Below are 144179 nucleotides of genomic sequence, written 5' to 3'. Positions count from 1 at the left end.
GCACTGTATACATGCACTCATGCACTAACACGCACTGTATCTCTTCTGTACCTCCAGTAATGTCTGATTAAATTAAATATAGTATGGAGAAGCGATAGTAAACAGTCACCTCACCATAGGCTGTGTCCCAAATGACACTCTATTTCTCAAAATAGTGCACTGCTTTTGACCAGGGCCCATAGGGTTCTGGTCAAAAGTAGTGCACTATTTTTTATTTATTTTTTTATTTTATTTTTATTTCACCTTTATTTAACCAGGTAAGCCAGTTGAGAACAGGTTCTCATTTACAACTGCGACCTGGCCAAGATAAAGCAAAGTAGTGCAATAAAAACAACACAGAGTTACATATGGGGTAAAAAAAAAACATAAAGTCAGAAATACAACAGAAAATATATATACAGTGTGTGCAAATGTAGCAAGTTATGGAGGTAAGGCAATAATAGGCTATAGTGCAGAATAATTACAATAGTATTAACACTGGAATGCTAGATGTGCAAGAGATTATGTGCAAATAGAGATACTGGGGTGCAAAAGAGCAAAATAAATAACAATATAGGGATGAGGTAGTTGGGTGGGCTAATTTCAGATGGGCTGTGTACAGGTGCAGTGATCGGTAAGGTGCTCTGACAACTGATGCTTAAAGTTATTGAGGGAGATAAGAGTCTCCAGCTTCAGAGATTTTTGCAATTCGTTCCAGTCATTGGCAGCAGAGAACTGGAAGGAATGGCGGCCAAAGGAGGTGTTGGCTTTGGGAATGACCAGAGAGATATACCTGCTGGAGCGCAGACTACGGGTGGGTGCTGCTATGGTGACCAATGAGCTAAGATAAGGCGTGGATTTGCCTAGCAGTGATTTATAGATGGCCTGGAGCCAGTGGGTTTGACGACGAACATGTAGTGAGGACCAGCCAACAAGAGCGTACAGGTCACAGTGGTGGGTAGTGTATGGGGCTTTGGAGACAAAACGGATGGCACTGTGATAGACTACATCCAATTTGCTGAGTAGAGTGTTGGAGAATATTTTGTAAATGACATCGCCGAAGTCAAGGATCGGTAGGATAGTCAGTTTTACGAGGGCATGTTTGGCAGCATGAGTGAAGGATGCTTTGTTGCGAAATAGGAAGCCGATTCTAGATTTAACTTTGGATTGGAGATTCTTTATGTGAGTCTGGAAGTTGAGTTTACAGTCTAACCAGACACCTAGATATTTGTAGTTGTCCACATACTCTAGGTCAGACCCGTCGAGAGTGGTGATTCTAGTCGGGTGGGCGGGTGCTAGCAGCGTTCGATTGAAAAGCATGCATTTAGTTTTACTAGTGTTTAAGAGCAGTTGAAGGCTACTGAAGGATTGTTGTATGGCATTGAAGCTCGTTTGGAGGTTTGTTAACACAGTGTCCAATGAAGGGCCAGATGTATACAAAATGGTGTCGTCTGCGTAGAGGTGGATCTGAGAGTCACCAGCAGCAAGAGCGACATCATTGATATACACGGAGAAAAGTGTCGGCCCAAGAATTGAACCCTGTGGCACCCCCATAGAGACTGCCATAGGTCCAGACAACAGGCCCTCCGATTTGACACACTGAACTCTATCTGAGAAGTAGTTGGTGAACCAGGCGAGGCAGTCATTTGAGAAACCAAGGCTATTTAGTCTGCCAATAAGAATGCGGTGGTTGACAGAGTCGAAAGCCTTGGCCAGGTCGATGAAGACGGCTGCACAGTACTGTCTATTATCAATCGCGGTTATAATATCGTTTAGGACCTTGAGCGTGGCTGAAGTGCACCCGTGACCAGCTCGGAAACCGGATTGCATAGCGGAGAAGGTACGGTGGTATTCGAAATGGTCGATGATCTGTTTGTTAACTTGGCTTTCGAATACTTTCGAAAGGCAGGGCAGGATGGATATAGGTCTGTAGCAGTTTGGATCTAGAGTGTCACCCCCTTTGAAGAGGGGGATGACCGCGGCAGCTTTCCAATCTCTGGGGATCTCAGACGTTATGAAAGAGAGGTTGAACAGACTAGTAATAGGGGTTGCGACAATTTCGGCGGCTAGTTTTAGAAAGAAAGGGTCCAGATTGTCTAGCCCAGCTGATTTGTAGGGGTCCAGATTTTGCAGCGCTTTCAAAACATCAGCTGTCTGAATTTGTGTGAAGGAGAAGCGGGGGGGGCATGGGCAAGTTGCAGCAGAGGGTGCAGAGTTGGTGGCCGGGTTAGTGGTAGCCAGATGGAAAGCATTGCCAGCTGTAGCAAAATGCTTGTTGAAATTCTCGATTATTGTAGATTTATCGGTGGTGATAGTGTTTCCTAGCCTCAGTGCAGTGGGCAGCTGGGAGGAAGTGCTCTTTGTAACGATCCCGGCAGTCTGAGTCGGGTCCTGTCTGTGGACTAGTTTTTCTGCTCGGGATCTCCAGTTTCCCGAGGGTTCTGGAACGCTCCGGGGAGCTCTCTTGATTTCCGCACCTGCATCCCATCAGCAATCTGCACACCTGGTCCTGATCATCACCCTTCTTAGGCTCTGGCCTAACATCCATTCCCTGCCGGATCGTTAGCCATGAACAGTAGGTTTATCAGAGTATCAGTCTTAGAGCTTCTAGCGTTAGTTTTGTTGTTTTGCACCTTGTTGGTTTGTTGTTCACTTACCTCCGTTTTGTTCCATCTGCAGTCACTCGTCCGGAACCTTCACCCTACCTCTGCCTGATGGTCGGCGGCTGCCGAGCCATCATTGGACCAACAACTGCACCCTCAACAACTCATCCACGCCGCCCGCTCTGTTCCCTGGATTATTCAGCATCACTCGTGAATTTGTAAATAAACACTCACCTTCGTTTCAACTTACCTTGTCCTGGTCTGCTTCTGGGTTCTGGCTTTGTAACTCGTGACAGAACGATCCGGCCAGTAATGAACCCAGCGGACCTGGACTCTGTTCGCCATGCCATTACCCATCAGGAGAAGATGTTGGGCCATCATAGCACGGAGCTACAGGAGATCGCGTTGGCAGTTCGGAACCTTTCTACCGGTCTGACGGAGGTCCAGAACCAGCGGAAGTTTCCGGTGGAGGATCCACTACCGGTTTCACCCATCTCGCCTGCCGCGCCTGAAGCGGTGTCCTTCCGTGAGCCCAAGGTTCCGACGCCGGATAAATATGAGGGGGAGCTGGGAAGATGCCGTTCTTTCCTTATGCAGTGTGGGTTAGTGTTCGATCTACAGCCCTACTCTTATGCCACAGACAAGGCTAGGATAGCCTTTGTGATTGAGTTGCTGCGTGGTCGAGCGCTGGAGTGGGCTTCAGCCGTTTGGGAACGACAAGACCCCTGCATGGCTTCATACCAGGGGTTCACGGCCGAGATGAGGAAGCTCTTCGACCATTCCGTCCGAGGGAGGGACGCAGCTAGGCGCCTGTTTTCGCTCCACCAAGGAACTCGCAGCGTGGCCGACTTCGTGATCGAGTTCAAGACGTTGGCTGTGGAGAGTGGGTGGAATGAGGAGTCTCTGCAAGCGGCCTTTTACCAGGGTCTGTCGGAGCAGCTCAAGGATGAGCTGATCTCCTATCCGGAGCCTAGTGACCTGGACAGCTTGGTAGCCTTGTCTATTCGGGTGGATAATCGAGTCCGAGAGCGAAGGAGGGAGAAGCAATGGGGTCCGTCCAGTCGATCAGCTTCTCAGTTCCCAGTCGGGTCGGGTGGTGGACCAGAACACGTCGATCATTCTCCACCACAAAGGATTAGTGGAGAGGTCCTCTCTCCCGATTCTGAACCCATGCAAGTGGGGCGGCACGGGTTAACCAAGGAGGAGCGTCAACATAGACGTAAGACCAACTGCTGCCTCTACTGTGGTAGCTCGGGACATTACATCTCCACTTGTTCCCGGCGGTCGTCAAACTGCCCGGCTCGCTAAAGTTGGGAGGACTTTTAGCGAGCCAGTTTCAACCTCTCAGTACCTCTGTCAGACCCCGTTTCCCGGCTACCCTTGTGAACAGGAATCAGAGCTTAGCGATTAACGCTTTTATCGATTCAGGTGCCGATGGAAGCTTTCTTGATGCCGAGTTGGTGGAACAGCTGGGGCTTTCCAAGGAGCAATTGCCGGAAGCCATTGAAGCGACCACTCTGAACGGCAGTAGTCTGGCACGTATCACGATGAGGACTGAACCGGTTAAGATGCTGTTGTCGGGGAATCATTCGGAGATGATTTCATTCTTCATTCTGCCGTCTTCCCATGTTCCTCTGGTCCTTGGATACCCCTGGCTGAAGGAACACAATCCCACGTTCGATTGGGTGACGGGCAAGGTAACGAGTTGGAGCCTTGATTGTCATGCTAACTGTCTCAAGACTGCCTGTCCCCATTCGGTTCCCAGTCAGGTGATTGAGGCTAAACCCCCAGATTTGTCCCTGGTTCCCGAGACATATCACGATTTGGGGGAAGTGTTCAGTAAGCAGAAGGCTCTGTCACTCCCTCCCCACCGACCATATGATTGTGCCATCAACCTGTTCCCTGGAGCTGTCTACCCCAAGGGAAGGTTATACAGTATCTCCCGCCCTGAACGTGAGGCTTTGGAGACCTACATCAAGGAGTCCCTAGCTGCTGGTCTCGTTCGGTCCCTCGTCATCACCCCTGGGGGCAGGATTCTTCTTTGTGGGTAAGAAGGATGGCTCTCTTCGACCGTGTATTGATTATCGGGGGTTGAATGACATCACGGTCAAGAACAAGTATCCCCTGCCCTTGATGAGTTCTGCCTTCGACTCCTTACAGGGTGCTACGGTGTTCACCAAGCTAGACCTACGCAATGCGTATCACATGGTCCGGATCAGAGAGGGAGACGAGTGGTTGACGGGGTTCAATACACCGATGGGTCACTTCGAGTATCAGGTGATGCCGTTTGGACTGACCAATGCTCCAGCGGTATTCCAGAGTATGGTGAACGACGTCCTGAGAGATATGATCGGTCTCTTTGTGTTTGTTTACCTGGATGACATTCTGATCTTCTCGAAGGAACCTTCCGACCACGTCCAGCATGTCCGGCAGGTTCTGCAGCGATTGTTGGAGAATCGCCTGTTCGTGAAGGCCGAGAAGTGCGAGTTTCACGCCCACACGACATCCTTTCTCGGGTACATCATCTCCAGGGGAGAGATTAGGATGGACCAGGAGAAGGTTAGAGCGGTTCTGGAATGGGCCCAGCCCGGTACGAGATTGCAGCTCCAGAGATTTTTGGGGTTTGCGAATTTCTACCGCAGATTCATCCGGGATTACAGCCGTGTGGCCGCTCCGTTAACTGCCTTGACTTCCAGTATCAGGAGCTTCAAGTGGAATCCGGAGGCGGATCGAGCGTTTCTGGATTTGAAGAGGCGATTCACCAACGCACCGATTCTCTCTCAACCGGACACGGCCCGTCAGTTCGTCGTTGAAGTGGACGCGTCTGATGTGGGAGTTGGCGCCATCCTGTCGCAGCGATGCTCCACGGACAGTAAACTCCATCCCTGCGCCTACTACTCTCGTCGCCTTTCGCCTGCGGAGAGGAATTACGATGTGGGTAACCGGGAGCTTCTCGCGGTGAAACTTGCCTTGGAGGAGTGGCGCCACTGGTTGGAGGGGGCGGAGCAACCGTTTATTGTCTGGACTGACCACAAGAATCTTGCTTACGTGCAATCGGCTAGACGCCTCTCAACTCCCGTCAGGCCAGGTGGTCGTTGTTTTTCGGACGATTCAATTTTTCCCTGACGTTCCGACCTGGATCTAAGAACGGCAAGGCGGACGCCTTGTCTCGGATGTTCTCCAAGACGGAGGAGGGTGGGTCCAAGACCGAGACAATTCTCCCCCGAACTGCGTCGTGGGAGCTGTTAGGTGGAAGATTGAGGAGGAGGTGATGGCGGCTCTTCGGACGCAGCCCGGTCCCGGTAACGGTCCACCCGGTCGGTTGTTTGTGCCTGAGTCGGTTCGTCCTGCGGTCCTCAAATGGTCCCACGCCAGCAAGATGGCTTGTCACCCTGGCGTGGCTCGGACGATGGCGTTTCTTCGCAGACGTTTTTGGTGGCCTGCCATGGCCGAGGATACTCGGGGTTATGTTGCTGCCTGTCCAGTGTGTGCGCAGAATAAGGGTACCAATCGGCCCAGCTCTGGACTACTTCACCCCCTTCCTATTCCCCGGCGACCATGGTCGCATCTGGCCCTGGACTTTGTCACTGGGTTGCCCGCTTCTGAGGGGAACACGGTCGTTCTGACTATCGTGGACAGATTCAGCAAGTTCGCCCACTTTGTGCCAATTGCCAAGCTTCCCTCTGCCTCGGAGACGTCCGAGATCCTGGTTAGGGAGGTTTTCAGGGTCCACGGGTTGCCCAGTGATATCGTTTCCGACCGTGGCCCTCAGTTTACCTCTGCTGTCTGGAAGTCCTTCTGTTTGGCCATTGGAGCTACAGTCAGTCTCACATCTGGTTTTCACCCCCAATCTAATGGTCAGGCGGAGAGAGCCAACCAGAAGATGGAATCCACGCTACGCTGCCTGGCCTCTTCCAACCCCACCTCCTGGGTCTCTCAGTTGCCTTGGGTTGAGTATGCCCACAATACTCTCCCCTACATCTGCCACTGGGATGTCTCCCTTCCAGTGCCTGTATGGCTACCAACCTCCCTTGTTCCCTTCTCAGGAGAAGGAGCTCTCAGTGCCTTCTGTTCAGGCCCATATTCGTCGTTGCCACCGGACCTGGCATCGGGCCAGAAGGGCACTCCTTAGAGTTTCGGACCGGTATCAGCTCCAGGCGAATCGTCGCCGGATCCCCGCTCCCACCTACACCATCGGAGATAGGGTCTGGTTGGCCACACGGGATCTTCCTTTACGGACTGAGTCTAGGAAGTTGTTACCGAAGTTCATTGGTCCGTTTGTGGTGGAGAAGGTGATCAACCCGGTGGCAGTTCGACTCAAACTCCCGAGGACGCTCAGAGTCCATCCCACCTTTCATGTCTCCTGCCTCAAGCCTGTTTTCCTCAGTCCTCTGTTGCCTCCTCCGCCTCCTCCTCCTCCTCCTCGGATGATCGGAGGTGGTCCTGCCTACACGGTGCGACGCATCATGGATTCCAGACGGCGGGGCCGGGGTTTCCAGTATCTCGTGGACTGGGAGGGGTATGGTCCTGAAGAGAGGAGTTGGATTCCGCGGCGACAGATCCTAGATGCTGACCTCATCCGTGACTTCTACCGCCTCCATCCTGGCGCTCCGGGAGTCCGCCCGGTGGCGTCTCGCCGGAGGGGGGTACTGTAACGATCCCGGCAGTCTGAGTCGGGTCCTGTCTGTGGACTAGTTTTTCTGCTCGGGATCTCCAGTTTCCCGAGGGTTCTGGAACGCTCCGGGAGCTCTCTTGATTTCCGCACCTGCATCCCATCAGCAATCTGCACACCTGGTCCTGATCATCACCCTTCTTAGGCTCTGGCCTAACATCCATTCCCTGCCGGATCGTTAGCCATGAACAGTAGGTTTATCAGAGTATCAGTCTTAGAGCTTCTAGCGTTAGTTTTGTTGTTTTGCACCTTGTTGGTTTGTTGTTCACTTACCTCCGTTTTGTTCCATCTGCAGTCACTCGTCCGGAACCTTCACCCTACCTCTGCCTGATGGTCGGCGGCTGCCGAGCCATCATTGGACCAACAACTGCACCCTCAACAACTCATCCACGCCGCCCGCTCTGTTCCCTGGATTATTCAGCATCACTCGTGAATTTGTAAATAAACACTCACCTTCGTTTCAACTTACCTTGTCCTGGTCTGCTTCTGGGTTCTGGCTTTGTAACTCGTGACACTCTTATTCTCCATGGACTTTACAGTGTCCCAAAACTTTTTGGAATTAGTGCTACAGGATGCAAATTTCTGTTTGAAAAAGTTAGCCTTTGCTTTCCTGACTGCTTGTGTATATTGGTTCCTAACTTCCCTGAAAAGTTGCATATCGCGGGGGCTATTTGATGCTAATGCTGTACGCCACAGGATGTTTTTGTGCTGGTCAAGGGCAGTCAAGTCTGAGGAGAACCAGGGGCTATATCGGTTCTTAGTTCTGTATTTTTTGAATGGGGCATGTTTATTTAAGATTGAGAGGAAATTACTTTTAAGGAACAACCAGGCATCCTCTACTGATGGAATGAGATCTATATCCATCCAGGATACCTGGGCCAGGTCAATTAGGAAGGCCTCCTCGCTAAAGTGTTTTAGGGAGCGTTTGACAGTGATGAGGGGTGGTCGTTTGACCGCGGACCCGTTACGGACGCAGGCAATAAGGCAGTGATTGCTGAGATCCTGGTTGAAGACAGCTGAGGTGTATTTAGAGGGTATGTTAGTCAGGATGATATCTATGAGGGTACCCATGTTTACGGATTTAGGGTTGTACCTGGTAGGTTCGTTGATAATTTGCGTGAGGTTGAGGGCATCTAGCTTGGATTGTAGGATGGCTGGGGTATTAAGCATATCCCAATTTAGGTCACCAAGCAGTACAAACTCTGAGGATAAATGGGGGCAATCAATTCACATATGGTGTCCAGGGCACAGCTGGGGGCTGAGGGGGGTCTGTAGCAAGCGGCAACAGTGAGAGACTTATTTCTGGAAAGGTGGATTTTTAGAAGTAGAAGCTCAAACTGTTTGGGCACAGACCTGGATAGTATGATGGAGCTCTGCAGGCTATCTCTACAGTAGATTGCAACTCCACCCCCTTTGGCAGTTCTATCTAGATGGAAAATGTTATAGTTGGGGATGGAAATTTCAGAATTTTTGGTGGCCTTCCTGAGCCAGGATTCAGACACTGCTAGAACATCAGGGTTGGCAGAGTGTGCTAACGCAGTGAATAACTCAAACTTAGGAAGTAGACTTCTGATATTTATGTGCAAGAAACCAAGACTTTTGCGATTACAGAAGTCATCAAATGATAGCGCCTGGGGAGTAGGAGTGATACTGAGGGCTGCAGGGAGTGGGGTAACAAGTACACTGTAAACACTAATGCAATGTAGAAACAGAAAATATTTATTAGGCCAAACATTACTGTTGTATACAGTATCATACAACAAAACCATAAACATATGTAAACCAAAAGTATATTCTTTAGAATACAGTAAAGAACACAATTGTGTGTGGGGGGTCCCGGGGGGGCAGTCCAGGAAATGGTAGGGGGGTGGGGGGCAGTCACCAGTGCTAAGCTACGCTTCATCTCTTCTCCGGGCTGGGTCTGGCCACAATACTTCGTCCACATCACAAGATAAGTTTTCTCTTGCCAAACATCGAGGGAAGTATCTCCTAGCATGGCGTTTCCAACCTTGGACAGAGGCAACCTCTATGTCCCCACATGCGTCCTCCATTGCCTGGGGAAGCGGCATGCGGGCATAGGGTTGGCAATCATACACTTTCCAGCGCCAGGCTGAGAATAATTCCTCAATAGGATTTAGAAAAGGTGAATATGGGGGTAGGTACAAAACTACAAATTGTGGATGGGTGGCAAACCAGTTTTGGACCAGAACAGCCCGGTGAAAACTAACATTGTCCCATATAACCACAAATCTAGCAGGCTCCTGATCTGGATCAGGGACAAGCATTGTGTAAATTGCATCCAGAAAAGTGAGCATATGGCCGGTGTTGTACGGACCCAGTGTGGCATTGTGATGGAGGACCCCGTTTTTCGCAGATTCTTGACTCTGTCAGAGTTTCTCTCAAATGGCACCTTGTAAAGTTGTTTCATCGTCACTTGGTGCCATTGGAGGATGCATTGTATGGTCGACAGGCTTACAGCATTGATGTTGTTAAATATGGTGTCATTATTCAAGATATGCTCTCTTATCTCTCAAATCCTAATTGCATTGTTGGCCAAAACCATATTTATAATTGCAGTCTCTTGTACATTTGTAAACAAGCGTCCTCATCCTCCATGATGTCTTTGCCTTTCCACTCTGTACAGAATTCAAACACAGTATGTGTTCAGCATAGGAACTGTAAACAATGTACACAAAAATGTAGTACAGCATGATAACCAACCTCATTCATTCAATGCAGTACAGTAAATGGATGGCTTAGAGTTACAAATGTTTATGCAATACTATGCAGTCATACGTATTTTACAGTACATTACTGTAATGCTAAAATAGTCATTAGATAGTTGCATACCTGTTCTCATTTCTGAAGGTTCGAATTATGGACGCCACTGTAAATCGACTCAAGTTGGGCTGGACTCTCAGTCCAGCCTCTCTCATGGTCAAACCGTGGTTGCAAGTGTTGCCCTAATCTCATCAGAGATGGCTCTCCTTCCTTCTCTTCTTTGCCCTCGTCCTCTTCTTCCTCTTCCTCTTCCTCTTCCTCCTACTCCTCCTCTTCCAACTATTCGTCTTTGAATTTGTCCTCGTTGTTGTCCCCTGCCTCTCCCCCCTACTCCTCTTGCTCTCTGTCCATTGTTGGCATCCATTGTTCAAAACAGTCCTATACTACAGTAAAGCAGTGATTGGTTAGTGATCAGTTAAGCAATTAGTGTTTGCACATGTGAGGAGAGTGTGTTTGACCTGGTGAATAAGTGTAGCATTTTGATTGGTTGTGTTTGCAAAAGGAAAGCAAGTCACTTCCTGTTAGATTTTTGTGTTTTAGGTAGAGAATTGTGTGTAGTGTTTTGAAAAAAGTGTTTTATGCAATTGACAACTGAGTCAAAGGCTGAGAAATAGCTTATGGTTTTGAAGATTTGGTGTGTAGATTTGCACTTTGAGTGAGAGGTTTCAAAAATCGTGTGACATGAAAATATTTTGTGTGTAAGCAATTGGAAAAAACTGTAAATATAGTATGGAGAAGCGATAGTAAACAGTCACCTCACCATAGGCTGTGTCCCAAATGACACTCTATTTCTCAAAATAGTGCACTGCTTTTGACCAGGGCCCATAGGGTTCTGGTCAAAAGTAGTGCACTATATAAGGAATAGGGTGCCATTTGAAATGCCAGATAGTCTGAGTTCAGTGAAAGGACATAGATAACGAACCAGCTGCTCGCCCCTCAAATCAACCCACTGTATTATACTGCTCACTTACTTCTCAACTCTTATTTTTCAAAGTGTAGGGGTCTCTGAGGAGCTAGACACTTTCTTTCAATGTATCTTTCCTCCTCTCTCCCTTTCTCTTCCTCCCCCTCTTTCTCTTTTCCCCATCCCCTTCTCTCTCCTCTCCTCTTCCCCCCCCCCCTCTCTCTCTCTGTGTGATAAAACCAGATTTGTAGGGCAGGAACGGAGGACTGGGAGGTTTTGGGTGCTCTGGAAATCCTCAGCAGACAGATAAGAGAGAAAAAAAACCTTGCCCTTTATTTCTTCCTTCCTTTCTTCAGCACACACACACACTGTATATATATTTTCTATTGTGTTTTTGACTGTACATTTTGTTTATCCCATATATAACTGTGTTGTTGTTGTTTTTATCGCACTGCTTTGCTTTATCTTGGCCAGGTCGCAGTTGTAAATGAGAACTTGTTCTCAACTGGCTTACCTGGTTAAATAAAGGTGAAATAAATAAACACACCCATTCTTTCATTTTCTGGCCAGTGGAATGGAAGAGGGAGAGTGTGTGAATGGGACAGGCAGCAGAGGGAGGTGATTTACACTACCATTCAAAAGTTTGGGGTCACTTAGAAATGTCCTTGTTTTCGAAAGAAAAGCAATTTTTTTGTCCATTAAAATAACATCAAATTGATCAGAAATACAGTGTAGACATTGTTAATGTTGTAAATGGCTATTGTAGCTGGAAACGGCTGATTTTTTATGGAATATCTACATAGGCGTACAGAGGCCCATTATCAGTCCTGTGTTCCAATGGCACGTTGTGTTTGCTAATCCAAGTTTATCATTTTAAAAGGCTAATTGATCATTAGAAAACCCTTTTGCAATTATGTAAGCACAGCTGAAAACGGTTGTGCTGATTAAAGAAGCAATAAAACTGGCCTTCTTGAGACTAGTTGAGTATCTGGAGCATCAGCAATTGTGGGTTCGATTACAGGCTGAAAATGGCCAGAAACAAATAACTTTCTTCTGAAACTCTTCAGTCTATTCTTGTTCTGAGAAATGTAGGCTATTCCATGCGAGAAATTGCCAAGAAACTGAAGATCTCGTACAATGCTGTGTACTACTCCCTTCACAGAACAGTGCAAAAAAAATGAAGAGAGAAAAGCCTCCTTTCAATCCATCCACTTTCTGTCTCTAAGGTCATTTGAATTGGAAAGATGGAAATCTCTCTCAAAGATCAGTGTGGTTATTATTCAGAGAGAAACAGGAAATTCTCTGTTTGCGTCCCAAATGGAGGCACCCCTATTCCCTATATAGTGCACTACTTTTCACCAGGGGCTCTGGTCAAAAGTAGTGCACTATAAAGGGAATAGGGTGCCATTTGGGACACATACTCTCTATTACTGCTGTGTGAATAGTAGGGTTTACCGTACCAACTGTGTGCCTCCAGTATCCAAAATATCAAAGCGTTTTTTGTAATTACAATTTCAAGTCGCAGGGACTCAACCATTTCCCCACTCCCCTCCTCTCCTCCACACAAGTTATTCTCTACAACTTCAAAGTCAGTAGTATTATTATTTAACCCAGCTTTTCTTCTCGGTTAAACAAAAGGAAAGCAGAAAGAAATCAAACCAAGGACAAGAAAACGGAGTATGCATCCGAAATGGCACCGTATTCCCTATATGGGCCCTGATCAAAAGTAGTGCACTATAGAGTGAATGGGGTGCCATTACAGACGAAGCCAGAGTGCAAAAGCATCAGGTTACGTGGTGGAACCCTGAGCTAACTGATCTAACAGGTCTGTCAGAAGCATCACAAAGGCTGCATCTGAATAGCATCCTATTCACCCTCTGGTCAAAAGTAGTACACTATGTAGAGAATAGGGTGTAATTTGGGACTCACAATGTGATACTGTGACATATGATACAGTAAGCAGGTTCACAGACAAACAAAAGAAGAAGAGAGAGAGATGGGTGATGGGTAAAAGAACAGCATTGTGGGATTGAAGAATAGAATAGGAGGTAATAATGTCAGACTTAAACACTGACTGAAACATCACCATCAGAACTCATTTGAGCAGGGCTGGCAAGTGTATTACCCATGACTCATTGGTGATTCCGTTCAAAGCACAATGTGGGAAGAAAGAGAGAGAGCGAGCGAGCGAGCGAGAGAGAGAGAGAGACAGAGAAAGGGAAATATAGAGTATCCTATACCAGTCATAGCCCAAGGAGAAACATCTAACGAGGCAGGGAGAAGAAAGTCAACCAGCTACAGCAAACATTCTTCATCAGGACTAACCCAGGACTCCCTGGAAAACAGTGGCAATTGTTACTGAGTGGACGATCCTCGCTAATAAATAAAATGATCCCAACTGTAGTACTGATCTCTTCCTGTCACGATGTCGGTGTATGCGGTAGACTGAAGTCAGGCGCAGGACACAGAACTCAAGGGAAAAACGTAACTTTACTAAAGCTCGTAAAGAAACAAGAAGCCTCCATGCAGGGAGGAATAAATCCGCTCACCAATGACATACGAGTACAAGCAACAAACACGCACAGAACACAATGGGAGCCACAGGGTTAAATAGGGGCGGAGTAATCACAAGATGGGCAACAGGTGTGAAACAATCTGACACAACAGGTAGAACATAGAAACATAGAACATAGATCGGCAGTAGCTAGTACTCCGGTGATGACGAACGCCGAAACCTGCCCGAGCAAGGAGGAGGGGCAGCCTCGGTAGAATCCGTGACAGTACCCCCTGACGCGCGGCTCCAGCCGTGCGTCGACACCGGCCTCGGGGACGGCCAGGAGGACGCGGCGCGGGGCGAGTGGGATGATTGCGGTGGTAATCCCTCAACATGGATGGATCGAGGATATCCCTCCTAGGAACCCAGCACCGTTCCTCCGGACCGTACCCGTCCCACTCCACGAGATACTGCAGGCCCCCCACCCGACGCCTCGAATCCAATATGGACCGAACCGAGTACGCCGGTGCCCCCTCGATGTCCAGCGGGGGCGGAGGAACCTCCCGTATCTCTGACTCCTGGAGTGGACCAGCTACCACCGGCCTGAGGAGAGACACATGGAACGAGGGGTTAATACGATAATTAGTAGGAAGTTGTAACCTATAACATACCTCGTTCAATCTCCTCAGGACTTTGAATGGCCCCAAAAACCGCCGACCCAGTTTCCGGCAGGGCAAGCGAAGGGGCAGGTTTCGGGTCGAGAGCCAGACTGCGGTGGTGGTCGGCGCTCGCCTTTTGCCGCCTGATGGCCCGCTGCAGACGTACATGGGCAGCGTTCCAGGTCTCCTGCGAGCGCCGAAACCACTCGTCCACCGCAGGTGCCTCGATCTGGCTCTGATGCCAAGGTGCCAGGACCGGCTGATAACCTAATACATATTGGAACGGAGAAAGGTTAGTGGAGGAGTGGCGGATGGAGTTCTGGGCTATCTCTGCCCAGGGGAGGTAAACCGACCACTCCCCCCGCTGGTCCTGGCAATACGACCTCAGAAACCTACCCACCTCCTGGTTAACTCTCTCCACCTTTCCGTTACTCTCGGGGTGAAATCCTGAGGTCAGACTGACCGAGACTCCCAGACGTTCCATGAACGCCCTCCAAACCCTAGAGGTGAACTGGGAACCCCGATCAGACACTATATCCTCAGGCACCCCGTAGTGCCGGAAGACGTGTGTAAATAGGGCCTCAGCTGTTTGTAGGGCCGTAGGGAGGCCGGGCAGCGGAATGAGGCGGCAGGACTTAGAAAACCGATCCACAACAACCAGGATTGTGGTGTTCCCTTGTGAGGGGGGAAGATCTGTCATGAAGTCCACCGATAGGTGGGACCATGGTCGTTGTGGAACGGGTAGAGGTTGCAATTTCCCTCTGGGCAGGTGTCTAGGAGCCTTACACTGGGCGCACACCGAGCAGGAGGAAACATAAACCCTCACGTCCTTAGCTAAGGTGGGCCACCAGTACTTCTCACTAAGACAGTGCACTGTCCGACCGATACCAGGATGACCAGAGGAGGGTGACGTGTGAGCCCAATAGATCAACCGATCGCGGACATCAAGCGGTACGTACACACGACCCTCTGGACACTGGGGAGGAGTGGGTTCGTTGCGCAACGCCCGCTCGATCTCCGCGTCAACCTCCCACACCACCGGTGCCACCAGACACGACGCCGGAAGTATGGGAGTGGGCTCCACGGAACTCCCCTCCGAGTCATACAGTCGGGACAGAGCATCTGCCTTAGCGTTCTGGGAACCTGGCCTGTAAGAAAGGGTGAAAACAAAACGGGTGAGATACATGGACCACCTTGCCTGGCGAGGGTTTAACCTCCTCGCTGCCCGGATGTACTCCAGATTGCGGTGATCAGTCAAAATGAGAAAAGGGTGTTTAGCCCCCTCAAGCCAATGTCTCCACGCTTTCAGAGCTTCGACCACAGCCAACAGCTCCCGGTCCCCCACATCATAGTTGCGCTCCGCCGGGTTGAGCTTCTTCGAAAAGAAGGCACAGGGGCGGAGTTTAGGTGGCATACCCGAGCGCTGAGACAGTACAGCACCTATTCCAGCCTCGGACGCATCCACCTCAACCGTGAAGGCTAAAGAGGGGTCCGGATGTTTACCTCGGCACTGGGGCCGAGGTAAACAGGTCCTTCAAACGATTAAAAGCCCTGTCCGCCTCCGCTGACCACTGCAGACGCACCGGCCCCCCCTTCAGTAATGAGGTAATGGGAGCTGCTACCTGACCAAAGCCCCGGATAAATCTCCGGTAGTAATTAGCAAAACCCAAAAATCGCTGCACCTCCTTTACCGTGGTTGGAGTCGCCCAATTACGCACGGCCGAAATGCGGTCACTCTCCATCCTCACCCCTGACGCGGACATATGGTACCCCAAGAAAGAGATGGACTCCTGGAAGAACAGGCATTTCTCTGCCTTAGCATACAGGTTTTGCTCCAACAGTCTTCCAAGCACCTTACGCACCAGGGACACATGCTCGGCACGTGTAGCGGAGTATATAAGGATGTCATCAATATACACCACTACCCCTTGTCCGTGCAGGTCCCTGAAAATCTCATCCACAAATGATTGGAAAACTGAAGGAGCATTCATTAACCCGTATGGCATGACCAGATACTCAAAATGTCCAGAGGTGGTGCTAAATGCCGTCTTCCACTCATCTCCCTCACGGATACGCACTAGGTTGTATGCACTCCTGAGATCCAATTTTGTGAAAAAGCGTGCCCCGTGCAATGATTCCGTCATACTAGCTATTAGAGGTAATGGATAGCTGTACTTGATGGTAATCTGATTTAGGACACGGTAATCAATGCACGGGCGTAACCCACCATCTTTCTTCTTCACAAAAAAGAAACTCGAGGAAACGGGTGAAGTGGATGGCCGAATGTATCCCTGCCTCAGAGATTCGGTGACATATGTCTCCATAGCCGCCTTCTCCTCCTGAGACAAAGGATACACGTGACTCCGGGGAAGTGCAGCTCCTACCTGGAGATTTATCGCACAATCCCCCGGACGATGGGGTGGTAATTTAGTCGCCCTCTTTTTGCTGAAGACGATGGCCAAATCGGCATACTCGGATGGAATGTGCATGGTGGAAACCTGGTTTGGACTTTCCACCAAAGTTGCCCCCAAGGAAACTCCTAAACACCTCCCTGAACACTGACTGGACCATCCCTTGAGAGCCCTCTGTTGCCATGAAATAGTGGGGTCATGAATGGCTAACCAGGGAAGTCCCAACACCACAGGATGCGCAGGAGAATCAATCAGATAGAGGCTAATCCTCTCCTCATGACCCCCCTGCGTCATCATCAGCAGAGGAGCAGTGACCTCCCTGATTATGCCTGACCCTAATGGGCGACTATCTATTGCGTGAACAGGGAAAGGTTTATCAACAGACACTGTGGGAATCCCTAGGCTACGTGCATACTGGCGATCAATAAAATTCCCAGCCGCGCCTGAATCTACTAGCGCCTTATGCTGGGAATGAGGAGAAAATTCTGGAAACATAATGTCGATACACATATTAGCAACAGGGAACTCTGGGTGAGTCGGGTGCCTACTCACCTGAGACGGTCGACCAGTGCTCTGCCTGCTGCCTCGACCTCCTGAGAAACCTCCCCTGCACCGACCAGCAGTGTGTCCTCTGCGGCCACACTTGGTGCAGGGGACAGTCTCTCTCCCAGTCTCCCTACCTGCAGCACCTCCTAGCTCCATAGGTGTAGGCTCGGAGGTGCTGGGAGATGAAATGGACAGGCCCCCATCAGAACATCCGCGGGCTGCCAACAGGTTATTGAAACCGAATGGACATGTCCACCAGTTGGTCCAGGTTGAGATTGGTGTCCCTGCAGGCCAGTTCCCGACGGACGTCCTCCCTTAAGCTGCAACGATAGTGGTCGATAAGGGCCCGCTCTGGCTGCTACAGTCTTAAACTCCAGCGCAAACTCCTGCGCGCTCCTCATCTCCTGTCTTAGGTGGACCAGACGTTCTCCCGCCGCTCTCCCCTCAGGTGGATGATCGAATACCGCCCGGAAGCGGCGGGTGAAATCCGCGTAGCGGACAGTTCTCAAGTCTATATTTCTCCACTCGGCGTTAGCCCACTCAAGCGCCCGCCCCGATAGACAGGAGATGAGGGCGGACACGCTCTCGTATCCCGAGGGCGCCGGGTGAATGGTGGCCAGGTAGAGCTCTACCTGGAGGAGAAATCCCTGGCACCCGGCAGGTGTACCGTCATATGCCCTCGGGAGCGAGAGCCGAATCCCACTGGACCCAGGTGGCGAAGTGGTAGCCAGTGTAGCAGGTGGTGGTGTGGTGGGACATGGTGAAGGGATACCACCTCTCGCCAATCGCTCGATCATCTGGAAAACTCGTTCCATCGTCTCACCGAGATTCTGGAGGATCGTCCCTTGACGTTGGACTCGTTCCTCCATCGTCTCTGTAGATCCAGTCGTTCCTGCTGACTCCATTGGGGTGCGTGTTTCTGTCACGATGTCGGTGTATGCGGTAGACTGAAGTCAGGCGCAGGACACAGAACTCAAGAGAAAAACGTAACTTTACTAAAGCTCGTAAAGAAACAAGAAGCCTCCATGCAGGGAGGAATAAATCCGCTCACCAATGACATACGAGTACAAGCAACAAACACGCACAGAACACAATGGGAGCCACAGGGTTAAATAGGGGCGGAGTAATCACAAGATGGGCAACAGGTGTGAAACAATCTGACACAACAGGTAGAACATAGAAACATAGAACATAGATCGGCAGTAGCTAGTACTCCGGTGACGACGAACGCCGAAACCTGCCCGAGCAAGGAGGAGGGGCAGCCTCGGCAGAATCCGTGACACTTCCTCTCTCTTACTCTTCTGCAGTGCTCTGTCTCTGTCTTGCGTGTCTACTGAGTTGTGTAAAGTTCATACACAGTACAGATGGGGAGGATCTGGAATTCTGGATATAGTAAAGGCGCCCACATACAAGGTTCGATTTGCTCCTAGCAGAACTTGGCTAGGCGAAGCAAACGTCTGTGCCTTGCATACTCCCTTAAAATACCTTCACTTGAATATTATATGTTTGTCCCTCTTTAGATGCCGTAGCAACAACATAGCCAGTTTACACTTCCTCAAAATAATCAGAATTAATCTACAAGAAATCTGTACTTAATTTTGACATTTTTGCAGAGCAAGCCTTAGTCGCGCAATTTGACATCTAACTACGTTATATAAGATGTTCTGTGCAGTATTTTTCAAGTGAAAGAATTTGCATGAAAACTAGTTGTCTCTCGTTGAATGACAACAAACACTTCATTGAAGAATCTTGTCCATAGTTCCCACTCCTACTAGGAGTAGTACCAAAGATTTGTATAACTAACCCACGATAGACCACAGCCTGTCGTTTCCAATGGGAGCAAATTAATCATAGTGGGCAGAGCCAAGCACGAGCTAGCAAGATCCTATTGGCGCGTTCTAACATGTATTTGCATATTTCCGTTAGGGAACGCCTAGTCTGTGAAGTGCGCATGTGCAATAGCTAAATTCGCCCTTGCACTCCTTCTAAAGAACGCAATTTTTAAAAACTTTGGCAAAGGGGAAAGTCTACAAAACTTAGTTCACTCTGTTCGTAAAATATTCTCGTTTTGGAAACTGTTTCATAGATGAGAAAATTAGAGTGTCGGCCAAAATCCATCTCGCTCCATCTTCTCCCACTACCGGCCACTGGGCTTCTTCTCATCACCATATTTGGTAGTTAGTGGAAATGTCAATGGGATGCTGCACATTTATACATCCGGTGAAATATCTGGCTCATTGTTCTATCTGTGGTAGTACTGTTGATCAATGACCGACGAAGGGGCGTAAACTTCACCTACCGAACTTCGAGTTGCCTTATGAAAAACATGTGTGTGCGCAAACAGCCGAAAAAAAAACCCTGCCTAACACCAAAACAAACAAAAATTAAAACATGTTTTGTTATAATATATGTGGGACTGGGGAGCATGCGACAGGCTGTACATTTTAACCAGTCATCACCTCTCAACCTTTCCAATGTTATCTGCCCATCCTTCCACTCTCACACCATTCCATTCGGACAGGCTAGAACAAATAGACAGAGTGACAGACAAACGAATGGGACAGATTTTTGAAAGAGGTCCATTTATTTCAGACACAATCGTTAGTTAGGCAGCCCTCTTCCAATAACCCCACTCTATCTACCCCCCTTTGCTCTAATAGCAACTGGGTTAACAGTGGAGGAAGGCGAGGGGTGGAACATTCCAGAGCAGTAAGATAACTTCACTCCTGGGCTCCCTTCTCTCCAAATGAAAGGCATATGTGGAATTTTGCGCCAGAGCTCTGACAGGTAGAGAGGAAGAGGAGCAGAAAGAGCGGAGAGAATGGGGAGAGGGAAGAGAAGTGGGGTGCTATTATGCTACCACGAGACAAAACACGTGCTTCTCCTCCCCCACCTCCTTCTCAACCAACCTCACCCCTTGCTCCACCTCCTTCTCAACCTCCTCCTCCACCTTCTCCACCACCCCCTTCTCCTCAACCCCATCCTCCTCCTCCCGCCCTCCTCCCCCTCCTCCTCACCCGCTCCTCACCTCTCTACTCCCCTGTGAGGGTCTAGGAGCAGAATAAAGGCATTATAGAGTCTAAAGCCTGACTGCACCAAATGCCCCAAATGCCTATTTAATCAAAAGAAAATAAACCTAGCCACATCCAAATATTGGGTAAATCAACCTGCCCGTATTGGCTGAGCCCCAGAATTGTAACCTGCTGTCTGAGGTTTAGGCATGGAGACTCAGGCTGCTTCTGAAACGGCATCCTATTACAGTTGAAGTCGGAAGTTTACATACACTTAGGTCATTTTTCAACCACTCCACAAATGTCTTGTTAACAAACTATAGTTTTGGCAAGATGGTTAGGACATCTACTTTGTGCATGACACAAGTAATTTTTCCAACAATTGTTTACAGACAGATTATTTCATTTATAATTCACTGTATCACAATTCCAGTGGATCAGAAGTTTACATACACTAAGTTGACTGTGCCTTTAAACAGCTTGGAAAATTCCAGAAAATGATGTAATGGCTTTAGAAGCTTCTGATAGGCTAATTGACATCATTTGAGTCAATTGGAGGTGTACCTGTGGATGTATTTCAAGGCCAACTTCAAACTCAGTGCCTCTTTGCTTGACATCATGGGAAAATCAAAAGAAATCAACCAAGACCTCAGAAAAGAAATTGTAGACCTCCACAAGTCCGGTTCATCCTTGGGAGCAATTTCCAAACGCCTGAAGGTACCACGTTCATCGGTACAAACAATAATACTCAAGTACAAACACCATGGGACCACGCAGCCATCATACCGCTCAGGAAAGAGAAGCGTTCTGTCTCCTAGAGATGAACGTACGTTGGTGCGAAAAGTGCAAATCAATCCCAGAACAACAGCAAAGGACCTTGTGAAGATGCTGGAGGAAACATGTACAAAAGTATCTATATCCACAGTAAAAACTAGTCCTATATCGACAAGGAAGAAGCCACTGCTCCAAAACCGCCATAAAAAAGCCAGACTATGGTTTGCAACTGCATATGGGGACAAAGATCGTACTGTTTGGAGAAATGTCCTCTGGTCTGATGAAACAAAAATAGAACTGTTTGGCCATAATGACCATCGTTATGTTTGGCGTAAAAAGGGGGTGGCTTTCAAGCCGAAGAACACCATCCCAACCGTGAAGCACGGGGGTGGCAGCATCATGCTGTGGGGGTGTTTTGCTGAAGGAGGGACTGGTGCACTTCACAAAATAGATGGCATCATGAGGAAGGAAAATGATGTGGATATATTGAAGCAACATCTCAAGACATCAGTCAGGAAGTTAAAGCTTTGTCGCAAATGGGTCTTCCAAATGGACAATGACCCCAAGTATACTTCCAAAGTTGTGACAAAATGTCTTAAGGACAACAAAGTCAAGGTATTGGAGTGGCCATCACAAAGCCCTGACGTCAATCCTATAGAAAAGTTGTGGGCAGAACTGAAAAAGCGTGTGCGAGCAAGGAGGCCTACAAACCTGACTCAGTTACACCAGCTCTGTCAGGAGGAATGGGCCAAAATTCACCCAAATTATTGTGGGAAGCTTGTGGAAGGCTACCTGAAACGTTTGACCCAAGTTAAACAATTTAAAGGCAATGCTACCAAATACTAATTGAGTGTATGTAAACTTCTGACCCACTGGGAATGTGATTAAATAAATAAAAGCTGAAATAAATCATTCTCTCTACTTATTCTGACATTTCACATTCTTAAAATAAAGTGGTGATCCTAACTGACCTAAGACAGGGAATTTTTACTAGGATTAAATGTCAGGAATTGTGAAAAACTGCGTTTAAATGTATTTGGGTAAGGTGTATGTAAACTTCCGACTTCAACGGTACCTAAATAGTGCAGTACTTTTGACCAGAGCGCTATGTGGGCCCTGATTAAAAGTAGTGTACTAAATAGGGAATAGGGTGCCATTTGGGATTTAACCATGGAGTCAGGCTTCTGGCCTGGTCTGTGTCTTCAGGCACCCACTCCTGTTACCTAAACACACTGAGGAAGGAAGAGACACACCCAGACCCAGCACTGAGGATGTATGCCTTACCATACATACGCATATCACCTGGAAGGAAATTAACTAAAAAGGAAAAGGTTATACTGTTTTATCATGTTTGAAACAACAAATTATGATAAATTGCAGTAGAATTAGGCAGAGTAAGAACTTCAAGAGCTTAAATGTTTAGGTATAAGGACAGGCCCATTACGCTGTAGTAGTACAACACTAACTAAGGCTACTTCTTTGAAAAGTTGTGGAAAGAAAACCCTACTAAGTTATGTTGTTGAAAGCTATGTTGTTGTTGTTGTCAGGTATAAGAATAAGGACTTCTCCTGACAAGGTTAAATGAGTAAGCATGGTATAATGGCCAACCTTCCCCAGAGTCACAAGGTCAGCCAGGTCATGGGGTCAGCATCCTCAAGGTCGCGTGGCACGCAGGAACCCCCGGTTACACACATAGCCTGTTGTTAATTATGGACCGCATCACTAATGCCATTTAAATTAGCCTGTCTACCGCCCCCCAGCCTGAAGCAGACTGTCCCGCGTCACTGGCCTTCTTCCCATCTAGAGGGCCCCTTAAAACAGGCCATCATTGTCTGGAGCTCTAGAGGAAGACGGTGTACGTCTGTGTTTTCGCTCCTCTAGGGTGGAGTTCATTAGGCTGTCAGACAGACGGACAGTAATGTGGCCCAGCAACCCAGCCAGCCAATGGAGCTCAGATGAAGGGATGGAGGGAGGGGATGGGGGAAGGATGGAGAGCACAGAGCAGCTCCACCGGAGGCCCAACAGAGAGAACTCTTCCTAATAGGGTTCATTAAGGTAACACGATAGCTCTGTCTGGGTATTGTAGTAGAGGAAGAGGAGAGTAGGCCATGTAAAGAATCAGCATGATGTTGATGTTGTTTTCCTGGCTTGGCCCGGGGCTACGTTGCGAATTCCAGAATCCAAATACTTGGTAACAAAAGCTGCGTTGTGAGCAGCTGAAGCCCTACAGCTGATGGTTGGGATAGCATGGGATGGACTGTTTGTATGGGTCTCCAGAATCTTCTATCAGTCTTAGCACAACTTTTCAAAGCAGTAGCCGTGGGCAACCACAGGAGCTAGCTCCACCTGGGACATCACAGGATCACAGACCAGGTTCTCCAACACAGCCTGTCACCCTTGAAGGCCTATCAGTCTTGTCACTGGGATTGGGCTGCTGCCACAGATGTCCATCTAATGAGCCACTAACGGCTTTAAGGAGTGCTGATCTACAATCAGTTTCACCTTTCAGATTATAATGAATAAGATTACACTGAGGATACAAAACATTAAGAACACCTGCTCTTTCCATGACATAGACTGACCAAGTGAACCCAGGTGAAGGCTATGATCCCTTATTGATGTCACTTGTTAAATCCACTTCAATCAGTGTAGATAAAAGGGAGGGGACAGGTTAAAGAGGGATTTTTAAGCCTTGAGACAATTGAGACATGGATTGTGTATGTGGGCCATTCAGAGGGTAAATGTGCAAGACAAAAGTATCAGCATTTTCCATATTGTCCCTGATCTCGAGGATATAAGAGGTGGAGGTGAAGAAGAAGAAGAAGAAGAAGGATGTATCTGGGGAAAGAGGAGAATGACTTGTTAACATTATTTAACAGTCATTTACTTTGTATTTTCTTACTCTCAGATCTCTCAGCCAATCAGGTCTTGCAGAGTGGACACAAAGCACATTACACTGCGGGGGAGTGACCAATGATCCATGAACGATCGCTGTATCTACACCACTGATTGCCCACTGAAACAATAGACAGCTGACAATGGAGAGTTATGTCTCCAAGCCAGCAAAGCCACCCTACTACTGACAAAGGCTGTGAAAACAGCTTCAGACAGGGCCTCTTTTGTACCATACACACCCTTACTGCTCTGTTCTGTCTGAGCTAAGCTGACCAAGATAAGAAGTGCATGTCTACACACACAGATGTACGTACACACGCACACACACGAACGAACGTGCTGACACACACACACACTCACAGCTCTTAATGCACACAGCCAGAAGGCGGGTGACATTTACAATCGTCGTCTCTGAACCTGCACAGACAGACCCCAGCAGCAGAAACCCTTCATATGTGCTGTCTTAGTTACCATGGCCCTGGTTTGTTCAGTACAGTACGTAATGGCATTCATTCTGGGAAACCATAAACACACGTATTCTCACATTCTGTTACTACAATCAGACTAGTAGTGCCACCTGTTTTATTTTATTTCTTTAAGCCACAGGATTTCGTTTACGGTATTGGCTCATGCCAATATCTGAGTATAGGCCACCCCCCTTCCTCCATCAGTCTAGTTCTACGAAATACATTTCTCCCTCCTCCTTCTTGGACGATTCATTTCAGATGTATGTGGTCGCTCGATTCCAGAAATAGCTTATTTTTTTGTCTAGTCAGTCTTCCAGTAACGATGAATCTGGATCAGACTCAGCAGTCAAAGGAAAGTGAATTAAATGAATTAGACTCTACCATAGGCGGTGCGTCCACCAGGCTAGGGGAAGCTAAGCCTTCCCTAAAGTAAATTGCCAAAATTATATAGCCTAATTGCCAAAATTATACAGCCTACTCCTGTTTATACAGAAATAAATAAAATCATTCAAAATAGGCTTCTAAAGCATGATTTGCCGACAGAGGATCATTAGCTTATATATACACTACCAGTCAAAAGTTTGGACACACCTACTCATTCAAGGGTTTTTCTTTATTTTTACTAGTTTTTACACTGTATAATAATAATGAAGACATCAAAACTATGAAATAACACATATGGAATCATTTAATAAGACCATTTATATAATAAGACTATTCCCCCACACATATGGAATCATGTAGTAACCAAAAAAGTGTTAAACAAATCAAAATATATTTCGTATTTGAAATTCTTCAAATAGCAACCCTTTGCCTTGATGACAGCTTTGCACACTTTTGGCATTCTCTCAACCAACTACAAGATGTAATCACCTTGAATGCATTTCAATTAAGGTGTGCCTTCTTAAAAGTTAATTTGTGGAATTTATTTCCTTCTTAATGCGTTTGAGCCAATCAGTTGTGTTGTGACAAGGTTGGGGGGGGTAATACAGAAGATAGCCCTATTTGGTAAAAGACCAAGTCCATATTATGGCAAGAACAGCTCAAATATGCAAAGAGAAATGACAGTCCATCATTAATTTAAGACATGAAGGTCAGTCAATACGGAACATTTCAAGAACTACGGAAAATGTCTTCAAGTGGCTCATCCAGGCTCTGTCGTAGCCGGCCGCGACCGGGAGACCCATGGGGCGGCGCACAATTGGCCCAGCGTCGTCCAGGGTAGGGGAGGGAATGGCCGGCAGGGATGTAGCTCAGTTAGTAGAGCATGGTGTTTGCAACGCCAGGGTTGTGGGTTCGATTCCCACGGGGGGCCAGTATGAAAAAAATAAAAAATAATGTATGCACTCACTAACTGTAAGTCGCTCTGGATAAGAGCGTCTGCTAAATGACTAAAATGTAAAATGTAAATGTAAGTGCAGTCGCAAAAACCATCAAGCGCCATGATGAAACTGGCTCTCATGAGGACCGCCACAGTAATGGAAAACCCAGAGTTACCTCTGCTGCAGAGGATAAGTTCATTAGAGTTACCAGCCTCAGAAATTGCAGCCCAAATAAATGCTTCACAGAGTTCAAGTCACAGACACATCTCAACATCAACTGTTCAGAGGGGACTGTGTGAATCAGGCCTTCATGGTCAAATTGCTGCAAAGAAGCCACAACTAAAGGACACCAATAAGAAGAAGAGACCTGCTTGGGCCAAGAAACACGAGCAATGGATGTTAGACCAGTGGAAATTTGTCCTTTGGTCTGGTGTCCAAATTGGAGATTTTTGGTTCCAATTGCAGTGTCTTTGTGAGACGCGTGTGGGTGAATGGATGATCTCTGCATGTGTATTTCCCACCGTAAGGCATGGAGGAGGAGGTGTTATGGTGTGGGGAGTGCTTTGCTGGTGACACTGTCTGTGATTTATTTAGAATTCAAGGCACACTTAAACAGCATGGCTACCACAGCATTCCGCAGTGATACGCCATCCCATCTGGTTTGGCCTTAGTGGGACTATAATTTGTTTTTCAACAGGACCCAACACACCTCCAGCCTGTGTAAGGGCTATTTTACCAAGAAGGAGAGTAATGGAGTGCTGCATCTGATGACCTGGCCTGCACAATCCCCCGAACTCCACCCAATTGAGATGGTTTGGGATGAGTTGGACCGCAGAGTGAAGGAAAAGCAGCCAATAAGTGCTCAGCATATGTGGGAACTCGTTCAAGACTGTTGGCAAAGCATTCCAGGTGAAGCTGGTTGAGAGAATGCCAAGAGTATGCAAAGCTGTCATCAAGGCAAAGTGTGTCTATTTGAAGAAAATCAAATATAAAATATATTTATATTTGTTTAACACTTTTTTGCTTACTACATGATTCCATATGTGTTATTTCATAGTTTTGATGTCTTCACTATTATTCTACAATGTAGAAAATAGTAAAAATAAAGAAAAACCCTTGAATGTGTCCAAACGTTTGACTGGTATTGTATAAAAAAAATTAAGTGGATTGTTTTAATTCGCATTGCCTACATTTGGAAGGAAAGGCAGAATTTGTGCCACAGGCACGGCAAATACCAAATAGATGATTGTTGAGTTGCGACTGTCAGTAAAAAGTAGAGAGGACCAGCCAGGCATGTTGCAATATTTCTAAATACAATCGCGGGAAAACATAGTTTGGGAAACAAATGGCTATTGCTGTAAAGAGAAGACTATGAAAAGACTAATCTGTTTTAGTTATCAAAATTCTCAACACATTTGGGCAAACAACAGTAGGCTATAGCCTATCTTATTGGCACCAGTGGAGTGCATATTCACTCTTTATCATTGTTGGGTCAGTGCCACCTAAACATTTGTTTTTGGACAATAATTTCCTCCTCCAGTTTAGATGGACATCATATTCTATTTGTGTCTCCCATTCTCGTAGGCCTATGGACAATGCTGTTTTTATTCATCTGTTTGTCAGTGTCAGCAGAGTAGGCTGTCCTTTAATTTGCTGTATTAAAAAACATTCTGCTAATGTGTGTAGTAGAATTGCATGAAATGTATTTTTCCTGTGCAAAGAAAGAAGAAATGTATCTGATATAGCAGGGATCATCAACTAGATTCAGCCGTGGGACAATTTTTTCTTGAGCGGATGGTCTGGGGGCCGGAACAAAATTCAAAATAATTTGTAGACTGCAAATTGACCGATAGAAGCCCAAACAGACATAATGTTTGACTAAAACATAATCATTTCAAACCTTGCTTATATTTGTATACTATCATGTGTCTCTCTATTAAGCGTGGAAAAACTTGGAAACACATATCTTAAATTAACATCACTTGGAGCTGATTTCCTGGAATTTTTACAGTCTTATGTGCAACAATGAAAATGCTAAAAAATATATATTTTCTTAATATTTTTCCTCAGAAAACTTGGGGGGCCAAATAAAACCATCCTCAGGCCAAATTCGCCCGCGGGCCGCCAGTTGGGGAACCCTGGCCTATAGCCTATGCCTACTCTACGCTATGCACGCTCAGCCATGCATTGAACAGTATTTTTTTGCGAAAAGTGATTGAGTTATATTATTAGCCTAAATGATGACTATCCAATCTACTCATCACATTACGAATGTAGCCTATCTTACATAAGTCTGCAAATGCGATGATGCATGGAATGCCTTATTATAAAGGTGCATTTTAATGGGGAAAATTAGCTTCCTCAAACTTGAAACTCACGTGCCGCCAATGGACTCTACCACATGGTATTGCAGAGCAGCTAGCTAACAGCCCCTTGTTATTTAAAGTACTATAACTCACTGCCCTCATTCTGCTGGTCAAAAGAGGTGGAGAGAAAAAGGCTGTGTTTGGCTAATTGAAGTGATATGGTACAACAGAAATCAGATTAACAGGATGAATGTATCCCAGGAAGGCTATATTTGGTGTGGTGGTAATTGTGTCCCCTGATAGCGGCAGTCAGATGGTCTTAAAGCATGGTGTTTTTTAGGGCAATGGGAGGTAGAGATGGGGTGTGTATGTGTGTTGGGGAGCCAGGAGTTAGGCTCTCTCACAGCTGATATGGCTAGTTCTGGCTGCTAATGAGAGAGGGAGGAGAGATCTGGCACTGTGGGGGTGCTGATAATCTCTTTGGCATAGAGTCATACTAAATCGGTCTCCATCTACCCTCCCTCAGCCCAGGGACAGACTGCTCCAGCCCCCCTGGATGCATCATGGATCCTGACAGTGTCCAGGGCCAACCACATAAAGGCCCACACTGGACACACAGGGCTTTGTTTTGAGACCAACCAGGGGGGAACAAACAGCTGGCCTTAATAGGGCATTCACATGGGCAGGACAGTAGCCTACCAGTCCCAGTCCTCATCCCAAACAATGCTGGATTTAACCAGACAGGATGTACAGTAACAACGTTGTACAAACGTTGCCATCTCATCCTTTTCAAGTGAGCAGCTTGTATAAGAAGCCCATCCCCAGGCCAGCCTCCCAGCCATGGAAAAGAGACGACCGGAGGTAGGAATGGACATTGAGGATGCGTCCCAAATGACACCCTATCCCCTTTATAGTGCATTAATTTTGATCAGGATCCTGGTCAAAAGAAGTGGCCTATATAGGCAATAGGGTGCCATTTGTGACGCAAACCAAGTTTTCTGAAGAGTGTGTTACCCTGGCGACGGACTCACCCCTTCATTCCGATGGGGTTGGGGGGTACAATTAAACTGTGTATGGTGTAGGACCACAATCCAGTTCCTTTTATTAATTAAAGCCACACAGATATTCTATCAATAGAGGCCTGCATCCATGAACTGTAGGCTACTGAATGAGGGGCATTCTCACTCATCCATCCTAGGTCTGCTATAACGGATATAAAGGATGTGCAAACGACCATGGTGCCAACATTCAATTGAATTACCAACCCTGTGCCAGGCACCAATTAGGCAGCAGAGCACCCTGAATCCTGACCTAAAACAATGGATCTCTTGGTACAGTACAGTGAGACTGAGGCATCCCCTTACACTACACACTGCTTACATTATTGGTCCAGTCGCCAATGGCTTCCCCTACTCTGCTTTCTTTGGGGGTTTCCGTTATTTAAACTGTGATAGATTGTTTTTGTCAGACCTGGTAGCTTTCAGTGACTGAAAGTAGAACCTGACGTGCCACTGTAACTACAGTGAATGTGGGATAACTCTAGAGGAGAGAGATACACACACTGATAACCTCATAGGACCAGAGCGTGCGACAGGATCATTCCTGCTCCACCTACACTCCTCACATGTGAAAGAGAGAGGGGGGGGGGCACATAGAGAAAGATAGAGAAAGATAGAGAAACAGGGAAAAAGAGAGAGAGGGAGAGAAAGAGAGAGTGTTGGGAGTGAGACAGCTATGCTTATGTTGACGGGTGAATGGTTGTAGTGAGGTTGGGGGAACTACACTGATACACTGCCTGGGAGACTTGGATAGTTGTCCCTCAACCTACGGAAGCTGCATGGTGTTATAAGCTCTCACAATGCTGTCAGGACAATTCATGGAACTGGGAGGGGAAGTGATTGGAGATGACTTTCCCCACTATGCACAGGTCCTAAATGGCACCCTATTCCTTATATAGCGCTCTACTTTTGACCAGAGCCCTATGGGCCATGGTCAAAAGTAGTGCACTATATTGGGGATAGCGTGCCATTTGGAACGTACCCTGTGTGTGGAGCCTGGGGAGGTAAGTGCTAGTAGAATGGATCAGATGGTTTGCAAAAAAGAGCATGTAAAAGTGGTCTGAGAGATAAGGCCCCCTGGAAAGACCTCACTCAACGAGCTGTATAAGGCCAAACGCAAACAAGAAAATGCTCATCCAGAAGCGGCGCACATAGTGGCTAGGGACTTGCAGGCAAACTTAAATCCGTTTTACCTCATTTCTACCAGCATGTCACATGTGCAACTAGAGGAAAAAAAACTCTAGACCACCTTTACTCCACACACAGAGACGTATACAAAGCTCTCCCTCGTCCTCCATTTGGCAAATCTGAACATAATTATATCCTCCTGATTCCTGCTTACAAGCAAAAACTAAAGCAGGAAGTACCAGTGGATCGCTCAATACGGAAGTGGTCAGATGACGCGGATGCTACGCTACAGAACTGTTTTGCTAGCACAGACTGGAATATGTTCCGTGATTCATCCAATGGCATTGAGGAGTATACCACCTCAGTCACCAGCTTCATCAATAAGTGAATCGATGACGTCATCCCCACAGTGACCGTACGTACATTTCCCAACCACAAGCCATGGATTACAGGCAACATCCGCACCAAGCTAAAGGCTAAAGCTGCCGCTTTCAAGGAGCGGGACACTAATCCGGACGCTTATAAGAAATCCCTCTATGCCCTCAGACAACCATCAAACAGGCAAAGCGTCAATACAGGACTAATATTGAATCCTACTACACCGGCTCCGACGCTCGTTGGATGTTGCAAGGCTTGCAAACTATTACGGACTACAAAGGGAAACCCAGCCGCGAGCTGCCCAGTGACGCGAGCCTACCAGATGAGCTAAATGCCTTTTATGCTCGCTTCAAGGCAAGCAACATTGAAGCATGCATGAGAGCACCAGCTGTTCCGGACGACTGTGTGATCATGCTCTCCGTAGCCGATGTGAGCAAGACCTTTAAACAGGTCAACATTCACAAGGCCGCGGTGCCAGACGGATTACCAGGACATGTACTCAGAGCATGCGCGGAGTGTCTTCACTGACATTTTAAACCTCTCCCTGACCGAGTCTGTAATACCTACATGTTTCAAGCAGACCACCATAGTCCCTGTGCCCAAGAAAGCGAAGGTAACCTGCCTAAATGACTACCGCCCCGTAGCACTCACGTCGGTAGCCATGAAGTGCTTTGAAAGGCTTGTCATGGCTCACATCAACACCATCATCCCAGAAACCCTAGACCCACTCCAATTCGCATACTGCCCCAACAGATCCACAGATGACACAATCTCAATCGCACTCCACACTGCCCTTTCCCACCTGGACAAAAGGAACACTTATGTGAGAATGCTGTTCATTGACTACAGCTCAGCGTTCAACACCATAGTGCCCACAAAGCTCAACACTAAGCTAAGGACCCTCGGACTAAACACCTCCCTCTGCAACTGGATCCTGGAGTTCCTGACGGGCCGCCCCCAGGTGGTAAGGATAGGCAACAACACATCTGCCACGCTGATCATCAACACTGGGGACCCTCAGGAGTGCGTGCTTAGTCCCCTCCTGTACTCCCTTCTCACCCACAACTGCGTGGCCAAGCACGACTCCAACACCATCATTAAGTTTGCTGACGACACAACAGTGGTAGGCCTGATCACAGACAAAGATGAGACAGCCTATAGGGAGGAGGTCAGAGACCTGTCAGTGTGGTGCCAAGACAACAACCTCTCCCTCAATGTGAGCAAGACAAAGGAGTTGATCATGGAATACAGGAAAGGGAGGGCCGAACAGGCCCCCATTAACATCGACAGGGATGTAGTGGAGCAGGTCAAGTTTAAAGTTCCTTGGTGTCCACATCACTAACAAACTATCATGGTCCAAACACACCAAGACAGTCGTGACGAGGTCACGACAACACCTTTTCCCCCTCAGGAGACTGAAAAGATTTGGCATGGGTCCCCAGATCCTCAAAAAGTTATACAGCTGCACCATCGAGAGCCTCCTGACCCGTTGCATCACTGCCTGGTATGGCAACTGCTCTGCATCTGACCATAAGGTGCTACAGAGGGTAGTGCGTACGAGCCATGTACATCACTGGGGCCGAGCTTCCTGCCATCCAGGACCTCTATACTAGGCGGTGTCAGAGGCAGGCCCAAAAAATTGTCAAAGACTCCAGTCACCAAGTCATAGACTGTTCTGTCTGCTACCTCACGGCAAGCGGTACCGGAGCGCCAAGTCTAGGTCCAGAAGGCTCCTTAACAGCTTCTACCCCCAAGCCATAAGACTGCTGAACAATTCATGAAATGGCCACCCAGACTATTTACATTGAACCCCCCCCCCCCTTTGTTTTTACACTGCTGCTTTTTATTATCTATGCATAGTCACTTTACCCCTACCTACATGTACAAATTACCTCGACTAACCTGTATCCCCGCACATTGACCCGGTACCGGCACCCCCTGTATATAGCCTCGTTGTTGTTATTTTATTGTTACTTTTTATTTTATTTTTTACTTTAGTTTATTTAGTAAATATTTTCTTAACTCTATTTCTTAAGCTGCATTGTTGGTTAAGGGTTTGTAAGTAAGCATTTCACGGTAAGGTTTACACCTGTTGTATTCGACCTATGTGACAAATACAATTTGATTTGAAATATAGGTACAGTGAGGGAAAAAAGTATTTGATCCCCTGCTGACTTTGTACGTTTGCCCACTGACAAAGACATGATCAGTCTATAATTTTAATGGAAGGTTTATTTGAAGTTAGAGACAGAATAACAACAACAAAATCCAGAAAAACGCATGTCAAAAATGTTATCAATTGATTTGCATTTTAATGAGGGAAATAAGTATTTGACCCCTCTGCAAAACCCTTGTTGGCAATCACAGAGGTCAGACATTTCTTGTAGTTGGCCACCAGGTTTGCACACATCTCAGGAGGGATTTTGTCCCACTCCTCTTTGCAGATCTGCCGTTTTACAGCCCTCTAACCAATTGTACTATTATGTGTGTTTTTCCGCGTTATTTGTAATTTATTTTGTACATAATGTTTCTGCCATCGTCTCTTATAACCAAAAAGAGCTTCTGGATATCAGGACAGCGATTACTCACCTCGCATTGGACGAAGATTTTTTCTTCAACGAGGCGGTCGCGAAGGATATCCTACAGACACCCGACAAGGCCCAGATCCCCGTCATTCGCGTGAGGAAGAGACGGAGATATCGCGGACGCAGATCCGGGTGCCTTGTAAGGATCCGACGGCGAGCGAGTAAACTGCCTCTCCCATCAATCCTACTAGCCAACGTTCAATCTTTTGAGAATAAAATGGACGAGTTAAGATTACGGTTATCCTACCAACGGGACATTAAAAACTGTAATATCTTATGTTTCACGGAGTCGTGGCTGAACGACAACAATGATAACATTCAGCTAGCAGGCTATACGCTACATCGGCAGGACAGAACGTCTGACTCTGGTAAGACAAGGGGCGGCGGTCTGTGTATATTTGTAAACAACAGCTGGTGCACAAAATCAAATACTAAGGAAGTCTCAAGGTTTTGCTCGCCTGAGGTAGAGTATCTTATGATAAGCTGTAGACCACACTATTTACCAAGAGAGTTTTCATCTATATTTTTCATAGCTGTCTATTTACCACCACAAACCAATGCTCGCATTAAGATTGCTCTGAATGAGTTGTACAAGGCCATTAATCAACAGGAAAACGCTCATCCAGATGCAGCGCTCCTAGTGGCCGGGGACTTTAATGCAGGGAAACTTAAATCCGTTCTACCTAATTTCTACCAGCATGTTAAATGTGCAACCAGAGGGAAAAAAACTCTAGACCACCTTTACTCCACACACAGAGACGCATACAAAGCTCTCCCTCGCCCTCCATTTGGCAAATCTGACCATAACTCTATCCTCCTGATTCCTGCTTATAAGCAAAAACTGAAGCAGGAAGCACCAGTGATTCGGTTAATAAAAAAGTGGTCAGATGACGCAGATGCTAAGCTACAGGACTGTTTTGCTAGCACAGACTGGAACATGTTCCGGGATTCTTCAGACAGCATTGAGGAGTACACCACATCAGTCACTGGCTTCATCAATAAGTGCATCGATGATGTCGTCCCCCACAGTGACCGTACGTACATACCCCAACCAGAAGCCATGGATTACAGGAAACATCCGCACTGAGCTAAAGGGTAGAGCTGCCGCTTTCAAGGAACGGGACTCTAACCCGGACGCTTATAAGAAATCCCGCTATGACCTCCGACGAACCATCAAACAGGCAAAGAGTCAATACAGGTCTAAGATTGAATCATACTACACTGGCTCTGACGCTCGTCGGATGTGGCAGGGCTTGAAAACTATTACAGACTACAAAGGGAAGCACAGCCGCGAGCTGCCCAGTGACACAAGCCTACCAGACGAGCTAAACCACTTCTATGCTCGCTTCGAGGCAAGCAACACTGAAGCATGCATGAGAGCACCAGCTGTTCCGGATGACTATGTGATCACGCTCTCCGTAGCCGATGTGAGTAAGACTTTTAAGCAGGTCAACATTCACAAGGCCGCAGGGCCAGACGGATTACCAGGACGTGTACTCCGAGCATGTGCTGACCAACTGGCAAGTGTCTTCACTGACATTTTCAACATGTCCCTGACTGAGTCTGTAATACCAACATGTTTCAAGCAGACCACCATAGTCCCCGTGCCCAAGAACTCTAAGATAACCTGCCTAAATGACTACCGACCCGTAGCACTGACGTCTGTAGCCATGAAGTGCTTTGAAAGACTGGTCATGGCTCACATCAACAGCATAATCCCAGAAACCCTAGACCCACTCCAATTTGCATACCGCCCCAACAGATCCACAGATGATGCAATCTCTATCGCACTCCACACTGCCCTTTCCCACCTGGACAAGAGGAACACCTACGTGAGAATGCTATTCATTGACTACAGCTCAGCATTCAACACCATAGTGCCCTCTAAGCTCATCACTAAGCTAAGGATCCTGGGACTAAACACCTCCCTCTGCAACTGGATCCTGGACTTCCTGACGGGCCGCCCCCAGGTGGTAAGGGTAGGTAACAACACATCTGCCACACTGATCCTCAACACGGGGGCCCCTCAGGGGTGCGTGCTCAGTCCCCTCCTGTACTCTCTGTTCACCCATGACTGCATGGCCAGGCACGACTCCAACACCATCATTAAGTTTGCCGACGACACAACAGTGGTAGGCCTGATCACCGACAACGATGAGACAGCCTATGGGAGGAGGTCAGAGATCTGGCCGTGTGGTGCCAGGACAACAACCTCTCCCTCAACGTGACCAAGACAAAGGAGATGATTGTGGACTACAGGAAAAAAAAGAGGACTGAGCACGCCCCCATTCTCATCGACGGGGCTGTAGTGGAACAGGTTGAGAGCTTCAAGTTCCTTGGTGTCCACATCACCAACGAACTATCATGGTCCAAACACACCAAGACAGTCGTGAAGAGGGCACGACAAAGCCTATTCCCCTCAGGAGACTAAAAAGATTTGGCATGGGTCCTCAGATCCTCAAAAATTCTACAGCTGCACCATCGAGAGCATCCTGACTGGTTGCATCACCGCCTGGTATGGCAACTGCTTGGCCTCTGACCGCAAGGCACTACAGAGGGTAGTGCGTACGGCCCAGTACATCACTGGGGCAAAGCTCCCTGCCATTCAGGACCTCTATACCAGGCGGTGTCAGAGGAAGGCCCTCAAAATTGTCAAAGACTCCAGCCACCCTAGTCATAGACTGTTCTCTCTGCTACCGCACGGCAAGCGGTACCGGAGTGCCAAGTCTAGGTCCAAAAGACTTCTCAACAGCTTCTACCCCCAAGCCATAAGACTCCTGAACAGCTAATCATGGCTACCCGGACTATTTGCACTGCCCCCCCACCCCCATCCTTTTTACGCTGCTGCTACTCTGTTAAGTATTTATGCATAGTCACTTTAACTCTACCCACATGTACATATTACCTCAACTACCTCAACTAGCCGGTGCCCCCGCACATTGACTCTGCAACGGTACCCCCCTGTATATATAGCCTCCCTACTGTCACTTTATTTTACTGTATATATAGCCTCCCTACTGTCACTTTATTTTACTTCTGCTCTTTTTCTCTCAACACTTTTTTTGTTGTTGTTTTATTCTTACTTTTTTTGTTTAAAATAAATGCACTGTTGGTTAAGGGCTGTAAGTAAGCATTTCACTGTAATGTCTGCACCTGTTGTATTCGGCGCATGTGACCAATAAAATTTGATTTGATTTGATTTGATTTGAGATCTTCTCCAAGTCATTAAGGTTTCGAGGCTGATGTTTGGCAACTCGAACCTTCAGCTCCCTCCACAGATTTTCTATGGGATTAAGGTCTGGAGACTGGCTAGGAAACTCCAGGACCTTAATGTGCTTCTTCTTGAGCCACCCCTTTGTTGCCTTGGCCGTGTGATTTGGGTCATTGTCATGCTGGAATACCCATCCACGACCCATTTTCAATGCCCTGGCTGAGGTTCTCACCCAAGATTTGACCGTACATGGCCCCGTCCATCTGCCCTTTGATGCGGTGAAGTTGTCCTGTCCCCTTAGCAGAAAAACACCCCCAAAGCATAATGTTTCCACCTCCATGTTTGACGGTGGGGATGGTGTTCTTGGGGTCATAGGCAGCATTCCTCCTCCTCCAAACACGGTGAGTTGAGTTGATGCCAAAGAGCTCCATTTTGGTCTCATCTGACCACAACACTTTCACCCAGTTCTCCTCTGAATCATTCAGATGTTCATTGGCAAACTTCATACGGGCATGTATATGTGCTTTCTTGAGCAGGGGGACCTTGCGGGCGCTGCAGGATTTCAGTCCTTCACGGCGTAGTGTGTTACCAATTGTTTTCTTGGTGACTATGGTTCATTGGCAAACTTCAGACGGGCATGTATATGTGCTTTCTTGAGCAGGGGGACCTTGCGGGCGCTGCAGGATTTCAGTCCTTCACGGCGTAGTGTGTTACCAATTGTTTTCTTGGTGACTATGGTCCCAGCTGTCTTGAGATCATTGACAAGATCCTCCCGTGTAGTTCTGGGCTGATTCCTCACCGTTCTCATGATCATTGCAACTCCACGAGGTGAGATCCTGCATGGAGCCCCAGGCCGAGGGAGATTTACAGTTATTTTGTGTTTCTTCCATTTGCGAATAATCGCACCAACTGTTGTCACCTTCTCACCAAGCTGCTTGGCGATGGTCTTGTAGCCCATTCCAGCCTTGTGTAGGTCTACAATCTTGTCCCTGACATCCTTGGAGAGCTCTTTGGTCTTGGCCATGGTGGAGAGTTTGGAATCTGATTGATTGATTGCTTCTGTGGACAGGTGTCTTTTATACAGGTAACAAACTGAGATTAGGAGCACTCCCTTTAAGAGTGTGCTCCTAATCTCAGCTCGTTACCTGTATAAAAGACACCTGGGAGCCAGAAATCTTTCTGATTGAGAGGGGGTCAAATACTTATTTCCCTCATTAAAATGCAAATCAATTTATAACATTTTTGACATGCGTTTTTCTGGATTTTTTTGTTGTTATTCTGTCTCTCACTGTTCAAATAAACCTACCATTAAAATTATAGACTGATCATTTCTTTGTCAGTGGGCAAACGTACAAAATCAGCAGGGGATCAAATACTTTTTTCCCTCACTGTATGTATCCTACTACTTTTGAAAGGTAGTGCTGGTGCACTATATTGGGGATAGGATGACATTTAGGGGACACACACTAGAGCACTGGAATGTGTTTTCATGTAGCAAAATAGAAAGTAATAGTAATTTCATAAATTACAATAAAAATGGCCTTCCTTGGTCCACTATTAAACACCAGGTTTTAAAACCCTAAATTGCATCGAAGTCCCCCTAAAGAGGTTAAAAGTTTGATAAATAGTTTTAAAAGTAGAATTCCAAATCCAACTGCGAGCCAAGACCATTTTTATATCTTGTTTATCCTTAGTTTTTTTTCTCTCCAATCCCTCCCATTTTTCAAACCCCTCAAGCCACCTTTTCAAATTCTTTCAGGCTCTGAAGGGGGAGAGGCTTGGAGCCAAGGAAAAGCCCCAGCAACATAAACTCTGATCAGACCTTGGTTCAACTATATTAAATAAATCAAAATACTCTAGCTGGGCTTGATTGAGCATGCCTGGCGCAATAGAACCAAAATAATAGTCTCAAAACTGAAGCCCCCACCTAGCTGTCTCTAAAGGCATGCTAAAGCAAATGCTAAAAGCACTTGAAAGAGTTCAACTTCATTTGAACCCAGGTCTGACGAGGTCCACAGCGCCTTCGTCTCTAAAACCTCCGGAGTTCCTCTGAGTGTTCAAATCCATCTCGGACCTATCGCCATGTTGGCTCATAAATCAGAACCTATGGTTTGCTGCCCGGAGACACTGAGGATGGGGGTCAACGCAAGCAGGTTGGCCAAACACACCCCTGGAGAGGTGCTAGACCCACTACACCCTCTTCAGAAGGAGTACCCCTCCACAGAAAGAGAGAGGTTGTGTCCCAAATGGCACCCTATTCCCTTTGCCATTTGGGACAAAGACAGAGACACTCGGGTGGGCTAGATACTTATCTCTGGTACGGAAGAACCAGTCAGTTACATAACATAGGTAGCCATTTAAAGAAGGTATAACATTACTGTGACCCTGACCATTTTTGTCATTTTGCAGACGCTCTTATCCAGACGACTTACAGTTAGTGAGTGCATACATTTTGTATAAGGATTGTATAACACATGAATACCTACAGTACATAACTAGTGATAAATACAAGAGTAGAGTTTGTCATGTTAAATCATTGTTCCCTTGTATGAATAAATTCCTAATAGTACACCATAGCCATATGTACAGGACAGAATCAGATCTGTTCTACAAAATGCATTTATTTTGGAGCGTTCTGTACAGTTGCACCCTCCTGAACAAACCTCTGACACACAATCTCTCTCTAAACCTAAAGTTACTCAGAGAGGAGGGAAGGGGAGAGAATAAAAATTCTAAGCCATCCTGTACTCTGTGTGTAATGTATATTTTTGAGGCGGCAACGGGCGCTCCTCTCCTTCCCGCTGCTGTGCCCCCGTGGCAGAGGAGGAACTCTTCAAACTGGATCCCTTCACCCCCTGACCTCATGCTGCACAGAGTGGAAAAACAGCTGTGGGGCCACCGCACACTCCTGCTCCTGAACCACTGTCTCCTGGGACACTCACTGCTACGCCACTCACACACACACGCATATTCTGTCGCTCTCTCAAACACACAAACACTCACTCACTCTCTCAAACACAGCTAAATTCTTGCTCCCTCAAACACACACTAACACACATACATACAAGCACGAGCGGAAAGCCCTATAGTAGTACCTTATGGTTTGAAGAATTGCAAATGAGCAGAAACTTACAATAACTGGAAAAGGCAGACATTCCTTCTCCCTAAAGGCAAACTATTCAGTGGTAGGGTTCATTCACAGAGAGTATTTAGGTGGCAAGAAGTTTTGATAAAATATCTTGACCTTGTGTTCGCCGAGCTTATCATTAAGGTTTGGGTTGGAAATGCCTACTTCCAAATTGGCAATCAAGCATTATGAGCAGATTCTGGAAACAAAGTTAAGGCCCTGTCTCTTTCTTTCAGTCTCCCCCGAGAAAACTAAAGACTTGTGTTTAAAATGGAATGTGCCTCTATCCAAATATTTGACGTTAGCTCAACCAGTAGCTGGGAAGAGGTCCATCTATTTTACAGACTAACCACACTGCTGGCTCCTCTCTCCTCCAGACCACTGACTTGATGAGCAACGGTATGGACTGTTTCAATATGGATTGACTAACAAGCTAGGAAGGTTGCATCGTTGTTTTTGGAAGGTTGACGGTAAAAGTTGAATCTAGAAATAACATTGTCAGACTGTTCATTATCCACCACACAGTGTTTTCATTTTGTTATAAAAGTCCATTTTGTGACACTGATTAAATAAAAAAATCTGAAAACATTTGATATAATGTAAACAAACAAAAAGATGTATAGTCAGATGCTATAAGTTCATATCTTCTTTTCGTACATTATTTGCAACGGTCGGCATGGAGAGTACATAAGTCCTTTCTTATCAAGAGCATCTGGTCACAGAAACATTTATACCCCATTTCACAGAATCATGCCAATCCAAACCGTACTGCGCCAGCTTGTATATTTTAGTCAGGACAGTTCCAGCTACCATAGTGGATGCCTAACCAGGCCAGCTCATTACAGCTTGGCTCGGCTTGCATGTTGCATAGACTTAGACCTCACCAGTTCCATCTAGTGGTGATGGTCTGCAAGACCGTGTGCAGACTGCACAGAACGAGTGATCTACAAATCATTTTGCATCCCAAATGACTACTGATCAAGATTAGTGATTCTGCATCTCGCCTGGTCTCAAACTGATCCCCTCAAACACAATGAATCTTCTTCTCTAGCTCTTCTTCCCCATGCTGTTGTTACCGTTGCCCGTCTTCTCCTCCTCCCTGTTCTTTAGAGACTCCAGTAAGCTCTTGATCCTCTCGCTGGCCGGTTCCCTCTTCCTCTTCTTACGACCCTTAACCTTGGCCGCCTGGGAGATGGAAGGCATGAGGAGCACAGCCAGGTCCCAGGGAGCATTGTTCCCGGTACCGGCCCTGTTACTGCCACTGCTGTGCGGTACGTTGAACTCCCGCTGCTGCAGCATCCAGGCGCTCTCCCGACACAACGCCACAAAGTGCTCCAGCTGCATTCCATTAACGTTCTTACTGACGTTCAGCGCTGGCTCGAAGGGGTTCTGAATATGTAAGGGGGACACCTCAGGTTTGTTCTGCTCTCTGCCCTGTGAGAGAGCGAGCGAGAGAAGAGTGAGGGAGAAAGTAAGAGATTAAAAGACGGTGAGAGTGAGAAGAGAGGGGTGACAAAACACAAAAAAACACTGGCTTTATAAATGGTCCATCTATATTATTGGTCATGCTGGTCAGGTCAGGTGTTGTTGCTGTTATGTAGGCCACCTGGACCCAGTTAGAAAGGGTCTGGCTGGTACATCTCACCTCTTCAGCCACCTTCTAAACAGCTTCTACACCCAAGCCATAAGACTCCTGAACAGCTAATCATGGCTACCCGGACTATTTGCACTGCCCCCCCACCCCATCCTTTTTACGCTGCTGCTACTCTGTTAATTATTTATGCATAGTCACTTTAACTCTACCCACATGTACATATTACCTCAACTACCTCAACTAGCCGGTGCCCCCGCACATTGACTCTGCAACGGTACCCCCCTGTATATATAGCCTCCCTACTGTTACTTTATTTTACTTCTGCTCTTTTTTTTCTCAACACCTTTTCTGTTGTTGTTTTATTTTTACTTTTTTTGTTAAAAATAAATGCACTGTTGGTTAAGGGCTGTAAGTAAGCATTTCACTGTAATGTCTGCACCTGTTGTATTCGGCGCATGTGGCCAATACAATTTGATTTGATTTGATTTGATTCATGGGCTAGCAGGCTCTGTCCCAAATGGCACTCTATTCCCTATATAGTCCACTACTTTTGATCAGGCCCCATAGTGCTCTGGTCAAAAGTAGTGTAGTACAGTGGGGGAAAAAAGTATTTAGTCAGCCACCAATTGTGCAAGTTCTCCCACTTAAAAAGATGAGAGAGGCCTGTAATTTTCATCATAGGTACACGTCAACTATGACAGACAAATTGAGAAGAAAAAAATCCAGAAAATCACATTGTAGGATTTTTTATGAATTTATTTGCAAATTATGGTGGAAAATAAGTATTTGGTCAATAACAAAAGTTTCTCAATACTTTGTTATATACCCTTTGTTGGCAATGACACAGGTCAAACGTTTTCTGTAAGTCTTCACAAGGTTTTCACACACTGTTGCTGGTATTTTGGCCCATTCCTCCATGCAGATCTCCTCTAGAGCAGTGATGTTTTGGGGCTGTCGCTGGGCAACACGGACTTTCAACTCCCCTCCAAAGATTTTCTATGGGGTTGAGATCTGGCTAGGCCACTCCAGGACCTTGAAATGCTTCTTACGAAGCCACTCCTTCGTTGCCCGGGCGGTGTGTTTGGGATCATTGTCATGCTGAAAGACCCAGCCACGTTTCATCTTCAATGCCCTTGCTGATGGAAGGAGGTTTTCACTCAAAATCTCACGATACATGGCCCCATTCGTTCTTTCCTTTACACGGATCAGTCGTCCTGGTCCCTTTGCAGAAAAACAGCCCCAAAGCATGATGTTTCCACCCCCATGCTTCACAGTAGGTATGGTATTCTTTGGATGCAACTCAGCATTCATTGTCCTCCAAACACGACGAGTTGAATTTTTACCAAAAAGTTATATTTTGGTTTCATCTGACCATATGACATTCTCCCAATCCTCTTCTGGATCATCCAAATGCACTCTAGCAAACTTCAGACGGGCCTGGACATGTACTGGCTTAAGCAGGGGGACACGTCTTGCACTGCAGGTTGAGTCCCTGGCGGCGTAGTGTGTTACTGATGGTAGGCTTTGTTACTTTGATCCCAGCTCTCTGCAGGTCATTCAGTAGGTCCCCCCGTGTGGTTCTGGGATTTTTGCTCACCGTTCTTGTGATCATTTTGACCCCATGGGGTGAGATCTTGCGTGGAGCCCCAGATCGAGTGAGATTATCAGTGGTCTTGTATGTCTTCCATTTCCTAATAATTACTCCCACAGTTGATTTCTTCAAACCAAGCTGCTTACCTATTGCAGATTCAGTCTTCCCAGCCTGGTGCAGGTCTACAATTTTGTTTCTGGTGTCCTTTGACAGCTCTTTGGTCTTGGCCATAGTGGAGTTTGGAGTGTGACTGTTTGAGGTTGTGGACAGGTGTCTTTTATACTGATAACAAGTTCAAACAGGTGCCATTAATACAGGTAACAAGTGGAGGACAGAGGAGCCTCTTAAAGAAGAAGTTACAGGTCTGTGAGAGCCAGAAATCTTGCTTGTTTGTAGGTGACCAAATACTTATTTTCCACCATAATTTGCAAATAAATTCATAAAAAATCCTACAATGTGATTTTCTGGAGAAAAAAATTCTCAATTTGGCTGTCATAGTTGACGTGTACCTATGATGAAAATTACAGGCCTCTCTCATATTTTTAAGTGGGAGAACTTGCACAATTGGTGGCTGACTACATACTATTTTCCCCCACTGTATGTAGGGAATAAGGTGCCATTTGGGACGCAGTTGTGTCAGCCTAGCATTGAGGAACGGGCCTGGGGGCAGCACCAGCAGGATAGACACAGGTTCAATCATCAATCATCATACCACACCATCACTAGCCTGGTCCAAGATCTATTTCTGCCATCTTGCTAACTCTTTGTTACACATGATGATTCCATAAGGAGATGGCAAGAGAGCAGAAACAGACTGGCTCCTAAGCTAGACCATTGCTTCTTTGGAAAAGTAGTGCACCATATGGAATAGGGTGCCATTTCTGACTCTGTACTATTCTGTAACTGTCACACAGATAATAAAAACCTAGGTTACAGATCTATCTCCAGAGCCCTACTAGGTTCCATGCAAGCAACAGACGCACCTGGGTTCAAATAGCATTTGTTTTCTTTTAAACGCTTTAGCTGCGCCTGATTGACCTTGCCTGACGCAATGGAAACAATGGAATAGTCCCAAAGGTGCAAACCCCTCAACTCTAACACCCCAGGCCAGCTCAATCGTACCCCTCAAAGTATTTGGAATAAATCAAAAACTATTTGAATCCAGGGCATGCATGGCATGCAATACCTCAATACCCCATCCCCTAAGCAGGGGGTGTAAAAAGGCTGAATGGATAGATGGAGAAACAGAGGTGGAGCCTTTAACCCCATGGGATGGAGATGGGATGACCATGGACGATAAAGCCATCAGTCAGAGCAGAGGGAGAGGGGCAGGAGAGAGAGATGGAAAGGAGTAGAGAGGAGAGAGGGAGGTAGAGAGGGAGGGAGAGAGAGGGGCAGGAGAGGAGAGAGAGGGGCAGGAGAGGGAAAGGGTAAGGGGGCAGGAGAGCGAGAGGGTAAGGGGGCAGGAGAGGAGGAAAGGGCCAGCTCTGACTTTTCTGATAGCTACTTTGAGGACAAATGTACTTACTATTACTGTGATACGTGGTTGTCCCACCTAGCTATCTTAAGATGAATGCACTAACTGTACATCGCTCTGGATAAGAGTATCTGCTAAATGACTAAAATGGCAAATGTAATGTAAAATGGTAGGATGCAGGAGACCGGGAATAGGAGAGGGCGAGAGAGGAGAGAGAGAGAAAGTGGGAGAGGAGGGAGACAGGAGAGACACAGTACACATTAAAGATGATTAATGGTGGTTTCTCTACTGGTGAAAGGCTATATGCAGAGGCCATGGCCACCAGTCTTCCTACAGGCCGTCCTTCAATACTTCAATCCTGACCCTGGGTTCACACACACACGACTCCCCCTGGTTTAATGTCTTTACTATATCTCTACTCTCAGGGGCCATGAGGAGATGAAGAACAACAAAGAAGAGGTCTGCGTCCCAAATGGCACCAGATTCCCTATAGTGCACTACTTTTGACCAGAGCTCTATGGGCCCTGGTTAAAAGTAGTGCACTATATAGAAGGGATGCAATGATTACACATCAGTCACCGATTCAAATGTTTAAGATAAGACTGCATTGGTCCACGGACCCCAAACCGATCCAAATGTAGCATGCATCGGTCAGAAAATCGATACAAACGTTATGAATCGCAGATAAACTAACATGTTTTGCTCATTTTACCTTCTTTCTACCTTGCGAAAATACCTAATCCTTTGTGACAACTGATGCGTCCTCACCTTCATTATTAACTAAAAGCATGCAACTGTGTTGACAGTCACTGATCTATACTGAACAAGAATATAAATTCAATATGTAAAGTGTTGGTCCCATATTTCATGAGCTGAAATAAAAGATCCCCCCCAAAAAAGCTTATTCCTCTAAAATGTTGTGCACAAATTTGTTTACATCCCTGTTAGTGAGCATTTCTCCTTTGCCAAGATAATCCATGCACCTGACAGATGTGGCATATCAAGAAGCTGATTAAACAGCATGATCATTACACAGGTGCACCTTGTGCTGGGGACAATAAAAGGCCACTCTAAAATGTGCAGTTTTGTCACACAACACAATGCCACAGATGTCTCAAGTTTTGAGGGAGCGTGCAATTGGCATGCTGACTGCAGGAATGTCCACTAGAGCTGTTGCCAGAGAATGTAATGTTAATTTATCTACATTTACATTTACATTTACGTCATTTAGCAGACACTCTTATCCAGAGCGACTTACAAATTGGTGCATTCACCCTATAGCCAGTGGGATAACCACTTTACAATTGTTTTTTTGTTTTTTTAGGGGGGGGTAGAAAGATTACTTTATCTACTATAAGCCACCTCCAACGTCGTTTTAGAGTATTTGGCAGTACGTCCAACCGGCCTCACAGCTGCAGACCACGTGTAACCACGCCAGCCCAGGACCTCCACATCCGAGCCCAGGACCTCCAAATCCGACTTCTTCACCTGCGGGTTCGTCTGAGACCAGCAACCCGGACAGCTGATGAAACTGTGGGTTTGCACAAACAAAGAATTTCTGCACAAACTGTCAGAAACCTTCTCAGGGAAGCTCATCTGCGTGCTCGTCGTCCTCAACAGGGTCTTGACCTGACTGTAGTTCAGCGTCGTAACAGACTTCAGTGGGCAAATGCTCACCTTCAATGACCACTGGCACATGGAGAAGTGTGCTCTTCACGGATAAATCCCGGTTTCAACTTGACTGGGCAGATCGCAGACAGGGTGTATGGCGTCATATGGGCGAGCGGTTTGCTGTCAACGTTGTGAACCCATGGTGGCGGTGGGGTTATGGTATGGGCAGGCATAAGCTACGCACAGCGAACACAATTGCATTTTATCGATGGCAATTTGAATGCACAGAGATACCATGACAAGATCCTGAGGCCCATTGTCGTCCCATTCATCCGCCGCCATCACCTCACGTTTCAGCCCCATGTCGCAAGGATCTGTACACAAATCCTGGAAGCTGAAAATGTCCCAGTTCTTCCATGGCTTGCATACTCACCAGACATGTCACCAATTGAGCATGTTTGGGATGCTCTGGATCGACATATACGACAGCATGTTCCAGTTCCCGCCAATATCCAGAAACTTTGCACAGCCATTGAAGAGAAGTGGGACAACATTCCAAGGGCCACAATCAACAGCCTGATTAACTCTATGTGATTACTTCCTGGTCTCGTTCTTGCTGGCATCAAAAGTAAAAATAGGAGACCAAATGTGATCGGGCCACCATCTAATTGGCCTCCATATAACTCTTACAGAGTAATTGGAAATGTAATCAAAGCCTATTGGATGACAATTTGTTCTTAACTAAGACAAAATAATTCATAATTAACTTTTTTCTGCACAACATAAATAACAGATCCCCTTATTGTATGGGACACTTTTAAATGTACTTTTAGAGGCCATTCAATACAATACTCATCATTAAAACAAAAGCAGTTTAGGTCAAAAGAGATTAGACAACGGAAATAACAGCGCAGGTAGATGGTAATGGTAACTGTACTATAGAGGCACAAAATAGGTTAGAGGAAAATCAAAAATAATTGGAGGTACTCATTCAAGAACGATCAAGTGTAATTTATTACAAAAATAAAGCGAATTGGATGGAAAATTGTGAAAAATGCACCAAAAAGAATCTTGAACATAAATGCTACAAAAAATGATTTACAGAAACCTGTTACAAATGGAGTCATCCATGATTCACCAAATTATATTTTGAAAGAGGAAGCAAAATATTCTAAGCATATGTTTTCTTTTCAGTCTCCTCCATTTCCATTGAATGATGTCAACTGTAAGGATTTCTTTCCTAATAATAATAATAATGTACAATTAACAAATTTACAGAAAGACCTGTGTGAAGGCCAACTTACAGAAGAGGACATTTTTGAGGCAATTAAATATTTTCAGTCTGGAAAAACACCAGGGCTTGATGGTATACCAGTAGAGGTGTATCAGACCTTTTTTGATGTACACAAAGATCCATTATTAGCATGTTTTAATTACTCCTATAAAAATGGCAGACTTTCAGGTACTCAACAAGAAGGTCTGATTTCATTACTACTAAAACAGGACCCAGGTGGTAAGTATAAAGATCCAGTCCATTTAAAAAACTGGAGGCCTCTTACACTTCAATGTTGTGATGCGAAAATCCTGGCAAAATGCATAGCACATAGAATAAAAAAGGTTTTACCAGATATTGTTCATCCTGATCAGACAGGTTTTCTACATGGACGATATATTGAAGATAATATACAACAATAACTTGAAACAATTGAACATTATGAAACATCTAAGATACCAGGCCTGGTCATCATAGCAGATTTTGAAAAGGCGTTTGATAAAGTACGACTAGAAGTTATATATAAATGCCTGGATTACTTTAATTTCGGTGAATCTCTTATACAACGGGTTAAAGTTATGTACAGCAACCCCAGATGTAAAATAGTAAATAATGGTTACTTCTCAGAAAGTATTGAGGTTTTAAGAGGAGTAAAACAAGGCTGTCCATTGTCTCCATATCTATTTATTATGGCCATTGAAATGCTAGCTATTAAAATTAGATCCAACAAGAACATCAAGGGGTTAGAAATCCAGGGGATAAAAACAAAAGTGTCAATGTATGCCGATAACGCACGTTTTTTCTTAAGTCTGCAATCTGGATCCCTGCTCAGTCTCATTGAAGATCTTGATCACTTTTTTAGCCTCTCTGGACTAAAACCTAATTATGACAAGCGTACCATATTAAGTATTGGATCGTTAAAAGACAGTGTTTACACTACCTTGTAATTTACCAATAAAATGAGTGGATGGTGAAGTAGTCATACTTGGTATTCACATCTCAGAAAATATAAATTAACTTACCACAATCAATTTCAATAGAAAGTTTGCAAAATAGATACGATTCTGCAACCATGGAGAGGTAAATACTTGTCTATTTATGTAAAAATCACATTTATTAACTCTTTGGTCCTATCAGTTTACTTACTTACTTACTAATGGTGCTGCCTACTCCAGACAACTCGTTTTTTAAATCATATGAGCAAAAAATATTTCATTTTATTTGGAATGCTAAGCCAGACAAAATTAAACGTGCCTATTTATATAATGAATATGAGTTTGGGGGGCTAAAATTATTAAATATTAAAGCTTTAAACCTCTCACTAAAAGCTTCATTCATACATAAGTTATACTTAAACTCAAAATGGTTCTCCAGTAGATTATTAAGAAAGGCTCATCCTTTGTTCCAAAATTGCCTTTTTGCCTTTATACAGACTACAACTTCTCATTTCCGACTAATTGAAAATGAAATGTTGTTTAAAGTATCGCCCTTTCTTAAACAAGCCATACAAAGCTGGTTACAATTTCAGTTTTATCCTCCAGAAAAGATAGAACAAATATTACAACAAATGTTATGGTTAAACTAAAATATACTGATTAATAAAAGAAAAACATTCTTTATGGAGAAAATGTTTAAAATTGGTATTATATTTATTAATGATATTATGAATAGAAACGGTGGAGTTACGTCACATATGCAGCTATCGAAAATATATGGGAATGTCTGCTCAATCCAAACTTACAACCAACTGATTGCAGCATTACAAAAAAAAATGGAGGAGGCAAGTGGAAAAGGGAGACGGTACGGAACTTGTTTGCCTGCCATATATTAAAGATACAAATTGGCTGAAAGGAATTGGCATAAATAGACAAATATACCAGTTTCATTTGAGGACAAAAATTTTGATAAATGGGAAGACATTTTCAATGTACCGATTCCATGGCACATGGTTTATGAACTGGTACAAAAAAACAACACTTGATTCAACACTTGGAGGTTTTCAATTTAAATTATTATACAAATTTCTTGCCACCAAGAAGGACACATTTCCACTGGTCTAATGTCCATTGGTCATGTTTCTTGGCCCAAGCAAGTGTCTTCTTCTTATTGGTGTCGTTTAGTAGTGGTTTCTTTGCAACAATCGACCATGAAGGCCTGATTCACACAGTCTCCTCTTAACAGTTGATTTTGAGATGTGTCTGTTACTTGAACTCTGTGAAACATTTATTTGGGCTGCAATTTCTGAGGCTGGTAACTCTAATGAACTTATCCTCTGCAGCAGAGGTAACTCTGGGTCTTCCATTCCTGTGGCGGTCCTCATGAAAGCCAGTTTCATCATAGCGCTTGATGGTTTTTGCGACTGCACTTGAAGAAACGTTCAAAGTTCTTGAAATTTTCCGGATTGACTGACCTTCATGTCTTAAAGTAATGATGGACTGTCGTTTCTCTTTGCTTATTTGAGCTGTTCTTGCCATAATATGGACTTGGTCTTTTACCAAATAGGGCTATATTTTATATACCCCCCTACCTTGTCACAACACAACTGATTAGCTCAAACGCATTAAGAAGGAAAGAAATTCCACAAATTAACTTTTAACAAGGCACACCTGTTAACTGAAATGCATTCCAGGTGACTACCCCATGAAGCTGGTTGAGAGAATGCCAAGAGTGTGCAAAGATGTCATCAAGGCAAAGGGTGGTTATTTGAAGAATCTCAAATATAAAATATATTTTGATTTGTTTAACACTTTTTTTTTAAGGCATCTGTAACCAAAACTGCACGGCTAAAGCGTGAGGAGAAAATAAACTTACCAAAATCTTTCTAAATGGTCAAAACCATTCGATTTTGAGATGAAATTGTTCTATATATTCATTGGCTATGTCATAGCTAATTTGTAAACAATGAATACTGATACATTACTATCTCAAACACTTAATCTGCAAAATGTACAGGTTAATTAGTGGGTGATGGTAATTTCAGAACCAAAGTGGTGGGACGAAAAACAAGGCTACATTGTCCTCCCTAATCTGATAGTGGGGTGGTAGATGCCTAGTCTCCCCTATGACTCAGATCAGGTGCCTACATAGTATACACCATAGACATACATCATTTACACACAGCCACACACACACACACACACACACACACACACACACACAGAAGTCAGCTCAGAGGCTCAGCTCATGAGCTCCATCAGCAGCAGATTTTTATTTAGAATGTTAAATGAATGTGTTTATGCGACAAATGTTAGTGCATCGAATCATATCGTATCGATTCGTTCTCTAATCAAACCGAATCGCACAGAATCGTTTCAAACTAAAACGTATCGTTCCTGTATCATATCGGAGCCCATGTATCTAGATACGTATTGAATCGTCTTGAAAGGGAAAGTTGCACATCCCTACTATAGAGACAATAGGGTGCCATTTGGGACAAACTTGGCCAGCAAAGGAATTAAATGAAAAACAAACTGGGTGAACTGTACCTAAATTAATACATGTCTAAGATTGAATAAACATGTTGATTGTGTTTTCTTACTGAGTGTGATGAACTGCTGATTGGGTTCATTAGAGATGGGTAGAGAGGAGGAGCAGCTATCAATCACACAGTCCTCTGACAGCTGTAGTCTTAGCTGGCACGGAGAGACATCAGTGCGATGCTGGTGTGTGTGTGTTTGATCCACCAAACACACACTTTATTACCAACAGCTTCCCCTCTTGGCTCTCAGCCCTGCGACTAGGGAGAGCTAGGCAATGAAAGAGCTCGAACGCCGTTAGCTAACTCTCCAATCTGGTTCTGATAGTTTCTGCAGCCATTTTCTGGCCAATTATAAACTACTACCATGAAACAATGGCAATTAGGCACAGGGGTGAAAGTGCTGCTGGAATCACTTCTGAAAGGATTGTTACTTTACAGCTTACAGCTGAAAGGGTTCCAGAGAAGGAAGAAGGAAGGCTATTTCTGTTTAAAGCTGTCAATGAACATAAAATAACTTTTAAAAACAGAATGGACTGTGTGTGCCTGTTACCTTTCTGATGTTTATGGACATGTGGTTGAATGCGAAGGTTCTGTAGAACTCAAAGAACTCCTGCAGCAACTGCTCTGAAAGGAATCACAAAGAGTATAACAAATACCACATTTATACTGACTAAGAAACCTGTTTTAATGTGGAAATAAAATGTATACAAAATAATCATATGGCATTTATGTTAAAAAAAATCACATTTCGATTATCCGACCTCAAGAGGCCGATATACAGTTGAAGTCGGAAGTTTACATACACTTAGGTTGGAGTCATTAAAACTCATTTTTCAACCACTCCACAAATTTCTTGTTAACAAACTTTTGTTTTCGCAAGTTGGTTAGGACATCTACTTTGTGCATGACACAAGTAATTTTTCCAACAATTGTTTACAGACAGATGATTTCACTTATAATTCACTGTATCACAATTCCAGTGGGTCAGAAGTTTACATACACTAAGTTGACTGTCCCTTTAAACAGCTTGGAAAATTCCAGAAAATGATGTCATGGCTTTAGAAGCTTCTGATCATTTGCATCTGTCACGCCCTGGCTCTGGGGACTCTTAATTGTTGAGCCAGGGTGTGGATTTTCTATGTTTAGTTTTCATTGGTTTTTGTTCTAGATCGTTTATATCTATGTTTGGCCAGGGTGGTTCCCAATCAGAGACGGCTGTAGCTCGTTGTCTCTGATTGGGGACCATACTTAGGCAGCCTTTTGGCAGGTTAGGTTGTGGGATCTTGTTCCGTAGGGTTTTGTGTATAACCTAGGACTTCACGTATCGTTTGGTTTATTGTTTTGGTTCGTGTGTGTACTAATTAAAGAATGTACGCTTATCACGCTGCGCCTTGGTCCGCTTCATCTGTCGACGATCGTGACAGCATAATTTGAGTCAATTGGAGGTGTAACTGTGGATGTATTTCAAGGCCTACCTTCAAACTCAGTGCATCTTTGCTTGACATCATGGGAAAATCAAAAGAAATCAGCCAAGACCTCAGAAAAAAAATTGTAGACCTCCACAAGTCTGGTTCATCCTTGGGAGAAATTTCCAAACACCTGAAGGTACCACGTTCATCTGTACAAACAATAGTACGCAAGTATAAATACCATGGGACCACGCAGCCGTCATACCGCTCAGGAAGGAGACGCGTTCTGTCTCCTAGAGATTAACGTACTTTGGTGCGAAAAGTGCAAATCAATCCCAGAACAACAGCAAAGGACCTTGTGAAGATGCTGGAGAAAACAGGTACAAAGGTATCTATATCCACAGTAAAACGAGTCCTATATCAACATAACCTGAAAGGCCGCTCAGCAAGGAAGAAGCCACTGCTCCAAAACCGCCATAAAAAAACGGACTACGGTTTGCAACTGCACATGGGGACAAAGATCGTACTTTTTGGAGAAATGTCCCCTGGTCTGATGAAACAAAAATAGAAATGTTTGGCTATAACGACCATTGTTATGTTTGGAGGAAAAAGGGGATGGCTTTCAAGCCGAAGAACACCATCCCAACCGTGAAGCACGGGGGTGGCAGCATCATGCTGTGGGGGTGCTTTGCTGCAGGAGGGACTGGTGCACTTCACAAAATAGATGGCATCATGAGGAAGGAAAGTTATGTGGATATATTGAAGCAACATCTCAAGACATCAAATCAAATCAAATTTTATTTGCCACATGCGCCGAATACAACAGGTTACCGTGAAATGCTTACTTATAGCCCTTAACCAACAATGCATTTATTTTTAAATAAAACAACAACAAAAAAGTGTTGAGAAGTAAAATAAAATAACAGTAGGGAGGCTATATACAGGGGGGTACCGGTGCAGAGGCAATGTGCGGGGGCACCGGCTAGTTGAGGTAGTTGAGGTAATATGTACATGTGGGTAGAGTTAAAGTGACTATGCATAAATAATTAACAGAGTAGCAGCAGCGTAAAAGATGGGGTGGGGGTGGGGGGTGGGGGGGGGCAGTGCAAATAGTCTGGGTAGCCATGATTAGCTGTTCAGGAGTCTTATGGCTTGGGGGTAGAAGCTGTTGAGATCCCTTTTGGACCTAGACTTGGCGCTCCGGTACCGCTTGCCGTGCGGTAGCAGAGAGAACAGACTATGACTAGGGTGGCTGGAGTCTTTGACAATTTTGAGGGCCTTCCTCTGACACCGCCTGGTATAGAGGTCCTGGATGGCAGGAAGCTTGACCCCAGTGATGTACTGGGCCGTACGCACTACCCTCTGTAGTGCCTTGCGGTCGGAGGCCGAGCAGTTGCCATACCAGGCGGTGATGCAACCAGAAAGGATGCTCTTGATGGTGCAGCTGTATAACTTTTTGAGGATCTGAGGACCCATGCCAAATCTTTTCAGTCTCCTGAGGGGGAATAGGTTTTGTCGTGCCCTCTTCACGACTGTCTTGGTGTGTTTGGACCATGATAGTTCGTTGGTGATGTGGCCACCAAGGAACTTGAAGCTCTCAACCTGTTCCACTACAGCCCCGTCGATGAGAATGGGGGCGTGCTCAGTCCTCTTTTTTTTCCTGTAGTCCACAATCATCTCCTTTGTCTTGGTCACATTGAGGGAGAGGTTGTTATCCTGGCAGCACACGGCCAGGTCTCTGACCTCCTCCCTATAGGCTGTCTCATCGTTGTCGGTGATCAGGCCTACCACTGTTGTGTCATCAGCAATCTTAATGATGGTGTTGGAGTCGTGCCTGGCCATGCAGTCATGGGTGAACAGGGAGTACAGGAGGGGACTGAGCACACACCCCTGAGGGGCCCCCGTGTTGAGGATCAGCGTGGTAGATGTGTTGTTACCTACCCTTACCACCTGGGGGCGGCCCGTCAGGAACTCCAGGATTCAGTTGCAGAGGGAGGTGTTTAGTCCCAGGATCCTTAGCTTAGTGATGAGCTTTGAGGGCACTATAGTGTTGAACGCTGAGCTGTAGTCAATGAATAGCATTCTCACGTAGGTGTTCCTCTTGTCCAGGTGGGAAAGGGCAGTGTGGAGTGCAATAGAGATTGCATCATCTGTGGATCTGTTGGGGCGGTATGCAAATTGGAGTGGGTCTAGGGTTTCTGGGATAATGGTGTTGATGTGAGCCATGACCAGCCTTTCAAAGCACTTCATGGCTACAGACGTCAGTGCTACGGGTCGGTAGTCATTTAGGCAGGTTATCTTAGTGTCCTTGGGCACGGGGACTATGGTGGTCTGCTTGAAACATGTTGGTATTACAGACTCAGTCAGGGACATGTTGAAAATGTCAGTGAATACACTTGCCAGTTGGTCAGCACATGCTCGGAGTACATGTCCTGGTAATCCGTCTGGCCCTGCGGCCTTGTGAATGTTGACCTGCTTAAAAGTCTTACTCACATCGGCTACAGAGAGCGTGATCACATAGTCATCCGGATCAGCTGGTGCTCTCATGCATGCTTCAGTGTTGCTTGCCTCGAAGCGAGCATAGAAGTGGTTTAGCTCATCTGGTAGGCTTGTGTCACTGGGCAGCTCGCGGCTGTGCTTCCCTTTGTAGTCTGTAATAGTTTTCAAGCCCTGCCACATCCGACGAGCGTCAGAGCCGGTGTAGTACGATTCAATCTTAGTCCTGTATTGACTCTTTGCCTCTTTGATGGTTCGTCGGAGGGCATAGCGGGATTTCTTATAAGCGTCCGGGTTAGAGTCCCGCTCCTTTAAAGCGGCAGCTCTACCGTTTAGCTCAGTCAGGAAGTTAAAGCTTGGTCGCAAATGGGTCTTCCAAATGGACAATGACCCCAAGCATACTTCCAAAGTTGTGGCAAAATGGCTTAAGGATAACAAAGTCAAGGTATTGGAGTGGCCATCATAAAGCCCTGACCTCAATCCTATAGAAAAGTTGTGGGCAGAACTGAAAAAGCGTGTGCGAGCAAGGAGGCCTACAAACCTGACTCAGTTACACCAGCTCTGTCAGGAGGAATGGGCCAAAATTCACCCAACTTATTGTGGGAAACTTGTGGAAGGTTACCCGAAACGTTTGACCCAAGTTAAACTATTTAAAGGCAATGCTACCAAATACTAATTGAGTGTATGTAAACTTCTGACCCACTGGGAATGTGATGAAATAAATAAAAGCTGAAATAAATCATTCTCTCTACTATTATTCTGACATTTCACATTCTTCAAATAAATTGGTGATCCTAACTGACCTAAGACTGGGTATTTTTACTCTGATTAAATGTCAGGAATTGTGAAAAACTGAGTTTAAATATATTTGGCTAAGGTGTAGGTAAACTTCCGACTTCAACTGTAACACCTTCTTGCACCATGTGTGAATGAATTGTAACGTCTGAATACCATGATCATCTAAGGTAATTATCCAATTAGTCCAAAATAAATTCCCAGCCATGTGGAGACTTCAAATTAAATGTTCTCCAACAACTATTCTCATCAGCAGCCTATGCTTTAGCCTAATGCACCACATTTCTTGCCTATCTTATGGACATTATCAACAAATATTTAACTTATTCATTGTCTGTTATCAACATTATATGAAATAATAAGCATTTTATCTAAGAAAATGTAGGTTATTTCCAAACAAAGTAGCCATTTTCATTCGCTATAGAAATACATGTAACAACGTAAATGCTGAGCATATGGCTTTTGCAAGCGCCAACATCCCTCTCTAAAAAGTTGACAATCCCAAAATGCGCGCATTAATTAAAACATGTAAAGAACGGAGTCTGGTACATTTATTTTTAGAAATCTCCATAATAATGCACAAATCCGCTGACACACAAGACTAATATGTTCTTCATATATTGTAGGAGCTGGGTGAAGACGTTAAAGTTTTTCTGGCTGATATATATTTTTCAGATGGCTGTCTATCCTGTCTTTCCATTTATAATGTAATGCTAAATTGCAGCTTTTGCAGAATATATTGTTGTCTGCAAAGAGCGTCCCAGCAGGGTATTGGCACACTGTTTTTTCAAGCAATATTGTGATTTAGATGTTAAATTTTTTTTCTTGGATTCATAGTCTCTCCTCTTTAACTGTCCTATTTGTCCCATTTTTATAACCTCTGATTATCAGGGATTGAGTCTGTTGAAGAGGATCAGTTTGAGCAAAGTGAAGTGTAGAATCTGATCTACAAATAGTATTCCCTGCCAAATAATAGGCTTTGTGCAATTAAGATTCGTATGCTACACCTCCCCTGGTTTAGACGACCCCCCCCACCAAACACTCATGCACAACCAGACATTGAATGATTAGAGACAGCTTGTGTCAATTAAAGAGCATTTCCTAGGATTAAAGAGCATTTCCAGTGGATAATGCTGGAAATACCGGACAAAGACAAAACCCACAAAAAAACTACCAAAACGCCTGGCCCTAGCTATGGGCCCACCTAATGTCTCTGTGTTGTCCTGCACTTGTATTTTAGTGAGGTCGCTGACAAACGTGCAGTCGTTTCCCTCGATGACACTCTTATCCAGAGGGCCTTGTAGGAGAGGGGGGGCAGAGGGGGAACATAAGGTTAATGACATGGTACACACATCGCTAAGTAACACACTACACACAAGGTAAATGACACACTACACATACAGTGCATTCAGAAAGTATTCAGACCCCTTCCCCTTTTCCACATTTTGTTACGTTACAGCTTTATTCTAAATGGATTAAATAAATAAATAATCCTCATCAATCTACACACAATACCTCATAATGACAAAGTGAAAACAGGTTTTTAGACATTTTTCCAAATTAAAAATAAATAAATATCACATTTAGATAAGTATTCAGACCCTTTTAATCAGTACTTTGTTGAAACACCTTTGGAAGCGATTACAGCCTCGAGTCTTATTGGGTATGACGCTACAAGCTTATGTAACGTAACAAAAAGTCAAGGGGTCTGAATACTTTCCGAATGCACTGTATCTAGGGCCTTATAGGGGAAAAGGGGGAACACAAGGTAAATGACATACAACATACGTCTATGTACACAGCGATGATGTCCATAAACAAGACAAAGATGGATGGTGTCACTCAGAAAACAGACAAGCAAAGAGAGAGAGGGAGAAGATAGAGAGATTGCAAACAAAATTGGGATGGATAGAGCAAAAAAGAGGAAGAGGTCAAATAAAAGAGTGAGGGCGATTACAAACCAGAAAAAGAGAGCGAGGGGTAGAGGGAGGGAACAAAAAGGAGGAAGAGACAGCAAAAAGAGTAGAGCTGGGTGATATGGACAAAAATCCATATTGCGATAAATTGCCTGAATTGATGTGATAACGATAAATAGAACGATACGTTTATAACATTAATGTGCACGACAGTCTAAAGTAAATATCCTTTAAACTGCTACTACTAGTTTGATGGTTGTAGACATCAATAGTGCCGTTAACAATCGGCCATATTAACAAACGTATTTCATTTCAAACTTCACATTTCTGTAGTATAGGCTACTTTATCACAATGAACAATATCAGCAAAATGCCTGTGATAAGTGATCGCTCTCGATAATTTTCAGCTTATCGTCCCAGCTCTAATAGAGGGAGCCAATACAGTATGTCATGGGGAAAAGAGAGCGAGAGAGATAGGAAAAGTGAGAGTCCTGATCAAGCCTGGCTCTCCATCAGAGCATTAGCACCAGACTCCTTGACCATGTCAGCTGAGGATCGTAGAAGAGATTGGTTATGTGTGTGTGTGTGTGTGTGTGCACGAGGTTAAATAGCTGCCCAGTGCTGGGAGGGTCAAAGCCCTCTGCCAGAGTGATAGGGCCTTTATTGTGACGATGCCTGGGATAGTGTCTCTGTCTGGGCTAAGATGGAGGGAGGGGGGATAGATTGCTTTTGGAAGGCAATTATCTGAGAGCCAAGTTGACAAGAGAAACAGGAGTACGAGCAGTGGCTTGAGGAGCATGACTGGACTACACCAACATAGATATTTGTTGATGATTAGGATCAACAATCAAATCTATTTAATAAATAATTGTATAACCCAATTGCCACTCGCTCAATGGTCCATTGCTACCGGCTGAACCTTAATTTCCACATTTCTGAATACAACTAGGAAGTGTAGCAATGGAAGACTACATACTACTACCTGCTAGCTCTTTGAGGTGATACTGATCGTATAGATTTTTGTTAAAAGAAGTTGCTGCTCAGTGCTCCATTGTTAGCTACCTGCTACATCTTTGAGGCAGTCCAGGGTGGGCAGTATGGGCTTGGTTCTTCTCTGTGTGTGTGTGTGTGTGTGTGTCTCTCTCTACCTGCTAGTTCCTTGAGGTGGTCCAGGGTGGGTAGTATAGTTACAGTCCTCCTCTGCAGGAAGAAGAACAGGACCATGACAGTGAGAGAGAAGTTGGTGATCCAGGCTCCAGGTATAGAGCTGGTGATACTGTGGGCCGGGCCCAGCACCGAACACTGAATACCAGGAAATACACCCGCCGGTCCAGCCGTCCATACAGGTACAGCAACTCCGAGCTCTTCATCGCCACCCTGCGGACACATACAGAATGACAGTCAAGACATACAGTGCAGTACACACTCACTGTAGCTGAGACACTTGATACTATCTGGGACTTTGAATTGATATTTCTAACACATTAATTTCTATCACCATTCCTAAGCTTTTAATATGATGATGATACACATAAAGAATGGTAGTCAAGACAACATACAGGACATAAAAACAGAATACCCTCACAATCTGAGAGACGTGATATTGTCTGGGACTTTTGAATTGAACAACATGTATAACATGCTATTTTCTATCACCATTCCTACCTGATGATATGATGATGTATTCTCAGTACAAAACATCTCACTTTGACGTTAGACAGAGAAACTATGAAGTTTAGAGAAGTTTAGGAGCAGAGAAAATGAAAAAGTCACAGTGGCAACACAATATCCACTAGAGGGCAACATTTAACTGGACATTGTAATTCTCACTACCAAAATATCACTCTGTTTTGCAAGGATCCTTATGACAAACCGTGTATAACCATACTCTTCGATGTTTTAACATAAACATTGAGGAATCCCCTTGGTCCCAGCCACACAGTCAGGGTGTCTCTATTCTACTTGATTGCATTAGAAACTGAGGCGTGGGTGGGTTTGTTTCTAATCATTAGCAGGTGTGTATCTGGCTGCTTCACTCTCAGGCTAACTTTAGAGACCACAGAAACCACAGTATCCCCTAGGGCCAAGGAAAGAAGAAGTGAAACACATGACGCATCTCTCTTCTGCTCTCTCTCGCTCTCTCCTGCTCTCTCTCTCTCACACTCTCCTGCTCTCGCTTTCTCTCTCTCTCCTGCTCTCTCACCTGCTCTCTCTCCTCTGGTGCCTGACCAGTTTCAGGGTAGCCGGCTTGGAACCAGCATACAGAGCAGTTTCTACGCAACTCAAGCTTCAGTTTGGTTTGTGGCACACCAGTAGGTTTTGAAAGGCAACACAGAGTTTCTATGAAGCATTAGAGCAAAATGACAAACAGCAATTGACATTTAAAAGGTGACTATTAGTTCTGTGGACAGGTGAACTTTAAACAACTTAAGCAATTCAAAATCATAACAAATTGGTCAGTTATATAGAAGTAGAACTAGGCAGGCAGAAGTATGTTTGCAGGCATTGTTCTGCTTTAATGATTCGAAATTGTTTAATAGGAACAGGTCAAGCTTTATAAAAGGCTTTCTGATTTAATCATACTAACCCAACAAGTATTGAAGACTGATTACACCAATAGGAGTTTGCTTAGTGACTCTTCAATGTGTGTGTGTGTGTGTGTGTGTGTGTGTGTGTCTGCGTGCTAGCATGCATGTGTGCGTGTCTGTCTGCATTTCTGTGTGTGTATGTGCAAACAAGTCCATGTGTGTTTCTTTGTCTTACCTATTGTTGGCCGTGAGGTCACACTGGAACGCTGATGGTTGGTGGGTGAAGTGGACCAGGGGACAGCGAGCGTTGAGGATCTTCTGCACCCCGACACAGCCGGGCCCAAACTGGTCTACACTCTCCCCAATCACAGACAGGATACTCTGGGTCACTGCCCGCTCAGACGCATACCTCTTTGTCTGGTACTCCAAAGACATCCCTGCTTTTGGCTGGGCAGATGGCACAAGACCATTTATTGAACAGCATTTTTCATTACAGAAACATAGAGTTTAAATGCATAGGAAGATGGCGGGTATAGACGCAAACAATTGCACGTGCCCCTACACAGAGATAAGTGCATAACCTTACATCTGTCAATCTCATAGGACTTTTTGAGTACATTCACATATTCACAGATACAACTTTGACAAGCTCTGCAAACTCTCTTTATACACAAGGGTCTTACGTTTCTACTGAACAGCCTTGTCTACAGGAAGAGGAAGTGGTGATTTGTAGCATCGCGTGCATCTCTCACCTCTGCTCTTTTTTTATCAGCCTGTTGTTTACCCAGTGTGTGAGTGAGAGAGAGAGAGATTTTTTATTGTTTATTTCACTTGCTTTGGCAATGTGAACATATGTTTCCCATGCCAATAAAGCCCTTCAATTGAATTGAAAATTGAAATTGAATTGAGAGAGAGAGAAACACTGATAAGGACCTCAGGCTCAGTGGGTTTCCAACAGGGCTTTTCCCACACTATGTCAAGGTAAATACATTTTCTATAGGAAGTTCCCCCCGTTGTCACGATCGTCGTAGGAGTGAGTAGACCAACGCGCAGCGTGTTGAGTGAACATCATACTTTATTATATTAAAGCACAAAAACCAAAACAATAAACGACTCGTGAAGTCCACAGTGACAAAGACCGACAAGGAACAAAAACCCACAAACACAAAGTGAAACACAGACAGTTAAATATGGCTCCCAATCAGAGACAACCAGCACACAGCTGACACTCGTTGCCTCTGATTGGGAGTCATACAGTCAAACATAGAAATAACCAACCTAGAACACCCAACAAAGAAACAGAACACATAGAATGAACACACCCTGGCTCAACATATAGAGTCCCAGAGCCAGGGTGTGACAGTACCCCCCCCTAAAGGCGCGGACTGCGACCGCGCCTAAATACGAGCAAAACAGGGGAGGGCTGGGTGGGCATTCCTCCTCGGCGGCGGCTCCGGCTCCGGGCTTGCCCACCACCCTCCAACAAACCCTCCATAGCGCCCCTGGTCCGGTCTGGCCCCGCTGGCTGGAGCTGGACTGGACGTAGCAGGAGCGGTAGGCTTCAGCTCCTTAGTGGAGCAGTAGAGCGGTACCTGAATTGGCACCGATGACCCAGGCACGGGTTGTGCCGGACTGATGACTCGCACCCCTGGCTTGGTGCGAGTGGCAGGAACGGGCCGGGCCGGGCTGGCGACGCGCACCGTAGACTTGGTGCGAGTGGCAGGAACAGGCCGGACCGGGCTGGCGATGCGCACCGTAGACTTGGTGCGTGGAGCAGGGACAGGCCGGGCCGGGCTGGCGACGCACCCCGTAGGCTTGGTGCGTGGAGCAGGGACAGGCCGGGCTGGGCTGACGACGCACACCTAGGCTTGGTGCGTGGAGCAGGGACAGGCCGGACAGGGCTGGCGACGCACACCGTAGGCTTGGTGCGTGGAGCAGGGACAGGCCGGGCAGGGCTGGCGACGCACACCATAGGCTTGGTGCGTGGAGCAGGAACAGGCCGGGCTGGGCTGGCGACGCACACCGTAGGTTTGGTGCGTGGAGCAGGGACAGGCCGGGCTGGGCTGTCGACGCACACCGTAGGCTTGGTGCGTGGAGCAGGAACACGCCGGGCAGGGCTGGCGACGCACACCGTAGGCTTGGTGCGTGGAGCAGGAACAGGCCGGGCAGGGCTGGCGACGCACACCGTAGGCTTGGTGCGTGGAGCAGGAACAGGCCGGGCTGGGCTGGCGACGCACACCGTAGGTTTGGTGCGTGGAGCAGGGACAGGTCGGGCTGGGCTGTCGACGCACACCGTAGGCTTGGTGCGTGGAGCAGGGACAGGCCGGGCTGGGCTGTCGACGCACACCGTAGGCTTGGTGCGTGGAGCAGGGACAGGCCGGACTGGGCTGGCGACGCACACCGTAGGCTTGGTGCGTGGAGCAGGAACAGGCCGGACCGTACTGGGAACACACACCACTGGCCTTAAACGGGGATCAGGAACGGGCCGGACCGGACTGGCAATACACCTCAGTACCTCTCGCCGTGCCTCTACAACTTCCTTCCCTCCTCTCGCCAATGGCTCCCGTAACCCGGTGGCCTTCTCTCCTCGTCTCCCATTTAGCCCTGTGGCAGCCTCCTGCTGCCCAGTCGCCCATGCCGTGTGCCCCCTAAAAAAATTATTGGGGGGTGCCTCTCGTCCGTCCGACGATGGCACTGCTGACGCCGCTGCTCCTCTCTCGCCAGGGCCTTAATCCTACCCCAAGGTCCCTTGCCCCCGAGCATGTCCTCCCAGGACCACGATTTGCCCACCTGGGCCATCGCCAGCCTCTCCATCTCCTTTCCTGGCGCTTCCTCCCATGTCCAGTCTGCCTGCTCCTGGACACGCTGCTTGGTCCTTTTATGGTGGGTTTTTCTGTCACGATCGTCGTAGGAGTGAGTAGACCAATGCGCAGCGTGTTGAGCGAACATCATACTTTATTATATTAAAGCACAAAAACCAAAACAATAAACGACTCGTGAAGTCCACAGTGACAAAGACCGACAAGGAACAAAAACCCACAAACACAAAGTGAAACACAGACAGTTAAATATGGCTCCCAATCAGAGACAACCAGCACACAGCTGACACTCGTTGCCTCTGATTGGGAGTCATACAGTCAAACATAGAAATAACCAACCTAGAACACCCAACAAAGAAACAGAACACATAGAATGAACACACCCTGGCTCAACATATAGAGTCCCAGAGCCAGGGTGTGACACCCGTCTCCTTCTCTGAGCAAATGTTCTACAGCTCAACAACAGAGTGACAGTAGGGGTCTGGTTTAACAAGGTGCTTGATCTCCTTTCTTACATGAGTTCTTGTAAAGATGTGAACAAAAATAAATGTAATTAAAAGGAGAGGGTATGCAGCAGAAACGTGAGACCAATCTCTCTACAGCTGTTTTATGATATGAAAACAACCCTAGGTCAATATTGGTATTTAGGAACGATGACAAATAACAAAGAGATAATCACTTGGAGTGAGTTTCCCGAAAGCTTTGTAGCACTAAGCATATATTGTCCATATGATCAGTGCTACGAAGCTCTTGGGAAACACCCCTAAAGTGTTTTTTTCTTAACCCTTTACACTTGTGGAAATTGGCCTATATGGGTCGGGCCAAATTGAAATGTTTCTAACAGAAGAAATATAAAAAGCATATGCATGACCATGGTAGCAATTGAAAGAGAACACTTTGGAGATTATGGGGAAACGATCAGACCAAAGGTGACACAACAATTCACCTGACACGACTGAATCCAAACATTACACTGTTGATTTTTTGTGCATTTTACATTTACTGTACTTTTCGCAGCATTTGTCAATAGTGAAATCTGAAAATACTCTGGATATATTCAGTAACATAATAAGAATATTCATGGGAATTTTGGGGTAGGTGCAACATAAGAAAAATGTATTACAAGGGTTTGAATTAGAGGTCTAACTGGTGTCTCCAAGTGGCCACACACCTCTCCAAATTGTGCACAGTTCCTAAGTAATTTCAATGCACTTTTATGACTCATGGAAAGAGCCTTCAACTATAAGGTGCTTTTATTTTAGCTCTACTAGCTTTGCCGTTGAGGAACTGAAGCAAGCACACTTGTCATTTTTTGTTCGGAACACATCCCTGCCACACCATCACAAAATTACTGTGGTTGTTTATGCAATCCAAAAACTTCCCATTATAAAATGTAAATCTGGATCAGGAGAGCATCATTTGAAAGCTTATTCTATTGCCAGCTAAGTTATAAAATATGATTTTACAGTGTTAGGCTTTCATAATTGATCATAATTGTTGATACTGTAAATTACAGTTTTTAAATATGGAAATCTGAAATGCACATTTGGACTAATGGGTGTGTGGTTTGCTTGTACGACATCAAAGCGGTATTTATTATAATCCTCAACGTCTCATCCTTCAGAACACATCGACTTCTCTCGATTTACAGCATTCCCCTCACTCAGACAACAAAATATTTCAAAAAGTAGTCAAAAAGTAGCATATTTTTGTTGCGCATGGTATACACGTTTAGAACGGCTGTCAGTTGAATCCCATATAGCGCTGTAAAGCGAAGAGCCTGAGCTCTGACGTTATATTTAGTATGTTACTGTAAAGCCACTGAGTTCCAATTTAGGCGCTTATCAGTGACCAAGAATTGCAGGAAATGTACTTTAAAACTTAAATGTTCTCTCCACTGTCAAGAGGTGGGCCGCTAAAATGTTTTGCTTCACTTAAGGCCCCCAAAAGGCTAGGGCCGGCTCTGACTGCAGCCCCTCATGATGAGTTCAGATTTTCTATTTCACCCAACCCCATCAAAATTTCCCATCCCTGGTATAAAGGGTTAAAATGTCCTCCTCACCTTCTTTAGACTCCTACCTGGACTTAGTTCAATAACAAAACAGATTTTTGCTTTCCATTGCAATACCTTTTGCTACGTTGTGCCCTACTGAACATGACCCTGATGTGGTTCCTCCATCCCCATCCTCACCTTCAGATTCCTTCCACTGATGCCGTCCAGGTCCAGAAACATGTCTAGATCACAGCCCAGCTTCCCGAAGCCGTTCACGGAGGAGCCAAAGGGCCGAATGGTGCATTCTGGGAAATATGCAGCAGCTATGTCGTTCAGCAGCGAGCAGACCAGGAAGCGCAGACAGACGTTCTCTTCTGTTAGCTGGTATGTCTCTGTAAGGGAGGTGATTTGTTGGTTTATCTGAGATAAAGAAAGAGAGAAGACAAACACAGTGTTCTCATTGGAGTGAACAATTTTGTGATTAAAGCTTGAAATCTCTATCATTTATATTCAACTTTGTCTTGGTATCAATGTTTGCCACCTAAATTAGCACTAAAGCTGACGTTGTACCTATATGTGTTCCAGGGACATCGTATATGTTGCTATGCTAATCTGCATTCTAGCAATCTTCATTTAGTCAGTTAGACAACTTCAGACAGCCTAGTATTTTATTTAGTATAGTAAAAATAAAGAAAAAACCTGGAATGAGTAGGTGTGTCCAAACTTTTGACTGGTACTGTACATTATTTTTGCAACTCGGCCTCCTTGGGTTATTCCTTTTCATGGTTTTGAGGGCGAGTACCTATTGAACTCTATAAGGTGGGATTTACCACATACGACTGGGAAAAATCCACTTGAACGTCCCTCCAACTCATAATTATTAGTGGGATACTCATCTATCATCCCTGAGCACCTTCAGCAGTTAAATGTAACAACAAAACATTATTTATAAAATGCTATCTATTAATATGTTTGGACACTATAATGTGTTTATAAGAATGATAGCTGTACATTTGGTTTATGGTTGATGCAGCTTTTTGGCCATTAGCCAATCAGTGTTTCTCAACAAATTCCAAGCACGTGAATGAATCCAACTGGTATTTACGACTTCACAACTGGTAATTACCATCTTCCCACTTGGTTATGAATGCAGCATAACTCTCCAGATTTCTGTATATTTTATATGAGCAAACTATTGCTAAAAGATAACACTTTTTTGGTTACTACATAATTCCAAATGTGTTATTTCATAGTTTTGATGTCTTGAATGAGTAGGTGTGTCCAAACCTTTGACTGGTACTGTAGATTGTTGTTCTTATATAATCATACCATTTGTTTTTACATTTAGCAGCGTGTTACATATATAAATACATTTATAAAAAATACTTTGCACCCGTTCTTGAAATTATATACACATTATATGGTCTTGATGTTTACATTCTTTCAAGTGTCCTAGGATGATAAACCACAAATAACTAAAAAGCAAACAAATGTTGAATAAAACATATAATCCTATACCATATAATAAATGTTTATCCTTAATAAAAAATATAAAATAATAATAAAGGGATGGCTTAGCTTAAGAATGTGTTTGAGCTCATGACATTGGGTTTGATTATGTTTGAGCTTGTCACGACTTCCGCCGAGGCTGCCTCCCCTCCTTGTTCGGGCAGGCTTTGGCGTTCGTCGTCACCGGAGTACTAACCACTGCCGCCCCATCATCATATCAATTGTCTTGTCAATCACACACACCTGGTTCTATTCCCCTAATTAGTCCATGTATAAGTGTTCCCTCTGCCCCCTTGTCCTTGTGGGTGATTGTTTGTTGTGGAGGTTAGTAGCTCGGTGGAGCTCTTGTATTTTGGTATCGGCGGGAGTATTTTTCCTGTGTACCTTGTATTTTCCAGTGCACCTGTTTTGTGCCCTGAAGTGTGTTTGACGCATTTCTGCGTAAACCTGTATTTTTCGGAATAAAGCCTGTTTCTGTGATTTACCCTCCTCCGCCTGACTCCTTCAACACCACCTTATCAAGGAGCTCATGACATTGGGTTAGATTATGTTTGAGCGCATGACATTGCTTCATAAAATAAACTCAGTATTTCAAAGATAATTCGTAAAAATCCAAATAACTTCAGAGATCTTCATTGTAAAGGGTTTAAACACTGTTTCCCATGCTTGTTCAATGAACCATAAACAATTAATGAACATGCACCTGTGGAACGGTCGTTAAGACACTAACAGCTTACAGACGGTAGGCAATTAAGGTCACAGTTATGAAAACTTAGGACACTAAAGAGGCCTTTCTACTGACTCTGAAAAACCCCAAAAGAAAGATGCCCAGCGTCCCTGCTCATCTGTGTGAACGTGCCTTAGGCATGCTGCAAGGAGGCATGAGGACTGCAGATGTGGCCAGGGCAATAAATTGCAATGTCCGTACTGTGAGACGCCTAAGACAGCGCTACAAGGAGACAGGACGGACAGCAGATCTTCCTCGCAGTGACAGACCACGTGTAACAACACCTGTACAGGATTGGTACATCCGAACATCACACCTGCGGGACAGATACAGGATGGCAACAACAACTGCCTGAGTTACACCAGGAACGCACAATCCCTCCTTCAGAGCTCAGACTGTCCGCAATAGGCTGAGAGAGGCTGGACTGAGGGCTTGTAGGCCTGTTGTAAGGCAGGTCCTCACCAGACATCACCGGCAACAATGTCACCTATGGGCACAAACCCACCATCGCTGGACCAGACAGGACTGGCAAAAAGTGGTCTTCACTGACGATTCGCGGTTTTATCTCACCAGGGGTGATGGTCGGATTCGTGTTTATCATCGAAGGAATGAGCGTTACACCGAGGCCTGTACTCTGGAGCGGGATCGATTTGGAAGTGGAGGGTCCGTCATGGTCTGGGGCGGTGTGTCACAGCATCATCGGACTGAGCTTGTTGTCATTGCAGGCAATCTCAACGCTGTGCGTTACAGGGAAGACATCCTCCTCCCTCATGTGGTACCCTTCCTGCAGGTTCATCCTGACATGAACCTCCAGCATGACAATGCCACCAGCCATACTGCTCGTTCTGTGCGTGATTTCCTGCAAGACAGGAATGTCAGTGTTCTGCCATGGCCAGCGAAGAGCCCGGATCTCAATCCCATTGAGCACGTCTGGGACCTATTGGATCGGAGGGTGAGGGCTAGGGCCATTCCCCCCAGAAATGTCTGGGAACTTGCAGGTGCCTTGGTGGAAGAGTGGGGTAACAGCTCAAGGCAGGAACTGGCAAATCTGGTGCAGTCCATGAGGAAGAGATGCACTGCAGTACTTAATGCAGCTGGTGGCCACACCAGATACTGACTGTTACTTTTGATTTTGACCCCCGCATTGTTCCGGGACACATTATTCCATTTCTGTTAGTCACGTCTGTGGAACTTGTTCAGTTTATGTCTCAGTTGTTGAATCTTGTTATGTTCATACACATATTTACACGTTGTCTTGTGTTTTGATAGATGACTCTTTCAAGTTTGGCTATTAGTCCAGTCGTGTATATTTGGTGTAGCCCATTCTTTTCATTTACAGACAAGCCGTTTTTTGGCAACTGCTAGGGCCAGGGCTATACACTTGTTTTTGTGACTGGTGAACACTACGACTTCAGTCCAGAACCTCCTGATTTTTTCACAGTCCCATACCATATGTAGATAAGTCTCCTCCTCAGATGAACATCTCCAGCAGGCGCCTGTGGGCCTCAGACCGACCCTGTGAAGCTTACTAGGAGTCCAATGGTAATTGTGTATCGTTTTCAATTGAGTTAGCTTTAGAGACATCTGTCGAAAACCTCATTCCATTCTGCCTTGGTAATATCGCAGTCCAAGTCTTTTTCCCATATTCTCTTCAGTGCCTGGAGTCAGATGATATTACTCCAAAGATCGCTCTATAGACTCCAGGAGTTTTATTTGGTGGATGATGAGAAAACGATTGGAACCATTTCCCTGTTTGACCGCTAGGTTTTATGGGTATTATGACACCTCCACTGTGGGGCCTGAATTGCTTAGAAATAATTCCATTAGCGGTAACTGTGGCACTGGCCCCGGAATACAGGGTTTTGTCCCATCCTATAAAGTGGGGGCCAAATCCATAGGACTCCAGAGCTTTCAATTGGAAACCCCACTCCACCCTATCAAATGCTTTCTCAGCATCCAGGGACAGAGCTATGGCGGGGGTTTGGCAGGTCCTCATAGCCCATTTTATATCAAGCAATCTTCATATGCTATCAGCGCCGTACCGGAGTCGGAAAAAGCCGACCTGATCAGGGTGAACCGGGTTGCTTATAACATGTTTTAGTGTTTTTGTTAAGACTTTAACCAATATCTTTAGGTCACAGTTTAGTATTGAGAGGGGGTGTAAATTCCCACATTGTGTAGGAGAAAAGATAGACCTCCTTATATTAGTGTTGATTTGTAGATTCATATATCTTAGCACCACTGAAATACTTACATAGCTTACATAAAATAAACATTTGTTGATATTTCCATGTCTGGATAAATACTTGAGGAACTTTTGGTCGATGGTTTTAGCAGGGCAGCTGATAAGGACAGATCTCTCTGCCTGCTCTATCCTCTCCTCTTGGACTGTGTAAAAAGATGTGTCTCGATCCTTTGGTTCTAAACTTTTAAAAAACAGACAGACATGTCATGGCAACATACTTAAGTTGATGTAGGCCTAATCCATCTAGCTAACTAACTATATAGATGTCATGCTAGTATGTTGTTGTCGCTAGCTACTTGCCACAACTTTGTGACCCCTATGATTTTAATGTTGAGCATGATCAGCTAAACTACTAGCTACATGAATTAACAAGTGGCAGGAAGCTTGAGCTGCAGAAAGGCAGTACAGTTGGGACAACTGTCAGCTTGGGCTCCCGAGTGGCGCAGCGGTCTAAGGCACTGCATGTCTGTGCTTGAGACCAGTGGCGGCTCCTGAAAAAATTCTCAGGGGGGGCAATTTTTCTGATGATTTAGGTGACCTACACACATTTTAAAAAAGATATGTCCAGCAACAACATGAAGACAGGGGCAGCATATAAGTCAATGCCAGAAGCATTTATTGACTGATCTCAAAAGAGTTGGCTTACAAAAGCAAAATAAGTTATCACAGTAAAAATAATCAAGGGTGTTCTTTCACATTCCTCAACACTGCATAAACAATATGCATTTCCATAAACAAATGAAATATCAGCTGAAAATACAGCATCTTGGTATTTGTTCAGATTGCAGGATCAACAAGAGCTTTTACCACATTTTTTGCCTCATGGTTGAATTGGAAATATGTGCACCTGAGCATAATTCACAACAAGCAAGCAGGAGCTTTTGATAGAGGCTACTGAAAACATTGATGCAAGTTATTGGTAATAAGAAATTTTTATAGACTTCCATATTCTGCCCTCTTGTATAGATTTGTGAAAATGAACAGTGATAGACATTTTGCCTGAAAACAGAATTTGAAAATAATTTCTAGAAAAGGTAAACACAGCTATCTGTATGGCTTTGTAAAAATGAACAACCATATTCTGGCCAATTGTATAGATTTGTAAATATGAACAACCATATTCTGGCCAATTGTATAGATTTGTAAAAATGAACATGAACAGATTATTTTATTTTTTTTACTTTTTTAAAATGAAAAATAACTATTTTAAACAACATCAACTGTGAACTGATTTGGGCGTGTGTGTGTTAAAGAGACAGACAGGGAGGGACAAAGAGAGAGAGAGGCTACATTACTTGTACTGAAACTGTTCTCTTCTCTCTTTCAATGCAGCAAAGCGGTCAATGACTTTCTCATTGAAATCAGGCATGCTGAGGACTAGCTCCCTCTCCATGGAAAGCATGGCCAGTGCATTCAGACGTTCCTGGCCCATTGAATTTCGCAGGAATGTCTTAACTCGTGTCAAAGTTGAGAAACATCTCTCAGCTTCAGCTGTTGTCATGGGAGTAGTTATGAGGATGTTCAACAGAGTCACAGTCTCAGAGAACGTCTCCTGGAGGTTGTAGCTCATGAGAACCTGGTACAGTGCCAGTGCACCACAGTTTGACTTTCACGTCGTCGGCAAAAAGACCGTTCAGTCTCTCCAAAAGCACACTGGCGATTGAGACTGAGGTTGATTCCGAGATGGGAAGGAACTCAAAAAGCGCTCCTGCACTTTGTGGTTGCTATCTATGTACCTCAGCACAAGCACCAGCTGTGTCTGTGTAGAAACGTCCGTGGTCTCGTCAGCTTGGATAGCTACGAAGTTCGCCGACTTCACCTCCTCCACAATATGTTCCCTCATGACCGCTAGCATACACTCCAGTAGCTCGTTTTGAATGGTCTTTGATGTGAACTTCTTTCAAAGAGACAATCGAGTTGCACTGAACGCTAGCCATGTTGATAGTAGTACGTGAATTGATTGACGCTGCTACCCGCTCTTTTCTTAGTTACGTTCATGGTTATGTTACGTATGACGAAAGCGCGTAAGTGCAAGCCCTCAGAAACCCATAGAGATTGTATTGAAAGCTCTGATATTTGAAAAAAAAAAGATTTTACATGATAGTCTATGAGAGACCCCTGGGCGATTTTCAACCTGACTGAAATCGCCCCAAAAGGGGCGGGGCCATTTGAAGCACGACTTTAGCCTGATTGGACATTTAGTGGCAGATCAGACGTCTAGATTAGAACACTGATAACTACTGTTGCCGTGATATAATTGATTAGAAAAAAAATCCCTTCCTTTTCCCGTTTGGCAGTGCGTCGCCCATATCGCCCTAATGAACACACCGCCCCTGCTTGAGACATCACTACAGACCCCCTGGTTCAAGTCCAGGCTGTATGAGTCCCATAGGGTGGCGCACAATTGGCCCACCGTTGTCCGGGTTTGGCTGGTGTCATTGTAAATAAGAATTTGTTCTTAACTGATTTGCCTAGTTAAATAAAAAAAACTGTCAGCTAGCTCATGTTGCGTCTAATCGGTGGATGAAAAACCTACCGATTTCATCTTTATTTTTGAGTACATTGGTCTTCGTAAAAGCAGTTCTAGTTCTGATCTTTCTTTGAAAGGATGAATGTAGTTTTTGGAAGCATTTTGAGAGGCTACCGCTTCCTCTCAAATGTAACCTGCACACACCAAAGAAGGATGCCCTGAGAGTAGCATGAAAGCGCATGCGTGTGCCTTCTGTTCTACGGCATCCGAGACGGCTCAAACAGAACAGAGAAGGCTCAGTCAGCTGTAGTATTAATATTGGGTTTTTACTCATTTGCAATACCAAACTGATCAATTGAATTGTTTGTATTTAAACGACTGTCTGCTATCTGTAATGCAACCACCTGTTTTTAGTTTCATTACACTTCCGTCACTATTAAGTCAGCTCTCATATAACTGTTATTGAACTTCAACAACACGAGACATCGCAGGGGCGACACAGTGTGCTATCTAACTAGCATGCTGGCATACTTTGTCACAAACTAGTTAGCTAGCACACGGTGTTGCCCTAGCCTCTCCATTGCTGTGCAAGCGGGAGGCGGGGACGACGGGTAGACGTCAGTGTCCTTCGCCCCCGCCTGTCGGGCACGGTTTTCTCTGGTACACAGCAGGCGGGAGGCAGGGAGGCAGGGAGCGACGTCTACCTCTCATATAACTGTTATTGAACTTCAACAACACGAGACATCGCAGGGGCGACACAGTGTGTTATCTAACTAGCATGCTGGCACACACTGTCGCAAACTAGCTAGTTAGCTAGCACACGGTGTCGCCCTAGACTCTCGTTTGCTGTGCTAGCGGGAGGCGAGGACAACAAAGGGTAGACAGTGTCCTTCACCCCCGCCTGTCTGGCACGCAGGAACCAATGGGATGCTCGAGGGGGGGTGTGCAGATGCAGAAATGCTCACATGCAGCAGGAACGCCCTGAATTGCTGACTGCAGTTGCACAATATTGGAATATACCGAACTATTCTATGGAATCTGATGAACAGCAAGTCTTTCTATTCGTTTTTTTTCTATTAATCCGTTCGCCTATGGAAATCAAATATTACGGGGAAATTAAGGAAAATGAAAAGAAAAACGAAACTACAAAATAACCATATGACTATAACACTCACAGCATTCGCATAGTTTTTCATTAACACAACACCACACCTAAACACAGAGACTGATATGGACTTCCTCTTTTGACAACTTCATTTCTGGTGACTTCAGTGAGCGCTAGAATTGACTGCATACAGACGCAAGAATGGAGTGAGCACAATCGGACCTGATCCTACGTTATTACAAAGACTCAGGTAATCATATTGATATTACGCTTTTATAAACTAATCCTGATTCACCTTTATTTGCTTCCAACCTTTCTTTTCCAAAACGTGTCAATGACTTTAGTTCTGTTTAGTGTTATTTGTTGGGATGGCAATTTGTTGCTGTACATTCACTTGGCTACAATGAGAGCACATCATGTGATTCAGGAGAAGTGGACATTTAGCCTGTTATGTGTTTTTATCACTTTATTATGTCTTCTGAAGTCCATGAGTTTGTGTACCCTAACATGAGGGTGCAATTTCACCAGGGGCTCCCAGCTAATTGTGAAATCCCCTTCATTTGCAATGAAAACGAGTTTGGCTATAGATTAGTTTGCCCCTCCTTTGCTCTGCTTCCCCAACAAGCTGTACCAGTATCAGAATGTCAAAGGATCTTTCCATCATGGAATCTCAACTTTCCATTTCAGAACCCATTTAGGAGCAGAGAATCAAACAAGATGGATTACAAATATGACAATGCTGGAATAGAACTCCTGCTGGCTCACATGAACATAGAGGACATAATCGATGTGGTGGAAAGTCTCTACCACACCAAGGAAGAGGAAGAAGAGGAAGACGATGGTGTGTCGTTTGAGGAGGGTCTCTCTCAGGAGGAGATGGACGAGAACGAGGAGACTGTGGATGGTTCGGGGGACGAAGTGACAGGAGGGACCCAGGAGACACAACAGGAGAACGGTGGTGGTAGGGTCAGGTACGGGACGGTGTCGGACTTGCTCTCTTTCGTCAACCTGATCTCTAACATGGAGCCAGAAGCACTGCAGCACCTGCCGGAGGAGATGGGTGTGTTACTGAACAAGGTGAGACTTCAGGACATTGGTTAGTATTTTGAGTAGGCTATGTATCTGCTTACAAAGGACTCATAGAGTTAGAAATTACATTGCATGTGTGTGTGAGTGAAAGTCTGTGTGTGTGTGTGTCTGTCTGTTCATGAGTAGAGTTAAGAATAGTATACTTCTTTGTACAGGGTTTTAACTGCCTTTACTGTGTCAGAAACACCTCTCACACTGTATTTCATTACTTCTGTGCAGAAACACATGGTGCTGAAGAAGGGTCACTATCGCATCGATTCGGATGTGTTTCTATTTCCATGGAAGTGGACCTACAAGACTCCAGGCTCTGGCGGCCATGTTCCAAAGGGCTCCTTTGGGAAAGTCCACTTGGCCCAGGATACCATAACCAGGAAGAGAATGGCATGCAAACTGGTGAGTCAATGAGCCCTCGTGCTGGAATGTCTGGCATGTTTGCAGAATGGATTTCTCGAAACTGCCTATGTGCCAAGATTGATGTCCTCCAGGAAGTTTTGTTTTCAAAGCAACAGCAAGGACTAAAACAAGGACAAAAATCCATGTCAAAGCAGCATGTCACATGTCAAGTCAGTCAGGCCTTTGCACACAAACACTTTGAAACTTGCAATAACACTAAGTAAAAATATAATTGTTTTCACTGCGACACATCTCAAAAGCCAGTATTGCATATGGATGGAAACTGAAAAGTATTTGGCTGGTTACCCCACAAGAAACTCAACAGAAACCCCCCACAGTAACATCTCTGGTTTTAGAAAATAATGTAGTGGGAAAGCTCCTGTTCTCATTTGATATCTATGTTTTCATTTTGAGCTTAATGATTAGGCCTACTGGTATTCACCTATGGAGAGGATAGCATTGATATTATATCAGCCCACAAATAGTTACACATGATGGGAGTGGCTTGCTGGTCTAGTTATTCAATAGTCAGTGGAATGTTTACATACTAAAGGCTTTGTAGATACTTATAGGATGTGCTTTATGCCTTAATGGTTCTATCCATGCTCCTAGATCCCCATGGAACACTTAAAACCAGCCGATGTGGAGATCCAGGCCCGGTTCCATCACGAGAACATTGCAGAGCTCTATGGTGCTCTCCTCTGGGACCAGAACATCCACCTGTTCATGGAAGCTGGCGAGGGAGGGTCGGTTCTGGAAAAACTGGACAGCTGTGGCCCCATGAGGGAGTTTGAGATCATCTGGGTCACCAAGCAGGTCCTCAGGGGCCTGGAGTACCTACACTCTCACAATGTCATCCACCATGACATCAAACGTGAGTAAGAGCCCAAAACAAACGTTGAAAAACAAACATTAGTAGACAGAGTAGTGTAAGAGTAAGCATAAGAGTGAGAGTAAGAGTAATAGGCCTATAGCCTCTACTTTTACCAGGGTTTAGAAACCCAGGGTTTCTCAAATTCTAGCCCCAAATACAGCAGAAAATGAACCCAGGTATGTCTACACATGCACACATGCACGCTAGTGGTGTATTTGGGGCCTGTGACTGTCATCATCCACTTTATGTCAAATGTAACCAGGAAAGGAAAGGGCTTTAGAGTAGACTGCATCTTAAAGCAACGGCTTCATAGGAAACTCAGCCGTAGACACCTTAAGAAACCACAGAGCTCCCTATATAGTGTACTTCTAAATGTACGTACAGTTCCCATCACATATATAGTAGGTCAATAGCAATTTTAGCAAATTATAGAATAAATATTGACCTTTGAAAGTAGTGCTGTATCTAATCTTTCATGATAGACTAATAACTTAGCACTGTAGCTAGTTAGCTCACACTATATTTGGTTCTGGGTTCTGAGATCATACTGTATCTTGCAGCAAATATTCTAAGCAGCTTTTATGGTGAATCTCACTCACTCACTCTCCCTCCCCCCTCTCTCTCTTCAGCCAGCAACATCGTCCTGATGTCAGACAAGGCGGTGCTGGTGGACTTTGGCCTGACGGTACAGATGACAGAGAAGGTATACACCCCTAGGGATCTACGAGGCACAGAGGTGAGTGATTCTGCTGTTTGTTCTCTTCAACACCCTCAGGCCTATGACATGACAACAAAATGCACCCTCTGGTCTATGACATGACCTAGAGTGTTGGGGTCAATTCATTTTCAATTCAGTCAATGATTTAAAAAAAATTGGAATTGGAATTTCAGTTTACTTCCTGAATTGTGAATTGAAATGGAATTGACCCGAACCATTGAGATCACGCGATGCCTCAGGACGCTCTGATAATGATTTATTCAGAAGACAAGTCAGTGCTCCTCTCACAGTGTCTCAGTCAAAAAAAGGTGCAGGGAAATCACATCAAACATGAAGAGATCTTGTACGGTGGAGTATTGGTTTTTGTGTGTAATGCATAGGCTACAGTGTTTAAGGTTGAATGCCTTTGAACACTAGCATTTTCAGATTCAAATTGACATCCTTATCCACAGTTGGGAAAATATAGATGAGGCAATCACTATGATCTTTCTTAAGACCCTCCCTCTCCTCATCCTCCTGTTACTAATTCACTCCACTACTCTCTGTGGTAACCTATACCCCTGGTGGCTGAGTGGGAAAGTCCCAGAGCAGAGAGATAGACACCCAGCACAGCATTAATAACAGGAAGGGAGATAGCTACCAAACAGACAGCTAGCCAACGGAGTGGAGCTGCTGAGGCTGACATTAAGGCTGAGGCTGAGGCTGACATTAGCTAACAGGCAGCACAGTAGGCTGGAAATTCCAGTTGAGAGATGGACTCTGGTCTGGTGTGTTTACTGTTTCATACTCCACAGACCATACCACGAGTACCGTATTACCTGTTCAGTACTGTACAGAGCCTATCATAAGCCCAGCTGCTCTTAGGGTTCCTGTATTATTACATAGTCATAGAGACACTGTGCATTATCAGAGAAAACTCTTCTCTGCTTTTTTTCATGTTGTGATTGTTATTATTATCACTTGCTTCATGACTACATAAAGGAAATTACATTTGATAAAGAAAAAAAATGGTGTACTTTCCAAACACTTATTTTCTTCTTCTACAATTGGCATTATGCCATTGACCCTTTGAGTAACAGTTGTCTTGTGTTTTCTTCCCCAGATGTATATGAGCCCGGAGGTGGTTCTGTGTCGAGGACACAACACCAAGACAGATATCTACAGCCTGGGCACCACCATCATCCACATGCAGACTGGCAGCCCGCCCTGGGTCAGGAGATACCCACGCACCGCCTACCCTTCCTACCTCTACATAGTAAGTACCACCCTACCTATCTCCCTCCCTACCCTTCCTACCTCTACATAGTAAGTACCACCCAACCTATCTCCCTCCCCATCCATCCTATCTCTACATAGTAAGTACCACCCTACCTATCTCCCTCCCTACCCTTCCTACCTCTACATAGTAAGTACCACCCTACCTATCTCCCTCCCTACCCTTCCTACCTCTACATAGTAAGTACCACCCTACCTATCTCCCTACCTACCCTTCCTACCTCTACATAGTAAGTACCACCCAACCTATCTCCCTCCCCACCCATCCTATCTCTACATAGTAAGTACCACCCTACCTATCTCCCTCCCTACCCTTCCTACCTCTACATAGTAAGTACCACCCTACCTATCTCCCTCCCTACCCTTCCTACCTCTACATAGTAAGTACCACCCAACCTATCTCCCTCCCCACCCATCCTATCTCTACATAGTAAGTACCACCCTACCTATCTCCCTCCCTACCCTTCCTACCTCTACATAGTAAGTACCACCCTACCTATCTCCCTCCCTACCCTTCCTACCTCTACATAGTAAGTACCACTCGACCTATCTCCCTCCCTACCCATCCTACCTCTACATAGTAAGCATCTCCTGATAGTTCACAAATGACTTCTATACACTTCCAATAAATGCATCGAAATTGACAGCACACATAAAGAGCCAAGAAAGGAGTGTAGCAGAGGCTGTTTCTGCATGGGATATAATCAGTGACAACTCCAGTAAGTATTAACGGAAAGTGAATGGATGAAGTGTATAGACGAGTGAATGGTGAACTTACTGGCCTTCCTCTCGCTACACTGACAGGGCTGAAGGAGGGGAAACCCCTCGCTTGTGGCCAGTCATTCCTTGAAACAGACCAACACAGTTTTACTTAACATTCACTGAAGATCAAACAAACTATTTATGTTAAAGGTAGGTCAGAGACAAAGTAGGCTATATCTAGTAGAATTTCATTTTTACTTGTTTTGCTGCACCCCCCCAAAAGTCGCATATTTTTCCATGACCTGGTTCAGATTTCCATGGCATAGGCCTAGGTTCTTGCAAGATGATTTTTCTCAAACGTCATGAGAGGCAGGTCCCTTAACGTGACACTGCGTCCTAAATGGCACCCTATTCCCTATTATAGTGCAATAACTTTGACCAGAGCCTTATGGGCCCTGGTCAAAGTAGTGCACTATGTTGGGAATAAGTTGCCATTTGGGAGGCAGCCTCTGTCTCTGGCACGTTAGTAGTTTACTCCCTCAGGCTCAGTACAGTAGTTCCGTTTGACTTTTTACAGTGTTTTTCCATGACCATGTTCCTGATTTGAAGAGGTACTGTTTCTCTTTTTGAAGCGTTATTAATCTCTGCTTTAAGGAAGGACTCACTTCCTCATTCTTCACTGTCATAGGGAAGCCCTTTCTTGTACATCAGACTTGTTTTACAAGATATTACACTCAATAGATGGAGGCGTGAGATAGCATAGAGGTGCAGATTCAATGCAGAATAACGTTTAGTCTCACCCTACCAGAAACAGTATTTAACAAGACAGGAAGATAGCATAGAGGAGTAGATTCGATCAGTTGTTTTCCTTCAAATACTTTAGCTGTGCTTGATTGAACTTGCCTGGTGCAATGGAACCAATGGAATAGTGCCAAAAGTGCAAAACCCGTCCATCTAAACTCACCTTACCTGAAGGTATTACTTCAGACCTCTGACCATATCCTCCTCTCTCCCCTCAGATCCACAAGCAGGCCCCTCCCCTGGAGGACATAGCAGAGGACTGCAGCGGTGTCATGCGGTCCTTCCTGGAGAGATCCCTGGAGAGGAACCCTGCCAAGCGCAGCTCTGCAGCCGAGCTCCTGAGGGACGAGGCCATCAACCCTCCCAGAGAGGAACAGCCACGCTGCTGGAGCCTGGACTCAGCCCTGGTGGAGGCCTCCCACCCTCTACTGAGGCAGCACAGCCAGCAGCCTGACACCACACAGGGTAGGGACTTCTATATGTTACTGTTCCCTATCATTGTTGCTCCCTAAAATAAACCATTCTACATACTGTTCCTCACAGGGTAGGGACTTTTAGGGATATGCTAATAAACGGTACATCTACTATGTTTTAAAGTGCATGTTTCTCTGATATTCAAATGACACAGAGTACACACTCAAACATTTGCATGTGATGGCACCTATTAATACAACAACTATTCTATTTCTCTTCACAGAATCCTCTCTGTACTCTGAGCCTGAGGACTCTGCCCACCTGAGGAGAAAGGGATCCCTGTACATTGACCTGGGGGCAATGGCTGGATACTATAATCTAGTGAGAGGTCCCCCTGCTACAGAGTATGGCTAACCCTGAGCCTAACTCAAATACACTTTAAGTAGGACTTCTGAAGGAAATTGGTATTTTAAAGATATCAGAGATAACTGTTACCTTAGCCTGGTACTGGTGAACTGTTAGGTCAGAGACTCTCAGGAAGTTGAGTTAAGGACTCATGAAGACTCAATGGTGAAAGTGTGTGATGCTTTTTGAAAGAGGACAGAAAATTGTGTAGAGCAGGTTAATAGCCTGCACTTCACTGGCACTGGCCTCGTGTAATGAAATTGACCAATGTCTGAAGAGTGGTTTCTGTAGCTGCCTTAATTTGTCATCTCTCAACAATGCAGCAGCTCATTGGTTGTAAGATATGTGTTACTCAGTAACACTGTGTTTCACTGGCTAATAGTGGAATCAGGTGACATCTTGTGGGATGTTCTGTAGATACATGATATATAAGCATCTTATACAAGTTTGTTTCTCAAAGAAATGCATCTGAATGGGTCTTGTGATTGAGACGTCATTCTATTATTTTGTGTCAATATGAAAACTATGATTTCTGACCGTGTATGTGTGGTTTGTACAAATTGTACAATTATATTGTTTTAAACGTGAAGTTCTTAAAATGAACTTATTTGTGTTTGTTCCTAAGGAATATGAGAAGTGATGTTGAGAATTGCTATGCAAATTACACCATGTACATGACTGATTCATTTGTTATTTTATTTGTGTGATCATTGTTCTTGTAACTGTTGGGTATGCAGTTTTCTTTTATAGTGAACAAAAACATAAATGCAACATGCAACAATTTAAAAGTTTTTACTGAGTTACAGTTCATATAAGGAAATCAGTCAATTGAAATAAATTCATTAGGCCATAATCTATGATTTCACATGACTGGGAATACAGATATGCATCTGTTGGTCACAGATACCTTAAAAGAAAGGTAGGGGAGTGGATCAGAAAACCAGTCACTATCTGGTGTGACCACCATTTGCCTCATAAAGCGCGACACATAGAGTTGATCAAGCTGTTGATTGTGGCCCTTGGAATGTTGTCCCACTCCTCTTCAATGGCTGTGCGAAGTTGCTGGATATTGGCGGGAACTGGAACACGCTGTTGTACACGTCGATCCAGAGCATCCCAAACTTGCTCAATGGGTGACATGTCTGGTGAATATGCAGGCCATGGAAGAACTGGGAAATGTTCAGCTTCCAGGAATTGTGTACAGATCCTTGCAACATGGGGCCGTGCATTATCATGCTGAAACATGAGGTGATTGCTGCGGATGAATGGCACGACAGTGAGACTCAGGATCTCGTCACGGTATCTCTGCATTCAAATTGCCATTGATAATTGTGTTCGTTGTTCATAGCTTATGCCTGCCCATACCATAACCCCACCGCCACCATGGGGCACTCTGTTCACAACGTTGACATTAGCCAACCACTCGCCCACACGACGCCATACACGTGGTCTGTGGTTGTGAGGCCGGTTGGACCTACTGCCAAATTCTCTAAAACAATGTTGCAGGTGGCTTATGGTAGAGAAATTAACATTAAATTATCTGGCAACAGCTCTGGTGTACATTCCTGCAATCAGCATGCCAATTGCGCGCTCCCTCAAAACTTGAGACATCTGTGGAATTGTGTTGTGTGACAAAACTGCACATTTTAGAGTGGCCTTTTATTTTCCCCAGCACAAGGTGCACCTGTGTAATGATCATGCTGTTTAATCAGCTTCTTGATATGCCACACCTGTCTGGTGAATGGATTATCTTGGCAAAGGAGAAATGCTCACTAACAGGGATGTAAACAAATTTGTGCACAACATTTGAGAGAAAAAAACGTATTGTTTGTACGAAGAATGTTGGGGATCTTTTATTTCAACTCATGAAATATGGGACCAACACTTTACATGTTGCGTTTTGTTCAGTGTAGTATATCCAATGAGATGACCAGTGCTGTTTTGTACACACATTCATTTCAATATAACATTTTGTATATTTTCTTCAGACTTTCTGTCTCATACACTGTACTTTTTGCTGTCTTGTTACTTGAATAACTGAATAACATGTCATATCATTAACTTGAATAAAATGAAAAGCCAACATGTTTTAATCATGTTTATTTGACTTCATAACAACGTATTCTTGTCCATATGAAGAGCCAGATAAAACAGTTGGTGTATCTCTTTCTATGAGTGAGTATAGGGGGAGTGGGAGAAGGGGGGAAGTTATGATTTGTACCTCTTTTTCACCTCTGGTCAGCTTCGTCTCTGTGATAATTTTTTCGGATGAATAATCATCTGTCCAAAAATCACCACAGAGCAGTCAGTCAGCTCATGTAGATACTGTACTAGTTCTTACTCTTGAAAACCTTTTAAAAAATGGCAAATTCCGATGATAGAGTTTGCTTTGGTAAAGTTTGCGTACTATTTAAATTACAACTCTGCCTTCAACCACTATGTAGGGGGGCATCCATTCAACATGTTAACAAGCTTTTGTTACATAACATTAGTATCTGTCTCTGACATCACAGGTAGTTTTGTGTATGAACGCTTCTTAGATAGCATCAGAGCTCCATTTGCTTATTATCAGTAAGCATGTTGCTTCCATAGCGTAGTCTCTCTGGCATCATGGTAACAGTGTGTGAGCAGGACCGGGGATAGGTTGAGGGTGGGTGACAACCAGGTATTCCCTGACCTCAGCTATGACTAACACTGATGATGACCATATATAGCTGTATGAGTGGCTGAGATGCAGATAACACATAGCTGCATACCTGCAGTAGCATCATCAGTTTATTTACTAATAGATCTCAGGCAAGCCCCTTTGACTTTCACCCTCTCCCACATATAGGTTACATCCCAAATGGCACCCTCTTCCCAATATAGTGCACTACTTTTAACCATAGCATTATAAGTCCTGGTCAAAAGTAGTGCACTAGGGGATAGGGTGCCATTTGGGATGAAACCACAGTGTGAGTGTGAGAGAAAGGGAAGTGCATGCCCAGATCAGATAATATGACAAATAGCTCACACCAAGCCCACACAGGGTTTCTCTTGAGGTGGAATCAATGAGAGAGAGACAGAGAGAGAGAGAGAGAGAGAGAGAGAGAGAGAGAGATACACTAAATATACAAAAGTATGTGGACACCCCTTCAAATTAATGGATTCGGCTATTTCAGCCACACCCGTTGCTGACAGGTGTATACAATCGAGCACACAGCCATGCAATCTTGATAGACTCAGTAGAATGGCCGGTACTGAAGAGCTCAGTGACTTTCAACATGGCACCGTCATAGGATGCCACCTTTCCAACAAGTCAGTTCATTACATTTCTGCCCTGCTAGAGCTGCCCCTATCAACTGTAAGTGCTGTTATTGTGAAATGGAAACATCTAGGAGCAACGATGGCTCAGCCATAAATTGGTAGGCCACACAAGCTCACAGAACAGGACCGCCGAGTGCTGAAGCGCATAGCGCATACAAATCGTCTGTCCTCGGTTGCAACACTCACTACCGAGTTCCAAACTGCCTCTGGAAGCAACGTCAGCACAATAACTTTTAGTCGAGAGCTTCAAGAAATGGGTTTCCATGGCCGAGCAGCCGCACACAAGCCTAAGATCTCCATGCTCAATGCCAAGGGTCGGCTGCAGTGGAGTAGTCCCGTGTAGCTCAGTTGGTAGAGCATGGCGCTTGCTACGCCAGGGTTGTGGGTTCGATTCCCACTCACTAACTGTAAGTCGCTCTGGATAAGTGCGTCTGCTAAATGACGTAAATGTAAAATGTGTGAAGCTCACCGCCATTGGACTCTGGAGCAGTAGAAACACGTTCTCTGGGGTGATGAATCACGCTTCACCATCTGGCAGTCCGACGGACGAATCTGAGTTTGGTGGATGCCAGGGGAACACTACCTGCCCCAATGCATAGTGCCAACTGTAAAGTTTGGAGAAGGAATAATGGTCTGGGGATGTTTTTCATGGTTCGGGCTAGGTCCCTTAGTTCGAGTGAAGGGAAATTTTTACGCTATAGCATACAATGACATTCTACACGATTCTGTGCTTCCAACTTTGTGGCAACAGTTTGGGGAAGTCCCTTTCCTGTTTCAGCATGACAATGCCCCCGCACACAAAGTGAGGTCCTTACAGAAATGGTTTGTTTAGATCAGTGTGGAAGAACTTGACAGGCCTGCACAGAGCCCTGACCTCAACCCCATCGAACACCTTTGGGATGAATTGGAACGGCGACTGCGAGCCAGGCCTAACCGCCCAACATCAGTGCCTGACCTCACTAATGCTCTTGTGCCTGAATGGAAGCAAGTCCCCGTAGCAATGTTCCAACATCTAGTGGAAAGCCTTCCCTGAAGAGTGGAGGCTGTTATAGCAGCAAAGCGGGGATCAACTCCATATTAATGCCCATGATTTTGGAATGAGATGTTCAGACGAGCAGGTGTCCACATACTTTTGCCCATGTAGTGTATTTGGATTCGCCACTGCTCTTTAACCGTTTAAGCGATCAACGCCAACATCACGTTGAGATTTTCAGACTTACCCAACTTAAATTTCTTGCATTGCGATTTTTGATACTATTTATACTTTTTATAAGCATTTAACATATGCATAAATGAACATGGGTTTGAATTAAAACCAGTAGTACAGTGGTAGCTATTTAAAATGGTCCTGCTCCTTGGCCAATTAAGCTATACGACCATGTTTAAAACCTTCAGGCTATCCTAACTTCAAATTCTTTAAGATCTTTATCAACTTTAACTATACAAGTTTCCCTACATTTGCATAAAATAACCCACCAAGAGTAACTCTTGAACCGTTCAAGAGACACCAAACCAACTTTCACATGTTCTGGCTATCCTATCCTATCAATCAAACACCACATTTTCTTCAGGAAATATACTTTTCTAGTTTGTTTACCTTTTGTTAATAATGTATTTTATTAGATCCCTCTGTACATATTAAATTATAGTTTTTCATCCTGGTTCTGAGTTAATGTAAGTTAATGTGTAGCGGCTAATTGTATTGCTATTGGGAACCTCACTTAAACTCAGACCCTGGCTATGGCCCTGCTCCTGTTATGCCCAACATGATTTGGTTAGTCCAGGCAAGTCCACCTTTTTCATTACCAGGGTAACTAGCTCCTGCACCTGGCAAATGGCACCCACTACACTGGACTGTGGTGTCTCCACCATGGCAAACAACCCACAAGCACATCCTTTTCACTCTTTTCGCCGCCTCAGCATAAGTGATTCACTGGACAGCTCTTATCCTGGTAATGCCTCCTTTGCAGGGCATTCAAGTCCAGTTTTATGCAAACACTCGACACATGTCCAAACACTTTTCAGTTAGAACATTGCAATACCATGGTAACAAATGCTATCACAGGATAATTGATATATCCCATCTTAAGGTGTGTAGGGAGAGAACTCCACATGAAAACAACAGTCAAACAGACACACTGTCTACCTTTATCCCATCGACCATACGAGTCAGTCGACGAACACCAACTATTTCAAGAATTTCTTTCTTCATCTTCCCAACCTCAACTTCCATAGAGACCCCAGAAATAACGCCCTTAATTAGTGCCCTGCTCCAGTGGCGGCTCCTGAAAAAATTCTCAGGGGGGGCAATTTTTCTGATGATTTAGGTGACCTACACACATTTTAAAAAAGATATGTCCAGCAACAACATGAAGACAGGGGCAGCATATAAGTCAATACCAGAAGCATTTATTGACTGATCTCAAAAGTGTTGGCTTACCAGGGTTGGTGGAGCCCTCAGTTTCATCTTTGCCTCGCAAAGCTAACTCAAACACTCCGCAAAACTTCACACACTGGATTAGCCGGCTGAGGATGTTGCGGTTCTTGCTAATGTCGTAGTAAATATATTTGTTATAGTGAATATGGAATATGATATGTTGAGTAAAATGTTGTGCTAAGATCTATTTAGGTCAGGAGCTGGTTATAAGTTCTGTTCCTATCCAATAACAATAATCTTGTCAGCCTTGTCAGTTTCAGTTCTCCAGTAAACTTGTGATTATCAACACTAACCTCATCGTTGTGGCGGCGGACAGCTAGCCTGTATCCCTCATCCAGTTGAGTGGCAATGTTCACTCTCCCCAAAGCAGACAATCTCAAACAGCTATCCATGTGGGTCTTTGACAGCTCATGTTTCTTAATCTTTCCTGAAAGATGGTGCATGTCCGTTACACACCAGTCGCTGTCCAAGCGGTGCTGTCTGCCGTGCCGCCTTCAGGGTGAAAGAGTAAGCAGGGGGTAGCAGAAGACTGCATTAGCTACATCGCAGCCTGCTAGCCAGGTTTTTCGTTCGTACCAATTTTTGGAAAATCCTCGGGTGTAGGACTTTCCGCCTTTAGTAGAAACCTGTTGAATTATTAAATTTGGTCTGGGAGGTCCTAATTGTTTCGTTGCCAATTTATCTTGATTTGTTCGCCGACAAAAAGTAACTTATTTCAAAGAGACAATCGAGTTGCACTGAACGCTATAGCCATCTTGATAGTAGTACGTGAATTGAATGACGCTGCTACCCGCTCTTTTCTTAGTTACGTTCATGGTTATGTTACGTATGACGAAAGCGCGTAAGTGCAAGCCCTCAGAAACCCATAGAGATTGTATTGAAAGCTCTGATATTTGAAAAAAATAGATTTTACATGGGAGTCTATGAGAGACTTCTGGGCGATTTTCAACCTGACTGAAATCGCCCCAAAAGGGGGGGCATTTGAAGCACGACTTTAGCCTGATTGGACATTTAGTGGCAGATCAGACGTCTAGATTAGAACACTCATAACTACTGTTGCCGTGATATAATTGATTAGAAAAAAAATCCCTTCCTTTTCCCGTTTGGCAGTGCGTCGCCCATATCGCCCTAATGAACACACCGCCCCTGCCCTGCTCTGAAAAGTTAAGCAAGACACCTCTTTCTCCTTGATTCTGGTGAGGCGCAATGTGCTCTCCTTTTGCCCTTCCGACATACAGAAAATCTAAACAATTCCACTTCTGGTCACCCTCAAGGACTCCACAGTACCATCTTGTAAAAAAAAAGGTCCCCCAGGTACATATTTTTATCCACAAACTGTATTCCTACTACATACAGTGAAGCAGTAGGCAAACTAAGTGACTTTTCAACTGTAATTTTAGCTCACTTTATCCGACCTTGGGCAACAGTAGTCCATCCAGTATTCTCATCCATTTCTTCACTCTCATCTTTGCTAGCGCCATTGGATTCAAACTCGACATGCGCTTCCAACATTCGCCACCTGCTCCTCAAGGAAGCTTTCCAAGATTGTCACAAGTTACCAAAGCCAAAAAGTCATAATTGGCTATATTGTAAAATTTGCTTTTTTGTCTTACAGTTTTTTCCAACTACTTACACACGTTTTCAAAACTATGACACCTTTTTTCAAAACTCTACACACAATTCCCAAAACTGCACACACAAAATCCAAAATCTCCTTCAAAATGTAACACTGCATTCAAAATGCTATAAACACATCAAATGGCAAACACTACTTTCATAATAATAAATTTTTTGATATACCATGTAAACACTGTTGTTCTAAATCTAAAGCTCTTAGGTCTTTCATAGGCTTATATATACATTTCAATACAATGTTCTACAGTGAAAGTAATCTGCTGAGAGGGGTAACAAGTACACTGTAAACACCAATGCAATGTAGAAACAGAAAATATTTATTAGGCCAAACATTACTGTTGTATACAGTAGCATACAACAAAACCATAAACATATGTAAACCAAAAGTATATTCTGTAGAATACAGTAAAGAGGGGGGCAGTCAGCAGTACTAAGCTACGCTTCATCTCTTCTCCGGGCTGGGTCTGGCCACAATACTTCGTCCACATCACAAGATAAGTTTTCTCTTGCCAAACATCGAGGGAAGTATCTCCTAGCATGGCGTATCCAACCTTGGACAGAGGCAACCTCTATGTCCCCACATGCATCCTCCATTGCCTGGGGAAGCGGCATGAGGGCATAGGGTTGGTAATCATACACTTTCCAGCGCCAGGTTGAGAATAATTCCTCAATGGGATTTAGAAAAGGTGAATATGGGGGTAGGTACAAAACTACAAATTGTGGATGGGTGGCAAACCAGTTTTGGACCAGAACTGTCACGATCGTCATCTACAGAGGAGGACCAAGGCGCAGCGTTGAATGCGAACATTTTATTAAATGAATGAACACACGAACAAAAACAACAAAACGAAAACGTGACGTCCCTGGTTACATACACGAACCAACACGGAACAAGAAACCACAAATAATGAATGCCTAACGGCTACCTAAGTATGACTCCCAATCAGAGACAACGAGCTACAGCCGTCTCTGATTGGGAGCCACCCTGGCCAACATAGACATACAACAACTAGAACACAAACAAATGAAAACTCACACCCTGGCTCAACATACTAGAGTCCCCAGAGCCAGGGCGTGACAGTACCCCCCCCCCTAAAGGTGCGGACTCCGACCGCGCCAACCAAATACCACAGGGGAGGGACCGGGTGGGCACTCCGCCTAGGCGGCGGATCCGGCTCCGGGCCTGATCCCCGCTCCCTCTCCAACCCCCCAAAGTACCCCTGGTCCGGTCTGGCCCCGCTGGCCGGAGCTGGACTGCACACTGGTGGAGCGGATTGCTCTAGCTCCGGCGTGAAGCATCTGACCGGTGCCGGACCAGCCACCGGTGGAACAGGCACGGGCCGTGCCGGACTGACGAAACGCACCACTGACTTGGTGCGGGGAGCAGGAGCGGGCCGGACCGGGCTGACGAAGCGCACCACTGACTTGGTGCGGGGAGCAGGAACGGGCCGTGCCGGACTGACGACGCACACCACTGGCTTGGTGTGGGGAGCAGGAGCGGGCCGCGCCGGGCTGACGAAACGCACCACTGACTTGGTGCGGGGAGCAGGAGCGGGCCGGACCGGGCTGACGGGGCGCACCACTGACTTGGTGCGGGGAGCAGGAACGGGCCGTGCCGACTGACGACGCACACCACTGGCTTGGTGTGGGGGAGCAGGAGCAGGCCGCGCCGGGCTGACGAAACGCACCACTGACTTGGTGCGGGGGAGCAGGAGCGGGCCGGACCGGGCTGACGAGCGCACCACTGACTTGGTGCGGGAGCAGGAACGGGCCGTGCCGGGCCCGACGAGCGCACCACTGACTTGGTGCGGGGAGCAGGAACGGGCCGAGCTGGGCTGACGAAACGCACCACTGACTTGGTGCGGGGAGCAGGAATGGGCCGGACCGGGCTGACGACGCGCACCACTGACTTGGTGCGGGGGAGCAGGAACGGGCCGCGCCGGGCTGTGACGAAACGCACCACTGACTTGATGCGGGAGCAGGAACGGGCCGTGCCGGGCTGCGAGCGCACCACTGACTTGGTGCGAGTGGCAGGAACAGGCCGGACCGTACTGGGAACACACACCACTGGCCCTACGTGGGGATCAGGAACGGGCCGGACCGGACTGGTAACACACCCCAGTACCTCTCGCCGTGCCTCCACACTTTCCTTCCCCTTAGTGACCAGTGGCCCCCTTAACCTGGCGGCCTCCTCTGCCAACCCGCTGGACCGCTCCATCGCGGCCTCCTGCTGCCCCGTCGTGAGCCCCCCCCTAAAAATTGTCTGGGCTTGTCTCTCCCCCGTGGACCAGGCCTCCATGGTTCTCGCCCAACTCTCACTCCACTGCTCCCAATTCCAACCTCTCTGCTCTTCACTTGGCTTAGCCCAGTCGAGACCTCTACTCCATTGATCCCAAGTCCTTCCTCTCTCCTCTTCACGCTGCTTGGTCCAGTTTTGGTGGTTTCTTCTGTTACGATCGTCATCTACAGAGGAGGACCAAGGCGCAGCGTTGAATGCGAACATTTTATTAAATGAATGAACACACGAACAAAAACAACAAAACGAAAACGTGACGTCCCTGGTTACATACACGAACCAACACGGAACAAGAAACCACAAATAATGAATGCCTAACGGCTACCTAAGTATGACTCCCAATCAGAGACAACGAGCTACAGCCGTCTCTGATTGGGAGCCACCCTGGCCAACATAGACATACAACAACTAGAACACAAACAAATGAAAACTCACACCCTGGCTCAACATACTAGAGTCCCCAGAGCCAGGGCGTGACAAGAACAGCCTGGTGAAAACTAACATTGTCCCATATAACCACAAATCTAGCAGGCTCCTGATCTGGATCAGGGACAAGCATTGTGTAAATTGCATCCAGAAAAGTGAGCATATGGCCGGTGTGGCATTGTGATGGAGGACCCCGTTTTTCGCAGATTCTTGACTCTGTCAGAGTTTCTCTCAAATGGCACCTTGTAAAGTTGTTTCATCGTCACTTGGTGCCATTGGAGGATGCGTTGTATGGTCGACAGGCTTACAGCATTGATGTTGTTAAATATGGTGTCATTTTTCAAGATATGCTCTCTTATCTCTCAAATCCTAATTGCATTGTTGGCCAAAACCATATTTATAATTGCAGTCTCTTGTACATCTGTAAACAAGCGTCCTCGTCCTCCATGATGTCTTTGCCTTTCCACTCTGTGCAGAATTCAAACACAGTATGTGTTCAGCATAGGAACTGTAAACAATGTACACAAAAATGTAGTACAGCATGATAACCAACCTCATTCATTCAATGCAGTACAGTAAATGGATGGCTTAGAGTTACAAATGTTTATGTAATACTATGCAGTCATACGTATTTTACAGTACATTACTGTAATGCTAAAATAGTCATTAGATAGTTGCATACCTGTTCTCATTTCTGAAGGTTCGAATTATGGACGCCACTGTAAATCGACTCAAGTTGGGCTGGACTCTCAGTCCAGCCTCTCTCATGGTCAAACCGTGGTTGATCATATGATCAACAAGTGTTGCCCTAATCTCATCAGAGATGGCTCTCCTTCCTTCTCTTCTTTGCCCTCGTCCTCTTCTTCATCTTCCTCTTCCTCTTCGTCCTACTCCTCCTCTTCCAACTATTCGTCTTTGAATTTGTCCTCGTTGTTGTCCCCTGCCTCTCCCTCCTACTCCTCTTGCTCTCTGTCCATTGTTGGCATCCATTGTTCAAAACAGTCCTATACTACAGTAAAGCAGTGATTGGTTAGTGATCAGTTAAGCAATTAGTGTTTGCACATGTGAGGAGAGTGTGTTTGACCTGGTGAATAAGTGTAGCATTTTGATTGGTTGTGTTTGCAAAAGGAAAGCAAGTCACTTCCTGTTAGATTTTTGTGTTTTAGGTAGAGAATTGTGTGTAGTGTTTTGAAAAAAGTGTTTTATGCAATTGACAACTGAGTCAAAGGCTGAGAAATAGCTTATGGTTTTGGAGATTTGGTGTTGTAGGTTTGCACTTTGAGTGAGAGGTTTCAAAAATCGTGTGACATGAAAATATTTTGTGTGTAAGCAGTTGGAAAAAACTGTAATCTAAGGTTAAGGTTAGGCATAAGGTTAGAAGTGTGGTTAAGGTTAGGGTTAAGGTTAGGTTTAGTTAAAAAAAAATGTTTTTAATAGGATGGGTGTATGACTTTGTTGCTGTGGTAACTAAGGATGACCATTGAGCTATAATAAGAAGCATTTTACCCGCGATTGATGGCGTTTCTCCGATTTATTACCAATCCAATCTCTCTATTTCAACTTTGACCTAGTGTATCCTACATCATTGGTGTGACTGGTGTCAGCTGATGGAAGCTGAAGGCAAAAGGTGCATGCATTTATTTTGGACCATTTGGACAAAACACTTCTTCAGAGATTTGAAATTACATTAGATTCTAGAATAAATCCCTCCATATATGCCAAGTCTCATGATTGTGAGGAAATAAGATTGATGGTCATAACAGCTATGCACACAGTAATTTTCCCTCAGTTTCCGCTCCAGGGAGTTTGTGACGGAAAACAGCTTTTGTGTTCACTCGCTTGGACCACACAGTATAGTCTTGCTTTGTATGATTTTGTTTTGTTTACATTGTTTTTGCTTTCTCATTTACCAAGTTGACATACAGTACTTTTTCATCAAGGTCTAATATTATGTATGCTAGTTAGATATGTTGCTTCCCATCTGGCCGATTAGGCTAGCTTAGCTTATCAAGCTAACTTAAAAATACTAGAAACAGTGCAATTAATTTCTGTCAAGCCAATTTGGCACAAACAAGCAGAAAAATTAGGGGAGGTTGACATTGACAAGATGAGGATATTGACAAGCCAGAGGGAAAGAGAGAGATGTGTATTGTACATCTACAAAGAGCCAGCATTGACTTGGTAATTACATAATTCATTCTTGCAAAGCTGTTGTAGTCACATTTTTGTCAAGTTCACAGTCAACTAGGCTACTAGCTAGCTACTTCTACAGAACAGCTAGGCCTACAACTAATAAGACACCCTGAAAGTGTTTGAAACCTCACTTATTGTTTTTTTGTTTTTGTTTTTTTACCTCAGAGACGTGTAGGCATCTCACCGGACAGAGGGAGTACCTCAGGTTAGCTAAATGGGGAACTCGAATTGTGCTTTATCCCCCTCCTTTGGGCTTCAAAAAATATTACACATTAAATTCAGATAATCTCCAGCAGAGGGTACTATCAGACTATGTTTTGACATGGGACAACAAGTAGAATAGCCTTTGCTCCCTCTGAAGCAAAACTTCACTAGATTGTACTGAAACGATTCAGAGGATTATAATAAAATGATAATAAAGTAGAAAAAAAAATGCCAATGTGAATTAAGGAATAGGAGAATGACTGAAGGGATTCACATGACGTGTTGTGTGTGTTTAAATGTGGCTGAGTAAAAGCACATCTAAGTCTCTGTGAGTGTGTGTGAGAGCTGTGCTGGCAGGTGTGAATCCACTCACACACACAGGGAGATTAGTAGGGTCCCGTAGAAGCAAGTTGAGTGAGTTGCTCCAGACGTTGGGGTGTGTGCAAGTGAGCGCATGCACGTGTGTGTGTATGTCAGTGTTTATGCTTGCGTGTGTATATGTGTGTGTGTGTGTGTGCGTATGTGAGTCAGGATCCAGGGCTGCTGTGCTGGGGCTATAAGCTCACCCAGGGCATACAGGAATCCACTGGTCACAATGGAGCTATTGTTACCTGTAGAAACACTTCAGTCAACCGAGCAGGTGATTACTGCAGAGAGACCAGGGGAGGCCATGGAGAACTCTCCTTACTCCACTCTACTTTATCATCTGCTGCACCTAAGAACATGTGTGTGTGTGTGTGTGTGTGTTTGTGTGTGTCTGTGTATGTGTGTGTACCAGTGTGTGCGTGCTGTGCGTGTGTGTGCATGTGTGTGTACAGCAGTACACATGATGTTCAAGGTACCATAATACTGGATAGCACCCTGCTGTAGCAATACAGTTGCTTTCTTCACACAACAGTATGGCCGTAGGGGTTTAAAACATTTACATCTAAACACCTAATTTAAATGTTTGTCAAAACAAAACAAGGTCATTTCTGCCAGAGGCTTTTTAAAGTGACAGCCCCAGATAGAGTTTATGGCTACGTCCCAAATGGCATCCTATTCACAATATATTGTGCACTACTTTTGACCAGAAAGTAGTGCACAAAATAGGGAACAGGGTGCCATTTGGGATGCAGACACAGTATAGTGTCAGTTTTTTCAAGTCAGGAGTGCTCCATCATCACATGCAAATATGCATCATTCAGAACAGGCGCTCACTCCCCCTGACAAAGCTCTGTCTGTACAGCCGTGGTCATCGATGTGTCCCAAATGGCACCCTATTCCCTACATATTGCACTACTTTTGACCAGAGCCCTATGTGTCAAAGTAGTGCTCTACATAGAGAATAGTGTATACTGTATTCACCACCGTTGACATTTGACGAGCTGTTTACACAACATGAATTTTAAAGCCCTACCCATGCCCGCAACGTTCAGGCCCTACTCTACCCAGGCCCGATTGCTTCTGCCAAATTTAAAGCCCTGCCTGAAACCCGAAATCAGAAATAACTCAGTTAGTAACTCCATTAGCTGCTCCCCTCTGTCTGTCACTCACTCCCTGCGCGCAGCTCACTCTGCATGCGCTCTGCTCATGGCGGCTCTGAGTCTGTGAGTATCCATAGCAACAGCTCCACTTGGGCTGCTCTGCTCAATGAAGATACATGAGAGAGCAGTTAGAAGTTAGCTACTTTTCATCACTCTAAACAAGACAAGATTCAAGGAAGATTATTTTCTGTGACATAATCTCTCCTGTTTTTATTTTTGATGAGGTTAAAGCACTTCTGACACCATGTTATGATCTTAGTCAGATATGACTGTACTGCGCAACAGAGCGCCAGCAAATGGCTCAGCTTCAAAATGTTAGTGATCAATTTAGTGATACCCGATATGCCTGTACTCTAGTTATTGATGAAAAAACATGTATAATGTCGATGTATAATGTCGGGCTCGGGTCGGGTAGCAGAGCTCTACTCAGGAGTCACTCATATATAAATATTTTTTTCCCTCTTAAAATTGGTTTGGTCTGTGGGCTGTAATGATGTGAGTGTGTATTTATTTGTGTGTTTACTGGTGTGTGTGTGTGTGGTGTGTGTGTGCGTGTCTGTCTGTGTGTGTGCTCATGCGTGCTTGTGCATGCTTGTGCGTGTTCGTGGGTCCCTCGGTGGCCCTGCATATTCTTTTTGTTTTATTTGGTCGAGGTGGCACCCTGGCATTGTTTGCATGTTTATTTTGCCCTCTGCTGGGCCGAGATGAGATGAGGGCTCAGGCCGTTCAGTTTGGCTCGGAGCAGGAATGACTAAGAACATGACACGTATTCTTTTAGGTGCCTTTCCCCTATGTTCCCTGGCAGAGCCTAGCCAGTCCTGGCTGAGGATCTATGAGGAGAGAGGGATGCCCGTGGGCACAGAGTTGCTAGGGACAGCCTAGCCTGACCAACCTCACACAATCTGAAGAACACAAGTTGTTCCTATAAAACCAAATGTTCTATATCCCCACACAGACTCAAGGTTCCTACTCTGAGGTTACGTCCCAAATGGCACCCTATTCCCTTTATAGTGCACTGCTTTTGACCAGGTCTCTGGTCAGAAGTAATGCACTATATAGGGAATAGGGTGCAATTTGAGACGTATACTGAGTGTCAAGCACCTCAAGTAGGAACATGCATACATTCTGAAATGGAAAACCACTGGTTCTGAGCTTGGGTCAAATTAAACTACTCTGACTGAATATAATGAGAGAGAGAGTGAATCAGGGAGAGTAGTGTACTACATAGGAAATAGGGTGCCATTTGGGACGCAGTAAGGTTTTCTCTTTAGCCATGGCAATATAATGACATGGAAAACTGTTGTATATGGCCAATACAGTATTGCTGTACTGTAGTAGGCCTTTGTAGTATCTAAGTATGGATGCACTTTGACAGGGTCTGGGTGGGTGGTGACTGTATGTGTTCTACTTTGCCTACTGTGCAATAGCCTACACAGGCGTTTATGAAATAACATTCTTCAGGGGCCAGTCAGATTGTATCAAATGAAAATCTGCATCCCAAATAGCACCCTATTCCCTATATAGTGCTCTACTTTTGACCAGAACCCCCATTAAAGTAGTGTGCTATGTGGGGAATAGGGTGCCATTTGGGATGCAAGCTAATTGTGACATAGTAGTTTCAACTTCAAGTTGAATTTACAATATAACTGTCTGCCTAACGTCTGTTAGCCAGGTGGGCCTTATAGCTTCACCACAAAATACTGTCTGAGTGACATTACGAAGGGGTTTACATATTTTCAAACAGAACTTGAGGTATTTTAATGCCCTTTTCACTGTAGGTAGTAGTTATTGGCTCTTTCTGTTGAGTAGCTACAATCACAGCATCTCTCCACTACACTACCTTTAGATTCCATCAGTAGCCCAGAGGAGGCTGGTGGCAGGAGCTATAGGAGGATGGGCTCATTGTAATGGCTGGAATGGAATAAATGGAACGGAGTCAAACATGTGGTTTCCATTCCATCCATTACAATGCCGTCCTCCTATAGCTCCTCCCACCAGCCTCCTCTGCAGTAGCCATATCACATAATTAAGTGCTGCTGCTCATGGTCTGTTTGTGTTGCTGTTCTGTATGTTTCTCAGTCTTACAGTAAAGCTAAAGGTCATAATATCTGCTACAGCACAGTGAACAGTACAACTCTCTGACCCCATAGGGACCCCCTTGAAGATGTGGACCTAAGTAAAGAACATGCTTAGTACCTAGCTCTTATGGGTGAATTCCCTTTTATGCACTTTTCTCTACGCGTATTCTGACCTTGAATTTAAGCATGAGAATAGCATGCTATTCACCCACTATAAAGTACCACAGTATGAGTCACAATACCCATAAAACCTAGAGGTCAAACAGGGAAATGGTTCCAATCGTTTTTCCACCATTCATTTTTCCCATAGGGGATTTTAGAAACACTTAAAATAAGGGCTGTGTTTGTGTAAATCTCTCTAGGACTAGGTTACTTTTATCAATACATTTGCCTGTATTTACCCCTCAAAAATGAAATGCTAATTAGCTGCTAATGTGGCTAACATAAAGAACTACAAATGCCATGATGATCCGGACGAGACTGCCGAATCGAGGCAAAGGTAAGAATCTCTGGATTAACTATCTAATGTTAGCTAAATGTAGTAATGAATAAACAGGCTAGATTTCTTTAAATTGACAATTCTGTGTTGTGCAAGTTTTGAATTGACACAATACCTGTTAGCAAAGGTATCAGCTAGAGATGACGTGCAGGAGCTTGCAGAGATTTGTAGTTTTGCATGATGTCTACTTTGATGCTAATTAGCTTTTTTGAATCTGACAGTAAATAGAGCAGAATATATTGATAAAAGTCACCTTGTCCGAGAGAGATTTACATGGTTATCAAAACGTCACGCCAGGGTGAGACTACATGAAACACAGCCCTTAGTTTAAGTGTTTCTAAAATCCCCTATGGGAAAAATGAATGGTGGAAAAACAATTGGAACCATTTCCCTGTTTGACCGCAAGGTTTTATGGGTATTATAACACCTCCACTGTGGGGCTCTATTAGTTTGGGGTAGAGATCAAAGAAATGAAGGTGTGGCAGAGGTGTGTCTACAAATACACTGTATTCTGACCTTGACTTAATTCCCTCATAATTCCACCACCTATACGCGCAATGAAACGAGCACCCTGTAGGTTCCAAGTGGAACAATATCTACATAATTTTTTCCAATATAAATAACACCATTCTCCATGCACTGTAATTTACAAATTTATAAGAGCTATTGATAAGAGGTAAATCAGTAAGCCGTTTGGATAAGGGGATTGTAAATATAAAGTACAATTGTTTTAGATCTATTTTACCTTATGATCACTGGAGACAAATGTGAAACCAGTCATATGACAGCAAACTGAAGCATATCAACATATCACCTTTTCCACAGTGAAGATTATAAAATGCTGGCCTTATAACTTGCAAGGATGACATTTGTAAACCCAAGCTATAGGCTTCTGTAGCCATACGCAAATAACAGTATAGCGCCAAACCTACTGAGTTGATTTATTAGGCTAACATATTACAAGTTCAATCAATCAAATGTATTTATAAAGCTCTGTTTACATCAGCAGATGTCACAAAGTGCTTATACAGAAACCCAGCCTAAAACCCCAAACAGCAAGCAATGCAGATGTAGAAGTACAGTGGCTAAGAAAAACTCCCTAGAAAGGCTGTGAGGGGTGGTCAGTCCTCTTCTGACTGTGCAGGGTGGAGATTATAAGAGTACATGGCCATTAAGACCAGATTGTTCTTCAAACGTTCATAGATGACAAGCAGGGTCAAATAATAATCACAGTGGTTGTAGAGGGTGCAACAGGTCAGCACCTCAGGAGTAAATGTCAGTTTGCTTTTCATAGACGAGCATTCAGAGGTTGAGAGAGAGAGAGAGAGAGAGAGAGAGAGGGAGGGGGGGGAGGGAGAGAGAGAGAGAGAGAGACAGAGAGACAGAGAGAGAGATAATTATTGTGCAATAATTTGGCACATGTAACCTATTTGAATCATTATGGAACTCAGACCACACGTAGCAGTTTAAACCTGGAGCCTGGCGCACAGTTCACGACGACTGGACCGTTGTCATCACAGTTCCATGATTAGTGAGGATTATTGGGGTAGATTTATAGGACTACTGTTCAACCCCTATTGTACACTTTTCTCACATTCCAATATTTCATGGATTGAACAATTGAATGTCCCATTTTCAGGATAAATCAAACCACTGCATTTTTTATTCACCAATATACTTAGTGCGTAAAGGCTCTTCAAACCAGTTTAAAAAAAAATTATTATTCATAAATGCAGTGGTTTGATTTATCCTGAAAATTGCGACATTCAATTGTTCAATCCATGAAATATTGGAATGTGAGAAAAGTGTACAATAGGGGTTGAACAGTAGTCCTATAAATCTACCCCAATAACCCCAATAATCCTCACTATTACTTAAACTACCTCAACTAGCCGGTGCCCCCGCACATTGACTCTGCACCGGTACCCCCCTGTATATATAGCCTCCCTACTGTTATTTTATTTTACTTCTGCTCTTTTTTTCTCAACACTTTTTTTGTTGTTGTTTTATTTTTACTTTTTTTGTTAAAAAGAAATGCACTGTTGGTTAAGGGCTGTAAGTAAGCATTTCACTGTAATGTCTGCACCTGTTGTATTCGGCGCATGTGGCCAATAAAATTTGATTTGATTTGATTTGATTTGAAATACTTTCCTAACCCTAAATAATATACATTTTTTAAATCTACCAATTGGTTCTGAAAAGGAGACGAATATGCGTGAATTTGCTTTCTTTATTTGCCTACATTGCTTTCTTTATTTGATCCCTAATATTTTGAACGTTCTCTCCATATTCTAGTGAGTCTGTCGAGAGAAGAGAGCGTGTGTGAGAGCGTGTGTATGTGCACGTGAGACCGTGTGTGTGTGGGTCTGTCTTCTGGTGTAAATCCAAGCTCAACTTAAACCAAACAGAATTGGATGTGATAAGCTATAACTTGATGAACATAGAAATAAAACAAACACTCAAATGAAATGAAGGAGTATGATAATGGTGGTCTGCTTGTTGGTGTAAATCCTCACCTCAAGCTGATAGCTAGTGGAGAGGACAGTTGGATGCCTCCTAAATGGCTCCTTATCAATGCACTGCTTTTGACCCGGCCTATACAAAAGTGATGCATTTTATAGGGCCCTCAAACTCAACTCTGGACCTTGAAGCCAGTTCCACTGTGTTTTTTCATTGTTCCCATCTAATCAGGGTCTGATTTAGACCTGGGCAATTCATTATCAGGTAGAACAGAAAACCAGCAGGCTCTGGACCTAGTAGGGTAAGAGTTGAATACCCCTGATATAGGGGATATGGTGCCATTTGGGATGCAGTTTTAAATTTTGTAATTTTTTGCCTTTCAACATCCAGTTTTTTTTGAAAGGCTATAGGGAGCGCCAGGAAGTCTATGACCCTACGTAGTTAAAACAACACATCCAGAACCAACACTATGGTGGTGTCTTCCGGGTCTATACTACCCCAGTGCATAGGGTTGCAAATTTCCAGTAACTTTCCTAAAATTCCCTGGTTTTCCAGAAGGCATTGTTGATCATCCTTTAATCATTAACTGTCAGTCTGCCTTTCCAAATGGCACCCTATTCCCTACACTGCTTTTGACCAGGGCCCATTTGGGACTTTCATCAGTCTCATGTTGAGGATGGGTAACTAGACTCTTTCACAATCCCTCTCTGAAACAAAATACTCACAAAGCCATATGGAGGGAGGATAAAGAGTCAAAATCGACTATTCCACTTTATAGTTTAAGCTATTTCTCTATTTCTTCCTCCCTTCCTTTACGTTTCAGTTCACCTTCATCTACTGGTGCTTATTGACCATTTGGTGGTAAAAGTAAATGAGCATAAAAGTGTATGAATTCAATCTATCCGTTACAGCTCGATGAAATACAGTTTCTAATCTGGATTGAATTGATAGAAAAGTAGACTTGTGTGTTATTTACATTGTATTGGAAGAGTTCCTATGGTTTTAGTAATTTAGGTTGTGTAGAATTGGCTTCGTTGAAATCTCTAACACTGACATAATTAAATACTATTCAGTCCATCCAGGATTTCGCTGGGATTTGTTGTGATATTTGCAGGGGGAAAATGCTTGATTTTGCTGCGGCAATTTTTACATTTTGCATGACACTATGCAATGATTTTGTCCAAATTGTTGAGAAAATGCGCTGACGAGGGGAAAAGTTTGTTGATGTGTGCTTGATTGACCATATTATGCGGTAAATGTGCAGTGATTGGTTAAAATTGCAAGCCCTCTTTTTGTACTGCGGTGATGGGTCAGTTTTATGCGATAATATTGCGATGATTTATACTGAAATAGAGCAGTGATTGGTGAAATTTGCAGGCCCTCGCATAATATGCGGCGAATTGTTGATTTTGCAGAAAATGTTGCGATCACAGAATCACGGAATCCTGGAGGGACTGACTGTTAGGCCTTGTATTACATGATCATTAGGAAAGGAGTGTTCACCCTGAGAGAAGCACAGAGGGCTGTGGGAGGTAAATAATAATAATAATAGTAATAATAGATGTATTTTATATAGTGCTTTTCATTACAAAGAGAATCTCAAAGATGCTGTAAAAACAAACAAAATAAATGTAGAGATCTGGCAGGTCTCGGGCGATGGTCTTCCACAGCTTCAGATGATAATGCCAGTTCAGAAAGACTGGGCAGTAGCTTAAGTGGAGGGAGCTTCGATGGCACAGAGAGAGAGCAGCGTCAGCCAATTACTTAGACAGGCCCAGAGCTCTTCATCAGGCACCTCGTTCATTGTCTCCACCTCCTCCTCTGTAGGTAGGCTGGATAGTCCACTACTTAAGTGTAGCACCCACCTGGGTGATGTTTCGGCAGCTATAAGCGCCAGAAAGACCACCACACCTTGGCAGTAGTCAGGAAACGGTCCTCTACGAGGCTGGCCCTTTCAACCCCTCACACCGCAGTCCACATCGTTCATGCAATCAGGGCAAGTGGAAAAAAGCTGGTGCTGTATTGATGCAACATTCAAGCTAACTACCTAGCCAAGCCAAACAAACTGACTTGTCATTAGTCCAGCAACTCAATGGGTCAAATGGGTCAAATCCACCAGGTAATGTAGCTCAGAAACACTCAAGAAGTCATGAAAACAAGAAGGTGGTAAGAAAAATGCAATAAAGATTTGTATTTATTTAATTTTTTATTTAACCTTTATTTAACCAGTTAAACCAGTTAAGAACAAGTTCTCATTTACAACTGCGACCTGGCCAAGATAAAGCAAAAGCAGTGCGGAAAAAACAACAACTACACAGAGTTACATATGGAATAAACAAAACGTACAGTCAATAACACAATAGAAAATCTATATACAGTGTGTGCAAATGTAGTAAGTTATGGAGGTAAGGCAATAAATAGGCCATAGTGCAAAATCATTTAGTATTAACACTGGAGTGATAGATGTGCAGAAGATGATGTGCAAATAGAGATATTGGGGTGCAAATGAGCAAAATAAATAACAATATAAATAACAATATGGGGATGAGGTAGTTGGGTGGGCTAATTACAGATGGGCTGTGTACAGGTGCAGTGATCAGTGGTCCTCTGTAGCTCAATTGGTAGAGCATGGCGCCTGTAACGCCAGGGTAGTGGGTTCGATCCACAGGACCACCCATACGTAAAAATTTATGCACACATGACTGTCGCATATTATTATTATTATCGGTAAGCTGCTCTGACAACTGATGCTTAAAGATAGTGAGGGAGATAAGTGTCTCCAGCTTCAGAGATTTTTGCAGTTCGTTCCAGTCATGGCGACCAAAGGAGGTGTTGGCTTTTGGGATGGCCAGTGAGATATACCTGCTGGAACGCATACTACGGGTGGGTGTTGCTATGGTGACCAATGAGCTAAGATAAGGAGGGGATTTGCCTAGAAGGGATTTATAGATGACCTGGAGCCAGTGGGTTTGGCGACGAATATGTGGTGAGGGCCAGCCAACGAGAGCGTACAGGTCACAATGGTGGGTAGTATATGGGGCCTTGAGATGCTTCTTACGGAGCCACTCCTTAGTTGCCCTGGCTGTGTGTTTCGGGTCGTTGTCATGCTGGAAGACCCAGCCACGACCCATCTTCAATGCTCTTACTGAGGGAAGGAGGTTGTTGGCCAAGATCTCGCGATACATGGCCCCATCCATCCTCCCCTCAATACGGTGCAGTCGTCCTGTCCCCTTTGCAGAAAAGCATCCCCAAAGAATGATGTTTCCACCTCCATGCTTCATGGTTGGGATGGTGTTCTTGGGGTTGTACTCATCCTTCTTCTTCCTCCAAACACGGCGAGTGGAGTTTAGACCAAAAAGCTCTATTTATGTCTCATCAGACCACATGACCTTCTCCCATTCCTCCTCTGGATCATCCAGATGGTCATTGGCAAACTTCAGACGGGCCTGGACATGCGCTGGCTTGAGCAGGGGGACCTTGCGTGCGCAGCAGAATTTTAATCCATGACGGCGTAGTGTGTTACTAATGGTTTTCTTTGAGACTGTGGTCCCAGCTCTCTTCAGGTCATTGACCAGGTCCTGCCGTGTAGTTCTGGGCTGATCCCTCACCTTCCTCATGATCATTGATGCCCCACGAGGTGAGATCTTGCATGGAGCCCCAGACCGAGGGTGATTGACCGTCATCTTGAACTTCTTCCATTTTCTAATAATTGCGCCAACAGTTGTTGCCTTCTCACCAAGCTGCTTGCCTATTGTCCTGTAACCCATCCCAGCCTTGTGCAGGTCTACAATTTATCCTTGATGTCCTTACACAGCTCTCTGGTCTTGGCCATTGTGGAGAGGTTGGAGTCTGTTTGATTGAGTGTGTGGACAGGTGTCTTTTATACAGGTAACGAGTTCAAACAGGTGCAGTTAATACAGGAAATGAGTGGAGAACAGGAGGGCTTCTTAAAGAAAAACTAACAGGTTTGTGAGAGCCGGAATTCTTACTGGTTGGTAGGTGATCAAATACTTATGTCATGCAATAAAATGCAAATGAATTACTTAAAAATCATACAATGTGATTTTCTGGATTTTTGTTTTAGATTCCGTCTCTCACAGTTGAAGTGTACCTATGATAAAAATTACAGACCTCTACATCCTTTGTAAGTAGGAAAACCTGCAAAATCGGCAGTGTATCAAATACTTGTTCTCCCCACTGTATATACTGTATATTTATGCAATGCTCGTCCTAATATTTATATATTTCTTAATTCCATTATTTTACTTTTAGATCTGTGTGTATTGTTGTGAATTGTTAGATATTACTGCACTGCTGGAGCTAGGAACACAAGCATTTCGCTACATCCGCAATAACATCTGCTAAATATGTGAATGTGACCAATAACATTTGATTTGATTTGAAGAGCATGCAGTATATTGGTTTTCTTTTTAGTTGTTTTGCAGTCGAGCACTGAGAACGTGAGGGAGAAAGAGAGAGACAATAGGAGAAGGTGATATTACAAGCAAATAAGTTGTGTTCAAAGTCAACCTTCCCCTTCACTTTCACCACTCTCTCTCCACACACTAGTAAAACAGCATCCAGTTGAAAACCAGGGGAGGAAAAGAGAGTTCAGAACCTAATGAAGTCTCTCTCTCTCTCTCTCTCTCTCTCTCTCTCTCTCTCTCTCTCTCTCTCTCTCTCTCTCTCTCTCTCTCTCTCTCTCTCTCTCTCTCTCTCTCTCTCTCTCTCTCTCTCTCTCTCTCTCTCTCTCTCTCTCTCTCTCTCTCTCTCTCTCTCTCTGTGTGCCTCTCTGCCTCTGATTTTGTTGATGTTGTTTGTCACGTTAGGGAGGCCATGCCGCAGGGCTTTCTGGCTAGTCTCCTCCAGTTGGCTCTCTTATCTCTCACAGTAATCCTCCTGGCATGGATTGCTTTGGATTCAGTCAGGGGCTCCACACCCCTCCTCACCCCTCGCATTACCCCTCCTCTCACCTCCTCAACGCTCTCCCCTTCCCTTGCTGGAACACTTCGGAGTCAGGGCACCCTCCTCTACCCTCCTACCCTGAGATAAGAGAAGGGGGTACTGCTCTGCTCAGCATCCCGTGCCCCCTGACTTAGGAGAGGAAGTTGCCTAATGTGCCTTTCTAAAAAATATATGAATCCATAACACTGAACAAGTTAGATTTTTGTTGTTGTTGTCTGTAACGTCCTAAAGAAATGTCTGTGAAATATGTGTCTCCTCGTGATGCACTGACTGCTCTTCCAGTCTAGAAAAGAGGCAGGATCCAGGACCAGGAATCCCCCTGCTCCCCTTTCTTGCCCAGGCCAAGCCTCAGCTTCGAGACCCCAGAGGGCTGGGGGGTACTGGGGTGGAGGGGTAGATGCAGGGGGGGTCTGGTGGAGGCTTTTTCTGGAGGCCCCACCATGAGGTCCTCATTTGTTCCCCAAACCATTACTGTGACAGACTGTTTACAATCACAGACAGATTACATTTACACAGGGATTTATGTTATTCCTTTCTGCTGAAATGTATAAACACCCTGCGACGCTTTCCCTGCCCACTGTTCTGAATTAATAGTGCCTAGCATGACCGAGGAGGGCTTAGCCTAAGAACACTGAAAACAACAGATTTTCTAACCCGTGTTGCAGCAAAAACCATAGACCCTAAATTCCCTAATTCTTCCAAGTAGGGCAGAATAACATTAGCTTAGGGCCTAGCTCAGAAGGCGGCGGGTGCTCTCACATACTACAGCCCTCACACACACACACACACGGGCGCGCACACACACACACGGGCGTGCACACACACACACACACACACACACACTACAGCCCTCCCTGATTCTGAAAGGCGGTCGGTGCAAGCCTTGACAATACTCACTCTCCTCTCACTTCAGAAAAATCAACACCCTCTTAAAAAATACTACCTTTGTCAGGAGTGAAATTCCCTCTATGACCACTAGAGAGGCATTACAGTTTTTCTCAGTCGCTTTGGTGCATTTCTTAGATCAAAAGTGCAATTCTTGATACTACTTGTACAAATTCCAAATCATCTAGTCACTTGTGCACATCATTAAAGCAATTTCTTATTCCTTTGAACAAATTGCAATTGCTTTTGTACATATTGCAATTGATAATGTACAAGTGTCAGCTTTTTTCCACATTTTCAATTGCTCATGTCATGTTGATCAAAATATAGTAGATGGTTCTCTGTTGAATAGTCTTACCCCTCAAAACATCTAGGCATTAGTTCCTTGCATAAGCCATTACATGCAAAATTGTTGAACTATTTGTCATAAACTGTCAAGCATAGTTTTACACATTTATATTAGACCTTTTGTACAAAAACGTAAATTGCTGAATCGTGCAGGTGAAATTAACCCTCACTCATGAAGGAATGTAAAGTGTTAGTTCAACCAACAATCAACCAGTTGTCTAAATTGCTCAAAGGTGCATCTCATGAAGAATCAATTGGCAAGCATATATAGACAGACCACAACACAGAGTTGCAATTTTCCAATAATGGATGGACCAGGAAACGAACAGGGTCAACAGCCAAGAGGAGGAAGAAGAGGAGCAAGGATGCGTGGTGGAAGGCAAAACAGAGGAAGAGGCAGAAGAGGACATAGGCGCATATCTGATGACATAAGGGCCACTATTGTAGACCATGTTGTCAATCATGGCCTTACAATGGCTGAGGCGGGTCGAAGGGTGCAGCCGAATATTGGGAGATCAACCGTGTCCTCAATAGTACAAACGTTTCGAAGAGAGAACAGGTATGTCCACCAATGTACAGTGCACTGTTACTGTATATAAGCAGTATACTGTATACTTCCTACAATGCTTCATATTACAGTAGTCCACTTGTATTTCACAGCATACAGAAATATACTCTATACAGATACATACTGCACCTTACATGCACCCACCTGTATGTTTTACAGTAAAATGTGTGTTCGCATAGTTTTTGTCTATGTGAAAGTGTGCGATGCATCACTGCATTTTTCCACACATAGGACTGCAAGATTACCTCAAACCGGTGGCAGAGGACGCCTTTTCACACCTCAACAGGAGGAGGCTATTTGCACCATGGTCCGAGCAAACAATGCCATGAGACTCAGGGAAATACAAAGGACCATTATAGAAGACAACGATGTCTTTGAAAACATCCATACGGTTAGCATCTCAACCATCGACAGGGTGCTGCATAGAAACCAGATGAGTATGAAACAGCTGTACCGTGTACCATTCCAAAGGAATGAGGACAGAGTTAAGGAGCTACGGTACCAGTATGTACAGGTAAAACATATATCTATGTAACTACTTTACAGCAACATTTTATAGTGTTACATAGTACAGTAAGCATAAACTGCACACATTTCCATTGCTGTGGAAGGAACATGCAATATATGTACATTTTATGTCACTCTTCCTTACCAAAACAAATTCAACTGTGTGTTCTGGGATATAGCGTATAATGGAGTTGGAATCAAGTGAACCCTCTCACAACTTTGTATACGTGGATGAGGCTGGCTTCAACCTGACCAAATGCAGAAGGCGGGGTCGGAATATCATCGGTCACAGAGCTACTGTGGATTTGCCAGGCCAACGGGGAGGAAATATCACCATGTGTGCTGCTATTTCGGAGCATGGTGTCCTAACCCATATCCCCCCCTTTTAGGGCCATACAACACCCAGCATCTACTCAACTTTTTAGAGACTCTCTACAGGGCTCTCATCCCTGATGATGAGAGGGGTCTGTTTAGAGAGGATTTGCCAAAGTATGTGGTCATTTGTGATAATGTGAGTTTCCATCGATCAAACATCATAAGGCAATGGTTTGTGACCCACCCGAGGATGCTCATAGAATTCCTCCCACCTTATTCACCATTCCTTAACCCAATTGAGGAGTTCTTTTTCAGCATGGAGGTGGAAGGTGTACGATCGTCAGCCACACACACAGATGACTCCTGCAGGCTGCAATGGATGCAGCATGTGAGGACACCACAGTAGACGCCTGCAGAGGATGGATAAGGCATTCCAAAAGATTCTTTCCACGTTGCATTGGAAGGGAAAATATCCGGTGTGATGTGGATGAGAATATGTGGGCTGACAGACAGGAACGTCTGGATGTGTAGAGACAGCACTAGAACAGTGCTGTGGGCAAAGTTGTGCCTTAGGGGTGGTTTCCTGTGTTTCTTTCTAATTTAGTTTTTTTCCCTTTGTGCCCCTTGGGTTGTCCAGTCTCTTTCAATCAATAACCCACATACAGTAATATGTAAATAGTACTGTTGAAATTGATATATGCCATAGAAGTGCAGCCTTGTGCATTTTCAATACAGTAACTGTCATCCAAACTGTAGCCTAAGTTTACATCAGGTAATACTGTCAAAGTACACAGTTCCATTGACAACATGCCTAAACATTTTGACAACCTTGTTCGTGAACAATGACTCAATGACTTATCATTCTGATGACACTGACATGATCATTGGCATGAATATTTACTTTTGAGAGATGTACTAAGGATTTTTAGTGACTGACTAGCTTTAGAAACATATCTATTGTATATTGCAGTTTGTACAAATTGTTCTGAGAAATGCACTTATTATTTTGCACATGTTAGGGATGATGTGAAAAATGCACCAAAGCGACTGAGAAAAACTGTAACAGGAGGCTTGTGGAAATATGACATGCCAACACTGAAATGTAAGTTCGTTCACCTTACACTCCCCTCCATATGTACTTGAATAGTGAAGCTACATTTGTTAATTTGGCTCTATACTCCAGCATTTTAGAGTTCAGATAGCATTTTTCATTTTGGGTGGCAGTAGATAATGTAACCTTTTATTTTAGGGCATTTTCATACATATCTGTTTTACAGTTTAGAAATGAAAGCACTTTATGTATCTAGTCTCCCGATTTGAAGAAGTCATAAGTATTTAGACAAATTCACTTATATTGTTTTGTATTTGGTCCCATATTCCTTACACACAATGACTATGTTAAGCTTGTGACTCTACAAACTTGTTGGATGCATTTGCGGTTTGTTTTGGTTGTGTTTTAGATTATGTTTTGCGCAATAGGAACTTGCCCAATAGGAACTGGGGGTCCAGAGTTTTTCATGACTATGTGACGTGACCAGTATAAACTCTGGTGCTTTCTTATGTTTCTTGATGTCAGTCTGCAAAAGGGCTTATAATTACATCAAGAACTGGAATAGTAGCACAGGGATATTTGGTATGTAATCCATGCTGTTGTAAACACAAAATAGGATTTAACTGCATTATTGAAGTCGTACGTCTTCATCTGAAACCATTGTCTCAATCTCAAAGTCCCAGTGCCCCCGTGTCCCGCCCTACACCTTGTTGTGTTGTTGTCTCATGGTTGCACGCCCTACCATGGGCCCACCACTCCACCGCTCCAGCCTCCCTCCTTTTGATCTCTGGCTAATTACATGTCTCTGTCTGTGTCTCTGCCCCTGATGAGACAAGGCCCAGCATGGACACACACACACACACTTTCTTTCTCTCTCTCTTTCTCTCTCGCTTTCTGTCTCTGCATGGCATAATCCTCCACTTCTGAAGAAACAAACAATAACAACCAAAAGGAGGAAACACAATGAAGTTGAATTATCTCTCAGGGCTTTGTGTTGTTATGTTGGGTCTGTGGAAATAATAGCTTTTTACTTTTACTGGTGGGGAAATGATAAACACATAAACCAATTATTGTATATGACCAATTCAGATGTTGTGCTTTTATGTTTATGATGCTTGGTTAAATGTTGTAATTTCTACTTTCCAGCCAACCAGCCTGAGCTGCTGTTTGAAGTTAATGTTGTCATGTTGTGTTGTGTACCCCAGACTACAAGACTAACTAAAGTTACAACATAAATGTCATTATTTTCATTATTTATGTCATTTTTTTACTTTTTATTTTCTTTGAACCTTCATCAAGTCATTTTTTAATGAATCTCACACGGAATCAATAGACTTAGCCCTGACCAAAACAAGCTCTTAATTTCAGATGGCAAGCAGGAGGACAATTATTATTTAAATAGACCTTTTTCACGTGGCGGCCATGAGCCGGATATAAAGCATGAATAAAGTCTATGGTCAATGAATGAATGAGAGGCATCTCTCTGCTCTGTGGGGCCCTTGGCTGACCTTTCTCCCACCTGCCTGTAGAGGTTTTAATTAATACAGTAATTTTCCATATAAGTCTCCTCTGACGATGGAATCCCAGGCGGGGCAGCATCCGGAACATGGTTTGGCACGGCGCTCCATTGTAGCCTCAGAGGTTCCGCAGACCTCCATCTCTTCCTCCTCTCCTCTTCCTCCCCACGTGAAAAAATACTTTTTCTATAGATTATACCACAGCATTGTTGAATATTCATTTCTGATTGGCTGGAAGGGCATTCTAGAATGGACATTAAAACCAGATAAAGGGACAGTTGGAATATATATCGGGACAGTTGGAAAATATATCGGGACACCTTGAACAACTGGGTCGCGTCCTTAAATATAGAACTAATCAAACCAATGGGTCGCGTCTCTAGCAACCAAAAGATGAGGAAGTATGAATTTGCTTATAAAAATGATAATATCAACGGAAATTTATTATTTCTACCGGTAAATGTATGCTTTAGTATTGTTTTCTTTGGTAACTGCGCCTCTGTTTTGTACATTACCTTGGAAAATGAACTCTGCGAAGGGACTCAGCTCCGCCTCGCCCCGCTGCGTTGTCCATTATTTCCAAGATAATGTACAGAACGTCTGCGTTTATCCCTTACGTATACTACAGTTTACTACAGAATTCTATAATAAGTACTGTAGTATGTAAGGGACAAATGGACAGTTGGAAAAGATATCGGGACAGTTGGAAAATATATTGGGACACCATGCAATCATAATGCAATATGCGCCTACACATGAAGACTGTACTTGCTACAAAGTTACATAAAGCTAAACCAACAAGCACACAAACCGAAATGGGATACATTGTAAACACAGGTCTAATGAAGAAAAACGTAGCTAGCTAACTAGCTATCAATTTCTTTGTTTTTGCAGAGACATATTTTTTTGCAACATCTTATGACCTAATGTGGTGAGTGATGAACATTCATTTCTCAGGTCCCTACTGTAGTCATGACGCAAGTGGCGCTATGCTGTCAAAACCTTCCACATAAAATGTCTAGTTTGACCAGCTGTTTTTAGCAACTGATAATTTGGTTGTCAAATTGGCAGGTTTGATAGCAACAAACTATTTAGCTAGCTTCTAGCCTAGTGTTTGATATGCAATGTGATCTCCTCATAATGAACAGTGTCGACGAGTGTCCTGACAAGAAGGCATTATGCCAGGCAAAATTGGGCATCATCAGCTCATTGTTATGGATGTCTCCAAATGAATGTCAATAGAAAACAACTTAAACAAACGCAAATGCAGCTACTTTGCTGTTATTCTGGCTGCAGAGGTTGTGACTATGTTAGCCGTAGCTAGTTGGCTAGTTAGCAAGCAAGGGATAAGAACGTTACCAGCGAGCATATAGAATGAACAACTGGGTTGTGTCCTTAAATATAGAACTAATCGAATGAACAACTGGGTCGCGTCTCTAGCAACCAAAATATGTGAAAGTATGAATTTGCTTCATGATAGCAAGGTGTCCCAATATCCTTTCCAACTATCCCGTTTTCTGGTTTTAATGTCCATTCTAGAATGACTTTCTAACCAATCAGAAACGAGTATTCAACAATGCTGTGGTATAATTAAGCAATAAGGCCCGAGGGGGTGTGGTATATGGCCAATGTACCACGTCTAAGGGCTGTTCTCACGCATGACGCAATGCGGTGTGCCTGGATACAGCCCTTAGCTGTGGTATATTGGCCATATACCACAAACCCCCAAAGTGCCTTATTGCTATTATAAACTGGTTACCAATGTAATTAGAATAGTAAAAATATCAAAACATTTGTCATACCATTGATGTACCACGGCTTTCAGTCAATCAGCATCCAGGAGCCAAACTACCCAGTTTATAATGTAGAATACTATACTATACACTGTAGTATCCCTCGATCATGTGTAGTACTAATTATAGAATGTTGTAGTGTTCTATAAAATACTATCGTAAATACAATAGTATTATCTGAGAAAAACACTAGTAAATACTACAGTAATGTCCTTCAAAAACACTACACTTTTTCAACTATTGTAAATACTATAGTATTTAATTGCATATACCCTGCCCATTTCCCTCCCCCATATCCCAATTTGTGCCACCCATAAGTGAGAAACCTACATGCCAAGTATAGAGCATATATTGTGTTCCCTACAGTTTATAAAAAAGAGCAGAAGCACTGAGAATCTATTCAGACCCCCAGTCCTACCTACAGGTTATGGACAATTTTCTCTTTTAGTATTTCTCCAGTAGGTTTCCTCAATTAGAACACCTTCACTTATATGTAAAAGACAATAAAACCAAAACACTATAGTAAATACTACAGTAATATCCGCAAAAACATGTCCACAAAAATACTACAGTGTACTGCAGTCCGCAAAAACACGACAGTAAATACTACAGTATTCACTGTAGTGTTTTTGCAGACACTACAGTGAATACTACAGTAAAACCTGCAAACATTACAGTGAATCCTATAGTATTTATACCATATTATAAACTGGGTGGTTCGAGCCCTGAATGCTAATTGGCTGACATCTGTGGTATATCAGACCGTATACCACGGGTATGACAAAACAATTATTTTTACTGCTCTAATTACGTTGGTAACCAGTTTATAATAGCAATAAGGCACCTCTGGGGTTTGTGGTATATGGCCAATATACCACGGCTAAGGGCTGTGTCCAGGCTCTCCACGTTGCGTCGTGAACAGCCCTTAGCCATTGTATATTGGCCATATACCACTATAGTATTTTTTCATGTGGGGATGTCCTCACAATCAATGGAACATCCTATCCCAACAGACACTGCTCTACCACTAACAAACACTCACTCTTCTCACTCTTCCTCTCAAAGACCCAGGAGTAACAGTGAGCCACATTCAGTTATGTTTCTTTGTGTGTTGGGATCGTTCACAACTGACCTTTTATCTCTTTTGATCCCTCTTTTCTTTAGACGTGGTGAAGGTCGTGCTGCTCAAACACACACAGTGAACAGTGGAGACTGTCTGTCTGTCCCTCATTCACTCTCTCCCTCTAAACACACATATACACAGTGAGGACTGTCTTCCATTCACTCTCTCTCTAAACACACACACAAACACTGTCTCCAATTTTCACCAATTCATAGACACAGACAACCCAGGCCCTGTGTGTGTGTTGAGGCAGGGAGTGATGCCCTGCTAGCTCACAAGGAAGACATGATTTACTATGTGGCTTTCCCACCGGCCAGAGCCTCTCCACTATTTTTCCTCTTCTCTCTTTCTCCTCTCTCTTTCTCCTCTCTCTTTCTCCTCTCTCTTTCTCCCTCTCTCTTTCTCCTCTCACTTTCTCCTCTCTCTTTCTCCTCTCTCTTTCTCCTCTCTCTTTCTCCTCTCGCTCTCTCCTCTCAGTCCCCAAAACGGCTGTTCTGACTGGGCCGATATCCAGTGGTACACACACACACGCTGGCACACATGTTATCCATACACAGTTCAAAAGTTCTCTTAGGGTTTGTTTTTTCCCTGGTATTCCTGTCAAACACAACCTGGGCACCGGACCCAACAGGAAGCACCACGCAGTTTACCATCCCCGGGCCTCAACACTGAGAGTAGGGGGAAGGTTTAGGAGGGCGCGCCAGTGCCAGACAGACACAGTGAGCTCATTGAGGTGTTGCGATAAAAATCCGCTGGGGATGTTGAAGTCTGGAAAACATTGAATTAATGTTCCTGTTTGATCTTAGTGGCCAGACCCGGAAACCACAGAAATGTATAACATTATTCAACGACTCACTGTCAATTCTAATAACACAGCAAAGTTAGTCTTTCTGCCTCCATATAGGGTTGGTTTATATATCTCACACTGCACCAATCACAGGAAGGAATAAAAGCAGAACTCATGCGTTTGGGTAGTCTGGGGGAAACACAGAATGAGTAAAGAGGCCTCTTGTGGGATTCCTGTGGCTCAGTGTTAGGGGAAAACAGGGACAAACACATATACACAGGAACTCAGAAGTCGTCTCCTACAGCGAGGACAGAGGCCAACCCATTGTGATGTGAGAGCATGTGTTAGTATGTGTGTTCTTTTTAGATGCTGTGGTTCCGGTGAGCTTCTGTGAGCCCGGACCTTGAGGTGGCCCAGGAGATTACAGTGGGAGTTGAATGGAAAGCCAAGGTTAGTAGTCCAGTTCAGTCCAGATCAGTCCAACCCAAATACACACACACACTGCAGTCCAGATCAGTCCAACCCAAATAGTGAATAGGGAACCGTCCCATTCCTCCCGTCCCCACATCCTCCTCACGCTTCCTGCTTCCCTCTGACCGGGGTTGTGTGTGTGTGCATGTGTGTTTGTGCGTGCGTGCATGTGTCTGCCTGTGTGTGTGTGTGCGCATATATACAGGTAACTCCCAAAATAAAGGAAACACAAGTAAATGAGGGATACAAAGTATATTGAAAACAGGTGCTTCCACACAGGTGTGGTTTCTGAGTTAATTAAGCAGTTAGCATCCCTTAGACCCATGCTTAGGGTCATGTATAAAAATGCCCAGTTGCCCATTATTTTGGCTATCTTAGCTAGAAGAAGAGATCTCAGTGACTTTGAAAGCAGGGTGTCAAAGAAGCATAGGGGTTTAAAGGGTGTGTGTGTGTGTGTGTGTGTGTGTGTGTGTGTGTGTGTGTGTGTCTCAGCCACCAGTGTTTCCACCACCAACATAAAAAAAACAAATGATGGCGGCTCGTGGTCACATCCCCAGACACGTGTATAATCTATGCCAAGGTGCATTGAAGCTGTTTTGGCGGCTCGTGGTGGCCAAACGCCCTATTAAGGCACTTTATGTTGGTGTTTCCTTTATTTTGGCAGTTACCTGTATACTGTATGTGTGCTTGTGCGCGTGCATTTGAGCATGTGTGTACGGGGGAGCGGTTCAGGCCGGTAATTGCGTTTTAAGTTTGCCCAGCGTACACTGGAAATTGAAACAAGATCACAGAGCTATCTTGAGGGACCATGCTTGAACTGAAGACTTTGTGGAAGGTTAAGTAAAATAGCTTCTTTGTTTGTAATTCATCAATGGCCAATTACTCCGACCATTAGAGACAATACTGACTGCTGAGTATGCAGAACAGACATGGAAATGTATCGATTGTAAGAGGCTATTGTGTAAAGGTCTGGAAAAATGCTGTAAGACCAAAGCCACAGTCTTGGTTGGCACAATAGCACTGTCCTAACCTTTGAACTTGGACCCCAGAGTGCGTGTGTCTCTGACAGAGTAATTCAGGCAGCAGGAAGTTTTAAGTTATTAGATCTCAGCCTTTTAAATTGAGGAGGGGGGGCGGGGGAATCTGGAAGCAAAACTAGATTAAAAACATACCTGCTGGGTGGCAGAAGGAGCAGTTTCGATGGAGATATGGGTTGAGTCTCAAATGGCACCCTATTTCCCACATAGTGCACTACTTTTGACCAGAGCCACTATATATGGAATATGGTTCCATTTGGGACACATACGTGTATGAATGAACATGTGCTACGGTTAAAATAACCTGGGGGGAATAACATCTAACGAAAGAGTAGAGGGGGCAAAGAGAGAGAGGGGAGAGACCAGCATCGGACCCTGGGTCGTGTTCAGTAGGGAACACCACAGCAAAACAGTTACACTCAGTTTCACTCAGTTTCAAAACGTTTTCTCCTTACTGGACACGACTCTGGGCTTGTAGTAGTAATGTGGCAGGGTTCCACAGACCTGAGCCGTACATAGTTTGAGGAGTTAGCGAGGGAGTTTTGGTCAACCCGGGATAACTGGTACCACGAATGTGGCTCACCTTTTAGCCAGGTACATTTCTAACTCCATGTATCCTGAATGAAGTGTCTGAGCCGTGAGTTGAGGACCAATTAAATCAGATTCCCTCCCTATCGCAAAGACTGTGTCATCATCCCCTTCATATGAGGAAGACGACTGATTTAAATATTTTAGTTTTTTGTGTAATTCTTTTAAATGTTAAAATACCTATCACATTACACATTTAGTAATGACAGAATGCATTTGAAAATTCACGCACAGTAAAATTTGTGTGTGACAAATACAATAATTGTATCAATAGGAGTGGGAAAAAGGTGCTTGTGCACTGATAACCACACCATTTCACACCATAGCTTGCTGAATTCGCAAGAGAAAAGTGTATGTGTTAAAGTAACTTTTTTCAATCGCTTTGGTGCTATTTTCACAAGTATGTGGTTAATTTATTCACCACACAACCATTGATTCAAAATATAAGTTCACTGTGAAATATCATGAGAACATTGATTTAATCACCAAAACAGAACATAATGATATCTTCTCAATTTAGTTATTTTAACAACCAGTTAATCCAACAGAAAAAAATGCAAGATACAGTTGAAGTTGGAAGTTTACATACACTTAGGTTGGAGTCATTAAAACTCCCTTTTCAACCACTCCACAAATTTCTTGTTAACAAACTATAGTTTTGGCAAGTCGGTTAGGACATCTACTTTGTGCATGACACAAGTAATTTTTCCAACAATTGTTTACAGACAGATTATTTCACTTATAATTCACTGTATCACAATTCCAGTGGGTCAGAAGTTTACATACATTAAGTTGACTGTGCCTTTAAACAGCTTGGAAAATTCCAGAAAATGATGTCATGGCTTTAGAAGCTTCTGATAGGCTAATTTACATCATTTGAGTCAATTGGAGGTGTACCTGTGGATGTATTTCAAGGCCTACCTTCAAACTCAGTGCCTCTTTGTTTGACATCATGGGAAAATCTAAAGAAATCAGCCAAGACCTCAGAAAAAAATGGTAGACCTCCACAAGTCTGGTTCATCCTTGGGAGCAATTTCCAAACGCCTGAAGGTACCACATTCATCTGTACAAACAATAGTACACAAGTATAAACTCCATGGGACCACGCAGCCGTCATACCGCTCAGGAAGGAGACGCGTTCTGTCTCCTAGATATGAACGTACTTTGGTGCGAAAAGTGCAAATCAATCCCAGAACAACAGCAAAGGATATTGTAAAGATGCTGGAGGAAACTGGTACAACAGTATCTATATCCACAGTAAAACGAGTCCTATATCGACATAACCTGAAAGGCCGCTCAGCAAGGAAGAAGCCCCTGCTCCAAAACCGCCATAAAAAATCCAGACTACGGTTTGCAACTGCACATGGGGACAAAGATCGTACTTTTTGGAGAAACGTCCTCTGGTCCAATGAAACAAAAATATAACCGTTTGGCCATAATGACCATTGTTATGTTTGGAGGAAAAAGGGGGACGCTTGCAAGCCGAAGAACACCATCCCAACCGTGAAGCACGGGGGGTGGCAGCATCATGCTGTGGGGGTGCTTTGCTGCAGGAGGTACTGGTGCACTTCCCAAAATAGATGGCATCATGAGGAAGGAAAATTATTTGGATATATTGATGCAACATCTCAAGACATCAGTCAGGAAGTTAAAGCTTGGTCACAATGGGTCTTCCAAATGGACAATGACCCCAAGCATTCTTCCAAAGTTGTGGCAAAATGGCTTAAGGACAACAAAGTCAAGATATTGGAGTGGCCATCACAAAGCCCTGACCTCAATCCTACAGAAAATGTGTGGGCAGAACTGAAAAAGCGTGTGCGAGCAAGGAGGCCTACAAACCTGACTCAGTTACACTAGCTCTGTCAGGAGGAATGGGCCAAAATTCACCCAACTTATTGTGGGAAGCTTGTGGAAGGCTACCCGAAACGTTTGACCCAAGTTAAACAATTTAAAGGCAATGCTATCAAATACTAATTGAGTGTATGTAAACTTCTGACCCACTGGGAATGTGATGAAAGTGTCACGATCGTCTACCAATGAGGAGGACCAAGGCGCAGCGTGATAAGCGTACATACTTTATTTGTATTGAACACGACACAAAAACAATAAACAACGATGCGTGACGTCCTGAAGTTATACACAACACAAACCTTAACGGAACAAAATCCCACAAACCCGAATGAAAAACAGACAGTTTAAATATGGCTCCCAATCAGAGACAACCAACGAACAGCTGACACTCGTTGCCTCTGATTGGGAGTCACTAAGGCAAACATAGAAAACAACAAACCAGAACCCCCAACATAGAAACACACCACATAGAACAAACACACCCTGGCTCAACAACTAGAGTCCCATAGCCAGGGTGTGACAGTACCCCTTAAGGCGCGGACTGCGACCGCGCCTCAAAAAGAGCAAAACAGGGGAGGGCTGGGTGGGCATACCTCCTCGGCGGCGGTTCTGGCTCCGGGCTTGACCCCCACTCCTTCTCTAACCCCCAAAGTACCCCTGGTCCGGTCTGGCCCTGCTGGCCGGAGCTGGACTGAACACTGGTGGAGCGGATTGCTCTAGCTCCGACGTGAAGCCTCTGACCGGTGCCGGACCAGCCACCGGTGGAACAGGCACGGGCCGTGCCGGACTGACGACGCACACCACTGGCTTGGTGTGGGGAGCAGGAGCGGGCCGAGCCGGGCTGTCGGGCGCACCCCTGACTTGGTGCGGGGAACAGGCACGGGCCGTGCCGGACTGATGACGCACACCACTGGCTTGGTGTGGGGAGCAGGAGCGGGCCGAGCCGGGCTGTCGAAGCGCACCCCTGACTTGGTGCGGGGAGCAGGAACGGGCCGAGCCGGGCTGACGAAACGCACCACTGACTTGGTGCGGGGAGCAGGAATGGGCCGGACCGGTGACGACGCGCACCACTGACTTGAGTGCGGGGAGCAGGAATGGGCCGGACCGGGCTGACGACGCGCACCACTGACTTGGTGCGAGTGGCAGGAACAGGCCGGACCGTAATTGGAACACACACCACTGGCACTACGTGGGGATCAGGAACAGGCCGGACCGGACTGGCAACACACACCAGTACCTCTCGCCGTGCCTCTACAACCTCCTTCCCCCTGGTGACCAGTGACTCCCGTAACCTGGCGTCCTCCTCTGCCAATCCGCTGGGCCGCTCTGCCGCGGTCTCCTGCTGGCCCGTCGTCCACGGCGTTAGCCCCCCCCCTAAAAAATTTCTGGGCGTCTCCCCTACCCGTGGACCAGGTCTCCATGTCCCTCGCCAGCCTTTCGCCCTTCTGCCACAAGGTCAAGCCCTTCTCCTCCTCACTCGGCTTGACCCAGTCTAGGAGGCGAAGGAGATCTGTTAGGGATCTCCCTGGCGATGGCTCCTGGACACGCTGCTTGGTCACATCTTGGTGGGATTTTCTGTCACGATCGTCTACCAATGAGGAGGACCAAGGCGCAGCGTGATAAGCGTACATACTTTATTTGTACTGAACACGACACAAAAACAATAAACAACGATGCGTGACGTCCTGAAGTTATACACAACACAAACCTTAACGGAACAAAATCCCACAAACCCGAATGAAAAACAGACAGTATAAATATGGCTCCCAATCAGAGACAACCAACGAACAGCTGACACTCGTTGCCTCTGATTGGGAGTCACTAAGGCAAACATAGAAAACAACAAACCAGAACCCCCAACATAAAAACACACCACATAGAACAAACACACCCTGGCTCAACAACTAGAGTCCCATAGCCAGGGTGTGACAGAAAGAAATAAAAGCTGAAATAAATCTACTATTATTCTGACATTTCACATTCTTAAAATACAGTGGTGATCCTAACTGACCTAAGACAGGGCATTTTTACTAGGATTAAATGTCAGGAATTGTGAAAAACTGAGTTTAAATGTATTTGGCTAAGGTCTACGTAAATTTCCGACTTCAACTGTACATGTTTCAAAATTGCCCTTTGAATTTGATAAACTACAGTACTGCAAATTACAGTACATTTACTGTTTTCACATTAGGCAATACACTTGGACTACCCATAAACATTTACTGAACATCACATTTCCATAATTTCTATCCCATGTGTGATCAAATGTGTGATCATTGAAGACATCTTTCACAAGCATTGATGCAAAATATAAATGTACTGTTCGTATATAATTACAACATAGGTGTACTGTAATCAAATGAAATAAATGAAAGAAACAAAATGTTTAGCCTGGCACTAGTTTGCATCTAGCCTGTCATGAGCATTTGGCCATAGGTTCTCATGGAGTAAATGTCCTCATTGTTCATGCCCCTGGGGAAAAACCATTTGGCATGGTGAATCCAAGCCTGACATACAATAGGTCTGGATTGATGTCATTGCATGCCTCATCCATGGCCTGAAAGAGATGGGGATGGCAATCATACATCTTCCACCTGTATTGTAATCAGTGGCAATTTAAGCATGTCAATCTTGGTGGTGCCAAAAAAAAAAGTATTGATGCATGCCATCAAAGCCACTACACAACACAACACAACACAGCACTAAACAATACATTAATTGCACTATAACGGTGACAGACGGTGCCCACAAACCGTTAGGGCCTACATAAAGCTTTCAGCACCGTGGAGTGAATCGTTACCACGGCTACACCTGGATATAACTGCCTTGTCTGGCAGTGAAACAGTTCATTCAGCCTCATTTACTGCCTTTTAAAAAACCATAGCTGATATGGCTGACTTGCTCAAACAAATGTGGTTTCTACTGTGACTCCTGAGTGGCGCAGTGGTCTAAGGCACTGCATTGCAGTGCTAACTGTGCCACTAGAGATCCTGGTTCGAATCCAGGCTCTGTCGCAGCCGGCCGCGACCGGGAGACTCATGGGGCGGCGCACAACTGGCCCAGCGTTGTCCAGGGTAGGGGAGGGAATGGCCGGCAGGGATGTAGCTCAGTTGATAGAGCATGGCGTTTCAACGCCAGGGTTGTGGGTTCGATTCCCACGGGGGGCCAGTATAAAAAAATATATAAAAAAAATATGTATTCACTAACTGTAAGTCGCTCTGGATAAGAGCGTCTGCTAAATGACTAAAATGTACTGACAATTGAGATGTATGAACTATGGCATAAGGGAACAATGAGCGGATAAGAGTCAATCTGAAATACTAACAGCTTACTACACAACATACACTTAGTATTAGCTACAGTGTACATATCTCCCTGGCATATTACATCATTTATTCAGCAGCATACAATACATTTTTGGACTCACCTTGTTGTGCTGTGCTCACTTGAACAGGAAGGTGGCGCGGCGGTCCTTGTGAGCAAATTTTGTCATCAAAGTCTGGCATTCTCTGGATTTATAGCGCTTTCAACACAAATGGGAACTTGGAAAAAAACAAGGTTGAATCATGACGTCAGTAATCCGCAGGTCGGAGCTCTAGAAAGAGGCCTGAATTCCCAACTTGGAATTCCGAACTGGATGACCGTTCAAAACGTATTTTCCCAGTCGGAGCTCGTTTTTTTCCGAGTCTTGAACTCACTGAAGTCTGACATTTCCCAGTTCCGAGTTTCCAGTTGTTTTGAACGCGCCAGAAGTCATGCTGGATTGAAGGTATGGACAATGTATTCAAACTTTTCTGGCCCATGGTGTTGAATGTTATCCTTTTAAGCTTGGAAAAGAGACCCTTACACCCAGACTTGGACCACACACCCACTCCACTGAATAGCAGGCTAGTGATTGCTTTGCAACGCTTGCAGTTAGACACTAATTCCTTCCAAACCACTCATTGTTGAATTTGCGATTTCCAACTTGTGTAATGTTTATGTCCAATGGCCGATGAGCACCGATAGGTTTATCTATAGTTTCTCTTCATATGACAAGGATTGAAAAGGATTTGCCAGTAGATTGTTGATGTGATTCATGATGATGACTGCTTGTCTAGCTTGCTAGCTAAGATTTTGAAATTATGATGTTGACATGATCAGTCCAATCAAAGGTACGGTAGATATAACGTTATTTAACATGATTCTATCTGTGGCCAATGACCTTGAGCCTTCTTGGATAGGCACTTCTAATGTAACTCTATGGCAGCACGCAAGGGGCTTGAATTTTCGAGCTCTCCCCATAGAGTTTGCGGTGACGTAGTGTCACCACGAGTGACAGAACACTGAGCCAATCACGGCGCAACTGGAGAACATTACCAACCCCTGCGCTCCGTATTTTCTGCTGGCTGCCCCACCACAACATAAAGCACTGTTCTAGGCTGTAACACCTGCATTTTGGAGCTGCCTTACTCAAGAAAGCAAAAAAGAGACACGTATTAATGCCAAAATTACATGCAAAACAGGCAAAAAAATTTATATATATAAAGTATTCAGAGCCCTTGACATTTTCCACATCTTGTTACGTTACAGCCTTATTCTACTTTTAAAAAAATATATATAATCCTCAACAATCTACACACAATACCCCATAATGACAAAGCGAAAACAGGTTTGTAGAAATTTTTGCGAATATACATCTGAAAGAAATTAAGAGACCACTGCAAAATGATCAGTTTCTCTGGTTTTACTATTTATAGGTATGTGTTTGGGTAAAAATAAAATTTTTGTTTTATTCTATAAACTACTAACAACATTTCTCCCAAATTCCAAATATAAATATTGTCATTTAGAGCATTTAGAAAATGCAGAAAATGACAACAGGTTAAAATAACAAAAAAATCCAGTGTTGTCAGACCTCGAATAATGCAAAGAAAATAAGTTCATGTTCATTTTTAAACAACACAATACTAATGTTTGAACTTAGGAAGAGTTCAGAAATCAATATTTGGTGGAATAACCCTGATTTTCAATCACAGCTTTCATGCGTCTTGGCATGCTCTCCACCAGTCTTTCACATTGATGTTGGGTGACTTTATGCCACTCCAGGCGCAAAAATTCAAGCAGCTCGGCTTTGTTTGATGGCTTGTGACCATCCATTTTCCTCTTGATCACATTCCAGAAGTTTTCAATGGGGTTCAGGTCTGGAGATTGGGCTGGCCATGACAGGGTCTTGATCTGGTGGTCCTCCATCCACACCTTGATTGACCTGGCTGTGTGGCATGGCACATTGTCCTGCTGAAAAAAACAATCCTCAGAGTTGGGGAACAATGTCAGAGCAAAAGGAAGCAAGTTTTCTTCCAGGACAACCTTGTACGTAGCTTGATTCATGCGTCCTTCACAAAGACAAATCTGCCCGATCCTCCACCAAATTTCACAGTGGGTGCGAGACACTGTGGCTTGTAGGCCTCTCCAGGTCACCGTCTAACCATTAGACAACCAGGTGTTGAGCAAAGCTGAAAATTGGACTCATCAGAGAAGATGACCTTACTCCAGTCCTCTACGGCTAATACTGTGTAGCTCAGTTGGTAGAGCATGGCGCTTGCAACGCCAGGGTTGTGGGTTCGATTCCCACGGGGGACCAGTATGAAAAATGTATGCACTTACTAACTGTAAGTCACTCTGGATAAGAGCGTCTGCTAAATGACTAAAATGTGAATGTATTTTGCAAACCTCAGCCTGGCTCTTCTTTGTTTATCATTGATGAAGGGCTTTTTTCTAGGCTTGCACGACTTCAGCCCTGCCCCTAGGAGCCTGTTTCAAACCGTCCTCGCCGTGCACTTCACCCCAGCTGCCGTTTGCCATTCTTTTTGTAGGTCACTTGATGTCATCCTACGGTTGTTGAGTGACATTCGAATGAGTTGGCGGTCATCCCGGTCAGTAGAGAGTCGTTTTCGCCCTCTGTCGGTCTGTAGCTTTGTTGTCCCCAATGTCTGCTGCTTGACCTTGTTCTTATGAACCGCCGTCTTTGAAATTTTAAGGATGGAAGCAACCTGACGCTCACTGTATCCCTCTGCCAGTAAAGCCAGAATTGAAGCCTTCTTTTCCTCACTCAAAACGTTCCTTTTCAACTCTTTTGGCATGGTAAATAGTTATTTTTTGATTAATATTACTTTTGAAGTACTATTATCACTGTTTTTGCCATCCAGCTGGTCCTATTACAAGAGGATAGTGATGACCACAGCAGTGGTTTTTATACTTTTCCTCGTTAAATAAGATTTGGTTTATGTGATCACCTAATCAGTACCTAATTCAGTAGAATGAGGTGTGCCTGTGTTGGAATTCAACAGACACTGGAATGGAATGGCTGTCATACATGTAGAGATGCTGATTTAAGAACAATTTGCAGTGGTCTCCTAATTTTTTCCACAGCTGTATATATATATATATATATATATATTTTAAATACCTTATTTACATAAGTATTCTGACCCTTTATATGAGACTAGAAATTGAGCTCAGGTGCATCCTGTTTCCATTGATCATCCTTGAGATGTTTCTACAACTTGATTGGAGTCCACCTGTGGTAAATTCAATTGATTGGACATGATTTGGAAAAGCACACACCTGTCTCACAGTTGACAGTGCATATCAGAGAAAAAACCAAGCCATGAGGTTGAAGGAATTGTCCGTGGAGACAGGACAGGATTGTGTCGAGGCACAGATCTGGGGAATGGTACCAAAACATTCTGCAGCATTGAAGGTCCCCAAGAACACAGTGGCCTCCATCATTCTTAAATGGAAGAAGTTTGGAACCATCAAGAGAATGGCCTTGGTCAGGGAGGTGACCAAGAACCCGATGGTCACTCTGACAGAGCTCTAGAGTTCCTCTGTGGAGATTGGAGAACCTTCCAGAAGGACAACCATCTCTGCAGCACTCCACCAATCAGGCCTTTATGGTAGAGTGACCAGACGGAAGCCACTCCTCAGTAAAAGGCACATGACAGCCCGCTTGGAGTTTGCCAAAAGGCACATAGAGACTCTCAGACCATGAGAAACAAGATTCTCTGGTCTGATAAAACCAAGATGGAACTCTTTGGCCTGAATGCCAAGCGTCACGTCTGGAGGAAACCTGGCACCATCCCTACGGTGAAGCATGGTGGTGGCAGCATCATGCTGTGGGGATATTTTTCAGCGGCAGAGGCAAAGATGAACAGAGCAAAGTGCAGAGAGATCCTTGAAGAAAACCTGCTCCAGGACCTCAGACTGGGGCAACGGTTCGCCTTCCAACAGGAAAAATGACCATAAGCACACAGCCAAGACAATGCAGGAGTGGCTTCGGACTTGAACCCGATCAAACATCTCTGGAGAGACCTGAAAATAGCTGTGCAGCGATGCTCCCCATCCAACCTTACAGAGCTTGAGAGGATCTGCAGAGAAGAATGGGAGTAACTCCCCAAATACATTTACATTTACATTTACGTCATTTAGCAGACGCTCTTATCCAGAGCGACTTACAAATTGGTGCATTCACCTTATAGCCAGTGGGATAACCACTTTACAATTTATTAATTTTTTAAAATAAAGGTGTGCCAAGCTTGTGGCGTCATACCCAAGAAGACTTGAGGCTGTAATCGCTGCCAAAAGTACATTAACAAAGTACTGAGTAAAGGGTCTCAATACTTTATTTTTTATAAATTTGCAAAAATATCTAAAAACCTTTTTTTGCTTTGTCATTTTGGGGTATTTTGTGTAGATTGATGAGGGAAAAAAAACGATTTAATCAATTTTAGAATAAGGCTGTAACCTAACAAAATGTGGAAAAAGTCAAGGGCTGTCATGTGCCTTTTACTGAGGAGTGGCTTCCGTCTGGTCACTCTACAGTGGGGAAAAAAAGTATTTAGTCAGCCACCAATTGTGCAAGTTCTCCCACTTAAAAAGATGAGATAGGCCTGTAATTTTCATCATAGGTACACGTCAACTATGACAGACAAAATGAGGGAAAAAAAATCCAGAAAATCACATTGTAGGATTTTTAATGAATTTATTTGCAAATTATGGTGCAAAATAAGTATTTGGTCAATAACAAAAGTTTCTCAATACTTTGTTATATACCCTTTGTTGGCAATGACACAGGTCAAACGTTTTCTGTAAGTCTTCACAAGGTTTTCACACACTGTTGCTGGTATTTTGGCCCATTCCTCCATGCAGATCTCCTCTAGAGCAGTGATGTTTTGGGCTGTCGCTGGGCAACACGGACTTTCAACTCCCTCCAAAGATTTTCTATGGGGTTGAGATCTGGAGACTGGCTAGGCCACTCCAGTTTTTACCAAAGAGTTCTATTTTGGTTTCATCTGACCATATGACATTCTCCCAATCCTCTTCTGGATCATCCAAATGCACTCTAGCAAACTTCAGACGGGCCTGGACATGTACTGGCTTAAGCAGGGGGACACGTCTGGCACTGCAGGATTTGAGTCCCTGGCGGCGTAGTGTGTTACTGATGGTAGGCTTTGTTACTTTCGTCCCAGCTCTCTGCAGGTCATTCACTAGGTCCCCCCGTGTGGTTCTGGGATTTTTGCTCACCGTTCTTGTGATAATTTTGACCCCACGGTGTGAGATCTTGCGTGGAGCCCCAGATCGAGGGAGATTATCAGTGGTCTTGTATGTCTTCCATTTCCTAATAATTGCTCCCACAGTTGATTTCTTCAAACCAAGCTGCTTACCTATTGCAGATTCAGACTTCCCAGCCTGGTGCAGGTCTACAATTTTGTTTCTGGTGTCCTTTGACAGCTCTTTGGTCTTGGCCATAGTGGAGTTTGGAGTGTGACTGTTTGAGGTTGTGGACAGGTGTCTTTTATACTGATAACAAGTTCAAACAGGTGCCATTAATACAGGTAACGAGTGGAGGACAGCGGAGCCTCTTAAAGAAGAAGTTACAGGTCTGTGAGAGCCAGAAATCTTGCTTGTTTGTAGGTGACCAAATACTTATTTTCCTCCATAATTTGCAAATAAATTCATAAAAAATCCTACAATGTGATTTTCTGGATTTTTTTTTTCTCAATTTGTCTGTCATAGTTGACGTGTACCTATGATGAAAATTACAGGCCTCTCTCATCTTTTTAAGTGGGAGAACTTGCACAATTGGTGGCTGACTAAATACTTTTTTCCCCACTGTACCATAAAGGCCTGATTGGTGGAGTGCAGCAGAGATGGTTGTCCTTCTGGGAGAATCTCCCATCTCCCAGCTCTGTCAGAATGACCATCGGGTTCTTGGTCACCTCCCTGACTAAGGGCCTTCTCCCCCGATTGCTCAGTTTGGCAATCTAGGAAGAGTCTTGGTGGTTCCAAACTTCTTCCATTTAAGAATGATGGAGGCCACTGTGTTATTGGGGACCTTCAATGCTGCAGAGATTTTTTGGTACACTTACTGTGCCCCAGATCTGTGCCTCGACACAATCCTGTCTCCGAGCTCTACGGACAATTCCTTCGACCTCATGGCTTGGTTTTTGCTCTGACATGCACTGTCAACTGTGGGACCTTATATAGACAGGTGTGTGCCTTTCCAAATCAAACTCCAATCAAACTGTAGAAACATCTCAAAGATGATCAATGGAAACAGGATGCATTTGAGCTCAATTTCGAGTCTTATAGCAAAGGGTCTGAATACTTATGTAAATAAGTATTGCAAAAATGTCTAAAAACCTGTTTTTGCTTTGTCATTATGGAGTATTGTGTGTAGATTGCTGAGGAAAATGTTTTATTTAATCAATTTTAGAATAAGGCTGTAACGTAACAAAATGTGGAAAAAGTCAAGGGGTCGGAATACTTTCCGAAGATAGATATATAGATTTTTTTTTTTCTCAACAGGTGGGGCTCAAAACAGGTAGGGCTCTGCCTCACCTGCCCTGAATGACGGATTGCCACTCATTGTAATCATCATGTATTGTATTTTACAGTATTGTATTGTACTTATGTATGGTTGTGGTCCTGTACGTGACTCAGTTCATATGGCACTAGCAACACCAGAGTTGTGGGTTCCCACTGGGATCACATACGAAAATGTGTGGACTCACTTTGGACAAAAGTGTCTGCTACATAATGGCATATTTTACAGTATTACAGTACTGCATTGGCCTATGCAATTTTTGAAAAGCACCCCAGCAACTTCAATTTGGATACATGTTTACTGAATAGGAATGCATTTGTTACGTACAGTACATCTCTGATCTTGTCAATATCATATGTGACCGACCGTCTCGATTCGGTCTTATGTATCAAAATTGTGTATTTTACATTGGATAAAAGTAGAGACTCAGAGCTAGACAATTGTATATCATACACTACAGTTGAGGAACAATGGGAAAGTAATTCTGCTTTGAAAGTTGATAAACTTGTAACATCACTTTTGAGAAAATGGCCCTTGAATCTTTTTGTACACCTAGTGGAGAGCTCTTCTTTGTCTACACCCATTTAGAATCATTCACACCCTCTAAAGCTTCCTATTTTGCAACAAAGTCTCCTTCACTCATGCTGCCAAACATGCCCTCGTAAAACTGACTATCCTAACGATCCTTGACTTCAGCAATGTCATTTACAAAATAGCCTCCAACACTCTACTCAGCAAATTGGATGTAGTCTATCACAGTGCCATCCGTTTTGTCACCAAAGCCCCATATACTACCCACCACTGTGACCTGTACGCTCTTGTTGGCTGGTCCTCACTACATGTTCGTCGCCAAACCCACTGGCTCCAGGCCATCTATAATTCACTGCTAGGCAAATTCCCGCCTTATCTTAGCTCATTGGTCACCATAGCAACACCCACCCGTAGTCTGCGCTCCAGCAGGTATATCTCACTGGTCATCCCCAAAGCCAACACCTCCTTTGGCCGCCATTCCTTCCAGTTCTCTGCTGCCAATGACTGGAACGAATTGCAAAAATCTCTGAAGCTGGAGACTCTTATCTCCCTCACTAACTTTAAGCATCAGTTGTCAGAGCACCTTACCGATCACTGCACTTGTACACAGCCCATCTGAAGCTAGCCCACCCAACTACCTCATCCCCATATTGTTATTTATTTTGCTCATTTGCACCCCAGTATCTCTATTTGCACATCATCTCTTGCACATCTATCATTCAGTGTTAATACTAATTGTAATTATTTTGCACTATAGCCTATTTATTACTTAGTATCCAAGATGGCGTAGCAGTGCGGTCGCTTTTATTCATTGTCCTTGTGTAAATATCCTGTTTCTTGTTTTTTTGTCTATTTTGTATATATTTCTCAATTTTTACTTTTCATTCTTTAACTAAATATACTTTCCTGCAACCCGCCTCACCCAACGTGGAAAGGATTCTATTATTTCTTTATAACTTTCATCAAGAACCTTAAGCTGAAACTAGTGTAGCTGCAACTGAATGGCTACTTGCTATTAGTCTCCGTTAGCGTCTTCACCATTGTCCGTGGCCTACACTATCCACCAGCCAGCTCTAGCTCTAGCCTGGACAATTCGTCGGCCAGTCTGCACAGCGTGCTATCGACCCAGAGCTTATTGGACTTTCTGCCGGAATCACTGGACCCTAGTGCCGGATCATCGCAACGAGCTAGCTAGCTGCAACCTGTTGTTGGCTAATTACCATTGCCCTATAGCAAGCACCAGTTAGCCTTGAGCTAGCCTCAGGCCCATCTCCCGGCTATCTACCTCTCTGTCAACCGGACGGGACCTCCTAGTGTTGACACTGAGCCCCGCCGATCCAACACGACTGGTTTGCCGACGAAATCGTCTGATGTGGTTTCAACAGGCTTCCCGTTGCGACGACCAAGAAGATCCATCTGCCAGCCCCGGCCCGCTAGCACATGCAAACTACAACTGTGCTCCCTGCTAGCTGTGCTGAAGCACCAATTTGAACTGCTCTCGGACTCACATATTGCTGTTCACTGGACCTTATGATCACTCAGCTGCACAGCTGATGCCTGCTGGACTGTTTCTTTACACGGTACCCTGTCCTGTTTATTCTGTTTAGCCTTAGCCCAAACGTTATCGCTATTACCAGTTGTTGTCTTAGCTCTCTCTAATAACACCTGTGACTGCTTTATGCCTCTCTCCCATGTCAATTATGCCTTGCCTATTGCTGTTTGGGTTAGTTCTTATTATACAATTTCACTGTAGAACCCCTAGTCCCTCTCAAACTGCCTCAAATAGTTCCTTTGTTCCACCCCCCATACATGCCGAGACCTGCTCAATCGGTGCCTCCAGTGATGCTATCTCTTTCATTGTTACCCAACGCTTAGCGTTACCTGAACTGTACTCATATCCTTCCATATCCTTTTCTGTACATAATGCCCTGAATCTTTTCTACAACGCCCGGAGAACTGCCCCCTTTATTCTATGTACCCAACGCACTAGAAGACCAGTTCTTAAAGCCTTTAGTCGTATCCTTATTCTAGTCCTCCTCTGTTCCTCTGGTGATGTAGAGGCTAACCCAGGCCCTGCAGCCCCCAGTATCACTCCTACTCCCCAGGAGCTATCATTTGTTGACTTCTGTAACCGTAAAAGTATTGGTTTTCTGCACGTAAATATCAGAAGCCTCCTTCCTAAGTTTGAGTTATTCACTGTGTTAGCACACTCCGCCAACCCTGATGTTCTAGCAGTGTCTGAATCCTGGCTTAGGAAGGCCACCAAAAATTCTGAAATTTCCATCCCCAACTATAACATTTTCCGTCTAGATAGAACTGCCAAAGGGGGGTGGAGTTGCAATCTACTGTAGAGATAGCCTGCAGAGCTCTATCACACTATCCAGGTCTGTGCCCAAACAGTTTGAGCTTCTACTTCTAAAAATCCACCTTTCCAGAAATAAATCTCTCACTGTTGCCGCTTGCTACAGACCCCCCTCAGCCCCCAGCTGTGCCCTGGACACCATATGTGAATTGATTGCCCCCCATCTATCCTCAGAGTTCGTACTGCTTGGTGACCTAAATTGGGATATGCTTAACACCCCGGCCATCCTACAATCTAAACAAGATGCCCTCAATCTCACACAAATTATCAACGAACCTACCAGGTACAACCCTAAATCCGTAAACATGGGTACCCTCATAGATATCATCCTGACTAACTTACCCTCTAAATACACCTCCGCTGTCTTCAACCAGGACCTCAGCGATCACTGCCTTATTGCCTGCGTCCGTGACGGGTCCGCGGTCAAACGACCACCCCTCATCACTGTCAAACGCTCCCAAAAACACTTCAGCGAGCAGGCCTTCCTAATTGACCTGGCCCAGGTATCCTGGATGGATATAGATCTCATTCCGTCAGTAGAGGATGCCTGGTTGTTCTTTAAAAGTAATTTCCTCTCAATCTTAAATAAACATGCCCCATTCAAAAAATACAGAACTAAGAAAAGATATAGCCCCTGGTTCTCCTCAGACTTGACTGCCCTTGACCAGCACAAAATCATCCTGTGGCGTACTGCATTAGCATCAATAGCCCCCGCGATATGCAACTTTTCAGGGAAGTTAGGAACCAATATACACAAGCAGTCAGGAAAGCAAAGGCTAACTTTTTCAAAAAGAAATTTGCATCCTGTAGCACTAACTCCAAAAAGTTTTGGGACACTGTAAAGTCCATGGAAAATAAGAGCACTTCCTCCCAGCTGCCCACTGCACTGAGGCTAGGAAACACTATCACCACCGATAAATCTACAATAATCGAGAATTTCAACAAGCATTTTGCTACGGCTGGCCATGCTTTCCACCTGGATACCACTACCCCGGCCACCAGCTCTGCACCCTCCGCTGCAACTTGCCCATGCCCCCCCGCTTCTCCTTCACACAAATCCAGACAGCTGATGTTCTGAAAGAGCTGCAAAATCTGGACCCCTACAAATCATCTGGGCTAGACAATCTGGACCCTTTCTTTCTAAAACTAGCCGCCGAAATTGTCGCAACCCCTATTACTAGCCTGTTCAACCTCTCTTTCGTAACGTCTGAGATCCCCAGAGATTGGAAAGCTGCCGCGGTCATCCCCCTCTTCAAAGGGGGTGACACTCTAGATCCAAACTGTTACAGACCCATATCCATCCTGTCCCTCCTTTCAAAAGTTTTTGAAAGCCAAGTCAACAAACAGATCACCGACCATTTCGAATCCCACCGTACCTTCTCCGCTATGCAATCCGGTTTCCGAGCTGGTCATGGGTGCACTTCAGCCATGCTCAAGGTCCTAAACGATATTATAACCGCGATCGATAAAAGACAGTACTGTGCAGCCGTTTTCATTGACCTGGCCAAGGCTGTCGACTCTGTCAACCACCGCATTCTTATTGGCAGACTAAATAGCCTTGGTTTCTCAAATGACTGCCTCGCCTGGTTCACCAACTACTTCTCAGATAGAGTTCAATGTGTCAAATCGGAGGGCCTGTTGTCTGGACCTATTGCAGTCTCTATGGGGGTGCCACAGGGTTCAATTCTTGGGCCGACTCTTTTCTCTGTGTATATCAATGACGTCGCTCTTGCTGCTGGTGACTCTCAGATCCACCTCTACGCAGACGACACCATTTTGTATACATCTGGCCCTTCATTGGACACTGTGTTAACAAACCTCCAAACGAGCTTCAATGCCATACAACACTCCTTCAGTAGCCTCCAACTGCTCTTAAACACTAGTAAAACTAAATGCATGCTCTTCAACCGAACGCTGCTTGCACCCGCCCACCCGACTAGAATCACTACTCTCGACGGGTCTGACCTAGAGTATGTGGACAACTACAAATATCTAGGTGTCTGGTTAGACTGTAAACTCTCCTTCCAGACTCACATTAAGAATCTCCAATCCAAAGTTAAATCTAGAATCGGTTTCCTATTTCGCAACAAAGCCTCCTTCACTCATGCTGCCAAACATGCCCTCGTAAAACTGACTATCCTACCGATCCTTGACTTCGGCGATGTCATTTACAAAATAGCCTCCAACACTCTACTCAGCAAATTGGATGTAGTCTATCACAGTGCCATCCGTTTTGTCTCCAAAGCCCCATATACTACCCACCACTGTGACCTGTACACTCTTGTTGGCTGGTCCTCACTACATATTCGTCGCCAAACCCACTGGCTACAGGCCATCTATAAATCACTGCTAGGCAAATCCCCGCCTTATCTTAGCTCATTGGTCACCATAGCAACACCCACCCGTAGTCTGCGCTCCAGCAGGTATATCTCACTGGTCATCCCCAAAGCCAACACCTCCTTTGGCCGCCATTCCTTCCAGTTCTCTGCTGCCAATGATTGGAACAAATTGCAAAAATCTCTGAAGCTGGAGACACTTATCTCCCTCACTAACTTTAAGCATCAGTTGTCAGAGCACCTTACCGATCACTGCACCTGTACACAGCCCATCTGAAATTAGCCCGCCCAACTACCTCATCCCTATATTGTTATTTATTTTGCTCATTTGTACCCCAGTATCTCTATTTGCACATCATCTCTTGCACATCTATCATTCCAGTGTTAATACTAATTGTAAATATTTTGCACTATAGCCTTATTTATTGCCTTACCTCCATAACTTGCTACATTTGCACACACTGTATATATATTTATTTCTGTTGTATTTTTTTTAAACTTTGTTTTGTTTTACCCCATATGTATCTCTGTGTTGTTGTTTTTATCGCACTGCTTTGCTTTATCTTGGCCAGGTCGCAGTTGTAAATGAGAACTTGTTCTCAACTGGTTTACCTGGTTAAATAAAGGTGAAATAAAAAAAAAAAAAAAATTGCCTTACCTTCATAACTTGCTACATTTGCACACACTGTATATATATTTTCTGTTGTATTTTTGACTTTATGTTTTGTTTTACCCCATATGTAACACTGTGTTGTTGTTTTTATCGCACTGCTTTGCTTTATCTTGGCCAGGTCGCAGTTGTAAATGAGAACTTGTTCTCAAGTGGCTTACCTGGTTAAATAAAATAAATAAAAAATAAAATCTCTTTAAGGATTTACATGTGAGGCCATGTACTAAACAACCAAAGATTTAAAGACTAAAGGCTGGTTTATACTACAGGTGTGTCGTACATTTTATCTGGTGTGCCAGAGTGTGCTCTGGGCGTTCGTAAACTCAGAGCGTTGTCAGATTGTCCATTCGTAAATTTAAAGCGCTTCGCTCTCGGAGCGTTCTGAGCGCACACTGGACGCTCTGGCCGAGGAGGTGGGTTGATCTAAGCTTTCTGACCTACGTAACAACAGCAGTCAAGCACCCAAGCTAACTGGCTAACGTTGGCTAACTTGCTAGCTACTAACAGACACAAATGAGAGAACAGGTCAATCTGACCATTTTACTCACCCTAGCAGAGCTGGTTAGGCTGTTTTTATGTTATCCAGAGCATTGGTGACTGCAACTGTGCTGCTGACAACAATTAAATTACGCTTTTTCGTCAGTTATTCTGCGCTGTGGCACACTCAGATGAGAGTGCTCTGAAATCGGAGTAGATAGCCAGTGCGAATTTACCAGGTACGTCTATCGACGCCCATGGGGCAGAGAGAAACTTGTGCAATTCTATAAAAAATGTCATGCAATTCTACTCATTTTGCCATGGGGCAGGATACATTTTTGCAGTTTTAAAGCAAGTTTCAAACAATTCGACTCATTTTGCCATGACTTATGCCATGTTAATGATATCTGAGTGAGAGTGACTAACAAAATCAATGGGGGCCCCTCGGAACGTCCCCTGCATGCCCGGTCAGTATTCAGCCATGATTACGGCTGACATGGCTAATTGAGTGACTGTCAGTAACTGACAAAACAAGAGAAAAACTGCTGATACACAACCACATTTCGAACTTACATATTGTGGATACAACTATTCTAACTCTCAACAGCAAGTTGAGACCCTGGTGTTGTACTTCATCTTATGTATTTTCAGGATCTACGTGAAGGAGTGTGAGATGGAGGGGGCAGTGTCACATGCACAGGAGGTTGGCGGCACCTTAATTGGGGAAGGACGGGCTCGTGGTAATGGCTGGAGCGGAATAGGTGGAATGGTATTAAATACATCAAACACATGGTTTCCATGTGTTTGATGCCATTCCATTAATTCCGTTCCAGCCATTATTATGAGCTCTCCTCCCCTCAATAGCCTCCACTGGTCACATGCATGTGTGAAAAAGAAGTGGGAGAACGATAAGCAAAAATACACGGTAAGCTATTATATGTTATCTTGACATTTATTGCTGTGTTGTACTTGGCTAATAAAGTTCCCCTTTTCTCTGAGAGCAACAACACGTTCCCATCTTTTTCCTATGCTTCACCGGCACCTTCATGTAAGTATGAGGATATACTGTTCATGTTAGAAAGGCGCAAGTATTCCAGAGAAATGTACTGCAATCGGCATAATACATTTTACAGGGCTTTACATGTAGTATTGAAGGGGATATTGGTGAAGTTATTACCATAGATTATTACTTTATCTCTAAGGATAATTGATATGTGTTATTCATGGGGACACCAGTACATTATTGGACAAAAATGGTCTTCAGAAGACGTGATTTATGAGTTATCTTAACAATAACACTATAAGACAAAAATTTTAATAATTTATTTATCTGAAGGTACAGTGGGGAGAACAAGTATTTGATACACTGCAGATTTTGCAGGTTTTCCTACTTATAAAGCATGTAGAGGTCTGTAATTTTTATCATAGGTACACTTCAACTGTGAGAGACGGAATCTAAAACAAAAATCCAGAAAATCACATTGTATGATTTTTAAGTAATTAATTTGCATTTTATTGCATGACATAAGAATTTGATCACCTACCAACCAGTAAGAATTCCGGCTCTCACAGACCTGTTAGATTTTCTTTAAGAAGCCCTCCTGTTCTCCACTCATTACCTGTATTACAGTTTTTCTCCATTGGTTTGGCTCATTTCTTGAAACAGAAATTACATTCTCAAAACTACATGGACAAACCTCCAAACCACTTGGCAATTGTTCACAACAGAATTGAATTTCTCATTCATTTCATCAAATTGCAAATGTCTAAGTACATGTCTCAATGTCTCAGTACATCTTTGCAAATGATTAAGTACAGGTAGCCTACATTTAGCACAATTTCCAAGTGAATAGATCTTGTTGATCTAAACTGATTGTTGATTCTCAGTCTAATGGTTGTTCGCTCCAAAACGTGTCAGCGTCATTTCATTGTATAAGTCATCACATGCACAATAGTCTGTTCAATTGTCAAAATTAGTCAAGAACATAATACCATGAATACCATATATGAATCCCTTGGAACATTTGATAAATTTATTACAGCAATTGACAGTCAGGTGAAACTAGAACTTGACTAACGAAGGAGGAGTTTCACACATCTCAGATGACCAATCAAACAGTATGTTTAGTTACCTGACAGGTGCTGTCCATGACTGTGAATGCTGCCAAACATGTATGTAAAGAGCTTGACCATGCAGGACCAGTACAATTTCTGAACATGGAGGCACCTGGCCAAGTAAATGAACAAGGGCAACTGCCTGCTCGAGGAAGAGGAAGAAGAAGAAGAGGAGGAGGAGGAGTAAGGGTGCGTGGTGGTGGAATAGGGGGAAGAGGCCGAGGAGCACGAAGACACCATGCTGTCCCGGATGAAATTCGGGCCACAATTATAGACCATGTCATCAACCATGGCCTCACAATGGCGGAGGCAGGTCGCGAGTGCAGCCTAATGTGCCTCGCTCAACAGTCTCCTCCATCATCCAAACCTTTCGCAGGGAAAACAGGTATGTAGTCAGTCAATGATGGAATTATATGTTGTATAGGACAGGACACTGTGCATAGAGCAAGAAATATATTTATTTACATATTTACCTATTCATTTAGTGTGTGTGTGTGATAGGCCTACAGTAATATCTTACCTCAATGGGATGTTATGATACTAAAAATGACAAGAAAAACATTGGAGAAAATAAACTATGGAATAGTTTATTTTCTACAGTATTGATGATACAGTTTACAGTAGTATTCCAGTCACTGTGCAGTGATGCATTAGAATTGTGGTAAAGTTACTGTAAGTAAAACAACAATACAATTACATAGGTAACTCATTCTGTAAGGAATACATAAGGTATACATTACGAATGGAGTGTTGTCCTTTGACTTCTATATCTAGGATTGGACGACAACCTTGCACAGGTGGCAGAGGAAAACTTCTCAATGAACAACAAGAACAAGAGATCTGTAACATGGTGATGGCAAATAATGCCATCACATTGAGACAGATCCGCGCTGCAATCCTACAAGACAATGCCATATTCCAAAATGTCAACTCTATAAGCATCTCCACAATAGACCGGATATTGAAGAAGCATCAGATGACAATGAAGCAAATTTACAGGGTACCATTTGAGAGGAACTCTGATAGAGTGAAAGAGCTGCGGTACCAGTATGTACATGTAAGTCAGTTACTGGTTGTCCATCATTATAACATTTTTACAATTAAGCAGTGGTTCCCAAACTTTTTTTGGCTTCAGTACCCACTTTACCTGATTTGTGTATCCAGGTAATCCAGGTATGGAAGTATTTGATTTATCTGACTTCAACATTTCGCCTAAAAACTGCAGCTTACTGTATGATGCAATTATCATTATAATCCTTATTTTGAAGAATATAACATACAATAAGAAAAGGGGTCAAAGAGCTGCAATTAGTGCCTCCCCATGTAAATCTATCTAATACTGTGGGTTTTACTGTAACATTTCAGTAAGTCTAGTCATTGATGATTTCCCCCCCTCCCCTTTCTGTCAAATACCCCCTGTAGTACCTCTGCATAGGGGTACATGTACCCCAGGTTTGGAACCACTGGAGTAGTGGCCAGTAGTATATTGAACTTGTGGAGAACATAGAACATTCCTATGTAATTGTCTGTAACTGTAGTGTATGACTCTTCTGTATGACTGATTTGATGTTTTCTTTTTTACGCTATTGTAGAGAATAATGGCATTGGAAGGAAACGAGACCCATCACATCCTCGTGTTTGTGGATGAAGCTGGCTTCAACCTGGCCAAGGGCCGAAGACGTGGCCGTAATATTGTTGGCCACCGGGCCATGGTGGATGTCCCAGGCCAGCGAGGGGGCAATATAACTATGTGTGCTGCCATATCGGAGAATGGTGTGGCCACTCACATCCCCAGTCTTGGCCCATACAATACACAGAAGCTCCTCATCTTCTTGGACCGCCTTCATGTTGATTTGATCCCTGAAAATGAGAGCGGTCTCGTGAGGGCCTCACCTACCACAATATGTCATTGTATGGGACAATGTGAATTTCCACCGTGGCCCGCTCATCAGGGCCTGGTTCACTACTCATCCAAGGATGGTCATGGTGTTCCTACCACCTTACTCTCCTTTCCTCAATCCTATTGAGGAGTATTTCTCCGCTTGGAGGTGGAGAGTGTATGAGCATCGGGCTCAAGATCAGAGGTCCCTGCTCCATGCAATGGACGCTGCGTGTGAGGATATTACAGGAGATCAGTGTAGGGGATGGTTGCGACATGCACGCCGTTTCTTCCCTCGTTGCATCGCAAGGGAGAATATACGCTGTGATGTGGACGAGAATCTGTGGCCAGACAGACAGCAGCGTGTGGATGGCCAGGAGGGTGAGGACAGCGACCAGTGAAGAACTGTTAGTTGTGAAACTCCAGCTTTATTTACAGCACTGTAGGCTGCATATAATTTTCATTGTTTTTTGTTTGTGTGTTTATATTACAGTATATTATGCTGTATACATTTTCTTTTACTCTGATGTATGGACGTTACTTTATGTGTGTGAATGATAATGGTTACAATTTCCTTGGCAGTATGAGTGCAATGTGTGATGTCAAACCTTGGAGGCTACTCTTACCCTAAAATCCTATTTATTTTTTTCAGTTTTATACACAATTGTATTCTGTTAGCTAGACAAAAAACAGTACAGTAACCATTGTCAATGAAGGACTGGGCTAAGACTGAAAGGTGGACATGAGGGATATTTCAATGGTCCTCTGCCATAGTGACAAAACATCTAAACATTTTGACTTGCAGTGCTTACACAATGCCAAAGGGACGAAGCATTTTGGGGGCACTGACTGTTTAAATGAGAAGGAAATTTAGTTTTGACACATGCGTGAACTGTTTTGGGAGAGGTATGAGCTTTTGCAGGTGAACCATGGTGTTGTGCCGAACCATCCACGTTATTTTGGCTAAAGCACCAAGAGTGTTGAGAACGTCCGGTCTGTTTCAAGAAATGAGCCAAAGCAATTGAGAAGGATCTTTGCCATTTTCGTGGCACTGACTCCTTATATGGGAAAGGAATTTAGTTTTGAAGCATGAGTGAACAGTTTTAGGAGAGATATGAGCTTTTGCAAGTGAGCTATAGTGTTGTGCTGAACTGTAAGACTGTTTTGCCAAATGATCTTAGAGTTTTGAGAATGTAATTTCTGTTTCAAGAAATGAGCCAAACCAATGGAGAAAAACTGTAACTGCACCTGTTTGAACTCATTACCTGTATAAAAGACACCTGTCCACACACTCAATCAAACAGACTCCAACCTCTCCACAATGGCCAAGACCAGAGAGCTATGTAAGGACATCAGGGATAAAATTGTACACTTGCACAAGGCTGGGATGGGCTACAGGACAATAGGCAAGCAGCTTGGTGAGAAGGCAACAACTGTTGGCGCAATTATTAGAAAATGGAAGAAGTTCAAGATGACGGTCAATCACCCTCGGTCTAGGGCTCCATGCAAGATCTCACCTCGTGGGGCATCAATGATCATGAGGAAGGTGAGGGATCAGCCCAGAACTACATGGCAGGACCTGGTCAATGACCTGAAGAGAGCTGGGACCACAGTCTCAAAGAAAACCATTAGTAACACACTACGCTGTCATGGATTAAAATCCTGCAGCGCACGCAAGGTCCCCCTGCTCAAGCCAGCGCATGTCCAGGCCCGTCTGATGTTTGCCAATGACCATCTGGATGATCCAGAGGAGGAATGGGAGAAGGTAATGTGGTCTGATGAGACAAAAATAGAGCTTTTTGGTCTAAACTCCACTCGCTGTGTTTGGAGGAAGAAGAAGGATGAGTACAACCCCAAGAACACCATCCCAACTGTGAAGCATGGAGGTGGAAACATCATTCTTTGGGGATGCTTTTCTGCAAAGGGGACAGGACGACTGCACCGTATTGAGGGGAGGATGGATGGGGCTATGTATCGTGAGATCTTGGCCAACAACCTCCTTCCATTAGTAAGAGCATTGAAGATGGGTCGTGGCTGGGTCTTCCAGCATGACAACGACCCAAAACATACAGCCAGGGCAACTAAGGAGTGGCTCCATAAGAAGCATCTCAAGGTCCTGCAGTGGCCTAGCCAGTCTCCAGACCTGAACCCAATAGAACATCTTTGGAGGGAGCTGAAAGTCCGTATTGCCCAGCGACAGCCCCGAAACCTGAAGGATCTGGAGAAGGTTTGTATGGAGGAGTGGGCCAAAATCCCTGCTGCAGTGTGTGCAAACCTGGTCAAGACCTACAGGAAATGTAAGATCTCTGTAATTACAAACAAAGGTTTTTGTACCAAATATAAAGTTCTGCTTTTCTGATGTATCAAATACTTATGTCATGCAATAAAATGCAAATGAATTACTTAAAAATCATACAATGTGATTTTCTGGATTTTTGTTTTAGATTCCGTCTCTCACAGTTGAAGTGTACCTATGATAAAAAATTACAGACCTCTACATGCGTTGTAAGTAGGAAAACCTGCAAAATCGGCAGTGTATCAAATACTTGTTCTCCCCACTGTATATCTGATGAGCCTAATATCAGATTTGTGAATTCGTATGATTTTCTAGAGCTTGTTTTGTATCAGAGAAACACACAACAACAGGTAAAATACAAAAGTTTAATAATAAAAATAGTAAAATGATTACACGATGAATGATGATAATGGCACATTATCGATACAGGAGAAAATTATTAATTCAATAGGTTACCAGTAAATTGATAGAGGATGATATTCTCAATTTGTATAGAGTGACTTTTACACACTCAAGAATACACTTAACAGGTCACGCCGGTGCATACTGCGAAAGAGTATTGTCCATTAATTTTTCATGGAGGAAGCGACTTAAAAGGGGAAAGTAGTGGTTCAGTTCTAATGTTAAAGTTATGCAGTTACTCAACGTTAACCTAAAGAGCTACACATTACACATCATGCCAATGCAGGGAAGAGAAAGGGCAATTAGACAGTGTTGTAAAGTACTTAAGTAAAAATACTTTAAAGTACTACTTAAGTCGTTTTTTTGGATATCTGTGCTTTACTTTACTATTTATATTTTTGACTACTTTTACTTTTACTTCACTACACTCCTAAAGAAAAGTATGTACTTTTTACTCCATACATTTTCCGTGACACCCAAAAGTACTCGTTACATTTTGAATGCTTAGCAGCACAGAAAATTGTCCAATTCACACACACAATCAAGAGAACATTCCTGGTCATCCCTACTGCCTCTGATCTAGCGAACTCACTAAACACAAATGCTTTGTTTGTAAATTATGTCTGACTGTTGGAGTGTGACCCTGGCTATCTGTAAAAAATTATATATATACACTACCAGTCAAAAGTTTGGACACACCTACTCATTCAAGGGTTTTTCTTTATTTTTACTATTTTTTTACATCTTAGAATAATAGTGAAGACATCAAAACACATATGGATTAATGTAGTAACCAAAAAAGTGTTAAACAAATGAAAATATATTTGAGATTTGAGATTCTTCAAATAGCCACCCTTTGCCTTGATGACAGCTTTGCACACTCTTGGCATTCTCTCAACCAGCTTAATGAGGTAGTCACCTGGAATGCATTTCAATTAACAGGTGTGCCTTCTTAAAAGTTAATTTGTTGAATTTCTTTCCTTCTTAATGCCTTTGAGCCAATCAGTTGTGTTGTGACACGGTAGGGGTGGTATACAGAAGATATCCCTATTTGGCAAAAGACCAAGTCCATATTAAAGCAAGAACAGCTCAATTAAGCAAAGAGAAACGACATTCCATCATTACTTTAAGACATGAAGGTCAGTCAATACGGAACATTTCAAGAACTTTGAAAGTTTCTTCAAGTGCAGTTGCAAAAATCAAATCAAATCAAATCAAATCAAATCAAATTTTATTGGTCACATGCGCCGAATACAACAAGTGCAGACATTACAGTGAAATGCTTACTTACAGCCCTTAACCAACAGTGCGTTTATTTTAAACAAAAAAAGTAAGAATAAAACAACAACAAAAAAAAGTGTTGAGAAATACAAAGAGCAGAAGTAAAATAAAGTGACAGTAGGGAGGCTATATATACAGGGGGGTAACGGTGCAGAGTCAATGTGCGGGGGCACCGGCTAGTTGAGGTAGTTGAGGTAATATGTACATGTGGGTAGAGTTAAAGTGACTATGCATAAATACTTAACAGAGTAGCAGCAGCGTAAAAAGGATGGGGTGGGGGGGCAGTGCAAATAGTCCGGGTAGCCATCAAGCGCTATGATGAAACTGGCTCTCATGAGGACCGCCACAAGAATGGAAGACCCAGTGCTACCTCTGCTGCAGAGGATAAGTTCATTAGAGTTGCCAGCCTCAGAAATTGCAGCCCAAATAAATGCTTCACAGAGTTCAAGTCACAGACACATCTCAACATCAACTGTTCAGAGGGGACTGTGTGAATCAGGCCTTCATGGTTGAATTGCTGAAAATAAACCACTATTAAAGGACACCAATAATAAGAAGAGACCTGCTTATGCCAAGAAACACGAGCAATGGACAGTAGACCGAGTCCAAATTTGAGATTTTTGGTTCCAACCGCTGTGTCTTTGTGAGACGCGTGTGGGTGAACGGATGATCTCCGCATGTGTAGTTCCCACCGTAAGGCATGGAGGAGGAGGTGTTATGGTGTGGGGGTGCTTTGCTGATGACACTGTCTGTGATTTATTTATAATTCAAGGCACACTTAACCAGCATGGCTGCCACATCATTCTACAGGGATATGCCATCCCATCTGGTTTGGGCTTAGTGGGACTATCATTTGTTTTTCAAAAGGACAATGACCCAACACACCTCCAGGCTGTGTAAGGGCTATTTTACCAAGAAGGAGAGTGATGGAGTGCTGCATCAGATGACCTGGCCTCCACAATCCCCCGACATCAACCCAATTGAGATGGTTTGGGATGAGTCGGATGGCAGAGTGAAGGAAAAGCAGCCAACAAGCTCAGCATGTGGGAACTCCTTCAATACTGTTGGAAAAGCATTCCAGGTGAAGCTGGTTGAGAGAATACCAAGAGTGTGCAAAGCTGTGATAAAGGCAAAGGGTGGCTATTTGAAGAATCTCAAATATAAAATTGATTTTGATTTTGTTTAACACTTTTTTGGTTACTACATGATTCCATATGAGTTATTTTATAGTTTTGATGTCTTCACCATTATTCTATAATGTAGAAAATAGTCAAAAGAAAGAAAAACCCTCTAGTGAGTAGGTGTGTCCAAACTTTTGACTGATACTATATATTGTGCCGTCTGGTTTGCTTAATATAAGGAATTTTAAATTATTCGTACTTGTACTTTTACTTTTGATACTTAAGTATATTTTAGCAACTACATTTACTTTTGATACTTAAGTATATTTAAAACCAAATACTTTTAGACTTTTACTCAAGTAGTATTTTACTGGGTGACTTTCACTTTTACTTGAGTCATTTTCTATGAAGGTATCTTTACTTTTACTGAAGTATGACAATTGGGTACTTTTTCCAACACTGCAATTAGCTGTATAGTTACACTCAATAGATGGATTGGGGGTCTTTGGTCAATCTGACAATGAGTCGGATTCACGCAAGCTCGGATATCAGATTCCTGGGAGGTTGGGGAATCCGAGTAGTCCTGGGCTTTGCAAGGCAGAACAGAGTCCAACATAGGTTTGGCGAGGAATGCTAGCATTCGTGGTCGTTGACTGATACAGTATCTAGACGGGATCAGTCGGATGCAAGCTGGTGATCCAGAATCCTTAGCTCGGCTTCAATGGCAATAGGACAACTTGCAAGATTCCTTGATAGTCACTTCTGAAAGCCAAAGAATTCACTGGAACTGAGGTGTGAAACATTCCTCAGTTATTTTAATCCCTCCATTTGAGGGGAGTGTACAAAATGTCCCGCCAAACCATCTGACCCTGCTGATTGGTTCAAGCGCGAAAAGGGGGAGAGAGTCATCCAAGCCTCCCCTGACCTCTCCTAGGGTTGGCATGTTTGTGCCAATTTGAGAAAGTATCCATAGCATGTTCTTCATGTACCGTACACTCACAGAAGCAGTCCAATAGTGAATGAAATGGAGTTTGCATTCAATAGGCACCAAACTCATTGTACTCATTGTATGGTTACTTGTAATAAGCATATTACACCTTGTAATAACATAGGAAAAACTAAATCATGTCACACAACATAATTTACACTAAGCCCAACATTTTGTCAGTCCTTCATGTTTGATGTGCTGTTAGAAAGGTGTTTTAGATGACCTCTTGGTCCATTGTTGAATGAGTAGGCCTATTTTCTTTAAAAAAAGGTTAGCTACTTTCTGTGGTCGAGGGGTTGATAGGCCCCTGTCCAGAAAAAGGGGGTTGTGCTGATGTGATGTGAGGGTCCATTCCTACAGTATGTTTGATGCTGAAAGCTATCCTTATCTATTTTTTTCAGGAGTTGAAAGCTCCCACCACCGGAATCAACACGGAGGGAGTGGAGGCCACAGCCACATCATAGAAGTGGTATGCAGTGACGGATGAGGAGCTGGGGCTGCCACTCCATCACCCCATAGGTCATCATCTCCTCATCCTCCCTAGGTGCAGCTCTGGGCTCCTCTCTCTTCCAGAATGGTTCAGATGTAGACGCTGGAGAAGGAGCGAGAGAAAGAGGTGACTGTCAGGGTGACACACCTTATGGCCATTTTAGAGGCCATGATTAAGAATTTGTTTTATGGCTATTATTTATTAATTTGTGCTGTTTTTGGTGAAGTCCTTTTTTTAAAACCCAAAGTGGATTTCTGTTCTTATTGAAAAGTGTTTATTGTTTGTATTCAAACAAAATATTTGATATCGGTACATCTACCGTTCGTGTATTTTATTTTCAACATTTCAACATAAAAAAAAATCACTCACACATTTGAGCTATCTTGCTGCATGTGCATGGTAACAATAAGTAAAGTTGAAAGAAAAAAGAAACCCGCACACTGCTCTTGGCCTTCTTCAGAGCTTTTTGCTCTAGTAAACTAAATAAACCATCTTTGGTACAATAATAATAGCTTTAATGTCTATAGCGTTTCCTACAATCTCAAAGCGCAACAAAAGCAAAAAAAATAAGCAAGCAATACATCTTCATGAGTAGCTATAGTTGGCTAGGTCAACCAATAGAGGCCAAGTCTTTGAGTGCATGCATCCGCCAAAGATGGAGAGGGACAGTTCATGGCTTGATCAAATGAAGGTAGTCAGAGAGATGGTTGATGAAGATGGAGTCTGGTGACGATCGTGTAGACACTGGATTTCTCCTTCACAATGTGTAGCATCCACTTGGGTGATGCCTCAGCAGCTCTGGGCGCCAAAAGCTCAGCACACACAGTTCAGAGTAGTTGCGCGCGCAAGATTGCAGTCAGTGCAGATGCGGTTTTTGGTAGCTGAAAGAATTATTGGATTTCCTCACCCAAATATGATAATTTGGTCATTTCTAAGGTCATAAAACCCTGTATGAATATGGTTTAGTTAGTTTACCAAGGTTTCTGCAAGTTATTCACCTCTAAAACTCTTAAGTTAGCGACAACATTAGATAACCAGATTAGCTAGCTAGCTCAAAAAGTAGCTTGTCTACATGGAAACTTCTACGACCAGAACCAAAAGAAAAGAAATTGAGAAATCATCAGATGGACAATTAACAGCAAAATATGGTATGGTCTTGGGTACTCCTCTTCAGAATGTAACTGTGGGGGGAAATACTGCTGTTGGTGATGAAACATTTGTGTGCATGGACAACAATGCTGACAACCTGCGCCTGCCCAAGCTCAGACTGTTACCTTACGACCCCGGCACTCCATTCAAGCCCCAGGGTAAAACAATTTGAGGGTAAGAGGGTGTGTCACTTCTTGAGATGCAAAACAATTTTGTGATGCTTTTGACAGCAAAAATAGATGAAAGGGCAGATGGCTTGGAGGACATGGTTAGGAGGAATATGATGAAAATTGAGGCCATAAAAAATCTGTTGACTTTATCTCTGGAGAA

At 44.3% G+C, this 144179-nt stretch overlaps 2 protein-coding genes across 2 annotated transcripts; one reads left to right on the top strand and one right to left on the bottom strand.

The window, feature by feature from the left end:
• Nucleotides 1–38806: 38806 nt before the first annotated feature.
• Nucleotides 38807–71448, bottom strand: LOC121569804 (poly(A) RNA polymerase, mitochondrial-like). The gene is given in 8 exon segments (XM_041881010.2): nt 38807–40745; nt 50886–50959; nt 56240–56332; nt 58100–58234; nt 58237–58328; nt 59715–59926; nt 64490–64711; nt 71309–71448. Coding segments are annotated over 8 exon segments (1242 nt in total). The 5' UTR covers nt 71336–71448; the 3' UTR covers nt 38807–40358.
• Nucleotides 71449–71896: 448 nt separating this feature from the next.
• LOC121569803 (mitogen-activated protein kinase kinase kinase 8) lies at nt 71897–79838 on the top strand. Its single transcript, XM_041881009.2, has 8 exons — nt 71897–72597; nt 73035–73424; nt 73656–73829; nt 74442–74703; nt 75333–75439; nt 76524–76676; nt 78418–78664; nt 78897–79838. Exons 2-8 carry the CDS (start codon nt 73065–73067, stop codon nt 79025–79027), a joined length of 1434 nt encoding a protein of 477 aa, XP_041736943.1. The 5' UTR covers nt 71897–72597; nt 73035–73064; the 3' UTR covers nt 79028–79838.
• The last annotated feature ends 64341 nt before the right edge of the window (nt 79839–144179 follow it).

Source organism: Coregonus clupeaformis, chromosome 7 (genome assembly GCF_020615455.1).
Source record: "Coregonus clupeaformis isolate EN_2021a chromosome 7, ASM2061545v1, whole genome shotgun sequence".
In the NCBI taxonomy this organism is placed as follows: domain Eukaryota; kingdom Metazoa; phylum Chordata; class Actinopteri; order Salmoniformes; family Salmonidae; genus Coregonus; species Coregonus clupeaformis.
Note: the sequence above shows the minus strand (reverse complement) of the source record. Positions and strands in the feature narration are given on the sequence as shown.

Bases quoted from the DNA above. Each gene is read 5' to 3' on its own strand.
- LOC121569803 (XM_041881009.2), top strand. From the start codon at position 73,065: ATGGATTACAAATATGACAATGCTGGAATAGAACTCCTGCTGGCTCAC. The intron at 73,830-74,441 runs GTGAGTCAATGA...CCATGCTCCTAG, and splicing joins AGAGAATGGCATGCAAACTG to ATCCCCATGGAACACTTAAA. The intron at 74,704-75,332 runs GTGAGTAAGAGC...CTCTCTCTTCAG, and splicing joins CATCCACCATGACATCAAAC to CCAGCAACATCGTCCTGATG.